The following is a 144,179-nucleotide window of genomic DNA, read 5'->3' on the forward strand; positions in this document are numbered from 1 at the left end:
CACCGATGCCTTCTTGTTCCAGTAGCCCACTTTTCATCAGGGTGCCCTGGTTCCTCAACACCTGACGCGGACCTTGTTGATCCGGGCGACGTCCGAGCCGGCATGCCTTCATATTTATCTGTCTCGCTCATGTCTGCGGTAGGCTTGCTTAGCATAGGGGGTCTAGCCTTAGGACCCTTACTGGATACAGACGCCCCAGGAAGGAATCGAACTTGCGAAACTTCCAAAGGCGTGTAGTCTAACCACTACGCTATCCAGCTGATATATATATATATATATATATATATAATTTGACCAAATTAGCTACAGTAGCAATATTTAAAAGCTGAAGTTAGACTGAGATCGTTATTGACATGAAATTAACGACCGAGTGAATGAGTTATACGTTTTGGTTGGTTAAATATGTAGTGCACAGTGTCCGTGAATACCTTGAGCACCGTAGCCGCGACAAACTGTAATAAAACCTACGGAACCAGTTACTGTAAGCCACAATAAAAGGAAGTGAATCTGCATTTAAATGCTCATCAAGAGGGAAGTCATGCTTATTAACACCAAGGTAAAAAAAAAAAAAAACCAAAGGTGAAGTAATCTGTGCATATTCCTCAGTTGTTATCTGCTGGCATCAGGGTGGAATTATCACTGCAGATTTATCGTGGAACAATAATTTTATTACATATATAAACACTCAAGTACCTGCTGATAATATACAGCACACACCCGGAGTTTTATGGCCTGTAATGCAAATTTAATCGCCACCTGCATGACATGATTTTTGGCCGTGACTGTAAATGTTTTACCCGGGTCTGCACGCACACAAGAGTACATACTGAGCTGCACCTACAAGGTCATAGTGTTCTAACAATTATAAGCACAGACCTGAGTGCAAAGGTAGACAAGTGCACGTGTTTACCAACACATGTACTGCACACACAATTCCTGGAGAGCCCACTTCGAACTCTTCGAAACTAAAACTAGTATTTTATTTCCGCCTCTGTGTCATACCTTTACATTCTCTATACCATATGCTGTGTACTAAAAACATGAGGAAAAATACTGGCACTGATTCCTGTGGTGCTTTACAGATGGAAAACTACCTCTATCTGTTTGGAAATGCCTGCAGAGCAGCAAGGTCAACGTGCCGTTACCCATGCACATGTCTCCACCCAACAGTTTTAAAGGAGGCTGGCTTGCCTGACCGGTTTGGTTAACACAGCTAGTAGTAAAAGCAGTTCTACTATCATGACAGAGTATATCTGTTTGATCTGTTTGTCTTTTGTGTGCAGATTTTAAGTTGCAAAAGGTTGTGATGCCTGAGTATACACAGGAAAATTCTACACTAAAAGACAGAATGTACACTTACTGGTCACTCTATTAACACCTTGCCTTCAGAACTGACTTAAGTCTTCATGGCATAGATTCAACATGTTGCAGGACACATTCCTCAGAGATTTTGATCCATATTGACATGATGGCATCACAAATTTGTCCATTGCGCATCCATGACACAATTCTTTAAACAACCTTCAAGAAAGCATTATCCTGCTGCAAGCACTGTGACCATAAAGCGATGCACATGGTCAGCGCCAATGCTCAGGTAGTCTGTGGTGTTCTTAAATGATGCTCAGTTGTTACTAAGTGTGCCAAGAAAATGTCCCCCACATTATTACATTACTACACCACCACCTTCAGCCTGAACCACTGTTACAAGGCAGGATGGATTCAAGCTTTTCTGCATGCCAACAAACACTTATTTCTGAATGTTTAGATTAGAATACTTAAATAAATCTAGACAGAGAAATAAGTTTAAATAATGATCTACATCTTACTGTGAATTTCACCCCTTATTGCCGGCTGCTACACATAGACAAAGAGGAACAAGAGTGAGGATTCTCAGATTTATGACTACACTGGCTCTTTAATGCTGAAAGACAGTTTGTGTGTGTGTGTGTGTGTGTGTGTGTGTGTGTGTGTGTGTGTGTGTGTGTGTGTGTGTGTGTGTGTGTGTGTGTGTGTGTGTGTGTGTGTGGTAAAGTTGAGAGCAGCCACACCCTTGTTGTAGTAAAATCACACTCACCATTACGCCGCAAGCCAAACAAAACCCAACCGCTGGTTCAAAACTACAGTGTCAACATGGCGATGTGTGCGACATTATCTGCTTTCCCATCTTAATGCATATTTACTGTCATTTCAGACTTTGAGTTCAATTGTAATATAATAGCTAACATCATGATGACTTGGCATGTTTTGGATATATCACAGTGTAATGTTTTTGTCAGAGTGAGTGGATGTTAAACACATTGTTTACATGTGGGCTGCCAGCTCCATCTCCATTATTAATCAGCTGTATGTGGCTGCTCAGTATGGATCTACTCTGGGGTTTAAATATTAGATTGAAAACAGCAATTAATCTACCAGTATTAATAATCCATTTCATTTTAATCCCTGCTTTAATCTAGAGTTGCTTCTTATCTTTCACTTGTTCCGTGTCCCTAGAGTCAACCTGAGCGTCTGTCTTATACACGTATGCGATTGCCTTGAATGCAGCACTTTTTGGATACAAGAGATAAGCTCTTGTCCTTAAAGGAGCAAACCTGAAAGCAGCAAAGAGATGAGACGTGAAGCAGTGATGATAAGCAAAATCCCTGCTCCTCCCTCAAAACTGGAGATTTTCCAAGCCACAGTTAAAAAAAAAAAGCCGTTTTTTCTCGAACTCAGTCCAGATGAGGCTCCACTTTGTCTCTTTAAGCAAACCCTAATTAGATTAGTGGACTTTTAGTGGTTGTCCAAAAAAGAGAGGAGCCAGGTAGAGAGAGATGTCAAACAAAGTGAGACAAAGGGATCCACCAAGCTGTCACTCTTTGATCTGGTCATCTGCGAAATGTGTTCCTTGTCCTGTGTCCCCTCATCATCATCTAATAATCCTTCATTTACCCACACACACACACACACACACACACACACACACGCATGCATCTGCCCTGAGCATGCAAACAAGAGCCTGTCTTTCATTTTGCTTTTCCAAAAGGCCGAGGCCAAGAGAGACACAGAGAGAGAAATTATGAGACGCGCTCCCTACATTCTTTTCAATTTAATGGCCACTGTAGTATGTCCTGTTTTGACAAGGAATGAATTTGAGCCTCAGTGTTCTCCATGATTTCCTACCAGGGCATAACTTATGGCTCGGTGGTTGGAGCATACAGTATGTTCGCTTCCAAAAAATTTTTAGGCTGTCAGTTTTGAGGTTGAAACATGATCTGAAACTCCATCAGTCAGCCAAGATTTTTGACTTTCCAATCAGCAGCGTATTCATTTCATCCACCACTCATCAGCATGTGGTAAAGTAGTTTCTGTGTCTTCAAACTATAATTTTGAAAGATGTGTGAAAGACGTTTTTGAAAATAAAGAATGGCAAACCGATGAAAAACGAGTTCTAGTTTGAGTTCTAAAAAGAGGAAACAAAGTGTATCCATGTTTATTCACTGTTTGCTCATGTAGTACACAGGAGGTTCCATCTGTTATTGTTTTTTTTCCTTGTTTGACCTTGAATAAATATTATTGTCAGCTCATGATGAACTGCATCTCATCCCACTTGTTTACCTTGCCTACCCCGCTTACCTTCGCAGAATCACCTAAGAGATGTTGCAAAACAAAAAAGAAAAAAAAAAAAAAAAAAAAAAACCTGGACCTATTAAGTACGTAAAATTACATTTATGGACTAACTGTAAGAGGTTACAAGCGTTGACAGACCTAAAGAACAGGGTCAATACATTCAGTTCTCCTAAGGTCTGCACAGCTTTGTAACATCTATTCCGTTTCAGTTCAGTTCAGGATTATTTATATAGCTCCAAATCACAGCAACAGTCAACTCAAGGTGCTTTAGATTATAAGATAAAGAGCCTACAATAATACAGAGAAAAGCCCAACAATCAAACAAACCCCTATTAGTAAGCACTTGGTGACAGTGGTGAAGGAAAAACTCCCTTTTAATGTGTGTATGCACTGCAACTAACAGGAGGCTTTTGGGGCTGTTCAATCAGATATCATCAAGTCAGTGTTGTTTCTGGATTAATATAACTACGGTTCAGGCCCAGGTTTTAACGCTAATAGCTCTTTGGAATCACCTTGCTGGTACAAAAAGGCTCTTGAACTTTGTTATTTGGTATTTGAAATACCTTTTTTTTTTATCCAGACCACGTAAAAACATTAGTCATATTACTGACTTTACTTAACCCTACCCACACCCTTTCATTAATTTGCCCGTACAGATCTGCTTCAAGTGTTTGTCACTGTTATGCAGATAATCAACTTTTCTTGACAGGCAGTTGAAAAGGAGTTTCCTCTTTAACAGAGCGTGCGCAGCCCAGATAAGATCTCCACTTACCTCTTCCCTTCTCCTCGGTCCATTGACTCTACCCCCAGAAAACAAGCTGTTTTACAACCACTGACCTTGTCCTACTCTAATAGCTTTGAAGTTGACCAGCAATTCAGCCAAGGACAGTGGATATTAGAAAGTGCCCTCTGCTTCCTTTCAGAGAAAATGACCCTTAGGTTTAATAACATGATGAAAAGTCAGCATTACAAAAAACACCACAAATGACTGATCATGTTATTCAGCAAAATCCCCATGTTGATATTTCTACCTATTTCTATTTACTTTCACCTTTCAGTTAGTAACTAGATTTCCTTCAACTGTGTGTATGTTTATTAGCTAGCTGCCTTTTAATCCTAGCCTTTAGTGGGCACATTGCCTCATTTCTGTTCTTCAAGCAGGGTAGTGTTGTGAAATGGGCATCACCAGTCTGTAGACAACTGCCAGTTAATTATTTACCCTGACTTGTGTAGTTAACACCCAGGCCTTCCTTGGTTGCACCTGACTAGATGTCCTTACATTACCTTTCCTTGATGGCGTTGTGTGCATTACCACATTTTGTGCTCAACCCCCTCTACAGTTGCCAGCGTGTATGCCTATGTAGGTGTCAGAATATCACAGCGAATTATGTCTACATGTTGATCTGTCCATGGCATTTAAAAACAATTAAAATGGTCCATGCTTTGTTTGCATTTCTAATCCATGCCATTTTGATATTGTACTTTTTGTTGGCACTTCTTTCTGTTTGTACTGAGCTGTGGATCTCTTTGTTGTTCAAGACAGTTTATTGAAAGGGATTTAAACTGTGCATAACATCTGCGTTGCACTGGTTGAGACCTCATAATCCTTTTTTCTGCGTACCCAAAGACCTGTGCAAACTGGCTTATGAGACAAACAAATTTGACACCAGCTTACCAAAACATATGCCTTATAATGCTAACAGTAATTCGTTACACAAATATTAACTGATCTTTTTCCCTATTCAGGAGCAGAGCAAGCTGCATGAAAAAAGAAGACACTATATTACCTTAAAGATATTTCTAATGTAGTAGTTAATAATTACCTGCTTGTAAATCCAGCAGATGCAGAAAATGAACTTTTATTTGAAGGTTTTTTTTCTCACTACATGACATGCAGCAGTTGCATTGTAAGACCAATGGTGCAGCTGACTAGTCTCTCTGTTGTATTATCACTGAGGCTGGGAAAACCACTTAAGTGTGGATGAAAAGTAATAAAGAGTGAAAATATCTATGTATGGGCAGGGTCTGGGTCATGGTGGATCAAAAGGTCAAAGTCTTTCACCCCTGAACAATGTGACGCATGTGCCATGTTAAACTAAAAGAACAGAGGTTACATATGCAGGATGAGAAGGCACGTTGAAAAAATAAACAAGTGAGCTTGTAATTTAGCTGCTGAAATCCAGAATACACAAAGTCTAAGAGTGAAACAAAAACAGGAATCCAAAACTGTAAGATACATGAGGACACTGCAAGATAAAATCCAACACTGACGTTAAAAACAGAGACAGGGGAAGACAGAAAAAATGTGTAATGAAAGAAGCTAAAAATATAAAGTGGCACTACCCACTCTGATTCCCGTTCCCTGTACTACGAAGCAGGATTTGGTCTTAACCAGGTAACTTTAAGGTTAACCCTGGGATTTCGGTATTGCACAGGCAGTTCGCTTCTTACCAGGCTACACTGCCATTGTAACCTGACCTGCAGACCTGCTCTTCAGCTGCTCCAAATTACAGATCAGCGGGTAAAACTCACCGGCAAATCAGTTCCCTGGAAAACAGCATTTAGCTGTGTGTCTGGGGTAAAATAGTATTATTATACTATTTATGGATCATTGTATTCATAAATAGTGGATTTATTATCCACCGTTAATATGGATCATTAACGGTGCATATTTTGAGTTACAAGCGCAATGTTGCCAAATGCAGTGATTTCATTGGTCAGATCTGTTTATTTGCAGAAATTGGAAAAATCAATCTTGGTTGGATAAAATAAATGAAGCAAATCTGTCCAGCAAAATTACACATTCGGTGTGAACAGCTACATTAAGAATAGGCAGGTCTGAAAAATGCTTTTAAAGCATGAAATATGTGCAGAGCCCCTCTGCGAATCACTACCTAATTGTGGTGGAGGGACTATATTGTCCAGGGGGGTTCTGCCCCCTGGTAGGGTCTCCAATGGCAAATTAGTCCTGGGTGCAGGACCAGACAAAGAGCGATTCAGAAGACCCTTATGAGAAAACCATCAAGGGAACAGTTCACCCTGCCCGGGATAGGGTTACCGGGGCCCCGCCCTAGAACCAGGCCTGGGGAGGGTGCCTGAGGGCGAGCATCTGATGGCATTAGCCCATGGGGCCCGGCCGAGCACAGCCCAAAAAGGGGACATGGGCCCATCGTCCCGCAGGCCCACCACCTGCAGGAGTCGGGTGCATTGTGGGTCGGGCGGTGGTCAGGAACGGAGGCCCTGGCGGACTGATCCCCGGCTTCCAAGACTGGCAATTAGGACATGGAATGCCACCTCTCTGGTGGGGAAGGAGCCTGAGTTAGCGCGTGAGGTTGAGAGGTACTGGCTAGATATAGTCAGGCACACCTCAATGCATGACTTGGGCTCTGGAACCAGTCTCCTGGAGAGGGGCTGGACTCTGTCAGTCTGGAATTGCCCCCGGTGAGAGACAGCAGGCTGGGGTGGGTATTCTAGTATCTCCTTCGCTTGCTGCCGGTAAATTGGGGTTCTCCCCAGAGAATAAGAGAGTCTGTTCCCTGCACCTTTGGGTCGGGGAATGGGTCCTGACTGTCATCTGCGCAGCTCAAACTACCCAACCTTCTTGGAGTCCCTGGGTGGGGTGCTGGAGGGTGCTCTGCCTGGAGACTCTGTTGTCCTACTGGGAGACTTCAATGCTCATGTGTCATGGTGGTAACCCCCGAACCAAATGGTGGACACCAGAGGTGAAGGGAGCCACCAGGCTGAAGAAGGAGTCCTATTGTAACTTTTTGGTTACTTCATTGTAACAAGCAATAATGTTCACTTGACACCAATTTTATTTTATCCTAAAAGTGCAAAAGTCAAATTCTTAAAGACACAGAGGTTTTAATTAAGCCCAAAAACAGCATGATTACAACACCTCATCCTATTTGTGCTAATTTTGGTTTTAATTCCTGCATGAATGTGGTTGAGACTTCAAAGTGTGCCAGCGCAGCTGATAGTTTATTGAAGAGAGGTGCGGCTGCTGCTAAAGCTGTGAATGTGGGGTCTCTTGTGGTGAAAATGATAATACTGCCCTTTTGCTTTTATCTGACTCCACAATAGTATTTAAATGTGATGCACGACGTACAGAAACTCCTGTAGTGGAGCAAAAGATAGGAGGAGTGACGCCGATAAAATCACATTCATGGTTGTGTTTAATTTAGAGGGTGTTGCTGCCAAACACACCAAACTTTCCAGATTTTTTTTTAAACTGATGGTAGATGTGTGTAAAAGCCAAGACATTCCTACATTTGTGTGGCGGGATTATTCTCTTTCAGTCTTTTCTGTATGTAACTCCTTCTCTCTATGAATCTCTTTCTCTTCGAGACCTTTGAAAAGCTTCGGTTTCAGCTAGCTGTTCTCTTCGCCCTCCTTCTGATTGCAGCCCAGAGAGAAAACTCCCAGCATTGTCTGTGTGTGCGTGCATGTGTGTATATTTGTGTTTATATTGCAGCGTGGAGCCCTTGGGATGTGACTCAGTGTGCAATCTAAGACAGCTCCTATCATAATGACTGCTCATTACCTACCATGCTCCCATATAAAGATATATTTTTATATACCCGGGGACATAACCTCACTCCTCATCTACATAACAATTATGGCTCATTTTATTGGCCTCTTTGGAGCCGTAGAGAAAGTTCAGAATGCCTTCAGTTGCAAAAATGGTCTGGGTGACAGACAGGTTGGGAAATTAACAACAGCTGCTCATCATATTTTGCTTACATGTGTGCTGTGGCTTGCAAGTTTGCCTGTCAGTCTCTTTATCATATTCTTACTGTATCAGTGAGTGGCCAGATTGAGTGCTGTGTGGTTAGCTGGTAGAACAGTGGAATAGGTGGTACAACTTTTAGTGGCCTGTATAGATTAAATGTTTCTTATATCCTGGAAAAAAACTGATGATGTTAATGCCCTCAAACACTTTGTTAACTCGATGTTGACCACTAACCTTACTGCATGATGAAGAGCCTCCACAGTGTGACAGTGATCATGTCAGAGGTTCAAACATTTGATTTTGCAATATTTACAGAAAGGTTGAGAGAGGCTAAGTCAAGGTTAAATTCAGCAATACCTATTAATTTGATAAATGTATTACTAAATTAAGCACACTGACATTAATAACAGAGAGAATTTTTGCTACCATCCATCTTCTTCTGCTTTATCTGGAGCCGGGTCGCGGGGGCAGCAGCCTAAGCAGAGAAGCCCAGACCTCCCTCTCCCTAGCCACCTCCTCCAGCTTATCCGGGGGAACACCAAGACGTTCCCAAGCCAGCCGAGAGATATAATCTCTCCAGTGTGTCCTGGGTCTGCCCTGGGGCCTCCTCCCGGTGGGACATGCCCGGAACACCTCACCCAGGAGGCGCCCAAGAGGCATCCTTGTCAGATGCCCAAACCACCTCAGGGCAACCCTGGCGGAGCCCATCACCCACCGGGAACGAGTCCGACTTATTGCCGGCAATGCAAACCAAGCTCTTGCAACGGTTGTATAGGGATCAAATGGCCTGTAGCAATGGGCTGAGATGCTGAACATGGTCCATTCGGACTCAATGTCCCCAGTCTCCCTCGGAATGCTGTTGAAGCTCTGCCGGAGGTGTGCGTTGAAGATCTCGCGGACTGGGGCCTCTGCTCTACTACGCGTTTAGGTGCACCAGGTCTGTCCAACGTCCTCCCCCGCCACCTGATCCAACTCACCACCAGGTGGTGATCAGTTGACAGCTCAGCCCCTCTCTTTACCCGAGTGTCCAGAACATATGGTCGCAGGTCTGGTGATACGATTACAAAATCGATCATCGACCTGCGGCCTAATGCGTCCTGGTGCCACGTGCACTTATGGACACTCTTATGTTCGAACAAGGTGTTTGTTATGGCCAAACTGTGATTTGCACAGAAGTCCAATAACAAAACACCGCTCGGGTTCAGATCAGGGAGGCCATTCCTCCCAATCACGACCCTCCAGGTCTCGCTGTTGGTACCCACGTGAGCATTGAAGTCTCCCAGTAGGACAACAGAGTCTCCAGGCAGAGCACCTTCCAGCACCCCACCCAGGGACTCTAAGAAGGCTGGGTACTCTGAACGGCCACTGAAGTGCAGATGACAGTCAGGACCCGTTCCCCAACCCTAAGGCGCAGGGAACAAACCCTCTCATCCACCGGGAAGAACCCCAGCAAGCTGGGGGGGATATTAAAATACCCATCTCAGCCCGCCGCCTCTCACCAGGGGCAACTCCAGACTGAGACAGAGTCCAGTCCCTCTCCAGGAGACTGGTTCCAGAGCCCAAGCCATGCGTAGAGGTGAGCTCGACTATATCTAGCCGGTACCTCTCAACCTCACGTGCTAAGTCAGGCTCCTTCCCCACCAGAGAGGTGACATTCCATGTCCCAATTGGCAGTCTTGGTAGCTGGGGATCAGTCCGCCAGGGCCTCCGCTTCTGGCCGCCGCCCGGCACACAATGCACCCTACCCTTATGGCACCTCCTGCGGGTGGTGGGCCTGAGGGACAATGGGCCCATGTCCCCTTATCGGGCTGTGCCCGACTGGGCCCCATGGACTAAGGCCCGGCCACCAGACGCTCGCCCTCGGGTGCCCCGGTAACCCTATCCCGGGCAGGGTAAACTGTTCCCTCGATGTTTTTCTCATAAGGGTCTTCTGAATCGCTCTTTGTCTGGTCCCTCACTGAGGACCAATTTGCCATGGGAGACCCGACCAGGGGGCAAAAGCCCCCAGACAACATAGCCCCTGGGATCCCTGGGACACACAAACCCCTCCACCACGATAAGGTAGCGATTCACGGAGAGGGAATTTCCGCTACATTTTGCTAAACACCTTTAAATGTCTCTGTTTCTAAATGAACTACTATCTGGTGCAGTGGTTAGCGTAAGATCTGAGGTCTGAATCTGACAGCTGGCCTCCGTGAGCAATTCAGCTTTCAGCAGTCCAAAAACAAGCTTGGTCGGTTAACTGGTGATTCTAGAGTGACTGTATTACAGGTGTGTCAGTGTTACCTGCTGCCGTCAACCTCGTAGATGGCGGCGTGGGTCATAACTGCTCGCGTGAGACACACTTTGTATGAATTTGACTTCTCATGCATACTTCAATTACCTCATGTTTGCACCGTGGCCAGATTGTGAACATTACTGTAAGTTTTTACTGCCAGTTTAATCAAATATCAGTACAGGAGCTCAGAGATTTCCAGATTATACATAGAAAGATGCTGCAATGTCTTGAATGAACTAGGCTCTCTTGAGAATTTTTAAAAAAAAAAAAAATTCAGCAATTTCTTTATTTACCTTTTCAGTTTCTTCCAATTCTATAGCAGAGCTGGTGCAGAGGTTTTATCTGAGCGGCAACACTTCTCATTCAGGAGTCTGACACACCCACCATGCCAGTAATAAATGTTGGCACGGCTGTGGTAACATCACTGTTTACATACAATACAACCAGTGTGGCAACTGTAAATAAGTCTTTAGACATGCAGTAGAACGGTTACCTCTTCAAGATGTACCCTCCTACTCGCCCTGTGACAGCTGGAATGGGCACTTTCAACCTTTAATTGGATAATTAGTTGAGAAACTGGATGGCTCCATGGTCTGTATTTACAATACACCTAAACCATAGTTAGCATTGGCTAACTATGGCTGCGTAGGTGACTAGCTTCCTTATTTTAAGCTAACTTTAACTTAGCAGCAGGCTAGTTGTTATACCTGGTGTATCCTGTAAATGTTGGTCTTAAGACAAGAAAACCTGGCTCACAGTTTTTGCTCTACTTCATCCCAAAAGGGTTCTGTCTGGTTGAGGTCAGGCCAGTCAAGTTTTTCCACACCAAAATTGCTCATTTATGTCTTTGTGGACATTGCTTTGTGCACTGCTGCGCAGTCATGTTGAAAAATGAAGGGGCCATCCCCAAACTTTTCTCACAAAGCTGATGTCTTAGTATGCCAAAGCATTAAGAGTTACTTTGACTATACAGAAATTTGGTAACTTCTGCACACTATGCACCTCAGCAGTGAGTGAATGCTTTTCACAATACAGTGTGAAGGTGTGTATTAAAGTGTGTAAAGGGTGCTGGACATGGCCATGGGGTACAGGGCCAAGGGAACCTGTGGCCACCTAGCTTTACCCCTGTGTCCCACATTCTTTTTACTTTTTCATCTGGTGTATCTGTGTAGGTTCTCAGTCATCTGGGTCGTGGTAATCTAAGGAGCTTGGAAACAAAAGTGTCTGGACAACTTAAAGAACTCCAAGCTCCTTAGATTTCATTTGATAAACCTAAAATATTTAAAATGATAGTTTAGAGAATGGTGGGTTAACATTTGTATAAATGATGCAGTAGATCTGGATGCAAGAAAAAATAAACAAATTGATCAGCTTTTGTTGCTAGCTGTCATGTACCTTAATGTTTATTCTTTCAGTTGATGTCACAAACAGTCACACTTCTGTGAATATTCTTACTAATCAGATCTTTAAGTGAAAGTATCCCAGAGCTAGTGCAGTATTTTATTCTGTTGAGCTACATTCAGTATAATCTGCATTTGGAACAGGCCTTCTGGGCTATCCTTTGACACAGTGAGAAGAACAAATATAATTTAAAGACCTATAAAACCACAATCTGTAAACATGTAAACTTTTATGTTTGCTCAGATATCATTGCAAACATGCAAGTTTGCATTCACACACACGCACACACACACACACACACACACACACACACACACACACACACACACACACACACACACACACACACACACACACACACACAAAGTCACTGTAATGGAAAACACAGCTATTGGTGTTTTCTTCTACTTGGGTATCAGCTATCACAGTTGATCAACAAATGATGCAAACTAATCTACATAATGTGGCTGAGACTTTTTAAGCAAAACACATACTCAACACATGGCATTTCCTGATTCTTTTTTTAAAAGCAGAAATATCAAAAATGAACTTTGCATTCATTACAAACAGCACTTATCGCTCATATTGTAGTAAAATTATTGCTAGTTCAGACCAACAAAGTGCTTGGAATATTGTCGATTTTTTTAAAATATACACAAGATTTCATTTAGTTGGATTAAAGGTGGCTGCTGGTAAATACAGAAGCTTGCTTCTGCAGAAACTATGCGTACCTTGGCTGCTGAAAACAGTAAGATAAGCAGATGTGTAATAAATTGCAGAATAAGTCAACATTGCACAAATGTGTGATGCAAACTGAATCAATAGTTCAAGAACGTTGAGGAAATTTATTTAAAAATGAGCCTACAATTGCTTAAAAAATTTCCTTGAATGTTTGGTGGAATATTCTGTTACTTATTATTAAAAAACCAAAAATGTATAAAAGTTGAAAACACAGGAGACTTTGTAGTGACAAACAGCTGAACTTTGACCTCTTCACCTTATCAAAACCAGCACAGAGATGGATTTTTTTTTTTTTTATCCCTTTATCAATTACTCGTGTACACTGCCCTTTGCCCGAGTGCACGCAAACATTTGGCTTTCGTGATGATTGTTGACCTTAATTACAGTTAATAATCGACCAGTGCAGCTTATCGCAAGCTAAATGTATCATCGTCGTCGTCAGTCATAAAAGGGCAGCATGTTTTTTGGATTGGGCCCAAGTGCTCACAGGTGTCTTTTTTTGTGAGTGGACATTTATCATGTCTAAGAGAGAGATAGGTAGCTGGTGCTGACTATGTCTATTTGTTTTCCTGACTAGTAATGTTGACGTAGTTTTTTAAAAAAGCTGACATTTAATGGGTAAAATGTACTTTTTTTTATTAATTTAACTTTGCAAAATCTGCAGTATTTGTTTATTTGTGAAAAAAGAGGCCTCTGCACTGGATGTGACATTTGGCTTGTGGTTTAGGCAACAGACAGACTTGTTGTTGTCTGTTAGAGCTCACTGTTTCCTCTTCTCTTTCACACTCACACATAGAAGTGGTTCACCATGGCGTGGGTGCAGGATTTGCCCTTGTTTGATGTGATCGATGCCAAAAGTCGTCTGATGTCTCTCTGCATGTGTTGCTTGGTTCCAAATGTTAGCCTTTATCTACAAACCAGATAAAAAGAAGCTGCTTCAAGAGTGAAAGTGTGTGGGCAGTGGTAGCTTCGGGCTGTGTGCATGTGTGAGTGCATGAGGGGAAGTGCATGCGTCTGGCAAATGTGTGGGCTATCGGTGACCCTGATACCATTGAAATTCAGAAACAAAATAAAGCCTGCAGGTGTGTGCCTTTGTTGTTTCTCTAGATTTTTCTCTCACACCCCCAAAAACCAAATCCAACATTCATGAGAAAAGCATTGCCTGCCTGTCCATCTCTTGTCATGCAGCATACAGTCAACAAGTAGATTAGGTAGACTAAAATAGGCCCAACAAATTTTATATATATATATATATATATATATATATATATATATATATATATATATATTAGTAAATGCATTTTTCTTTTTAAAAACACTTCTGAAGCCTAGATCTCACCTTCTGCTGTGGTTAGTAACACATCAGTAGAACAGCCCCCAGTGCCTACTTTCAATTAAACAGTCACAGTGACGAATGTTCTTTTTTTTTCTCTCTGTAAGATGCTGACACAAATCAACAGCAGCAGATGTGTTATATATTAAAAAAATTTAAAATCCCCTCTCGCCCCTGCGGTCTTTCATTCAAGCTCGGGTCCTCTACCAGAGGCCTGGAAGCTTGTGGGTCCTGCGCAGCTTCTCATGTTCCTTCTTCCTGATGTTGCTGTCATTCGGAACCTCTACATCCATCACTACGGCCGTCTTCTTCTGCTTGTCTACCACCACTATGTCCGGTTGGTTAGCCACCACCATTTTGTCCGTCTGTATCTGGAAGTCCCACAGGGTCTTAGCTTGGTCATTCTCCACCACCCTTGGTGTAGTGCCTCATTAGACATTAGTGCCTCTGTGCTGTCTTTCAGTCCAGCTTTGTCCAGCCACTGGTAGGGTTTCTGGATGTCCTACCTCCTCTATCTGCTGGTGGCGCATACCATGCAGGGGCCTGTCCTTCCATGATGGTTCCTCCTCTTTCTTGGGTTTCTCCTGCCTGGGGTATTCACTGAGCACGTGGCCCATTGGGGCCATCTTCCTGATGCATTCGTGGATGTTTGTTATGTCATCCTAGACCGTGGTGCTGACACTCACCAGTCCCCGGCCTCCATCCTTCCACTTAGCGTACAGCCTCATGGTGCTGGACTTGGGGTGAAACCCTCCATGCATGGTCAGGAACTTCCTGGTCTTGATGTCAGTGGCTTCTATCTCCTCCTTTGGCTTTTTATCCCAGCAGGGTACCTGATCACGGGCAGGGTGTAAGTGCTGATAGCCTGGATCTTGTTCTTACTCTTCAGCTGACTCCTCAGGACTTGACCCTCTGTAGATACTTGGTGGTTGCAGCTTTCCTAGCGGCCTCTTCATGGTTCCCATTTGCCTGTGGGATCCCCAGATACTTGTAACTGTCCCCTCAGTTCTGACTAACCTTTCCTCTCTTTGTTATCATCCGACTACACTTCTCCAGCCCGAACGACATTCCAATCTCATTCCTGTATATCCTGGTGGTGTGGATCAGTGATCCACTCTGCTGTCATAAATTGTGTAACATCACGTTCAAATATTCGCAGATAAGTTACAATAGTCCGAGTTTTTCAGATGCTTAATATGTTAGCCCTGTGGTTTTGATTTTCAAAAATCTTATTTGACATGTCAGGGATCAGTGTCCCTGAAATGTTGTGCTCATGAAAATGTATTTTTATTTGGTGAACAGCAGACACTTTCACAAAAGGAGAATGACTCTAGCGCAATGTCAGTCAGTTCACCACTTTTATTAAAGCAAAATATTTCAAAAACTAGATTTTTGTGGCCACAAAAACACAGTAAAAGGAAGTTGTTCTAGTGTTTTACAGCTGGCCTTTCAAATGAAAATGTCCTAATTATGTAAAGAGAAGGTCAGGGACTTTAGCCTATTCGTGTCTCAAAATTCTGATAAATACAGTTGCACCAAATTTTAATCTAGCACTACAACAGGGGTGTCGAACTCCAGGCCTTGAACGCCAGTTTCCTGCAGGTTTTAGAGATCACCCTGACTCAACACACCTGAATAATGAACTAATGGTAATGAACTAGTTCATTACCAGGCTTCTGGAGAACTCTGGAGAACTTCAGGACATGTTGAGGAGGTAATTTAGGAATTTAAATCAGCTGTGTCGGATCAAGGATACATCTGAAACCTGCAGGAAACCGACCCTTGAGGCCTGGAGTTGCCCACCCCTGGACTACATGTTAAGACCTGCTATGATGTATGTTTTGGAGATAATGGCACTGACAAAAAGACAGAAGGCAGAGCTGGAGATGCCAGAGATACTAAGGGTTGCTGTGACAGAAGAGGATGCTAGAATGAGGTGGAGGCATTTTAATATACCATTACTATCAGGTAAAAATTTCCATTTGTCCATTTGTACTTTGGTTTATGACCAAAGTACTGATGTAATTTTTCTTTCACGTTTACTTTATTTAGCACTCATTGTTGTTGTCGGGGGGGGGGGCTGGAAGGTTCAGTTTAAGTTAATTTTTATGAGAACATTTCAAGTCATCTAAGTCACAATATTTTGTTGAAAGACTGGATGCTAAGTTATCAACTAATGCTAGCTAGCTTAGCTAATAAGATGCGTATGGGTGCAACTCACAGACACGCCCTTAATATTTGTTAAAGAATCTATTACAAATGTACCTAAAGGTAACAACTAACGACAGAAACAGCAAAGAGGACCAGGCTGTTGCCAGGTTAAATTGATTGCAGAGAAGGTGCTGCACCAAAAACCTCCCAGTGATTGCTTTCATAGTTATAACATGCCATGGCTGCATTCACTTTTTCATGTTAGTCTGCAATCATAAGGGCGTTTCCCAACTGACTAGTACAGGGAGTGCAGAATTATTAGGCAAATGAGTATTTTGTCCACATCATCCTCTTCATGCATGTTGTCTTACTCCAAGCTGTATAGGCTCGAAAGCCTACTATCAATTAAGCATATTAGGTGATGTGCATCTCTGTAATGAGAAGGGGTGTGGTCTAATGACATCAACACCCTATATCAGGTGTGCATAATTATTAGGCAACGTCCTTTCCTTTGGCAAAATGGGTCAAAAGAAGGACTTGACAGGCTCAGAAAAGTCAAAAATAGTGAGATATCTTGCAGAGGGATGCAGCAGTCTCAAAATTGCAAAGCTTCTGAAGCGTGATCATCGAACAATCAAGCGTTTCATTCAAAATAGTCAACAGGGTCGCAAGAAGCGTGTGGAAAAACCAAGGCGCAAAATAACTGCCCATGAGCTGCCAAGATGCCACTTGCCACCAGTTTGGCCATATTTCAGAGCTGCAACATCACTGGAGTGCCCAAAAGCACAAGGTGTGCAATACTCAGAGACATGGCCAAGGTAAGAAAGGCTGAAAGACGACCACCACTGAGCAAGATACACAAGCTGAAACGTCAAGACTGGGCCAAGAAATATCTCAAGACTGGTTTTTCTAAGGTTTTATGGACTGATGAAATGAGAGTGAGTCTTGATGGGCCAGATGGATGGGCCCGTGGCTGGATTGGTAAAGGGCAGAGAGCTCCAGTCCCACTCAGACGCCAGCAAGGTGGAGGTGGAGTACTGGTTTGGGCTGGTATCATCAAAGATGAGCTTGTGGGGCCTTTTCGGGTTGAGGATGGAGTCAAGCTCAACTCCCAGTCCTACTGCCAGTTTCTGGAAGACACCTTCTTCAAGCAGTGGTACAGGAAGAAGTCTGCATCCTTCAAGAAAAACATGATTTTCATGCAGGACAATGCTCCATCACACGCGTCCAAGTACTCCACAGCGTGGCTGGCAAGAAAGGGTATAAAAGAAGAAAAACTAATGACATGGCCACCTTGTTCACCTGATCTGAACGCCATTGAGAACCTGTGGTCCATCATCAAATGTGAGATTTACAAGGAGGGAAAAAAGTACACCTCTCTGAACAGTGTCTGGGAGGCTGTGGTTGCTGCTGCACGCAATGTTGATGGTGAACAGATCAAAACACTGACAGAATCCATGGATGGCAGGCTTTTGAGTGTCCTTGCAAAGAAAGGTGGCTATATTGGTCGCTGATTTGTTTTTGTTTTGTTTTTGAATGTCAGAAATGTATATTTGTGAATGTGGAGATGTTATATTGGTTTCACTGGTAAAAATAAATAATTGAAATGGGTATATATTTGTTTTTTGTTAAGTTGCCTAATAATTATGCACAGTAATAGTCACCTGCACACACAGATATCCCCCTAAAATAGCTAAAACTAAAAACAAACTGAAAACTACTTCCAAAAACATTCAGCTTTGATATTAATGAGTTTTTTGGGTTCATTGAGAACATGGTTGTTGTTCAATAATAACATTATTCCTCAAAAATACAACTTGCCTAATAATTCTGCATTCCCTGTATATGCATGTTTCACTACCTATACATGGTAGCTAGGGGGTCACTGAGCAGTCTGTAGATGTGTTTGACTGGGACTTCAACTGCAATTTCACCAGCAACTGCTATTAGCGTAGAGCAGGGGTGTCGAACTCCAGGCCCCGAGGGCCGGTGTCCTGCAGGTTTTAGATAACATCCTGGGTAAACACACCTGAATCAAATGATAAGTTCGTTGACAGGCCTCTGGAGAACTTCATGACATGTTGAGGACGTAATTTAGCCTTTAAATCAGCTGTGTTGGATCAAGGACACATCTAAAACCTGCAGGACACCGGCCCTCGAGGCCTGGAGTTTGACACCTGTGGCGTAGAGTAACCCATTGCAACCCCTCAGGAAATACTCACATTGTTCTCCTATGAAAGGTGGTTGCCATACCAGTCTCTCGGCCTGTGTGACCAGGGTCTTATTCACACAGTTAGTCATGTACTTTTTAGAGCTGGAAGCTACACCATGAACATACCTCATAGGAAATTTTTTTCCAACTCCATGTTGGCTCCTTTTTTTCAAGTTGTCCTTTGTTACAGTGTCAGTATTTGTGTCCCCCCGGCTGGATTGGGTGATTACTTAGTAAGTTTAGGCCCTTTTATCCAGTCAAATCACACAGACTCAGTTTGTCCTCTTTGAAAGGGATGTTATCTTGCTCATTGTATGAATGCTTGTTTATAATTATAATGAATCTTGGAGGATGGAATGTCCTTGAACTCACCAGCAGCAGCAACTGCAACAGATGTAATAGGAAAGCTCTAAAAAAAGAATTTAATATTTGCCCTCTAAGTGGGTTATGACTCAAACTCACCCAATCACAGCACCAATCAGACAAATTAGAGGAGTTTGATGTGAACTCAGTTTGACCTGTAAGTGCTGATACGTCTGTCCTCAGGTCAAACTCACTGCTAAAAACCTTATCAGTTCAGTTTTCTTTTAAAATTTGTTTTCTACTAGTTGCAAACACTTTGTTGTTTAGGTGTAATGCTGACAGAATCATCCACAGATTTACCCCAGCAGCACAGAGAAGCTCTTGTAATGCATCACTACACAAGTCAAAAATTAAGCAGCAGGCAGTCAGTGCACGTGTCACAGACACTCACATTAATCAATCTATAGAGTTGCACGAAACATTGTGAAAACACACGCACAGTCACATAAACCTTCGGTGATTGAACAAAAGTGACTGCTGCTGAACTGCTATGACTTTTAGGACAAATCCTTAGCAGATTGATATTACTATGCTTGTATATTTGGAAACTCACACACATAATGAGTTTTGCATGCCATCGCCTGATCCGTCTGAACACGAGTTATCTCTGCATTTGACGCTTGCCTTATTTCAACTAACCCACTGCTCTCTTGTTCTTTCTCTGTCATGTCACTGAACCCTCAGGGTCAGAGAGAAGCGATCAAAGCCGAAGCGTTGATGAGGCCTTGATGGGGTGTGTCTGTGTCAACGTGAGTGTGCGTGACTATCATTAATGATTTTTATTATTTTTGTCCATTTAAAAGGTTTTAATTTTAAATTAAATTAATGTAAACCCAAAGCCATATGTTTTCAGTTTTATTACTTTGCCATGCTAAATCAAAATAAAAATCCAATAATGTAATAACAATAATGTTTTAATGCCACACTCAAATATGGCAAAATGCATAAAATAGCAGATTAATGTTATATCCAATCATTATTCTTTTAATTTAGGATGACATGAAGGAGTTGCATTTTCTACTACTATTACCTTTAAAATAAAAAATAAATCATCTACCACTCGGACAAATAAAACAACAACAATCATTGGGAGAACATAAGGAAATATGAGAACCTTGCAGTGCATATTCAGTGAGTGTTTATTTAACCAGAGCTTTATCATTCCCAACGCGTAACTAGATACAGTTTGTGGGAGTGGGAGGCATCAGTTAAGCTCACGGGTTGAGCAGGAGACCACATACAGCAGACAGAGTTTGTTGTCAACCCAAGGCCCTTTGCTGTGTGTCTTTTCCTGCTTCCCTGTCTGCACTTAACTTTACTAATAAAGGTAAAAACCCATCGCAACCGTTCAGGAAATACTCACATTTTTCTCATATGACAGGTGGTTACCATACCGGTCTCTAGGCCTGTGTGACCAGGGTCTTATTTACTTGACGTTACACAGTTAGTCGTCATGTTTTTTGTGGGACCATGAATTGTTCTCTGGTGGTTTATAAAAGAATGCAGGCTTAAGGTACTGTACATTGGCTTTACTTCACTTTTTAGAGTTGGAAGCTACACCCACCTTTGCATCTTTGGGGGCTGACCCAGTTTAACATATGTGGGACTCATTTCATGGGTGGACACAGATGAATGTATTGTAATAGATAACTGACCCCCCCCCCCCCCCTAATTTTATGTGTTTGGTGTGCTTATCATTGTTACGTTATGCATTCAGTTCTTTATTACTGTATTTCTGACACATACTGTTCTCACTGGCAATCCAGCTAAAATATTTTGGTCAATGATGATTCCCATGGGTTACGCTCATGCAGGCACTGAATCGGGCAGCTTTGGGGTCCTGTGTGCTTTACTGCACAGACAGCCTGCAGAGTGCAGTTACGCTAAACTGAAGTGCTTGTGTTTTGTATTTGCAGGTGAGGACAAGTGATTTGATGATGTATAAACAGAATGATGTTGACGTAAGAAATGTATTAGAGTAAGCTACTGTCATTAATGTAACACAATGCTAATGTCGGAGTTTGTGATTTACACGATGTACCTGAACTTGTGTGAAACTGGATATCATGTCGCAAATGGTTAATAAGAGGATCGAGAGAGTAGCCTCCAGTTGCTACATTACTACTTGGATGAGCATGCGGGTGTGCAGAATATTGTTATATGAACATTGGTAGGAAAATACTGATTAAATGAGTCCTTTGTTAGCACATGTTCAGTAGTTGAAAAGTTATTCTGTGTGTTTTACTGCACAGACAGCCTGCAGAGTTCAGCTACGCTAAACTGAAGTGCTTGTGTTTTGCAGTTGCAAATGAGCGAGTAAAGAGAATGATTCTGAACTCATGCACGCCTGGAAGTGTCTTTTTTCCAAGTGTGCAACACATACCTCAGGAAAATTTTTGGCACCTCCATGTTGGCTCCTTTTTTTCAAGTTGTCCTTTGTTACAGTGTCAGTATTTGTGTTGTTCCCCCCCCCCGCTGGATTGGGTGATTTGTAAATTCAGGCCCTTTTATCCAAGGTCAAATCACACACACTCAGTTTGTCCTCTTTGGAAGGGATGTTATCTTGCTCACTGTGTGCATGCTTGGCTCATTGTTTTTGTGTTTATAATTATAATGAATCTTGGAGGATGGAATTTCCTCAAGCTAACATCTGCACTTTACCATGCTACCTTCTAGAGTGACACACAGTTAATCCAGCAGCAAGTGCTAAAACAAAAAAAAGGTGCATACATAGGAAAAGCGTGACAAAAGCAGAAAGAACTTTGTAACAAGTATGAAGTACATTGGTAGTAAGTGTATATTCACTAGCTCTGCTAGTTTCTCTCCTCTGCTCTCTGTTTTCATTGTGTGTGGGCATGTGTTTGCTTGCTTCACCGCCCACACAAGGTACAAAATGCGTACCTTACTCTTGCAATCTGTCTAAAGGCCATCAGAGGGTAATAGTTGTGGCTCCAAGAAGACTCCTAGTCCTATTGAGGTATCTCACATGATATCACACATTGCTTGAGTTGCTGTCCATATTGGATGTGATATGATCACCGTTTGCTTGGAAAATGTGTCTGTTTTTTCATTTCATTCGTTAGCTGTGGTTGCTTGGAGAATGCCACGGCTGCCTGTAGTATTCACTTTTGAATGCAAATACTTGCTACCTACTAGCTGAGTGGTACTACAACTTGCAACTCAAACTGAAAATGGAGAAGGCTCATGTTTAAGATAAAAGCTGTGTCACTGGACTGCAGCCAACATATTTCAAAAAGCACAAGTTTTACTTTTTTGGATTTTCGAAAAATTTCCAGGGTAGTCTCATCGGCTAATGACTTGTGATTAAAACGTCTATACCTGATGAGCATCAAGGCATCACACCAGACTTTACAAACCAAAGGGTGGCATCCTGGTGGCTACAGCCATCTTTCATACTATATATGTTTAAAATTAAACAACACTAACAAGAGGAGAAGCTGACAGAATAAGCACAGAGAGACACACTGTCTTTTTTTCTGTTATCCTTTTCCCTCTTATAAAACGACCTACCCAGCTAAATCACCTACATATAGAGCTAAAATACCAATTTTCTGAATCCGATTTTTACCCCACACGAATTTTACAAAAATCCACCATATGGTGACAGTGAAGGAATGTGATGTGAATGTTATGGTGAGAGCCAGTCAGAAGCAGAGGAGAAGGTCTTTGCAGAATACCGATGGAATGAATGTCTGGTAGGTGACATAATCTGATCTCAAAACAGCAAATTTTACAGAAAGTGAGGAGTTTGTATCTGTGTTTATATCAAAATTGGTGTATTTGCTGCACATTGTCTTCAGTGCAAACAGTCTTTGCTATGGTGACAGGACTGAAATCTCGAGGACAATACATTTAAAAGCTTGCCTGTCTTTGCATAGAAACCAGGAGCTTTAGTTTTGGAAATCCATAACTTTTTTTCTGTCCACTTCATTGAAGACTATTTGTATGCATATTTAAGGAACACAGCAGGCCTGCATAGTCTTGGTGACCCCTGCTGCAAGGCAAACTAAACACTCCAGGACTGTAGAAGGCAGGGCAGTCAGGCTGCATGAGTCACAGAGCCCAGAAAAAACCCAAATGTGTAAAGACTTCGCATTGGCAGATTAGTTTGTTTACATCCTGCACTGGACGTGATTTGGCCAGGATGTAGCAAGACACAGCCAAAGACCCCATCTTTGCTTCCCTCTCTTTAACTACCCATTCTTTCCCTCATTTTTCCTTTTTCTTTCTTTCTACCTTCTCTCCTTTCTTCCCGTCTATCTCTACTTTATCTCTCCAGATCTCACCGCTGCCAATAGCATGGACCATAACACAACGGGGAAGTGACGCAGCTCTGCCCTTGTAAAAAAAACCAAAAAAACCCCCAGAGGTTTTAAAAAATTGACAAATGAATAATTTGAAACAGATGGGGGAAGTTGTATTTCTAGATTAAAACAAGACAAGACTGTTCAAAACACACACACACCTCCATTCCCCAGTGGAGTTTGCCAAGCTATGAGCTCATACTTTTGTAGGGCCTCTGCTGAATATCTCCTAATAGCGTCAGCTCCAAAGATGTCAGACTTTTATGACCCATTTCTCCTCTCGTTATCTGCAGCAATAATAAGGGGCCTGCTAAAATTTAACATTGGGAGTATGGTAGTATTTTCCTGACTTAGAAGCAAATGCAGGACTGCTCACGGTGAACCCGATATGTACTGGGACTCATTAAACTCTTCATACATCTTGAAGGGTATAAGAGACTGTTAAAATTCAAGGCTTTAACTTTGTGTGCATGTGGGTATCTTTTTCACCACCCCGGCTGGAGTGTATTGATTATAAAAGGTCAGTGTGGGTTAACACAGAGACTCACAGACAAGCTTACCCTCCAGTGTGGTTTTGAGGTCATGCCGAGTACAGCTCTGTACAATGCTTCACAGTGGTTGATGTTTTATTTGTTAAACTGTGAGCTTGAAATTGAAACCCATGAAAAAATGCTTATTTACAAATCAGAGGGTTAAAGGAGGCTTACAGCGGGACTAACAGTGCTAAATAGAGCAGCATACTGCACTTTAAAGGCCTTGGAGCAATTGGTTACTGCCTGACAACCACCGGGAAAGGTGAGGGAAAAATGTGGATTTCCTGAATGTTTGCTAAGTATTTGCATGAGGTTGCTGTGAAATCGATTGCAGCAAGACTATTGACAGGGAATACAAAGAGAGAGCACATTTGTCCTGTACTGGCTTTTCTTCACTGGCTCTCTGTTAAAACTAGCTTTATATTGTAAGGTAAAAACCCTTCAAATATAAAGAAGCCTTTCTTCTGTGGAACCAGCTCTCAGGGTGGATTCGGGAGACTGACACTCTGTACTTTTAAGATTCGGCTTAAAACTCTTCATTTTGGCAAAGCATATAGTTAGGGCTGGATCAGGTGACCCTAAACCCTCGCTTAGTTATGCTCTAATAGGTCTAGGCTTCTGGGAGAGAGGAGTGTTTTCTTCTTCACTCACCTTTTTTCATCATTGTTTATGCGCCACCTTGCTTCTAATCATTTGTTGTTATTAATCTCTGGCTCTCTCCCACAGTGTATTTTTTTTGTCCTATCTCCCTGCACTCACCCCTAACTGGTTGCGGTAGATGGCTGCCCTTCCCTGAGCCTAGTCCTGCCAGAGGTTTCCTCCTGTTAAAAGGGAGTTTTTCCTTTCCCCTGTTGCCAAGTGCTTGCTAAGAGTGTTGTGTGATTGTTGGGGTTCTCTCTGTGTTGTTGTAGGGTCTTTATCTACCACGTCTTGAGGTGACTGTTGTTGTGATTTGGCACTATTTAAATAAAGTTGAACATTATTGAAGCCCCAGTCATGTAGGCCTAGACCATTGGAAACCACTAGGGAAATATATGCACTCCGTGACTGGCTGGCGACTAGTTGTGAATTTATTCTCCTGAGACCCAGCCTATTCAGAAAGTTAAACTGAAAGCTGAGCCTCACGGCTAACCCAGTTGTTTTCAATGCCTAAACCTAATAATGTATTTATAAAAGGTACAAATGATGGGTGAGCATGCAACTTGTTTGACTCAAACTTAGGTCTTTGGCATGAAAGGTACCACCATCACCCCTCTAAACGCACATTGTAGACGGATATAAATCACTACACGAGAAGGAGATCAAAAGTTGTGTTCAGGGACTTGGAAAAATGTTGGGAAATGTTGTGACTGGAAGCAAGAAAAGGAAACGAGCTCCTTTGTGTTTGGAAGAGCTTAAAAAAAGGAAACATGGTTTGTCTATCCATTCAGGGTTGATGCAAGTAAAGATGCAGATGGCAGATTTGATGTTAGATCCTACGCCTCTTAATCTTCCACTGCAACAAAAGTAATAGCCGAGTGAGGAACATCTAATTTTTAAGAGATCTAATCTTGCAAAAGTAAATTTTAGAGATAAAGTCATGTGAAAAACAAAGAGCATGTGGAAAAAGTAAGTCGATCCCCTGGCACCACAAGGTTTATTGAAATATTTCTTCTTGTGGATCCATATAGCAACTTGTGCTCTTAGGGTGATCATCCTGTTGAAAGATCCATTTCCATTTAATTGTTTGTTCTTCAGTCTTAACATCTTAATGTGACTTCCACGCTTCTGTCTTCAGTAACATCTACAGAGCTCTGACTCTGTTGATATGACTAAATGCTTGACATTTGCTGCCACTGCTGGCCAGGAAGTTGACAGCATGCAAATATAACATTAACCATTTATAGGTTCTGGTTCTCATTAGGGTTCAAACAGCCATATGTGAATCTGAGAAGCTGGTCTTTTATGGTCGCAATAGGTGCTGTGCTCTATTTAGAAATATCACTTACTGCAAACATATTATGTTTGTGATAATAACACCAATGAAGACACAGCAGAGGTCGTGACGTTACCCCTGGTAGCTAACTATAGTAGAGGTCACACTTAGCCTTTACTTGTCTTTGGTTTTTTTGAACCTCTGTCTCCTTCATTGGTCAGTGTCTCATTGAACAGAATTTAGCTTAGCTAGACTTAGCTGGATAAAAGAGGGTAATGATTTGTTCATTTGTGCACTCTGTATGTGATAATCTTTGTATAAATACTGACCGGAAAGGCTTTGGTTTTAGTCTTTGGTTTTCACGGTCTGCATGTTTCCACGAATGACGTTACAGTCATATGGGGAAAAAAAGTCTTATAGGAGTCTTTGCAGTCCTGTGAAAAATTAAGTACACCCTTAGTGCTTCCGTAGCGATTAAGAGGATAACTAGCAGCCATGAGCAGTCATTCAGTCAGACTTTGATTGATACTAATATATCATCAGCAAGTGTCACCACCTTTCTAAAAAGCAGAGGTTTTGGCTTTGTGGTGGTTTGGAGCATTCAGGTGTGTGTTAATACAATGCCACAGTCTTCCCAGCAAATACGCCCTTGGGTCAGACAATGCTCAGACAAATTCCTAAACAGCAAAGAGCGAGATCACAGACTCTGCACACATTAGTAAGCATGTTAAATGTTAAAGGTCATGACAGCACGATTAGGAAAAAAAGACTTCTCTCTAAAGACTTCTCTCTACTTCTCTCTTCTCTCTAAAAAGAACATGGCAGGTTTGCACAGTTGCATCTGAGTAAACCACAAGTGTTCTGGAACAATGTCCTTTAGACAGAAGAGACCAAAGTGGAGATGTTTGGCCATCATGCACAGCATCACTTTGTCAAAAACACAAACACAGCTTGTCAGCACAAACACTTCATACCAACTGTCAAGCATGGTGGGGATTTTGGCTTATTTTGCAGCCACAGGACATGATAACCTTGCAGTCACTGAACTGACCATGAACTCCACTGTATTACCAGTGTGAGTATTCTAGAGTCAAATGTGAGGCCATATGTCTAACAGCTAAAGCTTGGCTGAAACTGCATCATGCAACAGGACAATGATTCTAAGCACAGCAGGAATTCTACTACAGAATGGCTGAAAAAGAAAGAAAAATCAAGGTGTCCCAGTCAAAGCCAAGACCTCAAACCTGATTCAAATACTGTGGCAGGATCTTAAGAAAGATGTGCATAAACGAATACCCACAAACCTCAGTGAACTGAAGCAAAGCGGGACAGAAATCCTCCGCTGATAAAGACTGATAAAGTCGTGCAGAAAGCAATGACTTAAAGTTATTGTGGCTAAAGTTGATTCTACAAGCTGCTGAATCAGGGGGCTTATTTAATGTTTCACACAATCCTGTGAAAACTTCCCTTTTTTAACATGACTGTAGTTTGGGTTTAAACGGGTGAAAAATAAGTTCGTAAGCAGCACAAAACCTACTTTCAGGAACCGGAAAAGGCTGTTCTTTAAAGTGAGCGATTATGGCAGAAGTGTTAAGAGCTTATTAAACAGTTAATAGTTAATATACACATAAAGTACACCGAACCAGAGGAAAGACAATTGAAAACTTCCCCTGAGTGGATAAATGTCAGATTAATGCTGATGCAATTTATTATTGTAGTGCAAATTGACACTTATGGTTAAAAGCATGTGAATTTTTTTTTATAATTCTGTAAAAGTTAACAGAAGGGGCATGAGCTAGCTCAAAATGACTGCAGACACTCACAGCCAGTATATCATAGGGAAAGCTGTCTCGCTCACTCACTCTGTTTAACTCCTAGACACTGGTATCAACGGGAAAGAGTCAGCCAATGAAACTAATTGGGTGGTTTGTGTCTTATGAAAGGAATAGCCTGTTCTGTCCAAAGCTCCCTCCCACAGCTATCTGACTGGCTGGCTCCTAAGTGGTCTGCTTTTCTTCTCTCTGCTGTGATTGGAGACAGGGAAGGGCAATAACTAAAAAAAAAAAAAAAAGTTTTTTTCTCTCTCTCTCCCTCTCTTTTCCTCAGGACATACCCTTGTTGTTTTCAACTTTAGAGGCAGAGCTTAGCTGAAAAAGCTCGAGCACAGTCGCAGTCTGCACTCTGCTGCGGCATAAGGGATTTAGTCCTGCAGCATACAAGATATGTAAGATTACTGAGCAGTAGCTTCATAGGAAGCAGAGTTCATTTTGCACATTATTTAATAGTAAAGTGTCTTAAAAAAGTGTGACAAATACTTCTTCACTGAGTGATTTGACTGTTTCTTATTGTGTAGCTAGAGCTGCTTTGTCATTCCACATGCTGAAAGGAACAATTATTCTCCAATGTGGTAATACCCCAGGTCTTTGCTTAAGACTTGATAATTACTATGATCAGTCTTGTAGTTTACATGGGCGGATCACTAAACTTAGGGCGTTTGTGAAGGGTGGAGCGGCTTTTGTTTCTAGTATACAAGTGATGCTCTTTTAATTAATCAAGCTGCATTTTAAAGAAAATAGGGGGGAAAAAAACACAAGCACAGGGTATAAAATCAATTATTAGGCTCAGTTTTGCTATTTTATTTATTTATCTTAAAAACAATAATGAAAATATATATTTACAAAAAATGCAAAAAATTATGCTTTGGGAAGCTATACATACATCCACGAAAAAAAAAAAAAAGATAGAAAAAGAAAAAAAAAAGCTCAACATAAATAAGTTAGTATAATTTTTCAGTGTTTTTCAAAAAAAAGAAAAAAAAAGAAAAGAAAGACAGAAAAAAAATGAGGCACACAGGTACACTTCAAAGTTTTACACCGAGTGAGGTGGTGTCACTTTGTTTTTCTGCCCTCACTTAAAATGAGAAATGAATAGTGCAATTGCATGTTCCACATGAATTCCACACCACAAAGACAAATCTTTGATTCACATATTTGCATAAAAGAAAAAGGCCCAGTGATTTTTTTTTAAAACATAGTTTATCTATGTTGACCTGGACAACATGCATTCCTTACTAAGGGGAAGGATATGTGGCCTAAAAGTAAATAGAATATGAACTTACCTAATTTCAAAATAAAAGCTAAATCTTAGGATTATTAGCAAATACTGTTAAAAAAAATTTGGTTGGATATTGCTCAGCAGTTTAGCCATCCTCCCCTCCCACCCCTCACCCAGAGAATTTCTTTTTTTTAAAGGCACAAACTTTGGGCCTCCCCCATCCTTAAAAGAAATATTATAATAAAATAATGACATAAAACTGGGAAACAGGGAGACATGATCTGTGTGTAAACTTTATCTGTCATGGCTATTCCCAGTTAGATGGACCTTCAACTTACAGTGTGGCCATCTGGACCTTCAAAATAAAGATATTTAACACTGGGAGAATAAAGCCATAGAAAAAGTGAAGACATTTTGTTTCCACATAACCCTGACTTTTTTTTTTTTTTTTTAATCTGCATTTATTTATTTTTCTTTTTTTTTACTTATATCAATTACCTGAATAATGATTTTTTTTTTTTTAAATGACCACTATAACAAAAATAATATTTCTCTGTTGGAAATTGCACTGCAACTTCCCATGTCAAATTCACACACTTACACTTAAAACACAATTAACAAAAAAAGTATGAAAAGCATAATATGCTTTTTTATGTGCTACATCTGAAACATAGGTAGTAGATACAAAACAAATGAGCAAAAATCAATTTGCACAATGCTACATTGTCTGCTGCTTCTGAGGCAAATTAATTCATATGAGTGCCAAAACTTGATAGTGTACATGTTCAGTGCTTGTGCAGCCTCTCCCTCCTCTCTTCTGCAGGAAAAGGTTGCTTTAAAAAAATAAAATAAAAATAATAATAATTTAAAAAAAATCTCTCCCCTCTGTCAGATGATGAGAAAAAAGCTACAGTATTCCATCAGCAACAGGTCTCTCCTCTCTGCTCTGTGGGACATAAAGAGGAAACGAGGCTGTTGAATGGTACAATGGAAAAAGGCAGTTATTCACACACACAATAAAGGGTTGACCAGTCATACTCAGAAACACTGTGTTTACATGACATGACGCATAAATAGCATGCTGGGTTATTTGTGCAGACACTGACTCCTAACCTGGCGCTGTTTGCCCGCTGAAGCACCGCTCAGACCTCGAGTCTGCCGGGTCTCTCCTCCGCGGCTCTTATCGTCTGACTTCCTGCACCGTCCGACTTGTCATCGTCGTCGCCACCATCTCTACTACGCGACCTTTTAGTCAAACACTCGGTGGAGCAAGAGTCTGTAGTGAAGGGGGGGGGGGGGGGGGGAGCACACGCAGAAAAAGTTATCAGGATGTTGTCGCGTGGAGTACATTTTTAAAAGCCACCAGACGCATTTGTGCGATCAGCTGCCCGAGGAGGAAACGGTGTGCATCAGTAATATGGCGTGTTTTTGGTTCTCAGAGAACTTCCCGCAAAGTTTCACCTTCAGTAACAACTCAAAATAAGACGGTGGTTGAACCACACACACACACACAACTTCTGCACCTCCGAGACGCCCAAATAAAACCAATCAAAACTAAAAAGATGACAGCTCTCACCTGCATCTTCTGCACTCCTTTTCTTCGAACCGTTTTTGCCTGGTTGGAGACCCGACGGCCTGTCACCGCCGTCGTTATCCAGCCGGTCGCTGTCTCCGGGAGAGCCTCTCGGTCTGCTGTGAGGCTGCCTGCTATAAAATTCCGGTGCGTCGTCGTCTTGCACCCAGTCGTAACTGCGCGGAGCGAGCGGCCTGCCTTCCACCAGATCGAAATCGTAAGTCTCCCTGAAACGCTGCACCTCCTCTCGCGCCGAATTCTCCGCATCCCTGCGGATCTCTTCTGGGTTCGGTCTACCGAAAAGATTTCTGCGAACCGAAGTTCTGACGTTGTCCTGCTGCCGAGCATCCACCCTCTCCACCGGGCTCGCGTTAGAAAGGCGAACATCTGACATTTTGTTGCACATACAACGACGAAAAACAACACACGCGTGCTTCAAATCGCTGCTTCCGAAATAGTATTCCTTTCAAACGGACAGTCACGGGAATGATGCATGCATGCTCCGCGCGTATCATCCAAAAAATAATAATTTCAGAGGTGGGGGAAAAAGCGTCTCCGAAGGCGCACGGGAGGCTGGCTGGGTGTGTGTGTGGAGGAAGAGGAGGGGGATTTAACACAGCCACTCCTGTCAACTCCGTAGTAAGGCAGATGAAAACACATCAAGTCATAAGAGCCAACATGGCGTTAGAGGCAGCTCCGAGTGTAGAAGAAAAGTTGACATCAAGGACTATTTAAACAGAGAAGGCGATTCATTGGTCTGAACTAAGAACCGCCCAGAAACTCTTACACAGAGCGGAGCTGGAATAACTGTGCACATGAATATGGCCTAATTACTGCGTTTCGTTACACACGGGAGTCAGGAGACAGGGAAGGAAGGGTGTAGTTACAAATTTAAGGTGTTGTTTTATCTCTCTCATTAGCACGATCGCTAAAAATAAAAGAGAGAGAGCGCGCAGCGGTGTGAAGATCAGACCTCACGTGTTAACACCTGACACCGGGATTACCGGGCAGAGAGAGCGCTCCGAGTACGGGACCGCGGCGGCAATCGGTCACCAAACGATTGTGCGAGTGCTGACAGATACTGCTGCATGATTTGATTTGGCGTCACGTAAGCAGATTGGACACGCTTAATGCGATCACTGTAGCTCTGTTCAGTTACAGCTCCAAGGTCACTGAAGGACACCTGGGGGCTCCAATGCGAGAAAAGTGCGAGAAAAAGGGGGGGCGAAAAAAAGAAACGAGGCACCCACTCACCCTCCAGTGACATCAGCGAAGGGCTTCGTCATCGTTGGCTCGGTGCCTATCGCTGTCAGACTTCGCCACTGGTGCCACAGGGCTGGTTTGTGTGCTTCACTGGCTGTAATTGCTCGTGTGCGTGCTCAGAATTTAAACAGAAAATAGAAACCACTTAAAAAAAATCACTTTCAGTTTCACACCAATTTCCCCCCTAAGAGTTCTCATTTTGTATTTGTTAAAAAAAAGTCATTATTTAACTAGTGATCATCAACTTTATTGGCATTCTGTGGGCTTTGTAGGAATCCTGTAATAATCAAAGGGAAACTTAAACTCAGTGTCATCTGCATTCCTCTGCAAGCATATGCCAGTAAAAAAAAAAAAAAAAAAAAAACCCTCTGGGGCCTGCCTGCAAGACCATGCTGCTTCAATTAGCCCTCGAGAAGCCTCTGAACATGTAGGGATAAACACAGCGAGTGTGTGCGTTATATCGATGTTATCGCTGTTTAATCCATAATGTGTTTATGCTGCTGTAAACGGTGCGTGGTGCTGTAGGGAACAATCCTTGAAGTGAATGCTGGACTCAGGACAGGTAAACTGGAATAATAAGTGAAAAAGTCAGACAGCCGATGCAAAAGGCGATGTTTTTATTTTAATGGTGCTTCACAGACACTGCTCAAGTTTATGCAGATGGAAGCAGAGATGCGGATTCAATGCTGTGTATGCTTCAAGTAAAAAAATAAAATAAAATGGGAGTAAATGCTTAACGCAACAGCTAAATGTAACTAATAGGGGATGATGCAACTGTGCCACATTCTGCCACTAAAACAGTTACATGGTAGCTATACTTGTTTGTGGAATCGCACAGTGCATATAGTTCACATTCTTTCCCAGAATAGTTGCCAAACTGGCCTCCACAAGCAACTGGCTGGGAAGGCCCATCAACCTAATAAGATGTCACCCTTATCGATCTCTTTTAAGATAAATAAATAACATCCAGCAGGAAAGTCGATCAGTCTGATTCACAGTGTAAACCACTGTTTTCCTGGTTGGTCCAGCGTGGTCATCTTTACACACACGTGTTGTGGACTCCTTTCCCGATCTCATGACACTGCAGCCTTTGCACTCTGCTTCTTCTTAGCCAGCTCGACCTGAATTTGATGGGGAAACTGGTCCAAGTGCTTGTTCACACATGGCACGCAGAACCTCTTGGTGTAGAAAAGGCTGCAGTCCTAACAAAGTGAGAAGGAAACAGAAATGACAAAAGTTCAGCATTTGGCTCTCCATGTTTGCATAAGTAAAGTCCAAAAGGTAGTGGGTGCCACTACTCTTTGGACTTGATTTATTTTCACCATCCACTTGTAAGACTGAATATTGATTGCAAGAGATTTAGAACCATGAAGCCCACTCAGCATTTCAGCCACATGATCGGAGAGTCATCTGAGCAAAATATCAAAACCACAGACATGCATCTGCAAGTGGAAAATTATGACAAAAGCACAGGGTTTAAAATCCAAAAAGGACGTTCGGCCCACAGCTGAGGACAGTCCTCCTGGTTGAGTTTGTTCAAGGTTCTTTATTTGTCACCTTGAACCCTGTCTGCAGCTTAGCAACACGGTTTAATATGGGTGAGATTAAATGATAGGAAAATATTCTGACCATATGATGAGACATCTTACCGATCCAACACAGACACAAGTGCCACAAAGGCTGCAAATGGACCCCAAAACTAGAAACTTCTCCCTGTCCGGACTGAAGGGGTCCTTGGTGATAAAACACTCCTCAAGCAGCCTGACGAACGACAGACAACAACACACATGCTTAACTCTGGCCCATCTTTAAGTCATGAAGGGCACATGTACATAGTTCAAGCCTTATTCTGCTGCAAGTGCAGTCTAGTCACCGCTGGGCACTTTATTTCTCTCCGTGTTCAACGCAGCATGCAGTTAGTTACATAGCGGCTAACAACATTAGCGTTAGCCTTGCTAACACCAGAGCTCTAAAAATGGTACGGGTTGTTTTTTTGTTTGTTTGTTTTTTGCTTCATTTTCACTTACACGATAGCTCTGGTGTTAGGCGGTTTCTGTCCGTAGTAAGTAAAGGGGCTAGTTAAACTGCACAACTGGCACGTAAATGTTTTTTGAGGGTTATCACTAGCAGCCTTTTCCTCCATCGCTCACAGCAGAAAGTCAGTTCCTGGTTTTCTCTTCCAGTCCGTCAGTGTTGTTTCGTGAAGCTTTACCGCCACCGACTGGACTGGAGCGGTAAGACAACCAAAAGTATTACAATATGATGGCGCTGTAAAGCGATAATAATGTGGTTACAACGATTATAACAGCGTCACTTGTATTTTAAAAATGACATAGAGAGAGCTGTAAAATATTTGACTTTAAATACTGTACTATGTTAAGCAGTTCAATTTAATAATATTTGAATGACTAATTGATAGCATGAATAGCAAAAAGTACTTTTCCTACAGTCAAAATGTAAGTCCAGTAGGTAAAAGTTTCTATTTTATTTATGTATTTCTTTTTTATTTTTATTTCTAGCCAATGAAATAATAATTTAATCATAATTTATTTCAGACAAACGAAATGTGAAAGCTTGTTTTCACCACTGAAAGGGGAAAAATGGCAGGAAGAGCTAAGTCAAAATATCAAGTTAATATCTCAGATTTTTGACTTGTTGACTTAAACTTCTGAGTAAGTACAGGGTGGGCCATTTATATGGATACACCGTAATAAAACGGGAATGGTTGGTGATATTAAAGTCCTGTTTGTGGCACATTAGTATATGTGAGGGGGCAAACTCCTCAAGATGGGTGGTGACCATGGTGGCCATTTAGAAGTCGGCCATCTTGGATACAACTTTTGTTTTTTCAATAGGAAGAGGGTCATGTGACAGATCAAACATATTGGTAATGTCACAAGAAAAACAATGGTGTGCTTGGTTTCAACGTAACTTTATTCTTTCATGAGTTATTTACAAGTTTCTGACCACTTATAAAATGTGTTCAATGTGCTGCCCATTGTGTTGGATTGTCAATGCAACCCTCTTCTCCCACTCTTCACACACTGATAGCAACACCGCAAGAGAAATGCCAGCACAGGCATCCAGTATCCGTAGTTTCAGGTGCTGCACATCTCGTATCTTCACACCATAGACAATTACCTTCAGATGACCCCAAAGATAAAAGTCTAAGGGGGTCAGATCGGGAGACCTTGGGGGCCATTCAACTGGCCCACGACGACCAATCCACTTTCCAGGAAACTGTTCATCTAGGAATGCTCGGACCTGGCACCCATAATGTGGTGGTGCACCGTCTTGCTGGAAAAACTCAGGGAACCTGAATGCTCGGAAAGCTCCCGGCCCAGACGGTGTGTCTCCTGCCACCCTCAGACACTGTGCAAACGAGCTGGCCCCAGTGTTTTCTGGCATTTTCAACTCCTCACTGCAGGCATGTCATGTGCCTGCCTGCTTCAAGTCCTCCACCATAATCCCTGTCCCCAAGAAACCTAGGATCACTGGACTAAATGACTACAGACCCGTGGCTCTGACATCTGTGGTCATGAAGTCTTTTGAGCGCCTAGTTCTCTCCCATCTCAGGACCCTCACGGCCCCCCTCCTGGACCCCCTGCAGTTTGCATATAGAGCAAACAGGTCTGTAGACGACGCCATCAACATGGCCCTACACTTCATCCTGCAGCATCTGGACTCCCCAGGAACCTACGCCAGGATCCTGTTTGTGGACTTCAGCTCTGCCTTCAACACCATCCTTCCAGACCATCTCCGAGACAAGCTTTCCCAGATGAATGTGCCTGATCCCATCTGCCGGTGGATCACTAACTTCCTGACGGACAGGAAGCAGCATGTGAGGCTGGGAAAGAATGTCTCGGACTCCCGGACCATCAGCACCGGCTCCCCTCAGGGCTGTGTTCTTTCTCCTCTGCTCTTCTCCCTGTACACCAACTGCTGCACCTCCACCCACCAGTCTGTCAAGCTAATCAAGTTTGCAGATGACACCACCGTTATTGGACTCATCTCGGACGGGGACGAGTCTGCCTACAGGAGGGAGGTTGAACGTCTGGTGTCCTGGTGCAGCCACAACAACCTGGTGCTGAATGCCCAGAAGATAGTGGAGATTATTGTGGACTTCAGGAAGCACACAGCCCCACTCCCCCCCATCATCCTGACTGACACCCCCATCACCTCTGTGGACTCATTCCGCTTCCTGGGTACCACCATCACCCAGGACCTGAAGTGGGAGCCCACCATCACCTCCGTCATCAAGAAAGCCCAGCAGAGGATGTACTTCCTGAGGCAGCTGAAGAAATTCAACCCGCCAACACGGACGATGATGCAGTTCTACACTGCAATCATCGAGTCCATCCTCACCTCCTCCATCACCGTGTGGTACGCTGGAGCCACTATCAGGGACAAACAGAGACTGCAGCGTGTTGTGCGCTCTGCTGAGAAGGTGATTGGCTGCAGGGGCGACCATGGCTCAGGGGGTTGGGAAGCGTATCTGTAACCGGAAGGTCGCCGGTTCGATCCCCGGGCTCTCTGTCCTGGTCGTTGTGTCCTTGGGCAAGACACTTTACCCTACTTGCCTACTGGTGTTGGCCAGAGGGGCCGATGGCGCGATATGGCAGCCTCGCTTCTGTCAGTCTGCCCCAGGGCAGCTGTGGCTACAACTGTAGCTGCCTCCACCAGTGTGTGAATGTGAGAGTGAATGAATAGTGGCATTGTAAAGCGCTTTGGGTGCCTAGAAAAGCGCTATATAAATCCAATCCATTATTATTATTATCTTTGCAGGACCTGTACACCTCCAGGACATTGCGGCGTGCAGCTCGGATCTCAGCTGACCCTTCTCACCCTGGACACAGTCTGTTTGACCTGCTCCCCTCAGGCAGGAGGCTCCGGTCCATTCGCACCAGAACCTCTCGCCATAAGAACAGTTTCTTCCCCTCTGCTGTTGGACACATGAACAATAACCATATGACTGTACCCGCCACTAACACATGACCCTACGCTGTGTCACTGCATCATTCTATGTTTGGCACTGATCACCACCTGCACTCATGTATATATCTTTCAACGTAGCACTCTTAATTCTTATTCTCATGTATATATCTCATGTATATCTCATGCACATATCTTTCCACGTAGCACTTTTAATTCTTATCCCTACTTTTATTTTTTTCCATGTCTATTTAAGTGCTATTTATGACAGCATGTTTGCACTGAAGCACCGCAGCAATTTCCTAATGTTGTAAACCTGCTCAACATTTGGCAATAAACCCCATTCTGATTCTGATTCTGGAACGTGCCAGCTTCAGTGCATAAAGAGGGAAACACATAATCATGTAGCAATTTCAAATATCCAGCAGCCTTGAGGTTTCCATTGATGAAGAATGGACCCACTATCGTTGTACCCCATATACCACACCAAACCATCACTTTTGTTGTTCCAACAGTCTTGGAGGGATCCATCCAATGTGGGTTAGTGTCAAACCAATAGCGGTGGTTTTGTTTGTTAACTTCACCATTCACATAAAAGTTTGCCTCATCACTGAACAAAATCTTCTGCGTGAACTGAGGGTCCTGTTCCAATTTTTGTTTTGCCCATTCTGCAAATTCTGTGCGCCGATCTGGAGTTTGTCCCCTCACATATACTAATGTGCCACAAACAGGACTTTAATATCACCAACCATTCCCGTTTTATTACGGTGTATCCATATAAATGGCCCACCCTGTGCTTACTCACTTTACTTTAAGCACGTCTTTTATCCTGTCTTCCTCTTCTCACCCTAACCGGGCCTGGCAGTTCTGGAGGTTTCTTCCTGTTAAAAGGGAGTTTTTCCTTCCCACTGTTGCCAAAGTACTTGTTCATATGATTGTTGGGTTTTTCTCTGTATGTATTATTGTAGGGTCTACCTTACAATATAAAGCACCTCGAGGCGACTGTTGTTGTGATTTGGCGCTGTATAAATAAAATTGAATTGAATTAAAAGTCAAAATTTATACATAATACCTCAGAATTTGATTTACCAACAATGAAGAAAAAAATGAAATAAGTCACAGAAACAACCTTCCACCATAAAGAGTTTGGTGTATGTTCTGAAGTGCTCATGGCTTCATTTAGAAAGTGATGTTAAATAGATTAGTTTATTTCAGACTACAACACATTTAACATCAACAGCATGTTTACACATATATATAAAAGATAAAATGTTTCATTATGACCCACAACAACTTCGCAATGCTACATCGCGGTTCAGAGTCCAAGTACAGAAAAATAAGGTGATCAGCTCCTCTTTTTGAGGCCTGCAAATACACACGTCCCTTACACCGAGGTTAAGGCAGTCTTGTTATATTTCCAAAACACAACACAAGCTAATTAACAGATTATTTTGTTTGTATTGGAAATATAAAGTACTGGCTGTTAGCACATTTTTCTCCTTGAGATTTAGTTTTACATAATGGCAGGATTTGTACATAAACATGTACTCTGTAACACTGAAAATCTGAATTAAAAAGAAAAAAAAGTGAGCTATCACGCTGTGTTGGCTTTTAACAGCAGGGCAGAGGATGAATAAAAAAATGACACATCAAATAACAGATTATTGCCTGCGGGAGAAGTAAGGCTAATTATCTGTTATGTGTTGGAGGCAGAAGCTGTGCCCAAAACAGGAGAAACCTGAACTCGTGCAGCAAGTAACGATGACACTTGATCAGTTCTCTGCGAGTTGTCAAGGTAGTCAAAGCAAACGTGCCACAAGTACGCAGTAACAGAACAAGAAAATGACATAAACCACATCCAGAGGGCCCTAATCTGTTATGTTCACAGGCATAGTTATCCTCAGTGCACACATGAGGTCAGCAGTCATACCCAGGTATATTTTTGATATGTGTACATAAATAATATGCACAGCCTGCTTCAGATTCACTTTTCTTCACATGTGTAAAAGCTGGCATCCAAGGCACTCAGCTCCAAGACATTCTGGTGCTGCTGGTCAACCAAATTAACCCTTTAATGATACCTCTGCACATCTATGGTTAAAAAAAACGCTCCCTTTCCACTGTGCGACCTCTTAATGAAGTGGAAGCAGTCACTTTCCCAACAAAAGCTGCCTCCCCCCTCCTTAAAAAAAGATTTTTGTTTTGCTCCGGTTTGTGCAGCAGCCTCAGAAGCTGCATTGCTGTTCCTTCCTGTACATTCATATGCATTTCTCAGTTCATATACTCAGTACATGTCTCTGTATATTTCTTGCAGCAGCGGGTGCAGGGAAGTATCCTCTGTCGTCTTGATTTCTTGCACCAGCTGAGCATGCTCAGTGACCAGCTCCCGGAGGTCAGCCAACTTCTGCAGCAGCCTGGGGAAAAGGAAGGTGTCATCTGGGTGATTGGCCAGCAGGTGGAGCCGCAGCGCCTGAACAATGCTTTCCTGCAACTGCTCTACTACAGGTACGTCTACCAGGCCTGGACGATCTTTGGGAGCAGTGGGGGAGGACAAGATAATGAAGAAGGAAAATTCAAATATGTCTTTTTCTCTTTTAAATTATTATTCTACCACCTATTATCGGCCTTTTACCTCCACAGCAGATAATAGCAGCCACAAAAAGAGCTAGGTCGCTGTCGTCCAGCTCCAGAGAGTTGAAGCGTGTGGCAAACTGGAATTTGGGCTCCATCATGTCACTGAATGGTCGGCGGAGACTCTTGAGGAACTCACGGGTGATAAAGCCTCCACCACGGGCCACCAGGAGGCCGTCCTTGTTCATGCACGAGGCCAAGAGTGTGAAGAGGGCTTCGTAAACACCGTACTTCAAGAGAGTCACCTAAAAGGTAAATAGAAAAGCAATAGCATGTGAACACTCATCTGCTCTTCCTTCCACTTCTTACCATAGAAGGCAACCTGAAACCCACCTGATCATTCAAATCCAGACTCTGGAAACCCGGCATAGCCTTGGCAAATTCCGTTAGCTCTGTGACAGTCTCCACTGAGGTGCTCTGGCAGCAGTGGAAGAGCCTGGCTTCGGCCTCCCTCTGCCGAAGCTCCCCGCACGACACAGCCGGACTCACTTGTCCGAGGACGCTGTCAGACTCCGGATAGTTGCTGTTTGTCATATGGACCGCTAACGTTCTCTCCGCCAGCTGGAACGTCTCCATGTCGTGGATGATGAGAGGCTGCTGGGAAATACAGAATCTGTCGGTGAGGCAGAGGGCAGAGATATAGAGCAGAGAATATTCTCAAACTTTATTTTCCACTTTACCGGCTTGCTAGTTTTTCCAGTGAGTATGAGCCGTGCTTTTGCCTTGTTCATGTTGAAGTTCTTCATGTAGGCATCATGGATCTGCCTGACCAGAAACTTGTGGTCAGACATTAAGGGACTTTCCACATCTTTCTCAACCATCTTGCTTTCCTCCTTCAGCTTCAGTTTTTCTGCCTGGGGCATACGACCAAACCGGATGGCTGGTACATAAAACACTGGTCATTAGAAATTGCCACAGGACTTTCTTTTTTTTTTCCCCCTCACATTGCACAATAAATTGACATATGGAGCCATAAGGCTTATGCTGCCTCAGCAAATATTCAAGGATTCAAGGATTCAAATATGCACTAGTACCCTAAAAAAGAAAGAAAGAAAGAAAGAAAATCACGTACAACAGATCTGGTACATCCTGTTCTATTTCTATTCTTCTGAGGCATGCCATGTTCCTCTCATGTTTCTGATGCTGCTAGTGGGAGGTCATCACAACAAACTCAGTGACCCTCCAGCATTCACTGCAGACGATGGGCCAGATGTCACAGCAAAAGCATTTTGACTGAAGTAGAGCTAAATTACCGAGGAACGACAACCTGCTGATGTTTTAAAGAGCACATGTTGAGACTGAGGATGTTTAGACTCTTATTGGCAGTTCACGGTGCATCGGGCTAATCACCCTCAAGTTCTTTCACTGCGATGTTTCAGCAGTGCTTTGATCAGAGTAATTTGTTACATACTTGCAACCTTAGTTCCACATATGGGGAAAAGATGTATGATACCAGTTTTTCCATATCAACAGATGTCGGAGAGGTAGAATCACAATTTTACCCTTTTGGTTAGCTTATAATAGCTAGCTTATGGTAGCTAATAATCGCAAACTTAGCCTGACCTTTAAGTTTATCACTGGTTGCTTGAGCTTGTTCTCAGATTATATGTTTTACTGTTTACTCTAATCCTGTAACTGTGACTACACTGGCTGATATTTTGCAAACTTTCAACTTTTTCCATTACCGTTGTGGGACATGCCCACAGAGAGGCACTTGTGGAATCTGCAGTACTGGCACTTGTTTCGGTTCTTCTTTTGGATTTTGCAGTTCCGCTCACACTTATCATACTCCAGCTTCAGCCTGATGGTCCTCCTAAAGAAACCCTGATGTGACAGACAGAACAAAAAGACGTTATCACTTAGCTTTCTCAGTGGTCGTCGTTCAACCACACTGCATAAGCAAAAAATGCACAATATATCCATATTTTCTTACCAGATTTCATTTGTACTCTGCAAACACATTTTGCACCACCTTTGTACAAACTCTGTTTTTGTCTTATATACTCTATTTCATGTATGCTTGCACACGTTTCATTATACTGCAGCAGTCTGTTTCCCACTTTACAAGAAAGATTTAAAGAAATATGGCTCAAGACTTGCATAGTATTGCATGTGCAAAGTACATTAATACGCACATATTAGTGAATGGGATCCAGTGCCTTTGCATTAGCACCCTGCTCAGAGTCATGAACAAAACAGTTAACAGTTTGCATATTTTATGCATTTTTGTATTAAATGTGCACCTTTTAAGCTCTGGCAAGATCAATGTTAATATCTTTGGATTGCATTTGAGGGAAATTACACCTGTTCTTAAAGGAAAGGATCTCTAAAGATGTGCAGTAGATTTGACCTTTTTTTTGAAGAACATCTCTTTTTGGAGGAGACGTTATAGCCCTCAGATAAGGCAAGGCGCGTGATATTCTAATGCATACTCCACTTACATCAGTAAAATTTCCAACAGGCCAAATGGTCATTAAAGACATCATCTTACACCTGGCTGAATTTATGCTGAATAGCAGCTATTTTATAATTTTATTAGTTTTATTATGCGTCATACGCCACTTTTGTGTCAATTTTAAGCAAAAGAATCTCTTTTGTGTGGGTGGAATCAGCCAATAGAAAGCACTGAAGGCCATATTACAGTCATCAGAAATGCATTACATAACATTACAGAGCTGCAGAAGGAGGAAAAACAGATGTGTGTGTTTATGCCATACATGTCCCTGCATGTTTGTGTTTGGAAAAACAGACACAACCAGAGGCCAGTACTGTGCTGCGATATCTTAGCCGGGAGGCGAGCAGCAAGGCTGACAACATAAACAAAGAGAACGATTGTGCAACGCTTAGGAGCAAAAGTCTCTCTCATTTTTTCAATTTTCTATCACTAAAGGCTTTTCCTGACTCTAATAATATCTCCTTTGCTCTAATGTTTCAGGCCCATTATCACCACAGACTTAAACCCTGGTAGGGCAACATCACAGCGCGTTCACAGTCCCACTGCTCGGTGCGCCTCTCTTTGAAGCGAGGTGCTGAAAATACTCCACAGAGCCCATCCAGCATGGTAACCGCGAACTGTGACTGTGACATATCAGAAGCAAGATTACTGCAGTCAGAGAGTTTAGAAGCAGTGCCGTCAGAGCACGCCCCGTCACATATGCAGTGTCCAACAGTTCAAGGTCATCATGTCCCTGCTTCAGCAGCTGCGTGACACGGTGATAGGTGTCATGCCAACGCTGGCAGCCGCTCTGACAGCAAGACTGTGGTGATGAATGAGACGTGTGTCGTAAAACAGAGCCCCCGTGGGCAGCTACAGAGTTAGACAGCAATAGATTATCCACCAGATGCACTTTTTTAGCATTAGAGCCAGCACAGTGATCAACCGTCATTGGTTTTTATCAGAAAACCCCCCCAACCTATGTGCAGATGCAGAAGTAGAGACATGTTTATCGCATTTCCAATCAGTGGCAATGTCGTGGAAAAGCGAAAGATCTTTATTAAAGAGAAGCAAAGCATGAGACGTCAACAGGGAGAAAGGGTCAGAGTTTAAAAACTCATGCAAAAGTAGCAAATAAATCTCAGATTAGCAGCAACAACCTGCGGCCAGCTGTGAGGGTGCAATGATCTCATGTGACTGCACAAACAACGCAGCGACCGTCCTCTATGGTTTTTAACACGTGCGCTGGTTACTGAGGCCAGCGGTCTCACTTACCCAATGTCCAAAAACATAGATAAAGGAAAAATGAAAGCAGCAAAAACTACATTTTACTAATCATCAAATCCCAAAAGGGAATATTTAGCAAAGTAGAGCAGTCCACTGTGTCAGTAGCTGCTCTGTGTGTTTATAAATGTGCGTGTGTGTATTAATGTCATTGACTTTGGCTCTGTGCCAACCAGGACAGAGGTGACAGGCCTAGCCGTCATGTCCTCTACCCCACATGACTCGGCTGTGTCTCAGAAAGTTTCCACTGGTCTCCAGGTCAGGCGCCTCTGCGCTGCCAGGCTTCTGTATGTGTTTTGGTGCTGCGTGCGTTCAGGCATGCACGTCATCTTTTTTTAAACTTTTAGCTGTGCCATTCAAAAGAACCGTGAGGTGAACTGTGTTTTCATTAAGTTAATATCTTTGCGCTCCTTTAATCGCCTTTCTCGCGCCAAAGTACGCCTGCATGATGCAGTCGATGTGCTCCAGCTGGCTACACGATCCCTGTTTAAGTCCCATGTTTCTTACCTTGCAGCCTTCGCATGCGTGCACCCCGTAGTGGAAGCCCGAAGCTTTGTCAGAGCACACCCGGCACTCGAGGTTGAGGGTGCTGCCGCTCTCATCTTGGCCAGCCGCTGCTCCGCACACTCCTGATGATGGACTCGAGGCTGGGGTCAAGGTCTCTACAGCAGAAAAGATAAAAAAGACAAGAGGTTACAAGTTTTAACATTTGGCATGATTGAGGATCCTGCCCCTGATTCTTTCCACCAAGTTTCTTACCTGTCTCTCTGTACACCAGTGGCACCGATGGGTTGAAGTTGGGGTAGCACTTATGTGAGTAAATATATGTTTTTAAAATTGGGGTCTTTGGGTCAAGCCAGATCTAATAATGAGCTTCTAATATTGTCATTTAAAGCCATATTAGGCTCCAAATCTTGACCAAAACAGCAAGGTAGACCAGAGCCCTACAGAAGGTGTTAGATAGCTTTTTAATTCTCTGAGGCATATGTTCTTGGAAACCAATCTCAACTGGTGATGAAGGTACCCCTCATACTCACCCAGTGCGACAGAGCTGTTGGACCCCGAACCAGTGCTCTGGTACTCTGGAAAATCAAACCCCAGAGCATCATCTCCTATAGACTGGGAGATATCACGAAGATCCTCCATCAGGTCTCCACATAGTGGACTTCCCAGGAGGGAATCCCCCAGTGGGGATGGGGGGCTGTAGTGATCCCCTGCCATGGTAGAGATCAGGGATTCAAACCCTCACTCACCAGACTGTAAAAAAAAAAAAGAGAGAGAGATTTTGGATGAGGAAAATGAAGTCTGTGAGTGTGAAAGCACACCTCTGCTAATGTTTGGACAAACTCCTTTTAAACATCAAACTGATCGTATTGACCATCTCCATCATGTTTATTTTGAAACTTGATGTGATGAGCGAAGGTTGGATGGAACTAGGAAATTAAGAGCCACTGCACATTTATAAGGTATAAGCTATATGATAAAGTTTAGCGTACTTTGCAAGAGTCTATCAGGACTATAATGTACAAAATTAATATCATATTGTATTAAATAAGACATGCAACTAGTGACTGAGAACATTAGCAGATCAGGAAAGTGTTTATTAAGGTCACAGAACAAGTGAGCAGTATGGTAGTTTTCTCATTAACTTCTATGCAACTTGACATCTTTGTGCAGCTAGAAGTCCCCATCCCCTTTCTGGCCATCAGATTTTATGCATTGGCTTAACTTTTCATACAGTTATGCAATTTGCTAGATAAGCGATGGATGACTGGTTGGTTGATGGACAGATGGACAAGTTCAGGCAGTGTGTTTTCACATGAAGACTACTAAAGCGCTGATATATGAAGCATTTCTCATCTCATCTTACAATACACAAACAGCGGTGAGTGCATCCCGAGGTTTATCCACTGGACACCCTCTCAGGGACTCAACAGTGGGTCACAAATGAAACATTTACCACATTCTTACAAAACATCATAATATGACTCCACAGGAGGCACCAAGCAAGCAGCAAATATTAAAACAGAAAATGAAATGCATGTTTATTGTCAAACATGTGAGACGACCGTCTGAAAAATGCAAATGAAGCACTGTCTTTCACTCCACCGGGGTCCTAATGCCATAAGAAAAATTCTATTAAGTTAGTATTGTGAGGACTATGTTCGTAAGTGAACCGTGCCTTGTGAATCAACAGCAGCACATTATCCTAAATGACTTATTTTCACACGTTTAATCCCGATCTGTTCAGCCAAAGTATTCACACATACAGCTAAATTCAAAGCCTTTCACTCTGATATATGAACCTGCACGGAGCATATAGTGTCTATTATATACACTGTTTACACTATGTGAATAGCTTTTAGGTCTACGGCACACAATTTAAAGTCACTTTTGTCTCTTGAGAATTAAAATCAAGACAGAAGTAAACAGTCGACCTGTCTCTTCTTCTGCACGTCTGCTTTCAAGAGTGGATCTCGCTGCGTGTTGTGTGGGTGGGTGTTTGCTGGAGCTCCCAGCTGCTCACAGCGGGGTAAAGGACATCTGTTTGAACCATCACGCAACACAACAGCACCACGGCCAATGTTCGTGTTCTGTAAGGTGCTCTCTCCAACCTCCAGTAATTTATAACAGCAGATGTTACTGCAGACTTTCTTGATAAGCAGATTAGAACCATCCAAAGCATTTTTTGGATGCGAAACCTAATAAGGAGGTGACCACAGACGCACAGTTTGTAGGATAAAGGCAGAAAAACAAGTCTTCCCTGCAGACAGGCGTTTCAGATTGATGGTCTGCTTTCCTAACCCTCTTAAAATGCAACTCATTCATTTTTTACAGTATTGCGTTACCATTTTACCTGTGTTTTAATTACATCAAATCTGCCGAAATTGCGATGCACAATCTCAGCTTGCACAGTTGCACACATCTGTAAGACACGCATGAAAAAAACCCAAGTGTGACTGTACAACTTTCGCTGTCTAAGCTACTTTAAACTTAAAGCATGCACTATGACAAAAAAGGGGTTGAAAAAAGTTGATAAAATCCTGTCTGTGTTAGGAAACATGCCCTCTGTGAACTCCTGAGCACCATCAGCAAGGATTATATTGATCCGAGCATGCGTCTGTATGTTTATCTAGTCTTTGTGTTGCAGCATTTAGGGGACAGGTCGTGACAGGACTCTGACACCATGCAGGTAAATAAGTACGAGTGTGCAAACAGATGTGTGCCGGCACCTGCAGCACGCCATCAACTGCACCATACAGAGTGTATTATACCTGTGTCTAAAGACTTTTTTAACAAAACACAGCAAACTTTTTGGGCAGTCATTGACAAACTTGCTGACCAACTGGTTTGTTAAACTGCTTTGATGCAGAGCGTGTGCCCGCTGATAAATTTGTTGCCCCTGGGTGCTCAAAGAGATTTCTTCATCAAAGGGTCGATTGAGCAACTCCTGTACATTCTGCAACAATACACAGCAGATAAACCACAGATCAACGAGTTAAAGTCCAGCCATGATACTCATTTCCACATATTGTTATTTTTCTTGGAGTCTAGAGTCCAACACACACACACACACACACACACACACACACACACACACACACACACACACACACACACACACACACACACACACACACACACACACGTATAAAATTCACAGTTTGAAATAGTAGTTAATAATATTACACTAGGTGTTCATGCAAGCCCTCAGTTCACCCAGTGATTGGTTTTGCTCCTCTCCTTTTCTAATCACCCCCACGCTTTTTTTGATTGGCTGCCCCTCACAAACAGGAGGTTATGTGCTAACACTGACATCAGACTGAATTTAAAAAAAAAATGAAGCTACCCTTCCATGCCACCTCCATATCCACCACTGTAACAGTGGATAAGAGATAAATTAAAAAGGCATACTACACGCTGCTTAATGAATTGTTAAATCGAAGGGATGTTGCAGAGGGTATGGCGATTTGTTGGTGAAGTCTTGGAATTTGGAGAAAGGTGAAACTTTAAGGCTGTAGTTTCTAAAATGTGAGAGCTTAAATACAGCTTATTAAAAAATTTTGAACTTTATTATCATTTGTTATGGATTAGTTGGATGTCACAGTATTTTGATGGTTTCATCATGCCTGTAACTCTGGCCTGTCTCATTCATGTATTAAAGCCAGTACAAGGTGACAGCAAAGTTAATTGACTATATTTCCGTTTGAGTCCAGCCCATGCTTCCCCTCTACCTCAGAGGACATTGTGTTTTAACTCCCAGAGGAACTTTGATCCCAGACCTTAGGGCTCTATCTTTAGGTTAAAGGAGAAGAGGAAACAGGAGCTGCAGCCAGAGACGTCGGCTGGACTCAGGAGAGAGCACGTCAGACGATACAAAGGAGCCAAAATCAAAACACAAGGCATCATATTTCTAGTCACCTGGAAAGTTGCACATCCTTTCTTAGCCTTTGTTAATTAAAAAAAAAAAAAAGCAACAGCTCACATTTGTCAGTGCTGAATCTGGATCGGCTGTTTGGACTTTTCGAAAACAAGGTCATCCACTGGCCACAGATTGAAAAAATAAATTTAAAAATCAGGCACAGAGTAAACGTAAAAGCCACATCAGTCTTGCATCATCAAAGTATCTCTTTGCATTGCTGCACAGAGTGTGACATAGAAGCATATCTGGGGCTGCAGGGGGAAGCGTGCCTTCCAGTGTGCGTCTGCGGTTTAGTCACAACAGATGAAGACATGACTTAAAGGAAGTTTATCTAGAGCTCACTCGCAATACAGCTCACTAAAGACAAGTGTGTGTTTGTGTGTCTGTGTGTGTGCTTTAAGAGAAAAGAGATACAAAGTTAGCCACAGTGTCCACTTCACTTATACTTTCTGCGCGATTGAATAACAAAGTTTGTTGAATCAACAGGCAACTGCACAGAGAGCTTCTTACACAGTTACATAACATTATAGAAATAAATGTTGGTAAATACCTCAGCTCGGAGTCTGCTATCCGGAGCATTTCAAGCAGAGAGCTGCTTCGGGCCTGGGACGCTCACGGATGCGCCTGCTGATCGGCTCTGCTGCCTCCCTCCCTGCCGTCAAAAACGTCATCCTCAGCAGGAAATAACGTAGAGAGGGACCGCAACATGGCGCACACACCTCCTGACACACCTATGGTTTCAACCAATCGGAACACGAGAATTGTGTGCGGGGGGGTTGTTCGGTAAGACACAATCCCTTCTTGGTGGCTCGGTGCAGGATGAACCGGTGTGGAGGCGCATTATCTCCTTTATCTGTACCCGGTGAAGGGCGACTGGATCTCTCTGCCTGGGCCTGTAAGATTAATGCCATCCGATCGCCTCCAAAACCACTTCCTGTAATTAAAACGTCAGCAGCGTCATACTATCGAGTAATAATTACGTGAATGCTCAATAAAACGACAGCTTTTCCAGTGACCTGCCCGCTGGCAGGCAGTCTGGTGATAATCTCGCTGTAAGCAGTGTGTGCTTTTCAAATATCCTGCAAGTATCAAATGGATATTTTTGTGACACTATTATGACGTATTGTACTGCAGTTAACAGTGGTCACTTTTCATCTTTAAGGACCTTACAAAATACTCAAGATGGTTGTAATTTAGTTAGTAAATATTTATATTTGCAGGCTAATTACTGTATCAGTGAGTGTGTCAAACATGAGGTTCAGGGGCCAAACTCGGCCCGCCAAAAACTCCAACCTGGCCCACTGGACAGCAGTGAAAAATGTGAAGGGACTTCTAACAGTATTTTTCTGTTTTTTCTATGTTTTCTATTTTTAATGAACAAATATCAGAATGAATTAAATGACAGAAACGTTCCTGTTTTGTTTATTATCCATAATAGGAAGATTTTTTTTTTATAGTGGATCCACTGCATATATATATATATATATATATTTTTTTTTTTTTTTTTGAAGTATTATTACTATAGTACAGTGTGTGCAACGAGCCATTTTCAACTGTAATTTTACCAGTCTGTTACTTACAGAGTCGTGCTGACAGATTTCTTCCATTTTCAGCAGCATTTCTTTATTGTGTAGAAAAACTGAGACGTACTGTTGAAATCTGTGGCATTTAGTTCATGGTTTAACTTCTTTACACTGGCATGGAGTTCCACTGGTCTGACCCACTTACCCTCTAAAGTGGGATATATGTGGCCTACAGTGTAAAATGATTTTTGACACCCATGACTTAACCTTACAAACCCTTTAAGGCCAAGTATATAATATTTGATACATGACATGCTCGATGTAGCAAAACACATATATGCAAATTGATGACTCATTGCTTTTTTTGGTAATTTGTCTAAAGGTTCACCCCACCCACCACCAATTTAAAACAATCAAACTAGCTGAATGAACTTTTGCTTCTAATTCCAAACCTTCTCTTTCACAGCTTTTTGTTCATTAGTGTAAAACTTGCTCTATTGTAGCATTTGTGTGAAGCCACACATTTCAGGTGACAATCAGAGATATGTGTTGTGTCCAAGTATTGCTGGGAAATGACAAATAAGTCTGTCTCTTGGTGTTATGCTGCTCACAGTTAAGCAGTAAGAAAGTGAAGGTCATTTTAGTGTCAGCCTAATTTGCAGTTGCAATCCAAATAACAACTGTCTGAGTGTTTGAATGGCATTCTACCTACTAAGCCACACACTGGGATACAAATCACGGGCATCTTTCAGGTGTTTGCCTTTTATTTACACCTTAAAAAATCCCCATCTTCTTTAAAACACATTTAATAGCATGAATAAGGTAGGCGTGTGTACTTGCTTTTAAAACGGTTGCTCCAAAAAGCCTCCCTTCACAATTTAGTGCTAATGGCACTTCATACTGTGGCTACCAGCTGGTGTTTTTTATTTGATGGTGTACACTTGGAAGATTTTTGATATTTAACTGTGACCCTATGGAACACATACTTGACCTGTGGCAAAATTAACTTTATTTCAACCATAAGCACGATGTTGTGTCAGTGCTGCTGTAAGGTTACTTTAGTTGGCAGAAAGCAGCCCTCCTTTCCTGCCTGGACCTCCTACATGTAGGTCAGCAGGACACCCTCATTCTGTACCAACTCCTTAGAAATTTATAGCCCGTCTTAAAGTACATCTAACAAATTAGTGTAGACTGCGATTGTCTCCAGCAAAGCAACAACACCGCATTTAATATCTGGCGCCATCTACTGTGAAATGACGCATGACAATAGGATATTTTGGCTGTCATATTTTCCTGTGGACCTGCACAGTAAGTGTAGACGATAAAAACCCCTCATGGTGGCTCAGCGTGTTCTCCCACAAACAAATGGCAGGGTGATAATTTATGATTTTCTTTGGTTTTACCTCGGCACCTGGTCTCCCGTTCCATCTGGGATGGAAACACAAGCTCATTTTTTCTGAATACGAAATGGTTTTTAAGCAGCGAGCTACAGAATCAGCTTTGGTCAGGGATGTCGCTTGAAAACTCAAAGCAAAAGCTGCACTCCTACGTGTGGTTTCATAAAACAGCATGACTCTTGGCTGTTTGCTCTACCTTCAATTGTTTTCTGGAGTTTTACTTGCCTTTAATCTTGCACAGTATTAACATCTTAATTGGAAGAAATCCCATGCAATTGATTTTTGTTTTAAAGAACAAAAGAGAAATGATGCATGCTTTTTAGGAGACTTTTCTAGACAGATAAAAAGATACATGTTCCTCAGACACAGAGGCTTTGGGGATTAGAATTTCAGGGCATTATGAGCTCCTTAAAGGGATTAGAGACTAAAGCAGCATTTCGAAGAAAATATCCCATCTAGGGAGACTCTACTGTTGCACAGTTGTTATCAGCACAAAGATCAGACTTCAGCCATTATTTGCTCAGCAATTATTTCTTGTCCAGTCTTTATTTAATTACTGGGGGAAAAGTACAAGCAGTATTAAAACATGAATGCTAATAAAATTAAATAAATGCCTTTTTTATGCCATCTTCCCAGTGCGAGTTACAAATGTGTAAAGTGATTGTCTCTCTGAAATGCGTCGTGTGAGTGAGCGCCACTCACCCATACACGTGAACCCTTGAGATCGAATGGCAGTCTTTTGTGGGCCTTTGTAAAAGAGACTGTCCCATTTTTCAGAGGCAGGGAAAATGACAAAGATGCGCGCGCTCCTGTGATGTATTGCTGCCCTCCAGGGAAGGCAGTAGGTTGTATAGTTAGCTCCTGATGGGGTAAAATCACAACCCTGAAACCACACAACCTACTACCTCACCCTGTACGAACATCATAAAGCACCCAGGCGGGTACGGAGAGGATTTGTGCGCGAGCCGTATCGCTGCATAAATGAAACTGAAAGCAACTTTGTTATTTATTATTGCAATGAGGATTGCCATGATAATGTCAGTTGAAATGTTACATGCTGCACATAAAAGGATGCACTTGCAGGAAAAGTTACATGAAAAAGCTGCAAAAGTAAAAGTGGCTAGATTTCACATTACTTCGCTAAATTTACTACACGCTGTGAGAACAAGCTTCACTGGTTACAACTTCAGACTAGCAGAACTTACCTTTTTTTTAAAAATAATAAAAAACAACAACAACAGGCATCAATAAAAAGAGAACAATTTCCCACAAAAATCTGCATATTATTTTAGGTTAAACAAACAAACGAGTCCAAATTCAAAAGTCATGCTTCTTATCCTCTTGTGGGTACGATGATGAAGATGATGTTATTACAGCCGCTTCAGGAAAGACAGTAAGTTGTATAGTCATCTGACAGCTTGGGAATGACCCTAAAACTATACAACCTACTACCTCACCCCAAAGGACAGTTTAACTCTCGCACGGCTCTCCAGTCGCACCCAGTCGACCTGTGGGAACAGAAACTCAACGACAACTGACCTTTGTGAAATTAGGACAATACTTTAAAAAAAAAAAAAACTAACTACAGATAAGCTGTAATGGGTGGAGTTAAGTGTGTAAAATTCAACCACAATTCAATGTAATAAAACAACAGCATCACAAATGTGCCGATAAAAACCATAGCATCCAATTAAAGGCAGAAAAAACAGGTGGATCTTCATAAAGTTGATTTTGTCATCGTTCCAAAGGTCAAAGCTGAACTTCTGTGTGCTTGTACTGTTAGTGTATTGTACTGTGTGTAATGTAGGCAGCTATATTCAATGTCATGTGAAAACGGTAACGTAATTAAATGTTTACAATTTTAAATAAAGCCAGTTCTGTAGTCTTAGCAAAACATCATCATGAAGCAGCACTTAAACTTACTTAATTCACAGATAAAACACTGCATGTCCAAAAAAGTGCTTGTTTTACATTTTAAGAAATGAAACATATATTTATTTCTGTTTTGTTCAATCCGTTTGTTTTTTTTCTAAACTTGTTAAATCCTGACCCAGCTGCCAATCTATCAGAGGTTTAACACACGCAGACACACAACAACATCTCACAATCACATCCACAGACACATTTATAATCACTATTTACCCAACTTAAGATGCACTGTGGGAGGAAAGTACCCAGAAAAACCCACACAGGCACATGGAGGACATCCATGCAGAAAGGCCCCAGCTGATCATGAGGTTCCTTATTTTTTTTTTATACATTTAAAGGAGAGGCTTAATATGCGAAATGTGTGGTAATTAAAAAACAAAACAAAATACACTCAAAACACTTCCTCTGCATGTCACTTGAGCTTGGCAGGTCATCTTCCCTGAGCAGGTCTGTGCGGTCTGTCAACTCGCCTCCTCTCAGGTTTCCTCGTCTCGATGCTGACAAACGAGAGGAGAGAGTGAGCTGCGCTTCTCTGTTCAAAGGTCAGACTTTCACTTCTTGTCTAACACAGGAGCATCAGAAAACAACAGAGCACCTATATCAGCGGGTTCACACATGTCATCCACGATGGATACAGAGAGCAATACGTGGGCCTCCTTCAGTGCCAGTGTGCAAACACACGACTGCAGGTGCTTGCATGTCTGCATGTGAATGTGTAGAGAGTGCAAGTATCCTGTGTCTGTATTATTCATGACTATCCTGTTGCATCTCTCTTTATTGCTTCCTGGCAGTTTATTAGAGGAACACACACACAGTCACACCATTAAAAGTGACTCCAAAACTCTGAAGTCGTGTGTTGTGCTTCATGGTAAACCCATCTGTGTGTGTGTCGCAGGAAACCTCGCTGCAAATGAGCAGATTTGTATGTCAGAGTGTGTGTTGGCCTGAAAGGTCGAGCAGACGAGGTTGTGGTTGTTTCAGGGAGTTTCCTGAGTGAGACAGGAGAGGCTGCGGCTCTGCTGCGGTTTCCCCCTCGAATTGGGGAGCGACGGAGGGGAGGGGAGAGGCGTGAGGGCGCGAGGTGGGGGTCAAACTTATAAAAGTGAGTCACTGCCTTAACTCTTCACGTGCACGCACCAGTTTGTGGCTGTTTTATTGCAGGTCGTTTATCCCATAAATGCCACACAAATCTCTATATGAGCTACTTACTGTCCAACCCTGTGAGGTATAAGCAGGCCTGACTGTGTGTGCAGCTCTGTTTCACTTGCACTGCTAATGCGTGTATGCAGGGTATCGGGTTTACACAAGAGAGGCCCTTTTACTTAAAGGGTCATTCCAGGTAAATTATGACAAATGTATTTTCCAGTTTACTTCTGCTGAACCAACGTTTTTATGCATGTGTCACTGAGATTTCTAACCACAGTTAAATGTCTTTTGATTTTACTCAGAAATGTTACGTAAAAAAAAAATTATTAAATTATCCAGAGTGAAAAGGACGACTTTTTTTGGAATACATAGGACTGCTTTTATTAAAAGTTATTAAATACTATAAACAAGCAGAATTTTATTAATCTCTACTGGAAGTGGGTGGAGACAGAAAGCAAAGCACAAAAACGTTAACCCTAAAAACACAAGGTCAGTCAAAAATCTTCGTTTCTTTTGTAATTTTGGGTCAAAAAGCTTTTAACATTGCCCAAAAGCATTACATTAACACTTTTCTTTAGTTAATGCATTTAATTAAAATATAATTGTCTGTTAAATGTGATTAAAACATTTTTGATAACAACTGTTTTACAGTTTGTCAAAAAAAAAAAAATGAAAACGACTAAAGAGAGGCGCAAGTGAGATCCTCGATCTAGGCATGAACTTGCAAACAACTTTCCAAAAATACATTCATCCAACATTTTGAATACACAGTGCCATAAACTGTAAAACTGTCAGGACTGAGCTTCACAATTATTTGAGATTAACCAATTCACCCTTTGAAGTGAGTGGAGCCGGTGTGTCTGGAGGGTTACAATAATCAGCAAATATAAATCAAGAGTAATTGCTTTTTTCACCGCTTGCTGTTTTTTCATTTGTCGTTTTGATTTAACGGCACGCGGTCAGCCGTGCCGCCGGAAAGCCTGAAACTGAGGTGAGATAAAAAGTCGAGCCTGAACCAAACCCGTGAGTGTGTTTGTGCAGAAGAGCGCCGATCCGAAAATGTTCTAGACGTGTATGCGACTCAAAGTCGTCTTTTAATATCAGAAAAATCTTAAGTGTGAGGTGTCCTGTCGCTCTTCATGCAGTTGATCAAAACCACCAACAGGTGTCATGTCTCCCTAAGTATGCTGGGAGAGAGTGCGCAGACCCGAGGGCTCCTGTGACAATGAGGCCTTTGTGTAATTCCGGGGTGCCAGCCGGTGTGCCCTCGTGTACTGTTTCTCTCTAATCTTCATTTGACCTTTAGGCTGACGGCTCTTCTGTCCCATTTTTCCTGACTAATTTCCTTTGAGGAGATTATCTTTGAGCTGCAGCACAGACTTACCGTTTCAGATGACACGACAGACACAACGCACCGATACGAGTTTTGACAAAACGCATCACACGATGCTACGGCCACTGGTGTGTGCTGGAGACGGTTGTGTTTGATAAACTAACAACAAACCGCGGTCGCTGAGCTGTGTGCTTATATCATGGAAAGCAGTCCCGAATGATTTTTGACTGTCCGGGCATGTACACACACAAAATAGGTGCTGCTATATACACCAAAAGTGCTACAAAAACATACACGGATTCAATAACAAGAATATAATTTTAAAGAAAATTAATAAAAATGTTAGACTAACCTTGATATCAATGTCTGGCACGGAAAAATAAAGTCACTCCCAAGTAATGACTCTGCAAATGAAAGCGAAAAACAGATAATTATAGTTACACATGTCTGTGCGTGTAGCATTGTTAAAATTTATTCACAAAACACACACATGTGCACACACACTCGGCAAGGTGTCCATGTATCGCTCAGGTCATAAACCTGCCAAGCAGTTACTTAAGTGTATCATTAAGGCTGATGTAGCATATGTTAGAGTGATCATAGCTCAGAATACTGTAGCTGAATTTAGACGGGATAACTGCATTACCATTCACTGCCAGTGCAGCTTAGATTCATCTCTCAAAAAGGTACTAACTCCAGGAAATTACTACAGGAACTTAGATTACTGTAGGTCCAGAGAAAGACAAATTAGCCTTTAGCCTTTTTTTTGGTTTGTTTTCGGCATTTCTTTTAGGCATTCGTACGTCTTTATTTTGGTCCAATATTACTTTTTATTAAACAAAATGTGGAATTTTTTAAAGTGCTTATATTAATATTTAAATATAAACGACAGTAACTGAACAATTAGAAACAAAAACAAAAAGCAGAAAATTAAATATTATAGCTAAAATATTTTTTTATGTTAACAATTAATTTTAAATCTACATTTTAAGCTTGAAATAAATAAATAATATGGACACCATCCTCTGTTTCACTCTCTCTCTCTCTCTCTATCACACACACACACACACACACACACACACACACACACACACAGTATCCTTAAAACATATTAGAGAAATAATAAACGCCAACTGTAAAGTACATTTACAAAAATGTAAAGCAATTACATATTTAAATGTTTATATACATCAGTGAATTACAAATGTATTTCTCATAAGAAAACGAAAACACCAAAAAAAATTCTCAAGTCTTTTAAAAACTACACTAGAGTTATCCAACGATTAAAAAAAACAAATACAACAAAATAATTATTTTTCACTTAATAAACTAAATTGTGTACTAATATAGTAAACACACACACACACACACACACACACACACATACACACACACACACACACACACACACACACTCTTTCTCAAGGACTGTTTTGCTACACCTTCAGAAAATAAAAAGCTGGAATCTCCCATGAAAATCAAATTCATCTAAAACCTTCCCTGAAATAAAAACACTTCATGAACAACATACTCTCACACACACATACACACAAACAGGGATTGAAACAAAAAGAAGTGTAACTGAAACTAAAAACAATCTGTGTGTTCTCACGTCTCATTTCTGCTTTGCTGCTATACAAATTAAGTCGTCTTCATACCAAACTGACTCCATCTATAAAACTGACACTTCCATCATATTATTTATTTATTTTTACACCACAAAGTAAGTAATTAAAGTATGTATACTTGTAGTTTTTAAAAATGGGTCATTATGCTATTTTACTATGTGTGTGCCTTTGTATTTTACTGAAATGCACCTGTGTGTATGTTTGAGGGAGACTGTGTGGCCAACTGTAGTGCATTGTGTGTGTGTGTGTGTGTGTGTGTGTGTGTGTGTGTGTGTGTGTGTGTGTGTGTGTGTGTGTGTGAATGCTCAGAGGAGGAGGCTGTGCCCTGCACTCCTTGGGAGAGGCGTGGGAACCCCATTCATCTTAGGAGCCAGGGTTCATTGTGGGGTACACAGCATCAAATGTGTCTGGTTGTTTGCCTGTGTGTGTGTGTGTGTGTGTGTGTGTGTGTGTGTGTACGCGCGCGCACGCAAGATGTTGTGTGATGGTCTTTATTTTCGCTTTCTGAATGTCGTTTACTTTTCTAATGTTTTGTAATGACAACATTTTGATTACAAGCTTTCGATGTTATATTCACATTTACAGTAAATATTTAAACAAAAAATATTTACTTGCTTATAGGAATCACGGCAGGAACAATTAATGGCTCTTCAAACATAGGAAAACAATGTGCGCTGCATTAAATCGCTCAAAAAAACTACAATTTACTGCCAGATTTGCAAGGGAAAAAAGTAACGCTTATCAATTTCAAAAGCTGGCCAGGATTGCTTCCTTCATTTTCCCCAGATGAAATATTATTTACAGACTTGGCAATATCTTGTGGACATGTACTGTACAACGTACGATGTGCGATGAAATAAAAAGACCTAATAAATGAGGAGTTTTGCGTATACAAAAAGTGAAAGAAAATCGCTAGAAAAATATTTTGATATGTTTCCAAACAGTGATCGATAGTTTTCAAGGCGCTAAAAACATTCTGAAGCGGGCTTCTCTCTATTTAGACAGGACAGCGGATTCCAGTGCTTCCTCACACAAATATATTGGATTGTACTGTGTTTCTAGGAAATGTGTGTTCATTAGAGTTAAACAGATAATGTAGGAAGGTAAAAACAAACAAAAAGTCAGAGCAGAAATGAGAAGACAGCCATATCCTGTATCTGACTCCTGCAGTTTTCACTGCTACACCTAAAGAGTAAATGTGTCTAAATGCTGCTATATAACTCCTAATTTCACCTGACTGAGGGTCTGAAGAACAGGGATTGGATGCACTAAAGCGACGTCAGGATTTCCTGTCAGTGTGACAGTGATGGAGGAGTTTAAGCCAGGCTCAGTAGTGTGAGAGTGGCGGTTGAATAGGCCTGTCAAACGTAGGATGTAGGTGGGATGACTAGAGCTATCTGTGATGACTCACGCTGCCTCCACTCCTACCTTTTGGTCATGGTCGACTCTGATGTGCTGAGGTGTTCAACGTGGAGTGATATCGATTTAAAATAAAAAATAAAATTTTAAAAAGCAAGATTTTCAATTAGCGAGCTTTTCAAAAACTGATTTATGGATGATAATTAAAAGATGCCAAGTTGAATGGCACTGCTGAGGGGTGTGGCGCACTCAGTGTTTTAATTATGTGGAAATTTTAATATAATACGGACAAAATTAGAGCCGATATTCATCGTCATGGATGAAGTAGCAGTTGTAATCAGGTAATAATAATATAACCTTTTTAATTTCCTTTAAAAAGCAGAGCACTCTACTACAGTCAACATGTACCTCTCAAACCGTGTGCGTTTATAGTTTAATCAAACCATAGTCTGTAACCGAGCGAACGCGGGCAAGCTTTAAATCTTAAGACCTTAATGGAGTTCTTTTTAGGAAAAAGTTTTCGTTTTAATAAAGCATCATAAACGATGTGTCCAAAAAGGCCTGTTTGAGCCATATTAAAGCGACGTGGGGCCACGTGTCAGCACTGACCCATTTTCAAATATTTAACCTTTACTTCCAGGGAATAAACTAGGCACATATTCATTAAGATGAGGTTTTAATAGCAGAGCTCAATACGAGTGGTGTTTAATCATTTTCTGATAGACCTGAGAAGAGGGGGAGAGAGAGAGAGAGACAGACAGACAGAGGGGGAGAGGTAGAGATAGAGAGAGCATTGTGGTGGGGCTCGGCCTTGTGTAGCAGGCCTTCCCTGGCCATCAGCCCAACATTACAGCACTATTCCTTCTCTGCTCCCTCCAAAAAAGCATTTCTCTCTCTGAAACACACGAAAGGCCGATCCGGAGTGCTAAAGTACAGGTAGGAATGCACTAGAGAAGAGATTTGCTCAGTTTCGTCGAAATTTCAAAGCCAATGCCACGTTTCTAACCAGTTTGACTATATTTAGTTAAGCCTGCTCTCACTGGATAGTCATGTAGCCCTGGAGGAAACAACACCCAGGCACAATGTTCATACACACAAACGTGGTGATCAGGTCACACGATGCAGCTCTCCACATTTGTTATGTCTTCATCTTTTGACAAAAAAGAAAACCACTGCATGTGTGCAAGCACCACACACCTAAGTATACACACACACACTTACCTCCACACCCACACACTCTCTCTCTGACTTACCCACTGAGACTTTGAAGTAACTGTCCCACACCACAGCAATGAGCTATCCTGGATGAAGCGGCTGTGCTGGACCCAACCGCGGCTGCACACAGTATGTCCACATATCCTCTCTGTAGAGAAGGGCAGAGAGGGAGCTTGGATTCAGTCACACAGCTTTGCACTCCCTGCAAGAAGTAGGCGGGCACGCCAACGACAGACCCATTCAGAGTCCCAGAAAGTACCAGCCTCCGTGTCTGCCTCAGCGCCTTTCCTACAATGTCTGTCTGCGCCTCTGCCCGGGATTTGCCCACGATAATCTGCCCACTTCACCCCAAACCCATCTCTGAGTGTTGGGTAACCTCCCCAACCTGAGCTAACTGCTTTCTAATATTTACAAACCAGCTCCTCTCGCTCTCCCCTGTCTGCCAGCTCCTTGTCTGAGACTGTCAGGGCCGCCACAATGGAGAGGCCATGTGGGTTTCCCATGGAGTCGCGTGTTCCTCCCGTCTGGCAGTTAACAAGGCTTTGAATGAGGAATGTTAGCAAACAGAGCTGCTGAATGTCGGATGAATGCTAAGCCAGGCAGCCAGTCAGATCGCAGCGCTGGCCCGGGCATATGAATAATGCAGAAAACTCGGCAGGGAGGAGAGGAGACAAGGCTCCACCTCCCTGTGCCCCTTCCCAACTCCACCCACCCCTCCTTCTTTTCCCCGCTCGAAACTCAAATGCCTTCACGGGAGCAAGAGAGCCGAGAGAGGGGGGAAAGAGAGAATTCAAGATCTCTGCTGCTATTCACTCATGCAATAAAAAAAAACCTGCAAGAGAAGAATAGTTACACATGCACACACATCTAATTACTACAAATCAGTTCTTTAAATACACCACTTTTCCCTCTGTCGTTGGGATCTATCACACTCTTTTTTCTTTTTTTTTGTTTTTTGTGCCTTTTGTTTGGAATTGGCACCTGTCCCAGAAAAAGCCCCGCTGCTGCTCCGCCCTCCTGCTCTCCTTTCACTGGAGACGGCCCACGAGATCGAGAGAGAGCGAGAGAGAGAGAACGTGAGGAAGAGAGGGTGGGGCAGAAAAAAACCAAAAAAGAGGGACAGGTTTGGAGATGGAAAGGGTTAGGAAGGTAGAGGGCAAAGCAGATAAGAGCACAGGAAAACAATAAGGAATTCAATTTAAGACCCATGCGCGAGACACATGAAATCAAACAGCACACAAAACAAACTGCAGCCTTCATACTCAGATTCATCCAGGAAAAAAAAATCTGACATGTTGAGCAATCAAGAAACGTGCTGAAGGAAAAAAAAAACAAAAAACCTTTGCACCAATGCTATGGCACGGCGCAAAACTCCCAGGTCCAGTTTATCTCTACTAGCAACAACCCAGGCGAGGCAAAAACGTGATAAAACTAAAAGCGCGTGAAAACAAGGATCTGAAAAATGCCCTTGCAAATGGCGCAGCAATGTCGAAGTAGGAGTAAAGCAAAGCCACTTGTTGCATGATATTGAGGAACAGATCTTGCAGGGAGAAGTGAGAGCAGGCAGAGGGTTAAAATCCTGGGACTGGGAGTAGTAAAAAATCCCTCCCTCTTTTGGCACAGACTAGCTAAAGGGGAGGGCCTGCCTGTAGAAATAGCAGCAGAGCGTTTTTCCCCTCTTTTTTTTCAGAGCTGCAGCGTCCTAGTCTACCCTTTCGCATGTGGCCGGGACCCAGGGAGAGAGGAGGAGGAGGAGAGCGATGGATAGAAAAAGAAGCAAGAGCAAAGAGAGAGAGAGAGAGGGGAGGGGGTAAGAGAGGAAGGGGAGAAGAGCTGTGAGTGGAGGAGAAAGAGCTCAGCTGATGATGAAACAGGGACGTGTGGGAGTGCGTGCGCACTACGCGTTTTCATCACAGACCCAGTATGACGTGCGCATGCACGAGGCAGGGTGGGGAGGGCGCTGAGCTGGGCTACGGGGGGGGGGGGGGGGGGGTGCACTTCTGCTGAGGACGAGAGTCACAGCAAACACTCACAAATGATTAAAGGATACTAGGACAACTTGCAACACCTAACTTTGAGACTGGAGGGAAAGATTAATAGTGTATCTTTTCTTTGCAGAGCTGCTGGGCCTTTCAGTTTAATATCAGCCATTTGGCTTTGACCCACACGTCTTTATCACTAAACTCCCAGCTGGCACTGAAGCAATGGCGTTCCCCTAGCGAAGGCCAAAAGTGTAGGGTATGATCAGTGATGAATATCCTTTTGATTACTGCTTGTTTTTTTGGGCTTTTTTAATGCTTAATCATTAATACGTAGGAAAGCTACATCAACTGTTCTGGCACGCAATCAAAGCCAGATAAGCACCTGGATGCGACTGCCCCACCATGATTGCGGCATTGAACCACGCTGTAAAAATCCTGTAATATTTACCGCAGTGCGCCCGCCATGTGCCATTACTAGGCCACCCTCGCCTTGCAGCGAACTGCAGCAATAGCAGCCGGTTCTGCGTGCGACTAAGGAGAGGAGAAATGTCGGGCAGTAACCGAACGATAAAATGGACTCTGTTGATGACTCTGCTCATGTCCAACACCCTCCTTCCCCCTCCGCATCGAGTCTATTCTGTCTCCCACCCTTTCTTGTCCTTTCGGTAGCACTGTTCTAGCCTACAGTAATAAACAGCCCTGTTCTGAACAGCTAGTGTTAATTTAAGCCTGCATGAGACGGATCTTTTTTTTTAACGTTTTTGTGCCAGATACTACCCCTGCTGTCTTCCTCTCTCCCCTCTTCTCATGCACACCTACCAACCTCTGGATCAGCATGCTGAAGGTTATTCACACCCGTCCGGTTTCCACCCGACTTCCCTCCTCAAAAACTTTTCTGGGCAGCCAAATTGTTGTAATGCCCCGTAACTGTTTGCAACAGATTCCCCCGTGGCAAAGAAACAACTTCCTCCTTTTTGGACACCATTCCCCTCCCCTCTAGTCTTCGCTTTCCCAAAAGAAACCCAGAACTCAGCACAGACAAATTTTTTCCCCTTTTTCTCTCCTCATAGCAGCAGCCATACAAAAGAGAGAGGGGGGGGGGGGGGGGGACTGTCCAACAAAACGACGAATCTCACATCATGAAACACAGCTAGCTAGACTCCATGTCAATCTGTGTTTATGCTCGCAGAGTCTAAAGAGGACTAACATGAATTTAAACAAATGAAAGCTGGGAAAACATCAGTATTTCCAGAGTTTTTCAATACGTGTGGTGTTTTGGTTGTTTGTTTGTTTTTTCATTTTAAACAGGCGACAAGTAGATGAAAAACAGCGAGTATGAGCAACACAAGAGCAAACTAATATGGCTGCTTGCTTACTTGTACCGACCCTGCACTCTTAGTCCTGGAGACTGAAAGAAAAGGCGTTACGCTGCTGTGTGTGCGCCTTTTCTACCTCGCAGGACGGGCTTGGAGAGAGAAAGAGTGGGAGAAAGGAGGCGAACGGGTGCACTTGCCTTGCCTAGCTCTCTCCTCACCTTTCCACACAGTCAAATAAAAACTCGGCTTCCCTGTGTTGTGTGTACTACTGCTGCACCATCCGCATTTCAATGACACACAATGCGCAAACTCGTGAAAAATGAGGAGTGAGATTACTCCCGAGGTTCAACGTGAGGCAACTGGTGATTTAAATGCACTTTATCAAAAAAGCAATAAATTCCCTCGTGGGCATTGATGAGCAAAACCCCGGTCGAGCACCAAACAGTGATCAGACTGAACCCTGTGACGTCACATCTCGCCACGTCTTTGAACCAATTGCTCTCGCTGAAATCATTAAACGCTGTTACGAGTGCCTGCTGAATATATATCAAGCACTATTGTAGACAAATTCGTGTTTCATCTGGAATCAGAAGAGTCCCTTTGCTCTTTATCTTCTATCTAAGATACTGTTACTGCAAGTCAGTTGTTTACCATCTAACATGTGGCAGGAATTCAAAAAACTTGGCAGAGCCTGTTGCACCGTACGTCGCGGAGAGTTCATTTGAGGATACAGCTCTGGTTTTGGCTCAGCTGCCAACTTCTGACACTGTAGCCCTCTGCACAGCCTCGCCCCTGCAGGAGTGGCCTGCGTAATGCTGCCATTGATGAAACTCCAATATTAACAACCTCCTTTATGACATCTCCACGAGTCTACAACCGCTTTTTTCCCCCCTTATCAGCTCCCTTCATCTCTTCGTTAAAACTGAGCTGCACTCTGCCTTACAGCACACGTAACGCCAGGGTGTAAAAGCATTGTTAACATTTCATATGCATGTAAATGCAAGAGAACAGAAGCTTTACCGCACAGTCTTACATATTCACAAAAAATCAAATAGATGCAAAAGGAAAACCGAATACAAACATTATCAAATAACCCAACCATAAAAAAGTGACAATACATGTGTCATGGTTGCAACACAGAGCTCAAGTCTCAGTGAAAATGACTTATAACTCTTGAGGAGCTCAAGCAATTAAGTCGCTGACTTATCAGCCCCAGAATGCCTTCACATCTTTATGAATCATCCCACAAATTTACTGCAACAAAGCAGCCGATCAGCACACACACAGTATAAAATTTACAGCACGCTGACACTGCTCGATGCTGCACTGCCCCAGGGCAAGCAACACACACATGCACAAAGTGAAATTAACTCAACCACAATATTTTTGATAATCACTGCTGGCAGCTTTACAGGACCATATAAATACAAACAAATCGCAACATGAACTGCAATTAAACAGCCAACAAGTAGTTGAGAGAAATCACAGCAGATCGGCTATCAAACTGAAATTCATCATTAAGCACAGCAATAACTAAAATAAATAAATCTATTATCCACTTTTTAACCAAAAATGTTTTTTCTTCAGTGTATTATGTTTCGCTGTTAGTTAGCGAAGAATTAATGGGGTTAAGTAGAACCACCTGGGATTGCCAGTAAAAAGACATATGACCCTCTGAGGGATCTACTTCTGTGACTGCACTGATTTTGCGCTGAAAAAGACCAACATTTGGGTATTTTTTGCACGTCAAAGATGTTCTTCTGAAGGGTGAAAAAGTCGCACAGGAGATCTATGTTTTACTGTGAACCTGAGAGTTATAGCTGTCTACACATTCACACCCTGGCGAACTTACACAAACTTTCCCTCTTTCTTCGGTGGCCGGCGCGGCGGGCCCGCTCCCTCTACAAGGTGGTCCGTTGAGGGGCCCCTCAGCAGCACGTGCCTCAACAACTTCTCTATTACACCCGTGACCCTAAGGTCAGGTTCTTGAGGGTTCTGAACAAAGGCCACGACCCTAGGGTCAGAAGTGTAACGCCAGGGGCAGGTCAGGGCCCCACAGCAAAGAGAGCGTGCTGTTTGCTTTGAAAGGTAAGGATCACTAACACACAGGCCTAATAAGGATTAAGGGGCCATCCCCTTTGGGATGTCACTTTGGGGCCTCAAACATCAGTCTCTATTAACCTATGTGACCCCCGGTGGCCATTATAAGGCTATAGGTCACAGTCACTTACGCTGCACATCTGTAAAACCTAAATCACATGCAACCTTTAACTTGAGTGCTGCTCATTATATGTACAAATTGTTCTGAGAGATTAACACCTTGTCAACAGGACTCAGTCCTCGTTGTGAGGAGCTGTGCCTGTGCAGGTAACTTGTTGCATCAGCTGGCAGATTTCAGTCTTCAGAAAAGGTCCTTTAAGGTGAAAAGCAGTAATTCAGCATCAGGTCAGCAAACAGAAAAAACAACAACAACAACCTGACAGGTCATCCCAAAATGTAATGTATAACTGAAAATCATGTGAGTACAGCTGATTTTTCTTTTTTCACCTCACGCAAAGCAGGCTCAGAGCACTCAGGAAAACTTTAATAAAAGCAGGTAGGCCAGAACTGAGGGAGAAAAATTACAAAATGGAGGACAGGAGGAGACAAGATGGCGGCCCGAGTGATGCAGCCACCCGCACACTCCTTGTAACGTGTCAAATCGCCATAAAAACGTTGTATTTTGTGCGATCTCTCTCGATGTGTTATTTTTTCATTTTTTAAAACCAATTTAAACATTTGTCAAAACAGAGACGACTTAAGATGCTTCAAAAGATCTGAATTCATTTTAGTCACTTTGGGAACTAAAAGTCACAGGATTAAATCCGGTGATGTCCAGAACAGCAAAGGCGGAGAGGAGACATAACGTACGCTTTTTCATTAAGATTCATTCGTTTATGTCGGATTTAAAGATTGCCTTCTTAACGCTCAAATCACACTAAAGTATTTCAGTTACTTTGAAATTTATATAATATAAATTAACTTTAATTTTTTTACCGTTATAATGAAGAAAAGAGGAAACTACTGAATTATTTATTTTTTCATAATATATTTAATAAACAGTGTTTGTAAAACAGGAAAAGATAAACGAACATAGGGGTAAACACACACACGTTCACATCATTTATGCAAAACTACTAGTTTTAATATATTATATTATTCAGTATTGTTAAGAGTAAAAACATAAAACACATTGTGGGCAATTTCTAATTTAATGCGAACCAATACAAGCAGAAATCACTCCAGATTCAAATAAAAAAAAGGAGCTAAATTCATTCAGGGGTCTTTTTTTTCACTCCCAGATTTTTTTAATGCAATTTTAATAATTAACTCAATTTATGGATCAACTTGAAATGTGACAACCGCTCAAATTTAAATTCTACATTTACAGGTTGCATGATGACACTTCTTCCCCAAATTGAAGCCTGGAAAAGGACAAACTTTTATTGTGAAAAGGTTAGATACACTTCATTCATAAATGAATGATAATTTCAGTTGTTAAACATTCTGCTGAAACTCATTTTATTGTAACTTTATCTCTGACCTCTTTCATAAAATCATCTCTGCACAGAGATGTATGGAAAAGCTTAAAATGCGGTGTATTTCCTCTCCCTTTGTTTTTTTAAAAGAGTCATTTAAATAAAGAGTATAAACATCACAGTTTAAAAAAGAAACTGTCGATTTTGTTAACTATTAGAGGTTGACTTTTAGTTAACCCTTGAAATGAATGAAGATTCTAAACCTGTGTAATTACAAGTAGAGGAAACACTTGAAACATTAAATCCTTCTACATATTTGCACTAAACTGGAAAAATTTGTAATTATTCGGAAAATAAGAAGCAAAATTTGTGCTCAGTATCATTTGAGTTTTGAATGTGTGATTAGAAAATGTTCTTTCAAAAGCACATTATTCAAATTTCCTCAGATCTCAACAGCAATGTGTTTTAATTATTTCCCATGAGAACTATAAGGAGTAAATAAATGTACACATTTCTGTATTTCTTTACTTTAAAAAATGTTTTGTTTTTTTAAAACTCGTACTTAATAAAAACACAAGAGGGTAAAGCAACTGACAGAAGCTCTGAACAAATAAGAAGCCAGCAAGGATAAAATAACATGTCCTCAAGCGTTCTTCGTACGTAGTTCACACTTCTCAGGGGCACAAACTGAGCACTTTGTTTCAGATGTATTTCTTTTCAATCATTAAGCCACTCACCTCTGAAAAACGAGCTTCTCTGTGTGGAGGGAGCCTATTCGGCCACATGGCAGAGCAAAGGTTGGAAAAGAGGAGAGAGGGAACGGACCTGCGCTCGCTAAAGACAAGTGTCCTAAACAGCTTTTAAAACGGCCAAACAGACAATAAATCGCAAGCAGGCAGCACTTTGACAGCTTCTCCTTTTTTGCAGCTCTTCTTCATTAAAGTAAGGACAGAGCTTTGGGAGAATCATTGTCCTACTTTCAGTTAACCATGAGACTCTCCTCTCTAGGTCATTCTGCAGCTGTCTGGTTTATTGGAAAATTTTGGTTTCTAATTTAGCTAACACTGCCCATCTTGAGAGGGTTTTAAAAAAATCTAATTAATGATGTTTTTTCAGGGAAAATAGAAATGTCAAAGTGATTTTTGGTTAAAAAAAATTAAAGCTTTTTTCTACTGTGCAGAGCATGGCAAAATGACATTTACAACAAAACTAAGTTGAAATAAGTTCAAGCATGCCCTTGGTAGTGTGTACTTATTTTAACTTGCATTAAATAGCTTTTCTCAGTGAGTTATTCAAACATTTTGTAGTGCTAGCTGTCAAGGGGAAAAAACTGTTCTGAATGCAAAGTCGAGTGCTCTCAAGGTTATGACATTTTCGGCTCGAACAATTGTCTTTTTAGATCACACGTGGCTCTAAGCCATTACTAAAAATGTAAGAATGACAGCAAATCACGAAACTGCAGAAAGGCACAAATATTAAATAAATAAAGCATATTTTAAGATGCATTCTTCACATTTAAAACTTACCGCTCATCTCATCTCCTCACAGAAAAACACAAACATCCCACCCACACACACACCTACACACGCCTCTCCTGATTCCTTACTGCTCACATTTCGGGTCCATCCCACATTAATAAATGATCAATTTTGCAGCTCTTATCATCAGCTCACATGCAGCTCCCTGGTGTTCTCTGGGAGTGGTACCACCTTTTAAAGCATTCGGACCTGCCACGTCACAGGGCTGCACTGCAGCCTGGATGGGCCTGCGTGACCTAGCTCGGTCCAAACAGGAACCCTTCGCACCACAACCCCCATCGGGACCCGTGTTTCATACAAGCAAGACGGTGGCAAGCTGTGTTTTATTTGAACTGAGCAATTCCATTAGCCTCCTGCTCCGTGTTTCATTTCTCATCTCTAAAAATCAGACACTTGTCTGACTGAACTGACAGCACCCTCCTTTTAGTCGCCCGTATCCAATTCAGCTGACTAAGGGTTCAAAAATGCTCCAAACGCAGTGTTTTGGTTGATTTCATATCGGGAACGAGTTTACATGCACATCCTCTCAGCTTCACACACACATGAACATACACACACACGTCTGGATTTGTCTGGGTTACAGAAGGTAACACAAGGCACACATGAAACCAACAGTAAGCAGTATCTGAGCAGGGATTTCACACGTTTATGAATTAAAAATATATTTTTTTGTTTTTGCTGGTTCACTGACATTTTCAATGCTTATAAAGAGAAAGAGTGTGTGAATGTGTGTGTGTGTGAGAAACTTAATGATCACATCAGGACAACCTTATATCACACTAAACGTGAAAAATTAAGAGTGCTAATAGGCTGAAGTTTCTCTGAACTATTGCAGCTGTTAAATGTTGATGGTAGTGATTTTACAGACACCCCTCCCATTTGGGGATGTCAGTCTCATTCCTGAATTCTCTATGAAACCTTACAAAAAAAAACTACAGATAAACAGAAAAAAATGACATATCAATGTTAAAAGTGCTCTGATTTGTATTGTATTTTTTAAGCTATGCACAAGCACAGAATATGTTAATCTGCGTATTTTTACATGTATTTCATGTCAAAACACTTTTTCTTGTTTTGTTTTGTGGTCTTTTATTCATGGCTGACCTCAACATTAAATGATTTTCCTAAAAAAATGTATAGCATTCAGTTCACTTTGGCAAAGTTGTGCCCGAACATTAAGAGAATGATCAGAGCATTTCAACTATCTGTCCACCAATATTAACCCTAAACCTATACTCACACATATGTATTTTTTCTTTTTAAATTCAATCTCTGGCCAGAAACAGCAGCCACATAATAACTATCAAGCTGACTCCTGCTTAAAATCCAGTGTTGTTTTTTGCTAAAAGTATTGACTCATTGTGGTGTCTACTGCAGTGTGCAGTCTAGTAAAAGGGGAAAAGAGACGCTGGCTCTCAGGGGTTAAGATGCTAGCAGTCATGTGCCTGTCGGCTGCAACAAAAGCCTGCCTATGTAGGTTGCATACAGATGGAGTGAGCTCCTTTGTGTGCAGCCTGTGTGCAGCGTTTCACACGTCGCAGCCTCGGAGCTGCCAGGTCTGGCTCTCTGGGCCTGGCTACAGGCCTAGCTAGCAGCTTATAGCACCTGACGCTGGGCTCTCACTTTGCTTTTCTTTGCGTGAGACCCAAGTGCAGCGAGTTTTTGAAAGATAATGGAACAGAAGTCCAAATAGTGGGTCACACGGCTCAACACAAACAATTCCAACGAAACACGGCACAGCAGAGCACAGCCAGGCAGGCAAGACAGAAGCACTGTAAGCATGGCTCCCACTTATCTCTGCCGCAAAATATTTGACTTTTCCCTCCTCTGCTGTCTGTCAAGTGTCCCTGAAAAGTGCTGTCCAAGACTACTTGAAATATGCTAACATACACACAGCCAATAAACTTTTAATCACGAGTACTGTTGTGCATGAAGTGTAAACAGTTTTTATCTTACTATCTTCTATATCACGTCCACCAAGTGACAACGGGAAGTTCCTTATGGTGTTGCTTTACAATGGTGTATAAACTATTTAAAGCCTGTGCGCAGGGCATTGCTACATATCCTATCAGTTGTCGAGCATAAAGTCCACTTTAAGCTAACAGCTTTTTTTCTTAAGCTGCACAAAGTCAAGCTAATGCTTTTCAGTGAAAAATAATGCTCTTTATTTCGTTGTTGGGGAAAACACAAACCAGGATTCTCACACAGATGCAAAAGAATCTAAGAGTATATCATTCAAGTAAGAGTTACAAGATAAACTTCTTACCCAAATGCCACACACACACACACATGCACACACACACACTTGACCTTGAATGGAGCATTAAGACTTATTATATATTATGCATACACTAAATAAAAACATTTCAGGACAGTGTAACTGCTGTAAATACCAGTTCTGTGCATTTGCCATTTGGAAGGTTATTATATTTTTATGAATAAAAATAAAAGCATTGCAGTTTTAAGCCTCCAACAACCAGTCAGGTTGTTTTTAGGCTCGTGCCTATACACACTCACAGGTAGAAGATTTAATTTAATTTTGACTATTAATATTTACCACTACAACTACTACTACTACTAATAAAAATAATAATAATAGAGCTGTTACTGCAAAAGAAAAATGTTATAAATTCTAAAACACAAATGCTTTACACACCTTCAACGACAGCAATAAAGATCTACTGTATATAATCGAAACTGTTTGAATGTGGGAACTCAAAAAGAGTAACCAGTTCAGTATCTGAACCCCTGTCTCTCCCTTACATATAATGTTGACTAATGTGCAGAAAGATAAACATTATATCATAGTGAACTTGACCTTTGACCCTGTGGAAATAAAATGCCACCACCTTATTTATCCCAGTCAACATCTGTGAGAAATTCTGTACATTTGTAATTTATTATTGAATAAATTACACATGAAAAAAGAATAAGTTTTTGAGATCACGATGACATCGACCGTCTGTGCCTCTGGCCACGTCTTTGAGACTAAGGCAGGGATTACATTCCCCTGCACACACCACAGACACCTTGTTCTTATATGATTTTTTTTTATTGTTGTAGAGTCTGTGTGTAGGACATAGCTGGTGTCCTTATAGTTTCATAGCAGTGGGGACTAATCTACGTGATCACAGAAAATTGCAGATATTCACACGGAGCCTTGTATGCAATCTCCGATGATGATGTTCAACTCATCCAGATTCTTGAAGCTTAGCTAATTCAGGATCTATAAAACCGGCATAAGGAGACTGCCGTGCTATCAGGAGGCTGCTGGCTTGTCTGCTGTCTTAAAGCAGGACCCTTGGCTGGTACGAGGAATGAAGCTTTTGACATTTTAAATGCATAACAATATTTTTGAGGACTGGGACACACTGCTGCTTTGACTGCACTTAAAACCCACATAAAGTGGATGGAAATTCTGCGGTGGACCAGCATTAGTCTATTATTTCAAGCGCACAGCCCACTATTTGTACAAAAATAACTTTTTTTTTTTTAAAGCTTTTCGTTTTAGTACATGTAAGCTTGTAGTCAATAAAAAAAAATACTGTTTCACTGTGCTGTTGATTTTGGATTGTCAAAGACCCAAGCGACAGAGGCTACACTGGGAAGAAAATAGAGCCATAAAAAGTCACTTCTGCTATCCTTCCAAAAATAACAATTAATCTTTAATGAGAAATACTCTGTTCTCTCTAGATCTTCTCCCAAAATAGGATTACTGGCACAAAAAAAAGAGCCAATACGAGAACCTCTGTGCAAATATTAAGATAAATGAAAATATTTTAATATGAAGTCATTGGGGCTGCCACAAACGATTATTCTGATAGTCGACTAGTCACCGATTATTTTTGCGATTAGTCGACTAATCAGATCATGCATCCATTGGACATGAAACGTACAGCTTATTGCACCAGCAGCATCTACTCTTATATAACTATCATTAGCTTACAGCTTTAAGTGTTTAAGGTATGTGCGAACTAAAAATAAAGACAAGATGAGAGTTTATTAAATTTTAATGACAGTTGCAGATTGTTTCGGTGGAGTTTAATAAACTCCTTGCTATCTAAAATATAAAAGGACATTCTCGAGCATCTCACACTTCTGATAATCAGTTGTCTGCTTGACGTTTATTCAGCTGTGTAAAAACTATAACTTTAATTTCAGCCAAACCGATTTACTCAGGAACAAATAAAATACAAAAAAGAAGTTATCTAAGTGACTTATATCATGTTTAACCTGAGTAGCGAAAGACCGCAGTGGGTAACAGACGTCTACGAAAAAGTCGGAGCGCTTTTGAAAATATGTGGTGTCTTGATAAACTGAGCAGATATTTGAGGTTTACACAGCTACATTCTCGCCTGAAAACATGTTAAATGTTTATTTTGTGACCCAGAAAGAAGAATAAGAGTAATATTAAAACTAACTAGCTGCCACCATTGTTGGAAACTGAGCAGTGCCACGCTATGAATTCTGGTATAGGTTGGGCCACGAAGTACACACCCGGACCCATCCTTCAAATCTGGGGAAAAGGAGGACGCATTTGTCGGCCGCTTTTGTCGGAGTCTTCGAATTTGGACAGTCTTTGTCGTGTCGCTGTAACGCAATCGGCTTACAAATGCGGGCACAGTAGGATGCAGTTCCTGAATTTGGACACAGCTACGATACTGGACACTGCTTATTCTTCTTCGGGGTTTAACGGCAGCTGGCATCCTTGTACCAGTGTTGCCAACTCCTCAGTAAGGAAAATCGCTATTGGTTGTCCTAAAAGTCGCTAGAAGTCGCTAAATGATGTCATTGCCTAATTTGCATAATTGGTCATGCTAATCTAATTGTAACCTATGTTGTTGGAGAGAGAAATAACATTGTGGAAGAGACATAAAGTGAGTAAAAAACGTCCTAAATGCATTAAGAGTTTATTTAGAACTACAAATTAAATTTCTTTTAGCAATTATTGTTTTTTTTAATGTCACAATTCCAACCCTGCTCCTTTACCCGGGCTTGGACCGGCAAGTGACCCGAAATAGGCACTCTGGTGGAGTTACTTTGTGTGTGTGTGTTTATAAGTAGTTTTAAACCTTGTGATCCACAAAACAGCATAAGAGTCAAAGAGTAAAAGAAGAACTGACTGCATTACAGCACCCGCTGCTTGTTGAGAGTAAAAGCGATACGCGCTTTAACGTTGTTGTTTTTTTTAGAAAAAAAGTCGCTAAGGGGTCTGAAAACTAGCTAAATACAGCGACAAAGTCGCTAAGTTGGCAACACTGCCTTGTACATGCAGTGCTGCCATCTTCTGTTTCAGTCCATTATTACACTCTTAAATCCTGCTACTTATTCCTGCGTCTTTTGGGATCTTACAAAGCATCAAACGATGCGTCGACTATTAAATTAGTCGTCGACGATTTTGATAGTCGACGTAATCGTGACTAGTCGACTAATCGTGGCAGCCCTAGAAGACATTGAACGTTTGCATCACTTGTATTATAAGAACAATTACTAGCTGCTTTCCTGTACAACCATTTTCAACACAGAAAATGACTCCATGTTAGCCCCCATTACTTTCCATTATGAATGCTACCGACATGACAGAGATTTCTGGTTTTGGACATACAGGAGCACTTTTTTCTATAATGTGTTGTGTTCCCAGAGAAGACAAGTACCAAACTGAGAGCCCCTTTAAAAGAAGGTGTTACTTTATCTCCTTAGAAGTGACACAATGGTCACTTATGCTGCCATCACACTTATAATGAGCTAGTGAGGTGCAATTAGCTCCCACATATTGTTCCACACCATGTTAAAATTTTAGAGTCTAAATACTCCAGGACCGGGAAATAAAACTGCAGGGCTTCAGACAGAAATGTGCTGGTGTGACTTCCGGTTGAGCTTTGATGGAGTAGGACGCGAGTCTGGGAGCTCCCGCCGATTTCGATTAAATTGTTATTTATTCGCGCGTTTTGGCCGTATTTTCAGTCCTGTTTTGGTTTGTGGATTGTCTTGTTGAGAAGTTTTACGCGGGCCGGCGTAAAATGGCAGCAAAAAATGTTAAAACCCGCAGTACTATTCAGACACAACTGAGGCCTAGTTTGCAAACCGCGACCACACCCTCGAGTGAGCCGTCGTCTCCTGCAAAGCCCCCCACATGTCAAGCTAATCCTGATATTGAGGCTCTCAAGGTCGAGTTGCTGGCTTCGCTGAGGAAAGATATCGCCGACATCTTTAAAAAGGAACTTCAGGATACTCTGGGTGATGCTTTGTCTACCATTAAGTTCGACCTGCAGGCGGTGAAGACGCAGCTGGCGATCGATAAAGCTGCAAATGACGCTACCATGTCTGAGCTAAAAGGTACGGTGAAGGAGATGGAGCACGCACTTACTGTCTGCTCTGATGATATAGCTGAGATGAAAAACACTATCAAGGGTCTCACAGCTCATGTAGCCAAGCTGGAAAGTAAGTGTGAAGATTTGGAGTCCAGATCGCGGCGCAACAATGTTAGGATAGTGGGAGTACCGGAGGGCCCTGACACGTGCACCACTGCCGCCGTAGCTTCCTTGCTAAAAGAAGCATTTGATCTGGGGAAGGAGCCGCTTTTGGATCGTTCGCACAGGACCCTCCAACCCGCACCTAAGCCTGGCGACCGTCCACGAGCCATTGTATGCAGGTTTCATTACCACACTGACTGTGTCGACATTTTACGACGTGCTAGAGAACGCCGACAGATTAAAGTTGGAGATCGGACCATCTCAGTCTTCCCCGACTACACCGCCAGGGTGGCACGGGCTCGTGCTGCATTCAACACGGTCAGGCAGCAACTCCGTGGCATTGACGGTGTTCGGTATGGCCTGCTTCATCCAGCGCGACTCTGCATCACATATAAGGGTGTCGAGAAGGACTTTGTTTCGGCAGAGGAGGCCAGTGATTATGTCAAAACTTTGATTTCTGGGTGAGCCTCGTTAGCTCCTCAGTTTGATACTGTAATGCTGCTAAGGGTTCACGGTCTCCTTAGGTTTAACGCCACCTGTGCATTGTTTTCTTAGGCCATTGTGCTGGTTATTGTACTGTTGGTGTGCTGGTTCCTTTTATTTTCATTGTTATTTATTGAAACTGGATCATATAATATACTCTTGAACTTCGGACCAGTCCGGCACAATCTTCTCCAAGCTTGCTGCATTGATTTGCATAGGACTGAGTTGTTTTTCGTTTCTGTTAAATTTTTATTTATTTATTTTTTTGTTTGGTTGTTTTTGTTTTAATTGTTTATCTATTTATGTATGTTGTTTTTGTTTTTTGTTTTTTTAAATTTTATGCACTTTCGGTGATTTGTTGGAAAGTTCTCCTTCTGAGGAAGTCATATTTTGTACTGTGAGATCTTTTTTTGGTTGGTTGGTTTCCTTTTTATTTTTTCCCTTTTTAAAAAAAACATGTTTACTGTTACGCGCACACTGTTATGCTGTAGAGAAGTTGGTGAGAGGTTATTTTTCCCTCTCTCGCTTTTATTTTTATTTAGACAACAATTAGTCCAGTCACTTCGGTGAATCATTTTTGCTACTTTGGGGGTACACTGCTGTCTCCTTTGTTCTGTTCTGTGGAGACTTGGGGGTGTATTTGTGTTCAGGGTTGGGTTGGGGGGGGGGGCTGTCCCATTTCGGCTCTTCATGGCCACTGGCATTTTGGTTTGGTCTTTTTCCTCTTCCTTTTTGTAAATGGTTAATGGAAATATAGACCCCAGCATTGCTGGGTCAGGTATGCCTCTTAGATTCATTAGTTGGAATATCAGAGGTATGGGTAACCCTGTTAAGAGATCTAAGGTTTTTACTCACTTGAAACGTCTAAATTCTGACATAGCATTTTTACAGGAGACTCATCTTCGCATTAAGGATCATTATAGGTTATATTGCCCTTGGGTAGGTCAGGTCTTTCACTCAAATTTTAATTCGAAGGCTAGAGGAGTGGCCATTCTCATTAATAAGAAAGTTCAATTCACTTTGACCAATGTTGTCGCTGATAGGAACGGTAGATACATCATTGTTGCTGGTACCCTAATGCAGAAAAAGGTTTTGTTGGTAAATGTATATGCCCCGAATTTTGATGATGCTGAATTCGCTAATAGATTGCTGAGTAACATCCCCTTTCTGAATACACATTTGCTTATCCTTGGTGGTGATCTGAATTGTGTTTTTGATCCAATTTTGGATCGATCTAGTCCTCGTAATTTGACTCAATCATCTATGTCTAAAACATTCTCAGATTTTATGAAACAGAATGATCTTGTTGATCCATGGAGATTTCGCAACCCTTCAATCAAAAAATTTTCATTCTTCTCTCAGGTCCACCAGTCTTATTCCAGGATTGATTATTTTTTCATCGACAGAACTCTTAATTCATGTGTTAATTCTTCCGACTATTCTGGTATTGTAATATCTGATCATTCTCCTCTGCTATTGGATGTTCATCTTTCTACCCATAAACGTAGCCCTCCACTTTGGAGATTTAACTCTCTCCTTCTGGCGGATAAAGAATTTTGTGAATTTATTTCAGGCTCTATTGAGGAGTTCTTGTCCTTCAATCAGGATGATTCTGTCTCATATTCTCTGCTATGGGAGACTCTTAAATGCTACCTGAGAGGTCAAGTTATTTCTTACTCTGTCCGTGCTAATAAAAAGATTAATGCCAGGCTTAAAGAACTTATAGCTGCAATTAGTAACCTTGATCAAAGTTATACACTGAACCCTTCTCCAGAATTACTGAAGCAGCGCCTTGATTTGCAAGCAGAATTTGATCTTATGTCAACCAAAGAGGCTGAGCACTTATTACTACGCAGTCGTGGCTCATATTACGAATATGGTGACAAGGCTAGTCGCTTGTTGGCACATCAGTTACGACGTCAGGCCTCCTCGCGTGTGATCCCCATTATTAAACACTCTGATGACAATATTACTACAGATCCCTTGGAAATTAATTCTACCTTTAAAACATTTTACTCTTTGTTGTACAGGTCCGAATTTCCCATGGATAAAGCTAAAATGAATGCATTTCTTCATAATCTTTCAAACCCTGTTATTGGTGCTAATGATGTGGGGCAATTGGACTCCCCATTATCTGTTGAAGAAGTATTAAAAGCTATTACAGCTATGCAGTCTAATAAAGCCCCGGGCCCGGATGGGTTTCCAATTGAATTCTATAAAACATTTATTGGTAAATTGGCACCATTGCTTTTGTCTGTGTTTAACGAATCCTTGGAAACCGGTTCATTACCACCTACTTTCACACAAGCAACCATAGCGCTCCTTCTCAAAAATGACAAGGACCCAACCTCCTGTGGTTCCTACAGGCCATTATCTCTGCTTAATGCCGATGCAAAGGTATTGGCTAAAGTAATTTCATCTCGCCTTGAGGATGTGCTTCCTCGAATTATATCTGAAGAGCAGAATGGCTTTATAAAGGGACGGCAATTGTTTTTTAATACCCGTACACTCTTTAATGTTATTTACTCAAAGCGTCTATCTGAACTTCCTGAACTTGTGATTTCTTTAGATGCTGAAAAGGCTTTCGATAGGGTGGAGTGGGAGTACTTGTTTGCCGTTTTAGAGAAATTTGGTTTTGGTGATAAATTTATTTCCTGGATTCGGCTTCTTTATTCGTCCCCTAAAGCCAGTGTTCATACTAATGATGTTTACTCTGATTATTTTGCGCTGGGTCGTGGTTGTCGTCAAGGTTGCCCTTTGTCTCCCTTACTCTTTGCCATTGCCATCGAGCCTCTGTCTATTACATTGCGATCTTCTTCTGTATTCAGGGGAATCATCCGTAATGGAATTACACATAAAGTATCATTGTATGCGGATGACTTGTTATTATATATGACTGACCCCGCATGCTCCATCCCTGCTGTTTTAAGTATTCTGGAGAACTTCAGTTCGTTTTCAGGTTATAAATTGAATTTGGGGAAAAGTGAGTGTTTTCCTGTTAATACGGCAGCACGTCAACTTCAACAGTCCGATCTACCCTTTCGTCTCAGTCCGTCTGGGTTTAAGTACTTAGGGATTAACGTGACTCGCTCTCTAGCTGGCCTTAAATCAGCAAATTTGTCTCCTCTTATATCTAGGGTCACATCTGATATTCAAAGATGGGGTAATCTCCCCCTTTCTTTAATCGGTAAGATTAACGTTGTTAAAATGAACATCTTACCAAAATTTTTATTTTTATTTCAGTCAATTCCCTTATTTTTGCCGAAACATTTTTTTGTTTCACTGGACAAGATTATTGGTTCTTTCATTTGGGGAGGGAAGCCACCTAGGGTCTCTAAAACTTTGCTGCAGCGATGCAGATTTAGTGGAGGACTTGCATTACCTAATTTTTTAGTCTATTACTGGGCCGCTCACATCCATAAACTTTGCTACTGGCTAAAATCTTCTGGTTCCTCGTGGTGTAAATTGGAGCTATCATCATGTAAGGGCTCTTCTTTACCGGCTTTGCTCTATTCCTCTTTACCCGTGAGACCCTCTCTGTACACTGATAATCAGGTGGTTCTTAACACACTCAAAATCTGGTTTCAGTTTAGACGTCACTTTAATTTTGTAATGCCGTCTTCCTCGGGTCCTCTAAGCGAAAACCATTTGTTTCCCCCTTCACTTTTGGACTCGACATTTTCAGTGTGGTGTGACAAGGGTATAAAACAGTTCAAACATTTATATGTGGATGGTGTTTTCGATAGTTTTCCCAACTTGTCTTCTCGTTACAATCTCCCTGTTACCCATTTGTTTCGCTATTTTCAAATTCGAAATTTTGTTGCTAAGTGTTTCCCAAATTTCCCCTCTTTACCTCCAGAACAGCAGTGGGAAACTACGTTATCATTTGTTCCTCATCACAGAGGAACCATTTCGAAACTCTATGATGCTATTCTGTCTTTTAGTAACCACTCTAATGTTAAGCTTAAGCGTACATGGGAAGAAGAACTGGGATTTCGAATACATGAGGAGTCTTGGGAACGGGCTATAACGAGGATACGATCTTCCACCTCCTGTGCTCGTCTTGGACTTATTCAATTTAAGGTCATACACAGGGTGCATTTCTCTAAGTCTAGACTTTCTGAATTGTATCCAGAAGTGGAAAATAAATGTGATAAATGCCATGGTTCTCCTTGTCACCTTAGCCACATGTTTTTTCTGTGCCCTGAGCTACAAGGTTTCTGGACAAGGTATTTTGCTATTATGTCAACTGTTCTTGGGGTAACTCTTCATCCTTGTCCTCTGATTGCTGTGTTTGGGATTCCTGCTCGCTCACTTACACTTGATTCCACACAAAGGGATATTATAGCCTTCACATCCCTATTAGCGAGACGTCTAATATTGTTGCATTGGAAGTCTGCTAAGTATCCTACTATTTCCCGGTGGCTTAAAGATGTCATGTTTTTTTTAAAACTTGAAAAAATTAAATATACGTTGAGAGGTTGCACAGCCAAATTTTTTCACAAGTGGCAACCCTTTATCTCTTATTTTGCTAGTCTAGAGGTATTGCCTGTTTAAATCTACTTTTGTTACAGTTATATTCCTCTAATATGTTTGATGGTTGTGTTGATCTGTGTGGGACTGGGGGGTGGGGGGGTGGGGGGGGGGGGGGGCGTTGTGTTTTGTTTTTTTGTTTTTTTTGTTGTTTTTTTCATATATATATATGTGTTAATTTACTTAGGAAAATTAAGAAAGGTTGATTGTATTTCGGTAACTGCAAGTACTGTTTTCTTTTTTCAATAAAAATATTTTCAAAAAAAAAAAAAAAGAAATGTGCTGGTGTCTGTCACACTTACACACACTCAGAAACAAAACAGCCCTCCTCAAACAAGTTGCCTCTATAAGTTGTATGTTAATTAAACTTTTGTCAGAGTATTAGCTTCTATTTTCCGACCCTGCGCCCTCCATTCAGCAGTCACGTCTTAAAATACATATACAAATACACGAGCAGACACACACAGACTTTCAAATGTATAGCCACCACATGTTTCAGTTACATGTTTCAGAACAAGATGACTAGGTGCCTGACAACCTCAGTGATGGAGGAGATGTGAGGGTGGGAGGAAAAAAAAACGTTACCCTAGCGTGTTAGTTTTCTGCCAGGGAGTCCCTATTGACCTGTTAAACCTTTGTGACTGGAACAAATGCAAATGGCGCTGACTTGTTCACACAACATACTAAAGGCTCATTCAAATGAGGCCCCGGGCCACAATGAAGCAGTGGCCGAGCACTCTGTGGAGGCTGGGCAGCCCCCAGTCTGAGAGAGAGAGAGACAGACAGAGATTCATTTTGCCATTGCACAGTTCATTCCAGTTGTCTGGTAGAGAGCAGTCATCCACTCTGATTACTTCTCCTTCATGAACACAGACACACACACACTCACAAGATAAAATTACCTTACACCTCTCCTGTAATTCTGTGCTTACTAAATCACACTGTTACACTGCACTGAACTTTACCCTGTAATTACCTTGTCTGTAATACTTTGTAACTGGATGCTAGCGGACGTGAACTGCTCCTGTTATCAAGTATGACACCACTCATCCTTGATAATGACACACTGGTTAATACACTCTAGCTTTCGCAAAGATACTGACTGTGCCCCAATGACTAATCACTTTTTAAGTCTGTCCAGCCAGCACAGAACAGGAAATGAAGTTGTAAAGAAATGAATAGAGACTGGAAGAAAGTGGCAGAGCAATACAACTCAAAGGCTAAATAACAGATAAATTATATGAATAAACAGAAAAAAAATAACTCTATCAGTAACAGCAATAATGACTACAATCAAGTCTATCACAGTTCATGTCAAAAATGAAAGTATGAGTAAGATATTTACAGCCTCAGAAATGGAAAAGAGCCAGACAATCCAATTGAGGTTTTTCATAATAAGAGCATGAGCTGAGGTATTCAAACTGAGATACAATATTTGTATGAGTCAGTCCACAACTGGGTTATGAAAACAAAAATCTACAGTATGTAAACAACGTTAAAATGCTAAAAAGGAATGCAGCCAAAACACTGCGGGGAAGCCTAGGATTAAAAAATGATTTTTAAAAAAGACCATGTCTCTGCGATTCCCCCCGGTCTGTACACATCTATTGTGTTTATTTCTTGTGCACAGTGTGTAAGAATGTTTAAAAAAAACAAAAAACAAATTAGAAGCTCAGCTTCACTATAATGTTTTAAGAAGCAACTATTAAAAACAATTAAATTAAAATTGTTTTATGCGTAACACACAGCAACAAAATACCTCATTGTGATATTGGAGTATTAGCCTTTTAACAGAATACAACATGCTAGGGTGGAAATAAAGTAGAGCTCTTTTGCTCCATCCCCTTTCTTCAAGCAGGAGATTAGTGGGAGCCTGAGGATGACTCTCACGCGCACATATGGACAACACCTGACCTGAGAGAAGCTGCCTACTGGACCTCCACTAAACTGGATTTATCAAATGAAGGGTTTTATACCAAAGAAGGGATGTAGTGGGATGTAGACCAACTACTGCAATTCAGTGTAGCGACCTAGATCCAATACTCTGTGAACATGTAGAAGTTCAATTTTGATGGTTAATTTGATGTACAGATGTTGTTTTATTTAAAGAATTTACAGCTACAGAACTCACTCTCTCTCTTTCATATATATATATATATATGCTTGGAAACAAGCGTTAAAACTTGGGATTTATTTCAATGTGTAAACATGAAGCTGAGATGTGCTGCCCATGCTGTATAAGGAGTGACATCTGCAGAGGTCACACATGAGCTAAAACTCTGCAGAAAAAGAGCAGAGGAAATTTAGAGAGAGGAGAAACCGAGGAGACAGATCAGACGTCTAACCCCATTTACAAGTACTTTTTATTGCTCTGTTAAAGTTTGTTTTGCAGGCCTGAAAAGCTCGCTACATAACACAACACAATGACTGCAGTAGGTTAAATAATTAGTGATTTTCTATTTAAATATTCATATAAATTGTACTTACTACTTTTTATTCTTTGACTCCTCCCAAAACATGTTTTTATACTTTCTACTTGTCTTTTTTTAACATTAACATTTCTCTCTACATGTCTTTGTACCAGATTTTTACACAAAACACGAAGCTTACATAAGACACATGGATACACTTTTAATTTCCATCGCCGGACACCTGGAGCAGCTCCAACATTAAACCACTGCTTTAATCAATAGTCTACATTATAAAGTTATTATTATACTGTAGAGGACTACTTCCTATTGAGTTCATTAAGTTCTTAATTTTTGGAATACTTTGCTTCCAATTCATTTTAATTTTTTACACAAGATTTTAACTTTAAACTTAAGTGGATTAGTTCCACTCATCACAGAAAAAGGACACAGGTCACACGCAGAAGCAAACTGAGCTTTCACAACTAAACGAAAATTATAATGAACTCTTTTGGCCGACTCCAGTCAAAAGCATATCCTGCAGCCAAGCACTGTTCAAAAGCACAGAACTTTATTTCATGTTCTAGTGAAGCTCCAGATGCTTCCAAACATGCTAAACATGTCATGTTGAATTATGAGAAAGTGCTGGAAAACCGATGTGTGAAACATGCAAATATTTTGCAGTTAATCTAACCATGGGGCTGGAAAACAAGAGCACTTTAGGGTTCGATACTTTGTTCAATACAGTCAGTAAGTACTGTGGCATCTATGCCGAGTACTGCATGAGAAATACACAGTAGTGTTTGGAGGACGTTTTTTTCTTACTTAAAAAGAAGCACAAAACAAGATTAAGAGGAACATCACATTACCAGTGGTCCGAGTAAACTCAGTGAACTTTTGTGAGCTTGATATTGATCTCATGGCAATGAATCAGCCAACTCCACCCATGTGGTATTCTATGCAAGTCAAAACAAACATAATTCCAGTAATCCCTTGTGTTTTCGTCAAGAATGTTATTCATTCAGGTGCCTTCAAAGTTTACCCACATTCATTTGGCACAAAAGAAGTCTTGAATCGTCTCCTTCTAATTTCTATTTCAGCACTTTATGCCCAAGGATAACCATAGGTGCCCTTATTAACTAAAAAACCTCTCCTTCCTTGCACAGATCATGGAAAACTCAGTTTTGCAACAAATGCATGACAACGTCATTTGTTCTGATTTACAAGGAATCAAATACTTCACAGAACAGAACCAAAATGATTAGTTATCACACATAACCACCCCTATAGGCAGGCCCATGTGGCTTTCAGTGGGAATCTCCAAGTTCGGCAGTCCTGTTGGACAAACTGTGACTCATCACTCAAATCTGATTATGCAGTTTGACTCTTAATCATCCCATTTTATGTCACTCTGCCACTTTGACTTTCACAAAAGATGAGGAAAGATGCCTCGAGTGTGCATACATCTTGAGCAAACTCTACTTGAAAACCCTCAATGACATTACGAAGTACAGATTTCACAGTGACTAAATTTCAGTTCCCATTTCAGCCTTCAAACTTTCGTCCCTTTTATAATTAAAAAATTATAAAGAGATGATGGACAAAGACAGAAAAGTTATATAGGTTTGAATTGATGTTTTTGATTTTCATTTATTATAATACAAAAAATATATATGCTACCCTTTCAGCAGGCATAAGAGTGTTGAATAAATTAGCATGGATCTCTGTGCCCTTCAAACAAATGTATGCTCACCTGCTTTACAATGTCTGAGGCCCTGTGGGTTCTCGTTCTCCTCGATGTGCTGCCCTGCACCTTAAAAAGAGAGAGAGAGAGAGAGAAAAGGGTCAGTTTACAAATTAGCATTGGGGATGATCGCCACTCTGTTGCTTCAACCTGCACTGTGAAAAAATGATCGAGATCTGTGATTGATTAGGATTTGTGGTGCACCGTTTTGTTGCGTGCTGTTCTCTCACAGTGTGCCAGCAGAAGCTGGGAATGACACATCGATACTGGAACATTTCTGCTGCTACATATCGTCGCTGTATGGCAGAAGACCAGAACAATAATATTTACACTTTGTTTCAACCATAAGTTTTCGTTTTCATGAAATAATCGTGTTTAACTGCAATCATAAAGAATAAATATTAAATATATCTGTTAACATATATTTTCATATACAAAAAAGGACATTGATATACCTCATGAAGTACAGATTGAGTTGTTCAAATCAGCATAAAAACTATAACTTTTACCCATTATGGGGCGTCATATTTGTCTATCAAGAATTCAAAAGCAAACTAAAATAATTTGTGATAGATAGATAGATAGATAGATAGATAGATAGATAGATAGATAGATAGATAGATAGATAGATAGATAGATAGATAGATAGATGTAATATGTAAGTAGTATCAAATATTAGCCACAATTTTAATGTAATTGTTATTGCACTTTAATGCAACTTTACAGAGCAAACTTAAATATAATTTTATTTAAAAAGGTGCAATATGCACAACACCTTGCTATAGGAGGAGGACACTCTTTAGCATCTAGAGCACAAGCACATCAGAGCTAAGGGTCTCCTTTTCTTGCATCGCCAGACACTGCTGCAGCTTAGAAGTGATCTATCCCACAACCCCACCCTCATTCAGTCTTTTCCCCTGACCTCAGCATCACCTGATGCCTGCTGTTGGGTTAGGGACACTGAACGCACCACAAACAAGGAGTCATTCCTGTTAAACTTCTTTAAAGTGTAACTGGAGCCTCACGCTCAGTCTGATTATGAAGTTTACAGTGGGACTCAAGCAGACACTTGGATACTTGTGGAAATTAAGTCTGGCAAGAAGCCTTGTTACGTTTACTGTTTCTGCACTAGGGCTGCCACGATTAGTCGACTAGTCACGATTACGTCGACTATCAAAATCGTCGACGACTGATTTAATAGTCGACGCGTCGTTTGAAGCTTTGTAAGATCACAAAAGACGCAGGAATAAGTAGCAGGATTTAAGAGTGTAATAACGGACTGAAACAGAAGATGGCAGCACTGCATGTACAAGGATGCCAGCTGCCGTTAAACCCCGAAGAAGAAGAAGTAGCTCCGTCCCAGAATTCATAGCGCAGCCCAGCTCTGTTGTCAACAATGGCGGCAGCTAGTTAGTTTTTATATTACTCTTATTATTCTTTCCGGGTCACAAAATAAACGTTTAACATATTTTCAGGCGAGAATGTAGCTGTGTAAACCTCAAATATCTGCTCAGTTTATCAAGACACCACATATTTTCAAAAGCGCTCCGACGTTTTCGGAGACGTCTGTTACCCACTAGCTCGATAGCTAGCCGGGGGCTAGGCTAACTAGAGCCGTGAGAACACCGGACTCCCGGCAAATCGTTTTCAAACCCACTGCCGTCACTTAGCTTAAAATGTTATTGTTTGGCTTTTTTTTAGTATTTTATTTGTTCCTGAGTAAATCGGTTTGGCTGAGATTAAAGTTATAGTTTTTACACAGCTGAATAAACGTCAAGCAGACAGCTGATTATCAGAAGTGTGAGATGCTCGAGAATTTACTCCGGTGTCCTGTTATATTTTAGATAGCAAGGAGTTTATTAAACTTCACCGAAACAATCTGCAAACTTCATTAAACTTTAATAAACTATCATCTTGTCTTTATTTTTAATTAGCACTTAACTTAAACACTTAAAGCTGTAAGCTAATGATAGTTATATAAGAGCAGATGCTGCTGGTGCAATAAGCTGTACGCTGTATGTCCAATGGATGATGATGTGATTAGTCGACTAATCGCAAAAATAATCGGTGACTAGTCGACTATCAAAATAATCGTTTGTGGCAGCCCTATTCTGCACTGTAAAAGAGTTGCATGTACATTAACAATAAAACAGGGCTGCCACCAAGTTACTGTTAGTTTAACAGTTTTCCTACTGTTATCTACATTACAGCATGCTACTACAATGATAGCGTGTCCTGAAGTGCTCCGCGTTCCTTTATTTCTTCCTTATACCACGTCAGCTATAAAAACCTGCACAATGTAAGTCTTCCTCTCTCTCTCTTTACCACTGAGGGCATAGCCTGCTTGTTTGTAAAAGATTTACTGGAATTGTGACCAAGGTATGGAGGCATTTACATTTAGTATTAGCTCTCAATGGTGGCTCATGTGTTTCATCAAACAGGATTGGTGATTAAAATGAAATATCGACCTCTAATGTCAGTTAACATAATGTGAAAGTTTAAAAAAAAAAAAAAAAAGGGGCAACAGTGTCTGTCCAGCTTTCAGTGCTAAGGCTAATCCTGCTAGCATTCTATAGACAGACAATAAATAATGCATTATCAAAAAAAGTTTTATTTTTTACATAAATAGACTTGATTGGAAATGACTCGGAGTGTACAAAATCAAGCATACCTCATATTGAAATTATATAATTTGCACTCAACATTTTGAGAAGACCACTTTCTATATAGACTATGTACTAACCAATAATAATAATAATAATAATAATAACAACAATAATAAATTGCTGACTCAACATATTTATTCAAGACTTCAGCTTTTTTTTTTCTGTCCACGAAGTTACAGCCTCAGGGCTAATGCTGCAAAGTCCAATTAAGGGTTAAAGACACCCGGCCAAGGCTTGCTTACTGAGCAAGTCAAACCCCTCTGCTGTAGTCACACAAACAAGATATTAAAACACAAGGAAAAAATGGTTCCTTGACTACTCCTTGAGCAGACTAGACTATTCATTAATGAATAGAATGAATAGAATGTTTCGTAACCCATATGGAAAAGATATACATAAATCTTATAAAGTTTGTATCTGTCGTTGTATTTTTACTCAGTTGTATATAGCATTCGTATTCTATTTTTATCTTATTGTATATTTTTATTCTATTTTATTCTACTGTATATAGTATATTATTTTATTCTATTCTGTACAGCTGTGTACTGTATTTATTCTTATTGTATTCTAATTTTTGCGTCATAACTTTTGCACTGTCCACTTCCTGCTGTGACAAAACAAATTTCCCACGTGTGGGACTAATAAAGGTTATCTTATCTTATCTTATCTGTCTTGTGTGAAACTTGTATGAAAAGCATATAAGTGTGAAAACAGATATAAGATCCCTTGAAAAATTATATAATGAAACTTGTATGTTTTGGATACTTACTAAAACAATGTATGAAAGTAATGCGAAAGTGGCCACTTTCATGAGTAAATCATGTAATCCTTATATGATTTACTCATGGAAGTGGCCACTTTCATGAGTAATCACATATAAGTTTTTACTATTTCTTTTCCGTATGGGAAGGACCGATACAGTCCTTACGAAACAGGTATTCTGGAATATTTCTGTCTCTCGGCAGCTGCTGGGTGTGTGACGATGTTTCTAGAATAGTCTGTAGATAGTTCAAAAGGTATTGAAAAAAAACATGAAAGAGGCTGAGTAGGTGTTTTTAGTTAGAGTATCTGGCCTTATTTAATTCCTACCACCCCCACCCCTCCACACTAAAATATGTACATGAAACCTTGAAGATGAGATTAGGTCATGCTGTTTCAACATTTCTAGCATTTGCCTTGGTCTGCATGTAGTTCTTGGAATAAGTGTCATCACACGTGAAATATGTCTAAGAACAAATTTAAACTCAGTGACCTTCAAACCAAATGAATCAATCTCACGTTTATTCCACAAAATTATTACATTTTTGGGATGCCAACGAGTTGATCTATAACGCCGGCTTCCAGTCATTCTTTTTCTGTGGTACAGTACCATTTATCACTCCGCAGATCACTCAGAAGATTCATTGGCTACTTTTATCTTTTGTTCTTTACTTTTTAGCTTTCAGCAATACAAAGGGCAAATGCTTTGTAGTGTCTCGACACTGGCCTTGATAAACCCGGTTTGTGTGTGTATGGTAAATACTTAAAAATACTTTAAATGCTTTCCAAGTATTTAATGGACCTCCCCTTTTTGCTGCACTTAGTTTATAACTGAACCGGAAGAATATGCACTCCTACCCACAAAGCAACCCCCTCACCCAGTCTTCTCACAGGACTTGTGAACTCTCCATAAACCCCTGAGTCCCTCCAGAACACTGCTGTTCATCTGGAATCAGAAAAACTCCACACACACACACACACAAAAAAAAAAACTTAAATAGACACTAAAGTACAGAGAGTGAAAAGAGAGAGGGACAGAAAGAGAGGCAGGCCAGATTGCAGAGGGCTGAATCAATGCAGCAGCCTGGTCTCTTTTTTTCCCTCTCCACTCTTTTTTCATTTTTTTCTCTCTCTCTCTCTCTCTCAAATGATTCACAGTGGAAAGAAAAGGCCTTTTCCCTGTCCTCAGTTGAACTCCACATCAGCTTCCTGTTAGAAAGGCAAGGAGGAAACACCCAGAGCAACACGCGCGTGCGCACATACACACACACAAACACACACAGAAGAAGGCCTTCACGAGTGGATTCTTCGCTGCCAGAGAAATTAGGTCAAGCACTTAAATGCCCTGTGCTGAGATGCACAGAGACTTCAAATGTGAAGTGTTTGGTGGGGACAGCAAAAGCACAGCAGAGCAACAAACACACATGCAAACAAACGCCTGTTGCACTCGGGATATACACACACTAGTGACACACTTTACATCTCATGGTTTTCCACATTATTAATACCAGAGAAAACTTAAATAATCAGTGACAGACGCCCACCTACTGTTAACACACCATCCATCTGTGCAGATTAGAACATGACAAGGTGGCTTTGTCACACACGATAAAATAAATGACGAATTAAAAAGGGGGTAAGGAGAAAAAAACAAACACATTTTAAAGCCCTTCTCAGGCAAAAAGCTAAAGGAGTATGTGTGAGTTCTCAAAACGCCAGATGACCTGATTAGGGAGCGACAGGACTCTGCGCGCCTATACGAAACAGCTAAAGATGGGGTGGGCGAGCACAAGACGCCACACTGCAGCATCGGCCGTGCACGCCGAAAATCCCCCTCGCCAAACCCCACCGCCCCCCGCCCTCTGACCTGAAATGGCCTTAAAGTAACAACACACCACATCGCCATCACGTCCAATCAACTATTCATAGAAAGGCTGGATTGCGCTCCGTCCTGATCTTGCCGTTTAGGGTTTCAATCAATTGCGTGAGATATGAGAGTGTGGCAGGGAGTGTGGGAGGGAGGATGAAGCTGCTCTGAAAGCAAATGAGAGGAATTTTTTTTTTTTTTTTTTTGCTGAATCCAAGCCTTCTTCTTTCCTACCATATTGGCCACTGCCAGTATGGCCCACAACGGAGCTCAGAGCTACAGGGTGGCGGACTGAATCTGAAAATAATCACGTCAATTTTCACTCCACAGCCATGTCCTTTCTTCTGTCCCACTGCCTCACTGTAGAGAAATGAACCCCGGCCCATTGTCTAAAGGCCACCTGTGTTTCTGCTGCATTCTCTCAAAGGCACATTTTCCTGTTTATAACCATGATTGTGCCTTATAAACATAAATCTCATAAGACACAGAGGGGAAAAAAATTTTGTTTGTGACCAAGCTATTGCAGCCAAGAGGTCGTTCTGACCCCGCTCAAATTTTTTGGCTCCTGACAGTTGTGTTCCTCTTTCATGGTGAGAATGTGGCAATAGCACAACACGCCGTGTTTTGTCAGCTAACACAGATCTTTTCCTGGGAAACGCTGCTGCTTCTTTGCAAATTTGACCGACACTCCAGAATGAACAGAATCTTACCCGACCGGCCAACCAGGCTGCACACAAAGCCTTGAGAGCACACAGGCACACATACACTCACAAAGCAAAAAAGAAAAAAATGTAGCCAGATGAGCAGAGATGAACTGGAAAGGAGAGGCAATTCTCTAAGGTGTGCGTGGGCCACTTTTTAACCTTTAACCTGCGATGCGTTTCCGTGCCGGTGAAGTGTGGCCTGAGTGATATATCCAAGATAAACTGACAGCAGTAAATTTGAGTATGAAGCTAACAAAAAAGGAGACTTGTGCTTTAAATCAATAGAGTCAAATTTAATAAATTTACACCCAGTGCAAATTACAAAGCAACCATGCTTTTATGACTTTATGTGCAGGCTGCATTTTTGCTTTAGTTGCTTTTAGAAGAGGACGATGATTTCCCCACTTTATTTATTATTTAGCAGGAATCTGTGTGATTATCTTCAGCCAAAAACAATCAAAGAACGAGGCTGTAAAAAGAACTTTGTGTGCTGCTACCTGGCCAGTGTAAAGCACCTGTTATTACTGCCCACATCCACGTGTAACATCAAACAAATCAACATCAAACGCATCACAAATCTAATATCTCACGGGGAATTTAAGCATGTGTCTTTTTAGAGAAGCTCAGTGTACACCTGAGACACAGCCAGGAAGCACCAAACGGGCCTTTAGAGCATTAAAAATACATTCAGCTACTGCTGAGTTAGCTGCTCTCGGATTTCAATGAATTAATTTCATCAAAAAACTTCTCTTGAGGGGAAACCACAGTGACACATCAGGGGGAAACCGCACAGTTCTACCATATGTTCTCGGGTCTTACATACGCTCATCATCTCGGGGCGCACAGCTCCGGGAGACGCAGTTTTTACTAATTAAACGCACATTTTTCCTTTTCCCCCATCAAATCCTTCAAACTGATCACTTGGAGAGCGGTGATGTTTTCCGCTGGATTGACGCGATCCGCCCGGCTGCCTATCTGTGTTTGCATCGGGGACAACAAAGGGGGGAAGATTATGCCTCTCAGCTAGCAGAAACTAGGGCACGGGAAGGCGACCTCTTTTCTCGTATTGCGACGGAGAATTTACAGCCTGGCGACCATTTCCATCACCGCGTATAGACTATAAGGTGTCTGCGACTTGTTCTCAATTTTAAAGACTTTTTTAAGCTATTAAACAGTTTCGGGCACGCTGGAAACTTCCCCTAAGGACTGTTTCAGTCATAACAGTGTCAATATCCACTGACTCAGTCTGGGGAGGGTGTTGGTGGAGGGGAGACGCACCGCCACAATTCACACACGCTGTATTGCTTTTGCTTTTAAAACAAAACCTTTGATGTAATTTTACGCAATTGGCGCAAATTTAAAACTAAAAATAAACGTATAGAGCGGCATTTTAATACGCACCGATTCGTCTCAAGTTCAAGTTGGATGGTCTGCTCCGGCGTGTCCAAGTCGGCCGGCTTTATATTTCCTTTAGCCCACGGTGACTCGTCTTCCTTTTTGTGTCTGGAGCCACGAAACAGCAGGAAATTAAAAAAGCAAGAAAGGGACGATATTTGCAGACTGAGATGTGGAGGAGTCATCCCGTGACTCGGTCTCCGAGAGCCGCTGCTATGTCACGAAAGTGTTGCGTTTCCCCCCTTTCTTTCTCCGCGTCTCTCTCGGCCGGCCATGCAGCTCGGTTCAGTGGGGACACACAGCAGACTGCGCCGTGCGACTCGCGCCGCCGGTGAACCAGATGCGTCAAGTTCAGCTGAGGTGAAACACGAGTTATACAACCACACCGCTGTGCGGTGCAGGCTGCTCTGCCGTGCTGCTTATTTAAAGACTCCAAAATACGAAGGGAAAGGGGGGGAAAAACAAAAGCCACCACTCTGAAATATCAGCAAAAACGAGCCTGCGTTCAGATGATTATTAAGGGCTGCCTCACTCCCTCCCCTCCTGCCCCCTCCGCGGACCTAAAAAGCACTATTTGCTGGCGTGAACTTTTGTCAGCCTCGTGAAAAAGACTATTTTAATTCCGCCGTCAACTTTTACTGGTGCTGAAAATAGTACAAATTACTGCCGCGAAATTATTTACAACAGTAAAAGAATATTAAAGAATTAAAAACAAAAATGCTATAAAACAACCACCAAGGTCACTGTAAAGTCACATATTTTCCATGGCACACAGGTTTTATGCCCCACCTTGAATTATTACACACATACCATGCCTTTTTCCCCACTTGCACCACCCCTGCTTTTGTAATTAACAATTACTCTGGTAAGTAGCTTTGCTGTAAAGTATTATTCATAAAAGTGTGTGCTTTTAAAACAAACTGCAAGTGTGAAGCTAAAGAAAAATAGCCACAAAACAAGCAAAATGTGCTGCGTCACCATCCGTCCGGGCTAACGGCGCTCTATTAACAGCACATTAACTTAAATGTAATTCTCATGTTAGCTTAGACCTTAACCTCCACAGCTAGGCTACTTCATTTTCTTCATCTGCTAGCTTTTAAAACACACTCCCCGAAAGCGGGACTTCACACACCTGTTCCCTCCCTGCAGTTAATGAGCTTCATTCAGTTTTGTCCTCTCTGCAAGTTAATGAAGACCTCCTTATTCATTCGACGCCACAGGTGACTCGCAGACAAGCCCGGACTTGTTGAGGTAGCCAGTTTGCCTCACAGACACTTTATTGATTAATCAGCTGTGGTGATGAGTCAAACCAGAGCTGCTGGAGCACGTCCCCGACATTTTGAAAAGTTGCTAAAAATAAATAAATAAATTTTTAAAAAAAACCCAAGTGGCAAAAGCGAGGGGACGTGGGAGATATTTTAATAGCTAATAATTTGATTTTTCATGCTGGGTCATACTAGTTTAATGTAAGGAAATGAAACTGTAATAGAGTCCGTGTACTAGGGGGGAAATGTTTTCCGAGAGAGTTTGTAGGGGAATTTTATGATTGGACTAAAAATAAATAGTGCGCATCTTTAGGTCTAAATCTTTTTTTTAATCTAAAATTATTTATAATAACATGGAAAGTTCATTAAACGTTATACTCCTTACACAGAGCTCTGCACAGTCACTCTTTAATAATGTAAACACACACAAAAGTGGCTTCCCTGTAAGATTTAACCTTTTCCTCAGGTATGTTACTGAGAAATGAGATTCTCTGAAGGCAAGGATAAAAAATTAACTTTTAATATTCCTCTGGAATGTGTAAGAACACACTCCCTCACCATCAACTGCTCAATGTAAATTAATAAAGGGGGACCAAAAAGTCAATTATTAAGGGAGCTAATTAATTAAAATCCTCCCTTAAAAATCATGGTAATAATATTAATAGGAAGAAAAACATTAAAAACACAGGTGGAAATATGTCAATGTGATTATTTTGTGGGAAAAAACTTAACACTAGTAACAGAAGTTGAACAGAAGCATGTTTGTCCCTCAGTTCGTGATCAAACCACTGCTTGTGTTAGTTGTTTTTTCTAAGCTCTGTGCACATTAGCACTGGAGCATCACACTGTGAACTAGCAGAGTGTGCAATGAGTGCACGTAAACCTGTATTTACAAGCGTACAGAACACCTATATTCACGAGCATGGAGCCATACTATAGGATTAGGAGTGTGTGTGTGTGAGAGAGAGAGAGATGTTACAGCTCAGCTGCCTATGGCCTGAGAATGTAGGCTTTAGCTTACTGGGATTAGAAGGTGACACGAGTTCATATTATTAAGACAAACACACACATATTTAAAGCTGCAATAGTTCATGAAAAAAGGCTGTGTGTAAACTTTTATTAACTAAAGCCAATTATAAAAAAAAATAGGGTAATGTTTTTACTTACAGTTGTGATGTTTATAACTAATATATATATATATATATATATTATAGAGATGATAATATTTTATTAACACACATAGGCGATAGTAATTGCTTAATATATTATTTTATGTAAGCGAAGAAACATCAAATTCTTATGTAGGGCTCAGGCTCATATTTGTTCTCACACACACACATACAACCCTGTTATTTAAATTTCTTAGATATTAATAAACATATTCATTGTAATATAATATATTAGTAATTGTGGTCAGCACAGAAGTGTGAAGTTATTGTGTAATGTAAGTATTCTGTATTTTATTATTTCACCATGTCCTTTCTTTGTAGAAAAGCATTTTTCATAAGGCACTTTTGAACTTTTTTTTCTTTGTAATCACCTTTAGAAATGTTTTCACAGTTCCTTAAATTTTGTAAATGAACATGCTCAAATTATAAAATACCTTCAACAGGAAATATATTTAATTATTAATGATCTTTTTTGTCTGTTTTCCCTCAAAAGTGGACCTGAAACTATAAAATCCCCACGTTTCCTTTGCCTGGGAAGAAAAAAAAATGCTCCAATAATAATAAAGTGAGCTTCAGGTAAAACAAATATTAGGAGATGTTAATGTCACTGGTGGATTTGCTGCAGATGTCGTATTTGGCACTTATCATCGAAAATTTTACACCCAAATTGACTTTTGCACTCAGTACTCATCAATGTTTCATTTGACTGAATTTGAACACTCACTCGCATCAATTACGTGAAAAGTATTGACGAGAGAAAAGCACCGAGTCCCGCCATTAACCTTCTTTTACGGGACTTTTTCATAAAATCGAACCGGCAAAGTGTCCGAGGAGGACGGGCGAGGAGACGAGATGGCGTAAACAGTGTTGAATCTAGTGGAGTTGGCCAGGGTGCTCTATTCGGCACTTCTAATTTGCAATCAGACCCTCTCTTTGAGCCCACGTCTCCAGACAGTGTGGATGGCAGCTGAGACAAAGCTAGCATTCTCCACCGCCCAAGGCCCCTCTTAGTTTTATTTCAGGCCACTGCTCTCAGACACAGACCATTCTGCATGGAGTACCCAAAGACAGCAGCCACAGAGAGGGAAGAGGAGGAAGGAGCAAGTTTGGAGGAGGTGTGGAAAAAAAGTGGGAGGAGGCTTTGTCAAGGACCAAACTGCTGTCTGTCTCTGTCTCTCCCTCCTCCACCTACCCTCCTCTCACTGCTCTTTCCTCTCCTTGGATGGTACCCCTGGCCTGGCCCCCACCCCCGCCCTCAAACTTACTGCAGTGCAGTGCCACGCCCCACCTAGTACCACGAAAAACACTTGAGACATGATCGATCACACCACTCAAACTGGGGCACGCCAATCATGACCTCCTTCCCCTTCACCATCTCTAGTTTTTTTAGCTCACGGGAGCAAAAAAGCTCTTTTGAGATTAGCATGCCGAGTGTAAGAAGTTTGATAAACTCCTCAACAGCTCACTTCGGCACGCGCACCAAATGGGTAATACATGGCACATCATCTCATGGTGCAGTTGTAAAAGTGAAAATTGAGTCACTCTGGTGGCAGACTTTAGTGCCACAGCAACCCAACTCTTTGAATACTTTAACTCTTTGAGTGCGACAGATTTTAATTTGGCAGGGAAGCTGGTGTCCGATCGGCAGTTGGCACAAGTTCAAAGATTGGAGTCAGAATCAAGGGTCAAAAAGTCTCCGCTGCCTTTGTGCTTGGTATTCACAAAGTATAAAGTTTTGTGTATGCAGTAAAGCTTGGATGAGCATACTTGTTTTTACAGTAACGCCCTGTTTAAGGAGATAATGAACAGGAGTTAGGGATTTTCTGGGGCTTACAGGGATAACCGTGACGCTGATAATTCAGCCCAATATATATAAATACGTAATCTAACTCCTTTAGAAAAAAAAGCGTGAGCACGCATGCCTGCGCTGTTATCCACACGCCGACGTTATCGCCTCGCTATCAGCAGTCCTGTGGTCGTACGGTTCGTTGTGGCTTAGTTGCCACAGGTAACAGGTCAATGATTACCAAGAGGGCCGAGGGTGTCCTCAAGCTCAGGTCATAGTCAGTTCCCCGAGAGAGAGAGCAGGACAGCAGTGCGCCGCAGCTGCCGTGTGTAACTCTAGGCCTGAGTGTTGAAAAGCGGCACTGTGTTCACATTGGGCATGTGGCCTGTGTCAGGGGGCAGGGGCCACACTCCAGTAGCCGGTGCTACTTTATGAGGAGAGGATGGGATCTTTTTATTTGGCTTTCAAGCAGTCGCTTCTAAAACCAGGAGGCACTAAAACTTTCACATGATGTCGCTTTAAATCCACAGCTGTACCTTCCCTCCTCATCAATAACGTCTCCAAAAACGGAGAAAAGATCTGCCTCAGTCCTCTTTTTTGGTTTGAGCTGATTCCCACAGATTGTGTCACTTATTAGCTGCTTTTCCTGCACTGGACCGAGGAGCACAATCCCTCTCAGTCTCACTCGAACACATAACAATGCCAGGAATGGCTGCATTTGTGCAGTACGACCATTAGGCAACATCCAACTGCCTAATTCATTCAATTTCTCCCTCTGCCGTGCCAGCACAATTGGCCTGAAAGGGCACAGGTGGGGGGCAGAGGAGGCTGGTAGGCTTGCTGCTAAAGTCGCTCACACAGTTCTAACTGTTCTAGGGGGCTTGGATGGGTTAAAGCACGGGAGCTGGTTGGGAAAATCGTGTCCTTGAGGCGATCCCAGCCGGGCTCGGCAGTCACCCTGACCCTTCTCTCTCTCTGAGCTTGACCCTGACTATATCTTTAGCAGTGAACGGTACAAATTACTCGATCGCACGGTTCTGCTTTCTCCCCTCTTGAATCCCTTTCTCTTTCTCACTTTTCTTTTTCTCCGGATGACCACAAATAGCCATTGTCGCTGCAGACCACGAGAACAATTGGGTTCTTATGCTGTGGCTGGTCAGGGGATGGGAGGGTAAACTTCGGCAATGACTGCACTAAGTAAATTATAGCTCCAATGGCCTGTGTGGTTTGGAGAGGCTGCGCTTTGTGAGAGGTCCTGCAAGTAAAACCACCGGTTCAGCACATTCGCTGCACTCTGCAGCGAAAAACTGACGATAGCATGGCAGACTTTTTTGCATTTTTTTTTGTTTCGCTGGTTTCTTCTCGATCTACCAGAGCGGTTCATAGTCGTGTAAGCACTTTGAGCTAACACTGAGAGCTGTTAAGAAGCAGTTTGAGTTTTTGTTTGGAGTCTCTCTGTAAACTACATCTTGTGAAATGAATAATTGCATGACTGCGGGGCAATGCAAGATTGCCACAGTCCGGCTCCTTCTCCCCCACCCCCCTCACCCTTCCCTTTCTCTCAGATCGAGGCTCCGCCTGTCGACTGTCCTCCCGCGCCTCCATCGCTCCACCCTCCCACCCTATCCCCTTTCTACATGACATCATCCGCACATCTGTCGTCCCAACAGGGTGCTAGTGACACAGACAGGCCACAAAATTAGTAGAGTTCCTCCCTCTGCCTTTGTCACCATCTCTTTCTTCCCCTCTGGTTTTCTCTTTCTTGCTGTTGCTTTTTGCTTTCTCTCAGCGCTCCTCGGTATTCCTTTCTTTCCTCTCTTTATACTTTCCAACCCCCACAACCATCACCATGCCCCCACCCCTTTCTGCATTATGTCCTGTAAATAATATAGCTGCATGCTGCATTACATTCTGCCTGTTTCCTACAATATGGCACGTACATTTGAGCAGGCAGGAAACAGCCATTAAACTAAATGATCCGTGAGCTTCACCCCAGCCTTGACCCATGTGATTGTGAGCAAACTCAATCAGCAAGGTCAGCACTAACACGATGTGACTCTTACAAAAGACTTTTTTTTCTTGACTTTCTCTGATTTGAGCTAATAGGGCCTGCTAAAACCGGTTAAGAGGTTGCGGTTGTGTCAATTTGTGCGTTGTTTTTTTTGTGTGTGTTTGTGTGTGTGTTTGTGTGTGCGCCCGAGAGAGAGTGCAAGAGGAAGAGAAAGAGAGTGGGAGCGATTTCTAGTGTGTTTCAACAGTCAGACCCAACCCATTAAGGGCCAAGTATTTTCAAGGGAATAGAGACTTACAGAAGTATAACACATGTTTGATTCCCAGAGCCCCAGTGCAATAATTCTTCACACATGAATTACTCACAGATCAAATCAAGTTGTACTGGATCACACAGCTGCGCTGGATTTACAGGTCTGCTGATGTGTTAGTGAGCGTTCACATCACCATTCACGCTGTTAATACCATCATTAACCAAGTTTCCTTTTAAAAAAATTACACTTCTCATATATTTCCTCCTTTATAGGCGTATACGTGGTAACACTTTAAGTAAAGGTCATCAGTACAGGTGTTCATCATTAACTACTTGATTATTAACATCCATATTAGTTGGCTCTTAATAAAGAACTCTGAATTATGGATTTTTACTTTTTTGGGGGGCCAGAGCTTTTACATCGACTATATATAAAAGATGGACCTACCCACTATGACATCACCCAGTGGTTACTGAGGTCCTGTTGTGAAGCCTCAAGCTGAGAGTTTGCTCTGCCATCACATCTTCTTTCAAAATACCATTTTAGTGTTTAGTTTGAAACAACCTGTGACGAGTGAAGGGAGAATCTGGTTGAGAAACACACAGTAGACAATGTGGACCTTGCTTTATCCTCCTTTGGACTATAATGAGACCATAATATACAATTTTAAAAAAAAAATTGGATGTATTCAGTAAGGTTTAAAAGTAATGATTAAAACCACAAACTTATCAGGAAAGTGATTTGTAGAGGTTGTAGAACAAGGAAGCTGAGGGCTGTTTTTGCAATTCTACACAATCAATCATTTAGAAAGAATGCACATGTAAAGCACCTCTGAAGACTTGGAAGCTGTTCATCTATGAACTGCCGTCTACGGACGTTGACCGTTTTCTTTTAAGCTATTTTAGTGCTCTGCTTCTTTAAGAAATCAGCATGGTTACAAATTACATTTCAAAGTCATATTTTTTAGTAGAGCTGCATGGTGATGCCTTCCTTTTTTATTTTTAGCTAGAGTGTGACAAGTGAAAGTAGTGCCATAAAGACCTGGGATTGTATGGCCGAACTCTTAGATTCCATGTCCAACAACAGCTAGCAATCAATCCCACAGCCCACACTAGACAAGCTATTGGCATTTTGCTAGCTCTGCTCTGCCAAGGTTACACACACTCTGATCGTTAACTGAAAAAATCAAATCAGCCAGTCACTTGGCAGCAACTCATTGCATTTAGGTATGTAGACGTGGTCAAGATGGAATACTGAAAAACTGATCATCAGAATGAGAAAGAAAGGTATTTTAAGTGGCTTTGAATGGTTGTTGGTGTGTTGGTGGTAGATGGGCTGGTGTGGATGGGTTACTGTCCCACACAACCCTCCAGGGTTTGGAGAGAGTGGTCCGAAAATAGAGATAATATCATCTGGGAGAAAATAGCTGGTTAATGGAAGAGGTTAGAGGAGAATGACCAGACTGCTTCAAGCTGATAAGAAGGTAACAGTCACTCAGATAACCACCTGTTACTACCAAGGTGTGCAGAAGAGCATTTCTGAGCACACAACATATCAAACCTTAAAGCAGATGGGCTACAGCAGCAGAGGACCACAGCGGATGCCACTCCTGTCAGCTAACAACATGAAACTGAGGCAATAGTTTGCCTGAGCTCACCAATAATGGACAAACTTTGCATGGTGAGTGTCGATTTTTGCTGCAGGATTCAGACAGTAGTGTCAGAATTTGACATTAACAGCATGAAAGCACGGCTCCATCCTGCCTTGTAGCAGCATTTCAAGCTCATGCTGATGATGTTTTAATGGTGTGGGAAATAATTTAGTAGTAGTACTGAAATGAACAATAACTACTGAATGAACATATTCTGAATTAAAAACAATCTGGACTCATTTGAATAATGTTAACACATGCAGTTTTGTGTTTTGTTACACAAAATACCCCACCCACCAAGGGAAAATTTCGACACTTGTAGAAGACCCACCCTTTTAAGTGGAAAATGAACAAAGCATATTAGAATATTCCAGCTATACAACAACTTTCTAATCCATTATATTAAAAAAGCAATGATTAGCCGGATATTGAGGAAAACTCTTACTTGATGCCCTGCTAGCAGCGTATTGATCATGCAGAATTAATCTTAAAACGTGCTCTATAATCACACAAAAAAATCATGAAAATAATAAGCTATTAATATGCCTCCTCCCAGGCCACTCGTGACTGCCGAATCTTGTCGAAATACAGACAGCGAGGAAAATTAAATGACATGTTATTAGTTGAAAGTCACTAGGTGGATGTGAGAGTGTAGTTTTGGGTTCCTCGTTTGAGTCTGATCGCCATCAAAAGACAGCCACACAGAAGGCAGCAGATGGGATTTGAACCTCGGATTACACAGAGGGGGAAGACGAACCCCGATGACCACCACGTATGACCTCCGCCTTTTTTTCTTTTATTTTTTTTGTCCTTGCTTTATTTTTCTGTGGACGTTCATGGATTAGCACTTTTGAAAAAAATCATGCTAATAAGCATAATTGTTTAGGAGATACAAAGTTGCAAAATGCCACTGTGTGGAACTGCAGGACAGTTGGAGTTTGCATTCAGAGAGCACTTTGTGTGAATTCAGTTTGTTTGTGTAGCTGCTGTAGACACCAGCAGATCCGATAGAAACCAAAACCCACTGTCAATTTCTAATAACAGGCTCGTGTTTCTATCAGAGAAACAAGTAAACCAAAGTTTTGGTGAAGGTGGCTCCACACACACACACACGCACACACACACACACACACACACACACACACACACACACACACACACACACACTGCTCTTTTAATTTCCGATACATTTTACTAAATTCCAGGTCTTTGCTCCTTTAGCTGATGGTTAAATAGAGTGCACAAATATTTCAATTTTGTCAAAAAGTGCTTGCTTTTGTGTGCTCAGCGGGGGGACTTTGTGAGAAGTGGAATATATGTTCACTAAAGGCGCACAAATAAACACGACCGTTAAATTTTGAAATTCTGATGGCAGGAACCAAGATGGTGGAACGACTGAGGGGTGGTGGGGATGATGGGGGTGGATGTACGGCGTTGAAACAAGGGAGTAAAGAGCCCCCTTGAGGATGTCAGACACACACAACATTGCTAGTGACACTGAACTACACCAGGCTCGCTGAATAATCACCGGACACGTGAAACAATATCGGCAGAATCAGAAAGAGGAATTTTCTGAGCTGCACGTTGCTTAATGTTCATTAGAATCTAAACAGTGGGGGGACCGACAGTGCTGCAATGAAATAAGGAAACAGTGGTTAAAGTAAAGTTTGTTCTATATCAAAAAGTAGGGGATCTGCTTTTTTAACGGCGTGAAAGACCAGAGTGCTGGTGGGAAGAGGACAAGCTTGACCCAAGCCAGAGAGGTTTGACCTGAAGTGAGAGCTTCTCTGGTCCTTTGTCTCCCTCTGCAGCTCTAGCTGGGTAAGGACAGATAGAAGAAGCCATTTGAAAACAGAAAAAGGGGAAAAGTCTTGGGGAAAAAACAAAACAAAACAAGTAGAATTAGAATAAATACTTGGGGATAAAAACGCTGCATGATTGCTACAGCATAAAAGTACATAAAGCTTCCACTTCAGTCATTAGCGAGCAGATTGTTGCAAAAATCTTGGCAGTGTTGCAGCGATTCCAAACAATTCATATTTTTGAAATAAAAATTAAGATTTTAAAAAAGAACCCGTTAGTCTCTTGTTTCTTTAAATTACAAACTCATAAGGATAAAATTCTCCCCTTTTTAGCTTCTCATGGTGGTGAATTCGAAACCCTTCCCGCCATCTAGCCTTTCCCCCCACATCTGCAACATGTTTACAGCTTGAAATGTGCATTTGTGCACCCAAAAAACCCATAAATCTTCTTTACATAAAAGAGATCATTTCTGAAGACGTTTCACTGAACCAGAAGAGTCTGTTCAGTGACAGGTTGCTTCTCCCCAAGACAAGAACTAACAGACTTAAAAACTCCTTTGTCCCACACGCCATCAGACTGTTTAACTCCTCTCTGGAGGGGAGAGGGAGGGGAAACAGGAGGACAAAGGAGGGGGGGAACAACTAAGCTGTAGTGCCTCTGCACCTCACTGTGCAATACCTTGTGCAATACTTTTTGTAAATAGTCAACAGTGCAATAGACTCAATACTTGAAATGTGCAATTCACTTGTATTTTTATTTTTTATTCCTATTTATTCTATTTATCCCCTTTGTATATTTTATTTATATTTGTCTCTGTATTTATATATGTGTGTGTGTGTGTGTGTGTGTGTGTGTGTGTGTGTGTGTGTGTGTGTGTGTGTGTGTGTGTGTGTGTGTGTGTGTGTGTATATATATATATAACAGTTCTGTAACTGTAACTTCGGTCGTTGCTGTGCTTTTTTTGGAAGTCGAATTTCCCAGAGGAACCCACCCGAGGGATTAATAAAGTTCTATCTTATCTTATCTTATCTTATCTTATGTCCCTCGTGTCACCGTTAAAAAATACAGCCCTGCCATAATCTGCTCTGGAAAAAGGTTCAAGATGCTTCGAAGGCAACGACTGCGTGAAAAAGTAGAAATGTCGCCCGTCAACATGGAAATAATTTCCCCTCCTGTCAGCTGTCGGGTTTTGGGGGATACTCAGGACGGTGTAAATTAGATTTGATTACAAAGTAGTTTCTTGTAGCTGTGTCATAAATACTCTCTTACTTCTTCACCCCCAGGCCTGGCTGTGCCTTTTTTATCTCTGAAAACCCTTCACAGTGCAGGGGGTCATATTCATTTCACCAACCGCGCCTCAGATCTTTTGTGCATTCTCTCATGCGTTTTAGCCCATTACACATATAAGCACCATGTGTTTGTCTCGCAGTATTAGGGTCTAAACAATGCCTCTGACATTGTGGTTAAGCTTTAAAGTCACTCGAGTTGCACGTAGCAGTGAGTTAAAATGGCCCATATGCACTTGTCTGAGCTAAACAAATTGAACCCATCAGTTTGTCTTAGCAGATCAGAGACACATGCCATATGTTGAACCGAGCTCTTTGATGCCTGTCTTTTCCTATGAGCTCAAATGTCACATTTTACATATAAGGCTGGCATAAATCTATATTTTTTCCTACTATTAACAAATCCCCAAACCAGCAGTGTGTCTGTGGCAATCAGCTCCACCATGTATAGTTTCATTGTGCACCTGCTGACTCATTTCAGCATCAAAATTGTGTACAGGAAACACGATCTAATCATCTAACTGGACATAAATGCTTTCATCGGTATTCTCGCGAACCATTCATCTCATCTACTTCAAATTTTGTCAGTGTACTGCCCGAGTAAGAAAGGGCTCCAGTGTAGCACTTTCCTACGCAAAGTGTTTATTACAAACGGTCTCATTCGCACACACATTCACGCAAGCACTTTCTAATGTGTCCAACGCCTTTCTATCTAACGTTCATTCACACGCCAGGAGCATTGAGAGCAAGTCAGTATTTTACCCAACCTACCTTCCCACCCCCGCGCTGTCACGATGTTGGCATCATCAAAAAATGTACAATGTCAGAGTAATAACACTAATCATGGGATTGATTTGTGGCCTCATGATGATGTGTCACACAGTCTAAAAATGTCCCGTAGCTGTATTTTTATAGTTCCTGGAAAGCTACGAAGCTTAAATATAAACTTGGATTCATGGTAGGTACAAGAATGAACACATAGTTTAGGTTCACCTTTATTTTTCTAGGAAGAAAGAAGTGTTAGTAGGGTTAGGCCTCCAGGTAGACCTCCACTGGGGATCTGCTCCTCCTCATAATTATCTGGTGGGAGTGGGTCCCTGGCTTCAGCACTACATTTATTAAAAGAAAGTCATGGAGGATTTTATGTGTACAACACAAAGCAAAGATGTTTTTTAATAGAAGCTGAGCTATTTTATGCGTCTCTTATTGTCACTTTGAACAGTCATTGTCACAAAAAATCCCCCAAAATACCACTTTAAAAAAATAATAGCAATCAATGCCCAATATCCAGAGCTACAGTACAATAGATGCACAATTTATCAGTCCCTCCCAACTAATACACTGTCTATATGAGCAACAACACCAACAAACAGCTTATTGGATGTAAAATAACACACAGGGTTCATTATACTGGGCAGAAGATCTCTCAGACAGCAATAGCTCCCCTCAGAAAGAGAAAAGACGGTGGACACATACTTTGGATGATTGCTAAGCCATCCAAAGCTTCTAGAAATAAAACAATATATCACTCCCTGCTGGGCTAAAGCATCACACCATCACTGTCTGGGACTTATAAAAAAAAGATGTGAGGAAAAACTTGCAACATAACTATCTTCATGAAGTAGAAAATGTCGACATCTTTACCCACCAATAGTTTACATTTCATTAGAAAAAGTACCTTCTTCTATACAGTTTACTTTTAAGTTAGAGTGAGAAATTTAGCACACAAGGAGCAGAATGAAATGCTGTGAAAGGCAACGTTAAGACAGGGACACATTTCATCCTCTGAAGGAATGGATGTGACATGTCTGGTGGAGGTGATATATAAATAGAGAGGTTGCAGTGATGTTTTAATGCTGGTGATGAAGCTCAGAAAGACATTAAGGATAATATTGGCTACACTGAGTCAACTCAGACTGGCATGGTGACTGTGAAGCAGTTTCACATGAATTTGGTGCTCTGAGTGTGATCCTGTGTGTGTTTGCTATTGTTCAGAAAAATGTAAGATCATTTGTCAAATGATTAATATTATATTTTACAATATTGTTTCATTGACATCTAGGATTTGGGGTTTAAGGAAAAGAAAGGCCCAAAATCCCTCAGAGCCCTGCAGACACTATGAATAATGTGGACTTTTCAGGCCTGCTTCCAGCTCGAGCCCTCCGCTGCTCCCTCCGCGCCTGACTTCCAGATCCGCCGCTCATCGTAAATGACGTGAACAATTCCACAAAATCAGTTCCCATCAAACTCTTGACACAATCGCACCAAAATTCGGTCTGATTTCGAGTTGCTGACATCACAAACTCGAGCTTCAGCAGTGGATGAGGAATTCCTGCGTGGCCCCGTGCTTCTCGTGTCTCCCCGTTCACCTCGCCTTCTGCTCAGAAATATGAAAAGAAACAGATATTGCCGCGCGAGCGCCAGGACACTGAGTGCATGCTGTGTAAGTGCTATCTTGGCTTTGGAAATTGTGGTTTTAGGGGGATTATTTAGACAGAAAGAGAGAGGGCGAGGGAGCATGAGACAGGGAAAAAGTGTTGAACACATACACAGAAAGGTCCATGTAGCTACATTATATCTGCCTGCAGCTAAAGTTACACACACACACACACAGTCTGAGTGGGCACAACCATCAGGCCCATCTGACACGAGCCAAGGAATGAAAGGTATTTTATTTGAATCACTGCTATCTTTCGCCGGTTGCCACAGGGAATTTAAATTAAGCGGTTCGTTTCCACAAAAATACCCTCAATTATTCCACTTAGTTTTGTTCACATGATTGATACCCTGTTCAGTAACAGATTTCTATCAATATTATCTCCTTGTGGTCATTTCATCAGTTCAAGTAAATCTTTGAAAGGCTCCATTTCGGCCTGCAAAATGTCAGCAAGCCAGGAAAATATGCACTTTATCCTCTCCCCTCCTCTCCGTCCAGTCTGTAAGACAGACCTATAAAGCCTAGCCCGAGTGCTGGTGAAGATCTTTTGTTTTCACAGCACTTTTAAGTACAAGTGTTTGCCCTTGTTTGCACTCCTGCATGCATTCACCACACAGAAAATTGTCCCGATTAATCAGTATCTTTATTTTCTGCTTGCCCACACTGAAAACTAATCTATAAACCTCTTTTGTTAAACAGTTACAGCAGTTCTCTGTAACTCTGCAGATGCAACACCAACTGCTGCGCATTCTGGCACCGGTTATGTAGCTGAGTGACATTGTTCCTTCATGTCACCACATGAGGGCGTGTTGTCGGAGGGTACAACCACAACACAGCTGGAAGCTTGAAGAGTCGGAGACACTGCAAATCTGAAGCATTTCAGCAAACACCAACCAGCTGAGAGAAACTGGAACTCCAAGAGTTGTCTCTTTGGGAGTGCAAGTAATGGTTATTAAAGCCATTTGTTTGGTGATACCCACAGACAGTCGCTAAAAAGCTATTCCAAAAAAATAAATAAATAAAAAAATAAGAATAAAAATATATATGTATATACACTGCCAAAAACCCAGAAGATTATTATTTTTAAAACACTGAAACCAATTTTGGGTAATTCAAATATGCAGTTATTCACTGGCATTGTTGTTTTTCAGAGTTATGAATATTACTGGTTGAGTTTTGGATGTGCTGGACTTAACTGTAACCCTGCAGTGGTCACGGGTCCGAGCACAACGGGGGGATGAGGACAAAAAGGAATAACGAGAAACACATTTAACTATTGACTGCCACAAAAAAACAAAAAAACAAACAAACAAAAAACCTTAAAAAATATATTTTAAAAAACGCGAGAAAGAGAGCAGAGTGGGAGAGGCGTGGACGTGGGTAGGAGGTGTGTAGGGGGTGGGACACAGAAGGATGCAGGGTATGCAGCCTCATCCCGGGGGCTGGTGCACCGGGAAAAAAAAGGCCACCGTCTCTCTCCCCTCCAAATACTTTAACAGTCTCACTTTTGGAGACGCATCCGGACATCCGGAATCCCATCTGCCTCCCCCCTCCCTACCCTCTCTCCTCTCTCTCTCTCTCGCCTTTAACACCTAGCCCGCTTTCAGTCCAGGTGGCAGAGCGCACATCGGCCGAGGGATGCAGACTCTCATCTCCAACAACACACGGATAGCGGAGCTGGGAACAGCCGCCGACAGCCACGGCTCCGTTAGCTAAAGAAGACGAACAGCTCTGCATTTGCGTGGACTCTAAAAAAAGGATACATTTGTTCTCAATTCTTCTTCTCCCTTTTTTTCTTAAACCCAAGCGAGCAAATCAAGCTGTGTTCAATGCGCAACCATGCTCATCATCTCATCTCGCAGTGCGCTGCTGTCCGTCTACTACCCACAGATCTTCCTCATCCTCACCAGCGGTAGCTACCTGTAGGTTTCTTCTGAATGAACACATGTAATTTCTCCAGCAGGTAGTAGTGCCTTGTGCGCAAATTAGCCAATTACGCACAGGGAAATTGGACTAACAGAGAGCGAAGTTTTGTTTTTAGTGCAGGTGTTTATTTATTACAGCTGATTTTTTTTTTTTTATTATAATGATTATTATTTTTAGCTCAGCATTTGACTTTGCAAAATGAAGAAATCCGACTCGTGCTTGCATCTCGTTCTGGTGTGGCAGAGATTTTATTTTAGAAAGTGAGGTAAAATGAAATTTGGACTATCCAGTCCCTCAATATACGGGAAACATGGGGAGGAAATGCGTGATTTGTGACGTACAGTTAATTTCATTTTATCCTATCATAGACTGCCAAGGAACAAGAGCTGTGGATTTTTCCTTCAACATATGGCCACGTGTGTCATTTTCCGTCTCATATTGAGTCATAAAGATTGAATGAATTCGCTTGAGTGTATGCATGTAGCCAATATTTAATCGGCAAGATTTGTGCACGTCCTAGTGTGTGCGCCGCTGATGAGATGACCTGCCCTCGTGGATTTACACATTACACCAGAACCACTTTGTCATAGAAGCACCTCGTCAGACAAGGGCCATAATTGGAAAGCAGCATATGGAAAAGCCTCATTTTTGGATTACTCCACGCTTTGCCCACAGGCCCAGGGCTATGTAATGAGCTCTTTTCTTACAACATTAAAAGACCCAGACCCTCACAGAGAGAATGATTGCTGCACCATACATGCCTCTCATTCATATTAAGGGCAGGTTCTGAAGCCTTAAAGTAGCTGTGCTGGTTCATGTTTTATATAATATAGAGAAAGAGAGGTGGACAGAAATGTCTGAATTTGAAAACCAGTTTTTCTAATTAAATACGGCACTTTCTTATGTCTATATAAGAGTCCATTAAATCAAACATGATAAGACTTATGTTTTTATTTAGTTATCTTGACAAATGTACCCATTTCTCCTCTTGACAATAACATCTTGATACCCAAGCAAGGTTTAAGTTAGGGGAAGAATTCAAATCTTTCTGATTTCACTCAGATTTCAGTTCCATAATTTCTATTGTTCTCTCTCACTAAGCCCCATTACTCTCTGCCTAGGGCGTTGTCTTCTGTGGTAGCTCTGGGTGCCAACATCATCTGCAACAAGATACCTGGACTGGCCCCACGTCAGAGAGCCCTCTGTCAGAGTCGCCCCGATGCCATCATCGTCATTGGTGAAGGTGCCCAGCTGGGCATCAACGAGTGTCAGTACCAGTTCCGCTACGGCCGGTGGAACTGCTCAGCCCTGGGAGAGAGGACCGTGTTTGGACAAGAGCTGAGAGTAGGTCAGTCTGGTTGAAAGTCAGCTTCTACAAGAAGTATTAACAGTTTTTCTCTGCATAGACACATAGACTGTATGCAAAAGATGGAGGCAGCCACTGCATGGTTACCTAAAGATTGTAGATAAGTTTTTGTTCTGCTTGCACCATGTTGGATTTTTTGAGCCAGAGGTGACTACATAAAGACAAGCAAGTCAATAAATAAGTTATCAGCTAATGGTAGCATACTTGGTTAGCAAGCTACAGCCACAAAATATACTGCTATACGAACCTGCAAAATCTGTGCTAACTAACATATGCTAGAATTTAAATTTCTAATACTGAAGCAAAAAATATTTCATGAGATAGACATCACAGCTGGCCAAAATAGTTTGTCAGTTAATCCCAAGATAACCAGAATCAGAATCCTTTAATAATGCCTAAGGAAATTATGTATACACCATTAGTGCAAACATACCAAGAATCTCAGCTCAGTAACTTAGCAGAGGTGTGTCAATGCTCATTTCAATCAAAGAGGCCGTGTCCCAAATTTTAAGTCTTAAAAAGATCCAAACAGGTGAGTTAGGAAATATTCTGCTTTCCGACAGTTGTTATGAAGAGGAAAATTGGCTTTAGAGACTTAATCCGTGTTTCGTATCATGCTCTAAACATTGTTAATTTCATCTTTAATGCTGGTTATTTCAAAACCGAGTCAGTATGGACTGATGTATGCGTTCTAGTCAAAAACTTGGGAGTGACATCACTCCAGAGTTAGCACATTCCAGAAAAAGACAGGAAAAACAGCATTTGTTTTGGTTCTTAGCAAGGTAGAGCCATGCAGGTATTACTAGCAACACTGCATAATGCATATATTTTTTTGTGTTACAAAACACATTCATGGATAGAGCCTGAGTGCTCTGAAAATGCTTATTTAGTGAGTCAAAAATACAGAATAGTGGTAGTACAGATGAGAAGTTTACCGTTTTTCTACTGTTTATGTTTATTGCTGCCATCTCAGGGTATGTTGGTCTGCTCCGACTTTTCTGAATGGTAAATCCAAGTTGAGGGGGTTTTCCACAAAAAATTTCCAAATCACAATTTCCGACTTATTCACCATGAGTATCTTTTGGAGTCAGCCCCTAGTGGCCTTTAGAGGAACAGCAGTGTTTTACACTTCCAGTTCTACCATGGAGGTTGCTGCTTGTAGATTGTAGAATATGTGAAAAGTAGGCTGAGACTGAACGGCTTCAAGGACGAGACAGGGGTGTTTGAGATACTGACATAGTATCAAGTACAGATTGACAATATTTAATATAATATGACCTATTGAGAGTAAAAAGGTGACAGAAGAAAGTTTATTGGCTAACATTTTACAACAGTCTGATTAAATTAAATAAGGTCCAACAGGTGGAAATGATAGATGTGATAACAGGTGGACTGTTCAAACCAAGCCCAGCCAAGATTTCCCATCACTGAAAGTTGAACATCAGTGCGTAGACGAAGCCATTCTTCTTGCCACAAGAATCTCTTCTCATTCTTCTAGTGTTGCCTTTGAACGTCCTGTCACTATTGTCAGCGCTGAGAGGAAAAAGTTGGAGCACTGATGAAGGCATTTCTGTTTGGAGCTCCACACACGAGAGAACAATGAATGAACAAACTCCAACTCTAACGGCTTTGCTAGTATTCCCAAAGGGGATTTAAGCGACTCTGCTTGCCATGCATCGTGGTTGATGGGGCAAAGACTTTCTCTGTGAAGCCTCGCTTTAGGTCCATCTCTGAAAGCGATGCATAAACACAGACACGAACACACCTCCCCGCTTTTAGTCCTCATTCTTCCCAGTTTTATTCCTCACAGGAGCGTGTTTGCTCCTAATGTGAACCTCTCATGTAAATCACATTGTAGTTGGAGCTGTTTTGTTGCGGTCTCGCTGTGGGTTTGGATGCACGTTTAATCTAGCATCTCTGGGAGCAATCACTTTCTTCAACATGGGAGACGGGCAGACGAGACGTCTGGATCGCTTTATTTCTTTTGTCAGAGGAAATGTCTCTTTTCTTTTGTGGTGTGTGAACAAGACTCAGAGAGACGCTCTAGACCTTACTTTGATCCTCGCGCCCTTTCCATGAGGAACAATTAAAAGACTTTATTTTAATAAGAAGTAAACTAGTTAGCAGGCTGCAACAAATGTGTGAGCTTTCTAGATATTTTGGGGGGAGGGGGGGTTGTAAAATAATTTCTTGTAAAATCACACACATCTGTCACCTGATTCTTACCCATTTTCTTTAGTCTTAAAGACAGAAATGTGAGCTAGGGTCTTAGCCCCCTCTCATGTGGCCAATGTGCCATCCACCACTTTATTTGATTGACCTGCTGAGCCTGTGAACTCATTAAATGTTGAGAAAGACCAGCGAAATTCATGCAAAACCACTAATTGAAGTCAGCTCCAGCAGCTGGATGGCAACAATGGAACCCTGCATGCACTGCTGTACAATCAAAACAAATCACAGTGCGAAGAGATGGCTGTTTGGCTATTGAATGCGCCTGATGCCTGGAGAAAGACTCAACCATACAATATATCCGAATGGGTCGCAGATTCAGCCTGATGAGAGACGACTAAAGAGTTTGTTTTGAGTTATGGAACGAGCGAACCGCAGGCCTGATGGTTTGCGAGAGCGAGTTTGTCAGGTTGGAGGCGCGCCATTAGAATCGCCTCCACCAGAGACGCCATGGATTAATACTCTGGGGCTGCTCAGAAGAACGGAGGCCCGGCATTATCCTGATTGGTGAGCGGGGATATCCTGTTACCAGCTTCTGTGCCAATAAATCCATCCCCTTTCTGCCCCCCTCCCCCACCCCATAAATATCAACGTGTTTATTCTGAAGTTCAATTGGTGACACGCAAAAAGCTTGGAAATGGGCACATCTCAGTCGAGCCTGGCCACAGATTATTTCAACATGCAACACACAGCGGTATCATTTGCTGGAATGATGCGGACCGCCTAAGACAGAGACAGAATGACACTTGAGCTGCGTGAGAAATCCCATTGATGAAAAACATTAAGCAAAGTAACTGCGAGTGCTGATCTTTAAAGAAAAAAGAAGCTCCTCCAGTCAGCCAGTAGATGTCACTTGTGTTTTCTTCACCATGGTGATCACTGCTTCAACAGTTACCGACTAACTGTGCAGATCAGCGATGGAGCATGAAACAAGGCTTACGGAGAAAAGATGGAGTTATGAAACTGTGCCTTTACTCTTAGGCTCATTATTTTGCCTCTTACAGTAAATTTACGGAAGGCATTAACAAATACTGTTATACACCACTGCTCTCTTTCATATTTAATCATGTCCTTAAAGCAGTGAATATTTTTTTTCTCTAAAGCCAAAGAGCAGCAACCCAGCTTTGCACATCAATACATTTTGAGGGCTTTTGCCTTTTCCGGAAAGCTGGAAACGAGGGACTAGAGAACTTGTCGTGAAATGCAACAAATGTTTGGCTGCTGGGGTAACCCCATAAAATTGAAAGGCCTTTTGTCTGCCCACACAGAAGTGTTTTCTTTTATTTTTGCCTTGCGTGTTATTTGACGTCAAGTCAAATCAAATCATTAAAAAAACAGAAAAAGGACACTACAAAGCATGCACGGTGACCAAGCTTTACTTGGACGGACCTTAGGACAGACTTCACAGCTAAAAGAGAATAAAATAATAATAAAAAGGAAAAGTTAAAACAAGACAAGCAATGCATATGCAAATGCCAAATATTCAGCCTAGTTTAAAAGCCAAAAACATAAAATGTGTTTTCAAATGATTTTTTTTTTTTTTTTTCAAAAAAGAACGCTAGTTTTGGAGAGGTCCTGATTTAACTCTTTACCCCTTGAAAGCCTAATAGGAGGAATCCTTGAAGCTTTAAGGTGTCCCGAGAAAATAGATCTTCAGCGGTTTGGTGACCTCATGGTAATTCTACCACAGGTCTGCATAACCTCTAATTGAGCAGAGGGCTAATTAGCTAAAAGGAGTGACTTGGTAGTGTCAAGGAATCAGTACATCAGAAGTGACTTTCAATGGGTCAAGACAAAAGCCTTTAAGCTTACAAACATGGGCCACAGTCCAGAAATGCTGAATGCTATATTGTCTTTAAGCCCAACTTTTTCCTGATAGCAACACTTTTTGCTAAGAGCATTTGAAGAGATGTCAGAAAGACAGAGAATAATGTCTTTCTGACATCTTGTCAGGTTGCTGCCTTGATAAAAATGAATATAGTATTGAAGGGTTCTCTGTTAAATCTTTCAATGCTCAGTTCAATTCAGTTTTTCAAGTAGAAATGTTAAAAATCCCTTCAGATGTGTCCTCATGAGCTGAAAGGTATGTTCCACTACATTAAGATCAGGTGACTGATTTGACCATTCTCTTTGCCTGGAGAAACTCTTGGGTTGCTTTTGCAGTATACCATAACAATGCCTCCACCATGTTTGATAGATAGTGTGGTACGCTTCGATCATGAGCTGTTCCTTTCCTTCTGCATACTTTTCTCCTCCCATCATTCTGGTACAAATTCATCTTGGTTTCATTTGTCCAGTGATTTCTTTCCCAGAACTCTGCAGGTTTCTTTTGATGTTTTTTGGGAAAGTCTAATCTGGTCTTCCTAACCAATCTGCACCTTAGTGTAAACACTCTGATTCTTAGATTTTTGCATCTCTTGACTGTAGACTTTGACAACAGCAACAGGTCCACCTGTTCTTGACTTTGTTGTGAAGTTGTGAAGAGGTTTTTCTTGACCATGTAAACATATATTTCAGTTTTCTTCTGTGTTGGTTTTGGTGTTGCTGAACTGGCCAGTGCATATATTCTGTTTAAGAGTGAACCAGGTTGTTGATTTGGCCACTCCTAAAGTTTCTGCTGTCTCTCTGATAGGTCTGGTTTTTCAGACTAATGATGGCCTCCTTCACGCCCATCAGCATCTCTATGAACCTAATATTGGAATAACAATGGATTCGGTATATTAACATGATTCTATTTCTTCAGGCAGCAGGGAAGCAGCGTTCACTTATGCCATCACGGCTGCTGGAGTTGCCCATGCAGTAACCGCAGCGTGTAGCCAAGGCAATCTGAGCCAGTGTGGTTGTGACCAGGACAAGCAGGGCTACAATGACCAGGAGGAGGGCTGGAAATGGGGAGGCTGCTCAGCTGATGTCAAATACGGCGTGGAGTTTTCGCGGCGTTTCATGGACGCCCGCGAGATCAAGAAAAACGCCCGGAGGCTGATGAACCTGCACAACAATGAGGCCGGGCGAAAGGTAACACATGATCACAAAACTCTATCTGACCAGTTGTAAACTAAACAATAAAGCAAATAATAATTAAACGATGTGTGACATAAAACGTGAGCGTTGGTAAGGACGACTCCTAAATAGAGCTGTGCCACAGGCCTACAGCCCATTCAATGAATTACTAAGCATTAAGTCAGAGTTGAGGATATTATCCCCCGCCTCCTTTCTCAGCGGCAGCACCAAAGACCACACTTCTGCGCCACCACAAATACTGAACCGACTGGAGGGACTTCCAAAAATGCGATAACCACGAGGGGAAAGACAGAGTTTCTCTTAAGACCAGAGCTGTAGACAAACAAGTTACAACATGATGTAATTATGAGCTTTAAGTCATCTCACATTGAAAATGCATCGAAAACAAAATACAGCTCGGTCACCAAGGCAAACAGTCACCTGTCAATTTTGTCATCTGAAAATATTTGTATGGCAATATAATATAAATCTGGCTCAAACCACAATGTAACTCTATACATGCATGGTTGCACAACGGCTCTGGTCAGTTTTCTCGGGCTGACATGCTATTCTGTGGTCTCAGCAAAGGTAAAGTTAATTAGAGACTACAGTTCGGGGGTATGAGTTATTTTCCCCAGGTTTTGACATAAAGTTGGCCTATATGTTGCTGTGCTGAAAGTTGAAGTGCCCACAGAAAACCCAGCTCACCAGAACAGACAGACTTGAAGGCTGAGCGAATGCTATTAAGGATTTTAAGCAATGGACCTGCAAATTTAAAATGACCATTTGCAACACACAGAAGTGTGTACACCCCCGCGCAACGTCAATTAAATGTCGAATTATTCAAAATGATGAACTTGTACTAGCTGCTTACTTTTAAGTTGAATGGTCAAGTGTTTGTTCTCATGTGAAATTAAAAACAGGCCGATTCTATTCAAAATACAGGAAACCAGAGCAGCAACTTTTAATAACAGATTCGATCCGTTTTGGCATGAAGAATATCGGTGTCACACAGATTTCTGATGAGATGCTGTGCCGTTCTTCAGAGACATTTCTTTCAGCTGTTGGTGTTCTGCTGGATTCCAATCAGGCAATACACTTGGCCTGGTCATAGTTTTGAGTTTTCCTTCCTTTAGAAACTTTTGTGTGCTTTGGATGATTATCATGCTGGAATATTCGTCTTCTGCCAGTCATTTTGTCAGCCGGTATTTTGGGATTTCCACGGGTAGCCATGGCCCATCTATAAATGTCATCTCTTCAACCTCCTTTGCATTCATTCAGCCCCGTATCACCTTGGAGCTTCACTGCTGGTGTGGGGGTCCCGGACGAGTTTGCGCCAAACACATTGGAACCTATCTAAGGCAAATAAATGTATCTGGCTTCATCTGACCAAAGAATGCTCTCCTAAAACCAATTTTTGTGTGGAAGAGCAAGCAGGACCTTTTTTGGAAGTCATCCTTAGAGTGTGCACCGTCCTTTCGCACTGTCTCAGATGTCACACAAACTCTGACTTTCACTGATAAGATAAACAGAGGCTCAAAAGTTACCTCTCAGATTTTAACTAGTCTACAGACTATGGTCTGTGGTGACATTTCAGGAGGTTAGTGGCACTATGGCTGGCTCTGTTACTCTTGATTAGTGCTGCAGCTGTGTTTTGACTGCTTTTGAGTCGGTTACTGATCTTTCTCCATGTTTTTCCAACCTATTTTTCAATTCCTTTGGCAATTCTACTCTATAAGAAGCCATAAAGCAGCCAAGCAGACAGACAGCCCATAGCTTCAACATTAAAAGGGCTGTGGGGGATCAACACTGCTAAAAAAAAAAGAATTAAGGGAACACTTCATTATCATAGTATAACACAAAAATCAGTTAAAGTTTCAGTTATGAAGCATGAACCACTTTGAATGAATTTATCTGCTTTGATTAAAATCAAAGTGATAACATGTGGAGACGATCCTCGAAAAGGGAATGGTTTTGCAGGTGATGCCCACAGACCATTGCTGTCTCCTTATCCTCATCCCTGTATACAGTATGATGTTGCAGGCAGCGTAACGTTTGCCACACCAGTTCCATACTCTTCTGCATCTGTCACATGTGCTCAGTGTGACAGTGTTTGCTCAGAAAAACATGCATAAATAGCTTTCATGTTCATGTTATAGGGCTCTGGCAGTGAACTTCCTGCACCTCTTCATACAAAGGAGCAGATACCAGACCTGCTAGTGCGTTGATGTTCTTACACAACCGTGTCCAGCTCTCCTCGCGTAACGGTCCATCTCCTGGTATCTCCTCCACATTGTTGAGAGTGTGCTGGGAAATACAGCAACCCTTCTTGGATGGATCAACCCTGAATGGGTTAGGATTTACGTACCAGCACCCCCAAGCACCACCGAGGACACTAGCAGTAGCCAAAACTGAAGAAAATTCAGTCAGGTGGGATGAGGAGAGAGGAATGGTCTGTGGCCAGCACCTACAAAACCATTCCCTTTGTGGCGACTGTCTTGTTGGCTCTCCAGTGCACCTGTTGTCACTTTCATTGGCACTAAAGCAGATTAAATCAGAATGGTTTTTGCTTTCTAAATGGGCAAGTTTATATCCATGAAGTTTAACTGACTTTGATGACCAAATGTTCCCTTAACTTATTTTGAGTGGGGGATGTTCCGGCAGTTAGGCCAACTGGAAGTCAAGGATTTACTCAGTTTGTTAAGATAAGATAAGATAAGATAAGATAAGATAACCTTTATTAGTCCCACACTTGTTCTCATGATAATGAGATTTCTTGTGTGTAAGCAATCTCAGGTGTAATTCATTTTTATTGCATTGAGTTTCTATTGTAAGACCTGTGTTTTCAAAATACTCTTTCTTAAGTTCTTTGCCAAGTTTTATTGTTAATTGTTACTTATCCTACTGATTAGGCTTTTAACCACCATGATTAATGTGTACCAACCTAAGATCTACTCTCTGTGCGCTCAGATCCTGGAGGAGAGAATGAAGCTAGAGTGCAAGTGTCATGGTGTATCTGGTTCCTGTACTACTAAGACCTGTTGGATCACCCTGCCAAATTTCAGAGAGATCGGTAACCTGCTGAAGGAACGCTACAGCGATGCAGTTCAAGTAGAGCCAGTTCGAGCCACGCGGCTTCGCCAACCCTCCTTCCTGCGTCTCAAACAGGCTCGAGGCTACCAAAAGCCCACAGACACAGACCTGGTGTACCTGGAGCGCTCTCCCAACTATTGCGAAGAGGACAGGGCCACAGGAAGCACAGGGACAAGAGGAAGACTGTGCAACGGCACCTCGAGCCTCGCAGACGGCTGTAACGTGATGTGTTGTGGTCGGGGTCACAACACACACCACTACACGCGAGTCTGGCAGTGCAACTGCAAGTTCCACTGGTGCTGTTTCGTCAAGTGCAACACATGCAGTGAGAAATCAGAGGTTTTTACTTGCAAGTGAGGAAACAATGAGGCAGGGTACCGAGAAAGGAAGGGAAAAGGGACAAGGGTACGAAGGGAAGGGAATATGAGAAGCTGGAATTGGAAGTGAAGAATTTTGGAGGTATTTATTACATTTTGCACATTCTGACATCCCATCTGGAATGGAAAACAAAGTGGAATTTGATCGGGAGCAACAGACATAAATATTTAAGACACGTAACTGCTTGCATGCTAGAGTAAAAGTGACATGACAGTGAAAGGATTTTTAAGATAATATCAGTGACGTATCCTACAGATGTTCCACAGAAGAAGAGAAAGGCGACTGTTGGATCTTGGAAAACGTCTGGAACACGCTAACTGGAAATACTATGAAGTAAGATTGCAGCGGAATGCATTCAGCTCTACACTGTACTCAGTTTGAACACTGAAAATGAATTATTTATGTCAAAATATTTTTCACACTTAGAGGATGGTTAGCAAATTCACGTGCTCTGGCATTTTTTTTCCTCTCTCTAATTCATGCGGGCCACAATGGTTTTGTCATATGGAAGCTCAATTACAGCAACTAAACAGCAAAAATAATCTTTTTCCATTTTTTCCTCCCATAAAGGGCAACTTACTAGTGCTTTATTCTCTTTTTTGCACTCACGTGGTTATGTTTTCTTTTTTTATGTCATGAGACATTGGTTACTTTGGGGAGCTGTTGGGTCATGGACATACACTCACCGCCGATGCTTTCCTATGCCAAGAACCAAAGAGGCAGAAAAATACACATGAAGTACTTTTAAACACCGTACTTGTCAGTTTGAACGGCACCTCGTCTTGACTGTGTTCACTGTTTTGTTTTTGGAAGGCTCTTGACTTCTGTGAAAACCATGTAAGCCTCATTGGAACTCTATAGAGGTGCAATCAGGTTCAGATACATCCAGCATTCCCATGAACGGCAGAGACGTGGAATTCCACATTCATGGTCTGTGCTTACACAAGGCCTTCCAGCGCGGTTTAGGCCTGCCTGGGTGGATGGCATGTACCCCAACCACACGGAAGAGGGTATGTGAGGATCAAAGGCCTCAAAGCTATTTTTGGACAGAACCCTTAATGTATTCAGAAATGTTTATTTAGGCTTTATATAACTTACAAAACATTTTGAAGAGTATATTTTTATATGAGGAACGTGGCACTTTATGTCATTTAAGGTGGAAAGAAAGTCACTATTTAGGAGTGCTTTCTGACATCATTGTATACAGATTGAAAAGCTTTAAGTTATTTGGAATTTTTGTTTTTCTTCAAGGTTCCTAAACTGTAAATATTCTACATGTTTTATCAAAAGTTGACCAGATCGTCTATCTTCACATGATCCTTCATAACTCAGAGTGGGCTCTAATAGTTAGTTGTCAAATCAAAGTAATGCAAAGGCAAGTGGAAACCACTAAAGTGGACCTATTGTGCTTTTCCTTGTTTTCTATCACATATATAATGCTACAATGGTGGGTGCTCATATTAAACATGGAAAGGTTTTCAATTAATGAAGCCTGAAATTCTGCTTCAGACTGCACTAAACACTTAGTTTTAGTGTGTTTTTCCAACTTCGACTCTGTGTAGTATTCACTGAGAGGGGGCATCCTAATATGGTCATCTAAGGGACAAATCTTGTATTTGTAAATGGCATTGTAAATTGGCATCCAATCAGAAGAAAGTTGACTTAATGAGAGGGTTTTATTAAAGGAAATGGATGAATACAAGATAAATGATGATTATTTTGAACTGTGAATCACTCAAAGCTACTCTAGAGTCCAAGTATTATAATATGCAGCTGGAAAACAAGCATAATAGGTCCCCTATAAAAAAATAAAAATAAAAAGGTACATGGAAGGTGCTTATAGACAGTACATGGGTAGTGTAAAAGAAAGTGCAAGTATTTTGTATTTGTCTTGATGGTGCTTTTGGTTAACAGTTTCCTAAAAGCATAGCTATAACTTAAAGAAATTTAACTAAATCTGTATTTTATTTGTTTTGTTGCAAAATTAGAGTCTGCAACACAAACATTGACAGTTGTATTTCATTCTTTTTTTTACCAATAAAATTTCTAAGGCACCTCTAGCTTTTTTGTTTTGTGTCACAAAAGGCCAACAATATTTCAATAAAAACAAAGAGCTCTTTGATACACGCAGTCCTTTATTATGCATTAAACTCATTATTCATAACCTCATAGTACGACCCAAAGAAAATGAAGCTTTGAAACCCCAACCAGAAGGCACAAGTACATTATAGTAGAGGCCTGTGGTGTAAAATGCTGACATGGGAAACAAGAAATCATGACCTTGACCAATGTGGTACTAATGTGTTAGGAGATGACCACATGGCTGCAGCCATGCCACCTCATTCAGCCAGGCTGACTTGCACAGGCTCTTTCCTGTGAGGCTGAAAAGCATTGCAGCCATTCAGTCAAGTGCGACTAACAGCTGTTTTGTTAGCCGTCTGAAATCCTGGGGACCGGAACCCCATAAGCTCCCTTCACTATGTTGGCGGATCGAGAGGAGAGTCCGACCAATTGTTTCAACACATTTTGTCATTAAAAAATCAGGTGCAGAGCAAACAGGGTGGAGCAGGGTGTTGGCAGGCGCATAAAGCGCTGCTTTGTTGAGTTGTCAGGACCGTTCAGCTTACCCAGCAGCAGGAGGGATGTCATTCTGCAAACTAATGCTTATGGTCCGATTCCTCTCACTCGCTCTGCAGATGCACAATTCCAGTATGTTTTTATCTACTGCCTACTGATGTAGAATTGCTATCACAGGTCAGCAGACCAAACATGGCTACAGCTAAACAGGAAATACAATATTGATGAAATATTCCCGGAAAAGTCTCCGGAGTCTGGTATAATAAATAATAGATTGCTCAAAGTATTGTGAAGTGTAAGTTGGTGTTATTCTAGAATGGTTAGAACTCATCCTGCATGCCATGATCTCTCTAATGACTTAGTTTTAATCATTAATGGATAGAAATAGAAGATTAGGGTGAAATTCACAAAACTATGTTAAGTATTTAACTAATACTGTTATAATCCTAAAACAAGAATAATTGGAAAGGCAAGCAAAAACACGGTAAACACACTGGGCCTTGTTTTTAAATAATGACACATGCATTTGTATTACTGCATTTCCCCCTTAAATCGCCTTAGCTTATAATATCGTGAATACCATATCTGTGTAGATAAGTGGATATTGGAAATACTTGAACAAGGTCTTCATATCATGACCAAGATGCCTCCATTTAATTAGGTAAGGCAGGGAGGGGGTAGATTACATCATGTTTTGGTCATTCTCTGTTTCATGGTTACTGCAGAAGTCACTATGGGCCTGGGATTAAACCCAAACCCCTGCTGGTATCATCTGTGTCTGTGAAAAGCAAAAAGCCAGGATACTGCAGTGCTCTTTGTCTTTGGATTAAACCGCAAAGCATCAGCCCTGCCAAAAGTTACCAGCATGAGCTTGCCACTAACAAACTCATTTCCCAGACTCGGATCAAGACAAAGCCAGAGCTCCTGGCATCCTGACCTCTGCTTCTATACCACAGATCTTTTGTTTACATAATAGTTTAGGCTTGAGTACCAGCATTACTGAGGTAGAAAAGTACGTTATAGAGCATAATACATACTTTTCTGATCGCACTTTTTTGATTATTGTGTGGGCAGCAGTGTGACTGTTAGCTATCCTGGGCAGGCGCAGATAATATTTGTCTAATACTAAGCAGGCCTATAACCTGAAGAAGCTGCTTAAGTACTTGGTAACATTCATGAGGCTTTTAACACAAGCTGCATGTTCACCCATTAGCGTACACATTTCATGTATTCCCTTCTACTTTACATGGAAACCTGTTTATGGGTTGAGGACCTTCTTTCTCCTCACAGATGTTTTTTTAGGAGTCTTTCCTCACAGGTTTGAGCAGCAAGGTTCCATCTCGCTCTTCCACCAGGAAACCCAACTCCCTGAGCGCGGAGTAGTCAGCTGTGCCGCAGCGTTCCAAAGTGGCAATCAGTTTCTGGTTCTCCGAGTTGTGCTCCAGGAGGTTCCTGATGGTGAAGATTGCCCACTGGCTGATGACTAGAGATGCCCGGTTAAGGACAACAATGTCAAAGTTTCTGCTTTAAAGAGTGGAACATGCAGCTGTTCCATCTTTTATTTTTAAACATATTTTTCAATGACTTATTATTTCCTTATTTTCTCCTCATATTTATACAGCTTCAGAGGTAGATCTTCATATTAAAGATGGGAAACGTTACAAATAATACAGTCAGCATATGTGGAAGCAATCCTTGTTAGACAAAAGCTTGGGAATCAGTTTCTGGCTTTCTCATAGAGAGGGGATCTCCATAATACAGTAAGGCTAAAAGCAGCCCCACCCACCTGCTCTTCAAACCTTGTGTTTCCAAGGGGCAGCCAATGAGAAGAAACCAGGTTTAAAGAGAGATGAATAGCTGAAACTACTCATTTCAGACAAAGGACAAACTGAGGGGTTACACCACAGCCAAGTTTATGAGAACTATGGATGATTTTGAACAGATTAAAAGTGAGCAACAAAACAAAACACATTACTATTGCCTAAAAACAAGCATCCATTTAACACTGCTGCATCAATTTAAATCAAAATTTGTGGTCTTATTCAGTCTCTTTTGGAATTAAGTTTTGTATATTTGTACATAAAAGCCGGTGAGTTTGCATCTCCCCCCCCTCCCAAAAAAAGCCAAAAAAAACAACAACAACAACAACTTTGCATCGCGCTACAAGGTAGTAGATGTCATGCAAGATGGATCTAGGAAATGATTTGTTATAGAAAGAAAATACAATACCAACAAAACCTGGAAAATAGATCAAGCTCTTTCAACTCATGAGCAGTTTTTATTTTCCCTGGGTCATTGACTTCAAAGACAGCCTAACAAACAAACGGGTTTGCAGACAGGTTGTGTATACTTTGCATTTCAGGTCACCCCATACACACTTTTTTTTCTAGATAACTACATTTTGGATGTAATGGTAGATAGACTGGGTTGTGGTTCTGTGTGTGTGGATGTGTCGGTAAGCAGACATGAAAGATAAACATGGGAACAAAATCAATGACCTGAAGACATATGCGTTTTCTCAAAGACTGTCAAAAAGTTGTGACAAAGATACATTATGTGTGAGCTCCCTCCAGTTTAAAGTCAGGGTTTGTGGGTCTGATGAATGCGGTGCTGGAAGCGTCACTTTCTTTTAGTGCAATAAATAAGTGAAAACTGGAGCTCCGCAGTGTACCAACTGTTTATTTTCTTTCTTCCAAGGTCTGCTGGTACCCATCAGCTAATTGAATCAAGCCCAATAAAGTGTAACTCCACTGGATAGAAGAAGAAAGTTTAGCATTTTACTTTGGTTGTGTATTAAACTGGATTTAAAGTTTACAAAACAAAATTTGCATGTTGAATTAGCCATTTTAACACCAACTGCAACCCATCACATGATACTGTCAACCATCTGCAAGCACAGCAACTAGGGCTGGGTATCGTCACTGATTTCTAGAATCGATTCAATTCCGATTCACAAGGTCCCGAATCGATTCGATCCACGATTCGATTTAATTCGATTCGATTTAAATCTGGGAAATTTTGACAGTCAGAAATATTATAATTCAGATCAGTACATTTACATATTTTTGTATCAATAAAAAGGAAGCTGACACACGCAAGACTTTATCACAGGTGTAAGCGTCACAGCAGATGCCTTTGTGTCAAAGTAGCTGAAGATAAAACACAGAAAAACATGAAGGCGATTTTCCTGGCCTGGGATTTTATAAAAATATTCTGCAGTACATCAAAAACGAAAGAAAACCATTAATCAACATATGAACATCACCTCTGACGTTACAGCGGTTTTATTAGAGACACGGCTAAGCGTTTTGCATTTTGAATAATTTTAAAAAGTTTAAATTTATTCAGTATTGAACAGCAGAAATGAGGTTTTCTTTTCGGAAGAATGTAAAAGGGAAAAAAACAGCAGCCGACAGCGCTGTAAACAACAGTAAACTTGTGCGTAACAAGCAAGCGAATAATGAAGAAAGCAAAACTGTTCGAGAGAGAGAGAGAGAAAGAGAGAGGGAGAGAGAGAGAGCTGCGCATCGCAATGGAAGCAAAACAGTAAAAGTCAGAGTGAATTCATGACGATGTTTATGTGAAGCGTTTGGATCTTCTTTTGCTGCTGGTTCGGTCAATATTGTTTGGAGAGAGATCAAACTAACAGCTTTAGAATCGGCTTATAAAGGGCGTGAACACAAAGCGCGGACCCGCCGACAGATCAGAATCAGCGAGCTGTCGGCTTTCAGCCCCGACCGTGAGAAAGGCGACAACTAACTGATTCTGATCCGCGGGTCGCGCTGTGTGTTTAAGTCTATGTGCAGAATCCGTGTTCCTGCTCTCATTTACTGTCTTAACTGTTTGGTGGTTCTTAAGATTTTGTGAGATGTCACCTGAGATTCTGGCATTTTGGGCAAAATAAATTTATATTAAAAAATCGATTCAGGATTTTAATGAATCGATTTTACGTTATCCAAGCCAGAATCGATTTTAATCGATGAATCGATTATAAAAACCCACCCCTAACAGCAACATAACTCTCTTCACATTTCGGCACTCTTTCCTTGCCAGCCAGTACACGCTGCAACAATTAAAGCTCAATGCAAAGTTGTGCAGGCAAGCCCACTACCTTTACTGTACAAATATACAAATATACAAAGCTTAATTGCAAAAGAGCCCACAAACTTTTTGCTTAAATATGAAGAATGATTTAAATAAACATGAAATATGGCTACATTACCACAGCTTCATATTTATACTTCACAGAAAGGATACAAGGATTGTTGCTGTCAATGTTGCAGTTATCCAAGATGAGGGGGATGCCTTCAAGTTCTCGCACCTATGGGATATAAGAAAATGATATCAAATATAGAGTAACTCAGCTGCCAGGTCCCCAGCTAATTTCACAGTGTTACCTTCTAATGAATTAGAATTAATTACCCAATTTCTTTTGCTTGTTTTCACTGTTGTTTGTTCAACTTTAATGGTAACATATTACTGTAACGTAACGTGAGGCGTTGTTGACTACTTGATTCATTATCATCACTTCACCTGTCGGCTCAGCAGGTGTACTCGCAGTGAAACTGAGAGCTGAATGAGGCAAAACTAGCACAACTATAAATGACAGCAGTAAGCAGCTGCCTGATGACTCTCACATTGAACCAATATGAGACCAGTGTAAATAAATCGTCAAATGCCAATTTAGTATATTTATCCTTGGAGGTCATTTATTCCCAAATTCTACTTTCCAAAATCAGGAAAAAATAGAGCCTGATATAGCTTGATACAAAATGATTTTGGCTGCTCCATCCACCTCCATCTCAAACTATCCTCAGCATCCTCTTTTTAAACCAGACCTCTCTGTGGATCCGCCTTCATTACGTCCATGAATCGTCTCTCTCTGGTCTTCCTCTTTTTCTCCAGGCTGGCAGCTCCATCGTCAATATCTTTAATGAAATATATCCACTGTCCCTCCTCTGCACATGTCCAAACCAGCTCAGCCTTGTGTCTCTAACTTTGAACTGTCCCTCTGATGTACTCTTTCCCAGTCTTGTCCATCCCTGTCACTGCAGCTACTACAGCTCAGCACATCAATTTTGTTCTTGAAAAATCAACCAGTACCACTCATACCTCAGGTATGTCAACTGGACCAACTTGAATAACACATTATTTTTAATTTAACACTGGTATTGGATCAGTACTCAGCATCTACTGAAGTAAAAACATTTACATATCAAGACCACAAACTGTCTATTGTTTATGCAAGAATAAAACCAGATACTCTTAATGAGATGACTTATTAAGTGAACAAAACTATAGCAAAAGGTCTTGCTGTACAGTCTCTAGTTACTTTATATCTCTTTTTCAGGAGGAAATAAATCTGTATAAACTTACTTAAACAACAGATACTTTATATCCAAGATTTACTGAAAGAATTTGTGAGACGTTTATCGAGGTTCACGATTCGAGTTAAGAAACAGCAGACAAAGGAACAGTACAGAGATGCCCTTAGCAGAGCCTCACATCCATGCAAACAAAGCAGTGTGGTTGTGGGTTAGTCTAAGAGCACCACAACAGGACAATCTGTTCTTTATCATGTGTCTCATTCTATAGGCTTAATTGTTGTATTTGCTTTCTGATGCCCTCCGCACGCCGTTGCGGTTACTCTCCAAACACACTGGAGCAACAGAACAAGACAAAGTGCTGAGTTACAGAAAATGGAAATGTCATTTACACTGTCAAAGAAACACAGAGCACGCAGGTCTGCGTTTTCCACTTTAGGAATCATTGTCTAAAGTTACTGAAATTATATTTAAACTCATAAAAGGGATGAATAACAAGCAGCTGGACCCTGACTTTCAGTCCGGCACAAGCAGTTCCTCGCTTTGCATGCACATCTTAAATTACAATCTCTCCCAAAGGTGAACAGAACGACATTTGGTTTACTGGAAGAAATCTGGGTGAAAACAGATACGTGGTGATTTCTGACCACTGACAGACCACAGATCAGCATCCATAAATATTATACAGGGGCCAACTGAGGGTGGCCATCCCACAAGCATTCCACAAATCTGTTCCTATTAAGTACAACCGAGTCTACAAAGTGATGTTGATACTGTCTGCTTTATTACCCATCTGTGCTTTACGCTGATAGCTGCATGCTGAAAGATGTCAATTGAGAAAAACTGATAAGATTTCTAAAATAAACAAGAAGCTAATGTTTCACATTTGAGTGGAAAACCGAGTTGTGTTGAAAGAACCCACAGCCTCTCGCTCAATTAGACTTTGCACTCGTTTGCACTCCTCGGGAGATTTGGTTTGAGGTTGCATGCAGCAGCCCATTTACTAAAACCTGCCTCTGAGCATGATCATTTAGTGGAGAGGTCAAACAAAGCAAACTAATTCAGGTCGGCCTCCCAAACCTCGCAGTCACATTTACACTTTTGACCCTCCAACTGTGTTGGACTGATTAAGGGTATTTGTTTAAATGCTAGGAGACCAAGGATCGCATTAGAAGGGCAGACCAGCAGGCTAGAATAAATGTAAGCAAAGAAAAACATTTAAATTTTAGGGTTTGTAAATATTTTCCTTTTCTAAATTCGATAATTGTTCTAAACCATAATTTCCTGACAGAACTATCAGTACATATTATAAAACTAACCAAAGAGGCTTTGGGCAATTTTCAATATGCTAATGTGTCTCCCCGCTTCCTTCACTTGACTCGTCCTTGTGTCTTACCTCCTCCTACTGAGGATGGGAGAGAGACAAGGAAGAGAAGCATATAAGCACCGACATTTACTAATGATGAGAATATCCATATTCCCACGTATAAAACCTTACCGCTGCTCATCTTTCACAGCTAGCACGTACAGGTAGGAATCAACAGGCACCACGTGATAAGATATCATGACAATATGATGTTTTACATTTTGCAATATGCTGAGTGTTGCAATAACATATTTTGTGATTTATTTTTTTGTAGCCGAAAATGATGTCCTAAAGTTAACTTTCTTTTCGGATAAAAAGATACTGACAAAAGTTATCTCACTTCAGTTATTTTTTTAGTGCAAAATGAGATATTCAAGCACACAAACACTGTCACCGAAACCTGCCATCCATGCTGCCGGACAGAGTCAGTCTCCTGTCACTTTACAATTACATGGTGTCAAGCAAGCAATTACATGTAACCCATTTCTGACAATACAGCAATTATCTGTAATAAATAGGCACATAGTGCTGTCTGTTGCAGTCTGCATAGACAAAAAAAAAAACATTTAAGTATCACATTTGCTCTCAGCAACCTTCCTGTTCTACAGGAATATAACCAGAATGCAACCACTCAGCTGAGTCAAGTCCCCTCAAATTGTGCTCATTCAGACTCATAGTAGTGTGTTGGTAGTCTTCCTGCATTTATAAATTAAACAGCAATTACTTAAAATAATCTCTCAGAGAGTGACTGCAGTCATTCCAAGTCAGACTGCAACCGTTTGCAGAACAGCTTCCTATCAGGCGACCTGTGCAATCACCTTGTGACCAAAAGTGGTCATGACTGTTAAGCTCTGCGCAGCCATTTAGTACAATATGAAAAAAGTCAATACAATCATCAGTCAGCCAGCTATGTTTTTGTAGATGCAAGATGGTTGCTGTCCTATTTTTACTGTGACTGAGTCATTAGCTTGCTCTGAATTAGAAGGTAGCGTTGTTTGCTCAGCTAACATTTATCTCATGAAGATGGTGCATGAGATAAGCCATCTTTTACGAAGTATCCTCACAGTATTATTTAATAAAATACTGATTTTTTGCTGTACCTCTATTGACAATAATGGCAAGGAAAATATTGTGATACCATACTGCATAGATTTTTCCTCTCCCCTACTAGATAGATAGAAAAAAATAGCTAAAGTGCTTGAGCAGATTTCCCCACCTAACAGTTATTTCAAAATGCCTCCGGGTACTTATTTGGGCAGCTATTTTGAAGTTTTACTTAAAGAAACGCTTCAGATGTGACAGATTTAAGTACAAGACTCTGTGTCTGTCTCTGACAGATAGGTAGACAGACATAAAGTTCTCTTTATGTCCCACGAATAGGATAATCATGAAATACTGTATGTAAATTCTCAACATATTTAAAATGGCAGCATATGAAGGACTCTGAGGTGCAGAAGTAAGATTTTTAGGTCAAGGAAAGACAGAGGACAAGTGGAAATATGACTCAGCACATTGAGCTACCTCTGATCTGGAAATTATGGCTTACAGCAAAATTTTCATTCACTCTTCGTCACAGTTGTTATCAAGTACCACCACAAACTTCCATCCCTGCACTCATTCATTTGTCCAAACCTTGTTCTGGTTGTTGGTATTGCTGTGGCAGAGGTTTCCAATGAGCCTGATGAGATGTGCCTTAAAGCTGATGACAGGAGAATAAGAAGAAGAGTCTCCATCTCCACTGAAGGAGAAGTTCTGAGCAGCACTGAAAATATTCTTACTGGCCTTCCCAGTGGCGTGTACCTGCTCCAGGAGCTCTGCATGGACAGTTTGTGACAGACAACAGGAAAAGCAGAACACCTTCTGAGAAGCAGCATAAAGCTATTCAGATTATAGCTGATTTTGACAAATGAGATTCTGCTTTTCTCCTTTAAGAAACAGATTAAATGATAAACCTCAAACTTTCCAGCATTTGGACTTTGCGGGCTGTTTAATGTCTGCTGTTGCTCGGTTGTTGACTTAATGGCTGTTTTTCATTTACCAACAGTAGTTACTAGAAGGTCTGGATGATCCTGTAGGAACATGAACTGCTTGTGGTCTGAGGTCATCTCACACAGCACATCCAGCAGACTAATCACTGTTAGTGCCTCCTGCAGGACCTGCAGGGGATTGCAACAAACGGGGGGCAGTCCACAGAGTAAGAATCTTTTGAGACACAATACTGAGTCAAAATGACTGAAACATAGGTTAATTCATTTCACACAGGGTAAGACTAACAAACGCAGGGTGAAAAACCCGCAGAAATTGTGTTGAATTTATGATCTGTACCTCATCACTGGACGCAGAACCCGTAGCAAGTGTGAGCACAGCACCACAACCTTTCTGGAAGGAAGTGGCCAGGAAATGAGCCACACTGGGAGGGATGCCACAGTCTTCTGAGCCCTCCTCTCTTAGCTGGGCTAAAAGTAGCTCTAATAAAGTAACTCTGAAAAACAAAATGTACATCTATATGAAGCATCTATAGTTTTTATTTAAATATTAGCTGTTTTTACCACTATTCTGTGCATCAATTCTCTGCAGTGCAAAAACCAAACAAACTAAAATAATAATAGGTTGAAAGGTGTTGTAGCATACATTTAACCATATCTTTATTTTTACAATTCTGTTTGAATGAATTGTTCATGTTTTTGTCCAAACAACAAAAATGAAGTACCTATCATGGTGAGACATTTCAGAGTACATGTTCTCCACCAGCGATGAAGACTTCAGGAAATGCTGTGTTGCAATCAGCACTCTGAAAAATCAATAAATAGCAAAGGGAAAGTAGCACTTAAATATGCCCTTAATGCATAACAACAGTTTTCAAGTTAGTACCATGATGATGCACTTACGTCCAGTCCAGCTCAGGCTGAGTCCTGCAGAGCTCCATCACCCTGAGAGCCAGCTCAATGTTCTGTGGCTTGGACAAATCTTCCACCTTGGCCTCATCCAGGCATGTGTGGATTACCATCGAGGTGTAGTTCACGGTCTTCTCATCGTCAGTGCTAAGCAGCTGCCTGTTTGGATACGTTCGGGTTGACAGAATTACCAATATAGAATCTGCATGTGATTTTGGAGTCAAACAAAAAGATGAGGGTGAGATTTTGGCACACAGAACTTACAGGAAAAGGTCTGGGAAGCTTATCATCCAAATGTCATCTTTGCACAACTGGTTACCAACAGCCAAGTTACCAAGAAACTGGATGCCACAGCGAAGAGCTGAGCCACAGAAAACCGATCAAAAATAAGAAAAAACATTCAACATTCATTTTCCTCCATGGTGTATTGCTTTTATGTCCCTCTAGACTGTTAAAGTTTTTTGCCTACTCTTGAATACAAAAGAACTTGACAGAACGGTTTCTTGTAAAACTCAAAGAACCCTAAAAAAAGAAAAAAGAAAAACAGCTCTTGATAGTGACATCGTGACAGGATGTAAACATTAATGACATCCTCCCCTAACCTGAGTTGTAATATTAGCTGGATGCACACTTCTTCTGGTTGGCGGATGTAGACTGTTGACAGAAAATAGTTCTTATATGAAACTGCCTACACAAAAGGCATAATATTTTTTTGACTAGTCAAAGTCATAATTTCTTTTACAATTTGAGCACCACAAGACAAAAACAGCACAATCTACTTCCATCTCTAACAACCTCTATAGCTCACTTCAAAACAATTTAGTTGGCTTTGAAAGGGACAAAGGAAAAACACACAAGTACTGTACCTTAAGCATCAGTAGCTGAATTTTAGACTTACGTTCGAAGATGGTATCTGGAATCTCCATATTTACAGTAGATAAAAATCTCAGGAGTTTGAGGGATACATCAATGAAACCAAGTTCCCTAGTTGACAAAGACACATTATGTCAAGTGTTTCTTTGTCTTAAGAAAGGAGGTGCCCAATAATCTAACAAACTTTGACATAATATTATAATAAACTGCAAAAATAGCACTTCAACAAATCCTGCAATTGCAAAGATATAATTGTACAGGTTCCTTAAACATAAACTGCCAAATTTTAGCAGGAAAAATGCTCAAGAAGGATTTTTAGCAGAGTTTCCAAATAAATCAGTCACTAAACTCTATGACCATTGTTTACTTAATTAATTTGTATTTACTGAAAGATCCCCCTCATGCTGCTTTGTGATGTCGGGGATACCTGAGCAGACTCTGGTTACGTATACTCTGGACACAGGAGTTCCTCTGAGCTCTGAAGCACTCTGCGGTCAGCTGGAGCTGCAGGGTAAAGGTCTGCACATCCTCACTGTCCAAGCCGGCAGCCTGCAGCTCTTCACAAAGTCTGGTCAGGACCTTCACAAGAGTGGAGAATGTCTTCTCCTCCACAGCATCTCTGACAACGACAAACAGGTGAACAAATACACAATATTCATTTCATTTGCAGTACTCTCACTGGGAGACCACCAGATATAAAACACAGATGTAGTTAATAACGCGGTATTTGCACTACATTAGCTGGATCTTGCGTGAAACACTGTCTTTTTTCCATTAAGAAAAAAATAAAAATGAAGTTCACAATTTGAATCCAAATGTGCGGGATACTCCTGTGCTACAAATTCTACAGAAGGGAGCATAATGTCACGTGCACAGGCCGTTAAATTTTAATAAGCAGAGTTAGCTCCTGCACAGGAAAAACAATGGCAGTAATGCTTAAAAATGTGCTTTTAGTACAAAACCACGTACTGAAGCTATACTGCTGATATGTGTTAGTTTTGTTTTTTTATGCTGCAGCGACAATTATTAGGTCTGAGTTCAGAAACCGGGCGTGCCGTTATATTTGGCTGTGCGTAGTTGACAGTTGGGTATTTTCAAGTTACTGCTAGCTTAGCCGGACCGCACTGATACGGCCCATTTCCGTATAAAACATAAATAAATTACCCAGACCTCACCTGTATTCGACATCCCGCAGCGCAGCTGTAAATGTTTTTAAAGTCTGCAAGTGTTCAGGTCCGTGTTTTTCATTTAAAATGCCAGCGATGGACGCTGAGGTCCCCAAAATGATGTCGGTGGAAGCTGCCATGTTTGCCTGTTTCACGCTTGTGGGCGGGACGTCCGGAAAACTCTTTAAGACATTATTGGTTCAAATCAGTATGGGGCGGGGACTGAGCATGTGCTGCTGTTTTCTTGTTGAAGAAGAGTCTCCTAGACTGCTGTGTAATGAAGGCTGTGACTGCAAATAGACTCTACAGAATGAATTTTCATGTGTTTTTGGATAAAACTGTGGGTAAAAATGACTTAACTATTCTGTGTTTCACTGTAATGATTTGATTAAGCACTTAGCACTGAGAAAGACAGAAGTAAAAATAGAACTGATGAGAGCCATCAAGCTTCTGGAGACCAAGGTTATTTTAGTTAACTAAAAAAAGGTACAAACTAAAAATACATATGAAATAACATTTTAGTTGACTAAAATAAAACAAATAAAACATAGACTTAAATGTAAAACTAACTGCAATTATTTTGTTTTCTTGGAAAACTAAATTTGTTTGTTTTTTTTAAATAGAGAGACCAAACTCTATTTACACTAGTCTAATTTTGTACCCATTATAACCTCCCTAAAATTGCTATAGGATGCAGCTGCATTCACATCTCAAATCCATTCACCAAAACCAACATTTGAAAAGTTCAAATGTCAATCCATTCAACCCAGATAGTTTATAGAACAGCTACTGCAACTGCAGCTGCAAAGCCGCAAAACAAGCCTTTGTGATTTCCATGTAGAGTGGCAAATTTTAGATTACAGATCCATTATGGTTCTCCCTTGTATTTCCACTGGCCTGGAACAGCACAGCAGTGGTGAAAAGCAGCTCGCTGCTGAGAAGAGTTGATTACGGATGGTAGGAAGCATCCACCTCAAGCAATTTGTCAGCCTTAAAATGAGGCAATGAAAGAAGCAAACATTCCCTTTATAGAATTCCCATTATTCATTTTTCAAGTGGAATAACTGGAAATATCCTCACAAACTGGAAATGCTGTGGCATGATCGGGGAATCTGAAGAGTTGAGTTACAGGAAAAACAGGACATCCTATCAGGGTTCAGCCATTCTAGAAACCTCAGTAATGTTAACTAGACGGCAGCTGGTTTAGTCTGCTGTGGCAGACGATCTAGCTCTCTCGGAAAAAGAAAAAACAAAAACATCAAGACAATCAACCACACACACAGTTTTTATTATTCACAGATGGTCGGGCATTTTTCCTGTACAAAACACAATCAGCGTTGTTAAATGAAACACTTTAATACCAAGTGAATCATGTCGTATTTGGTCTTCCAAGACAGAGAAAAATGCAAGGAGAAATGAAATGGCTCCTTGTGTCGAGCAGCAGTTTGTCACAGCGGCACTCACGACAGCAAACTGAGCTGAACCTAAACACAGCGCACAGTGGTTAAGGAAATTATAAATGTTTATTTGCACCCTGATGGTCTAATACCAGAGCCTGTTTCATTCCACTCTTGTAAAATCCATGTATCAACACATCTGGCATAGCGCTAACAAAGGAGAAATTCATTTGTGGTGCGAACATTTTCAGCCATGCGTGAAGTGTGGCTCTGTGAAGACGTGCTTCAATTCAGACATTCGTGGACTCAACATTATGTAACCTTCTAATTTTCATCCCCCCGAGTGCTCTAATTTGTGGTTTTGAGTGAAAGGCTGCGGTTGAATAGTTATTTGCTGCTCTGAATGAATGAAAATCTCTGTTATGTGACATACATGAAAAAAAAGTAAAAGTATTTAGGATACTGTAGTGTTAACACAACACAAAATAGTTTCCTTAAGGCACTTGATATTGTAAGGTAAAGACAGCTACAGTAATACAGAGAGAAACCCCTCAGGTGACCCCCTATGAAAAAGCACTTGGCAGCAATGGGAAGGAAAAACTCCCTTTTAACCAGAAGCAGTCTCCAGCAGAACCAGGCTGTAGATGGAGCATGCCCATTCACGTTCTGTTAGACATCACCTCTGCTGACTGGGGTCACTCAAGTGGACTTCTCTAGCACATTTGTGGTGGTGGAGCCTTTTTTTAAAATCAGCTTCTGTAAAATTATATTGATTTCTGTGCAGTTTATTGTGTAAACACCTAATCCAAGAGGTACTTAGCATCTCTGGGTATCCTGTTATGAAATGATGATGTATAAAACCCTGCTTCTGGGTTCAAACTACACTGTGTTCATTAAGGCTGTTGTCTTTTTAATGTGTTTTAATGCTTTATATTCTTGAATTCAAGAATTGGTCAAAATCCGCCTGTACCGTACACTGGGATTCCCCATTCTTATCTATGGGTCGTAGACCTGGGTCATCCTCAAACACGACCTCAACAAACTTGAGGTCTTCCAAACGCACTGTTTGCATCAGATTCTCCGTGTGTCCCTCCGTGATAGTCTAAGCAACGCGTGATACGTAGTCAATGTCACCAGCAGGCCTCAATGGAAGAGCTGATTAGGAAGCGACGACTGCAATGGTTTGGCCACATCTGCCGCATGAGCAACCATCGCCTGCCATACCGCCTTTTGATGCAGCAGCATCAGAGTGAGAGTGATGAGAGACCTCCAAGAAGACTTGGATCAAGCAAATTGAAGATGATCTTAAACAACAACGTCTAACCCTCAAGCAAGCAAAGGTGAAGGCAAGAGACCACAAGACCTGTAAGTGCATCGTTGATCAAGATGGAAACCCTACGACACCCACAGCGACGTATTGGCTTCGTGGACAACCTCCCTGCCAACCGCCAGCTAGGGACAAAAGAAGAGGAAGAAGAAGACGAAAGAATGCTTTATATCTTATTCGATTTAATCTGAACAAGCCCCCTGTGGCTTGCTAACTAAGCTTGCTAGCATTAGCTGACAACATACTCCACCCTCTGCTCTAAGGACCCACTGCACACCTCATAATAACTCATGTTCAGAGACTGTAAAGTGTTAATTCAGTATGTTCTCAAGCCATTTGTAAGTATTTTCGAGGTTCAGTGGACCACATTTTCCTGTTGGGGAATGTTTTTGCAATGGAGGTGAATGCTTGGTACGCAACAGTGTTTAGGTGGTATGTGTCAAAAATGCCAGAACCCATTGCTTTAGTAAATTGCTAGCGCTTTTAATGTTGTGGTCAATGGCTTTATTTATTTATTTATTTATTTATTTATCTCAGCTCAGAAGCAGAATTCAGAGACGAAGGCATGGATGGTTTCAGAGTCACCTTCAACACAAAGTTCTTGGGACCAGTTATAAGATTCTGCTGGATTTCACCTGAGTGATTAGTGACAGATTTGAATTAGTAAGTTTTCAGTTTATATAGTATCTAAATGTAAAAATAGACCATAAATGCACAGTTGATTGAAAAAAAAAACCCCCCTATATATTATAGAGAACTGACTGCCATTTGTAACCATAACTGTCTTTCCTATACAATCGTGCTTGTTTGAAGTACTTCACCACATCGAAAGAGAAGTGGTCATCTGCTTCCAGGTTCTCAAAGAAACACCACTGGCACCTTGGTAAAGGTTAACCTCTAAAGCTGTCCTGAGTACAACTATTTGTAATGCAAAAAGAAGGTTTAAGGTTTTTAATAGACTAAAAAAGCAAACCACAATGTGCATTCAGTGTTTTACACACATTTTTACATTATGATATAGAAACTGTTCTGCAGATTGAGACAAATGTTATCTTTAGCAGAGTCATGATGCTTGCAAATAATTTCCTGGATTAAAGTTCCTACTTCTTTAATAATATGATACCAGACACCAGAGACACACACGGTTTCACACATAGATGAAATGTATTTTTGCTCCACTTTTCTTTACCCTCCAGTTCAGCACAGTCTCTGAAAGGTTGGCAGAGAGATGAGGTTAAAAACACAGTTGGTGTCACATGGCTGGCAGGCCTTAGCACATCACAGCGACTGAGTGGCTGTGATACTGTCGGACCTAAGTGTGACAGAGAGGAGCCATCAGTAAGAGACAATATCCAAGGAAAAAGTGGGATCTGTAATGCAATCTGAGGGACAGAATTCAAAAGTCATCATATAAAAAGACTTTAACTAAAGCCCCACAGCCGCCTTGAGCAAGAAGAACCTGGCAAAACCTGAATAGTCCCATAGACCTCTATGGTAAGCCGAGCAATGGGCGCCTTAAAAAGAGGCCAAACCCTGATTCCAAACCCTAGAATCAAGTGGGTGAGGGTTCCCCTAACGTGAAGACAGTGGTGCTTTTACAACACGACCTCAAAAACTGTAGAGGGAGCTGAGCCATGTAATTACAAGCAAGCAGGTGAGTCCAAGTTGTTCGCTCCGAAACGGGGCCAAGCCACAGAAATGATTGTGTGGTATTCCACACCACTGCAGTGCCACCAAGGAAAAACAGGCAGAGAAAAATTTAGAAGAGGGTATGTAAGAATGAATGTCATTTGTTGTGATCCAATGGCACATTCGCATTTCTGAGGAAGAAAAGGAAACCGACTCAAAATCAGCAACTGAATCAGCATTAAGGAATTAAGGCCACCACAAGCAGGTAATATTACTTTTTCCATGCAGAAAACTATATTTTCCATTTGTTTCCATTTTTGGAAATTGTTATATAATCCAAAGATATTGCAGAATTACACTGACATATATTTCATACCTTGGCACTTTCAATCAGCTTCACATGCACCAAACCTCGAAAACCAGCAGGAGGAAAGTGGAAGAGGGGAAAATTTGTCTGGTTGCATTTATTCAGCTGACCAATGCAGCTACTGGGCTTTTGGTATCAATTACAGCAAATTAAGTGATAGCCACCCAACACCAACACTAAAAGGATCATCCATCAAATGAGTTAAAATGCTGCTCTACCACTAATTGAGCCCACCATTTTGGCTGGGCCCCAGGTGCCTATAAATAAGAGCCACGCTTATTTTTTCTTGCATTCCTCTAAGGCGAGGCCTCTTTGATCTTTTGGCCACTTGGAAGTGATCATCGGAAAAATTGGTTTCAGGGTTCAAAATGACCACAGCCGAGGAAGAATGAGTACTGAGAGGAATTAAAGCCAATGTGTATCTGTGTGCTTTAAATGTTGGAGAGCAAAAAGCGACTTTAATCTCGCAGCTTTAATTTCAAACACAAAGAGTCGGGTGTATAAATGTATTAAAAGGAAACTTTGTGTATGTGAGATGCCATCACTACTTTATGAATATACAAACAGTATTCACATGGTGAAGGGCAACTTAAAAGCCCCATCTAGTGGTCTATGGGGTCTCCTAATATTCTAAAAGACATGTAACAAGAAATCTCAGAACAAATATCAAGATTACAAATAATTTAAAAATCTGCTTTGCTTTCTCACTAAGAGTAGGGGGAAAATGGATATAATTCCAGTGTGTCCAAACTGTAACAAATACGCTTGCAATCCTCATAGATTTTTCAGTTAAATAACAAATTGTTGACTTATGGAGGGTTTATGTGACCGTTAGTTTTGGTCCTGTGTCTTTCTGGGGGTTTTTATGTTACAATTACCATGTTTTCTTTTGGTGCTTGCTTTTCTTTTGTCGGTTCGTTCTACTACCCGTCTTTCTACTTTTTTTGGGTGACTATCTGCCATGTTTTCCAAAGTAAACCACGAACGGGTGTATAGATAGCCCATCCTTTGTATAGACGGTCCAACCGAGTCTTAGTCTGTCCTATATACCAGCCTGTGCTATTTTGTGGAGCAACCCGAAGGACTGAAAAATTAAGCTAATCTGGAAGGGTCAAAAACTTTTCCTCGAATGGCCACTTAATGCTACAGTCGGGAAAATAGTGGTTGAAGATTGCACCATGACCAAAACTATTGACCCAGTGTATAATGAACTTACAATCTGGCTATGCCTTTGAAATGGTTACTTCGATGACTGTGACCAGATCTGCAACCACTCGTCAGTTGCTACTTTCAGAGCGACTTTGATGTAATAAGATGGGAATAACACAGAGTCAGTCTGCTTTTACTTTGTGATTGAATGGGTCAAGTTTGAAAATTACATACAAAGTTTCTGTTAAAGACTGGACGATCCTCTTCTTGCTTATAAATTCAGATAAAATTGACCCCACTGTACTCGGCCCTAAAAATCTTAGAAACATGGTGTCTAATCAGATGGACATGGGCAGCAACAACACTCAGGTAGGCTGTGTTTAAATGACAGAATGATTAACGGGGGATCCAAAATGTGCCAAGAAAATAATAATAATAAAAAATAACACACCATTAAACCACCATCACCAATCTAAACCAGTGATACAACAATTTTCTTAGCATGGAGATGGTGGTTTATAAAAGATTCGATTACAATCTACAACACGCGCATTTCAGAGTTGCACCCAGCATGGTCTTCTGCTGCTGCAGCCCATTTGTCCCTTTTGTAGATTTAGAGATGCTTTTCTGCATGTACTGCAGTAGACAAATGGCTCGTCGGTTCATAGCTCCAAAACATGAACTCTAAAATGACAACCAACAGATTATCACAGAGGGACGCAAGCACAAGCCAGATGTTCATGTAGCCCTGTTTATTACAAATACTGTAAATTCAGGTATTTTTATGCTCAACATTGTTAAGTTATTTACAGTATGCTTGATTAGTAATAAAGTAACAATATAGGCGAGAATATTAACGCTAATGATGTTGTGTCAGTTTTTGAGCCATTCTCATCTTGTAGAGCACAATTTGTAAAACATGACAATGACGACAGATTCTGACGTCTGAAATCTGAAGCATTTTTTTCTCGATACCAACAACAGAATACTGCTCTGTGGAAAGTGGAAACACAAGAGATGGTTTGACTGCAATCAATGTGGGACTTCCTTCTGTACAGAAACTACAGTACTTATTTGTTGCATACGTAGCGTTAATACCATACTAAAACAAAGCCTTTGCATTTTAACATTATTTGATCATGAAGGTAAAAGCCTAAACAGAAATGTTAGCATTAACACATTCTACATGCATTACCAATTTAAACTTTTATTTTTGGCTGCTTTCAAAATACATCATTATTTTGTACAGGTGACGAGCAACGTGACGACTGATAACCTGTACATATTGAACAAAGAATGTCATTTATGTGCTTTTCAGTGGCATCATCACTGAATATAATCTTTTACAAGATATCAAATGTCCATTCAGAGAAGAACACAGAGCTTTTTAGATCTTTGCTGTGGATCTAAAGCATAACTGCTACTAAAGCCCATTTAGTACAGCAGTTCTTTTCCTATTAAAATCCCAACTATAAATAATAGCTGAGCAATCTCTATAAACTATGCTAATCTGCACCATTCCCATCAAATAAAACATAAATAAAAATACAATCGTAAAAACAACATTCATACTACAAAACACAAACAAACAAAGGCATGATTGCAGCAAATGTAGGTCCCCACTGGGGCCCCTTCTGTGGAAGACTGGACTCATCCATCGTCATTATCAACAGTTCCTCTTCCTATCTGCTGTACATCCATCTATCGCTTCTCCTTGGCTGTGTCCACAGAAGCAGACGTCTCCTGCGGAGCTTCAGGTGGCTCTGTTGTTGTGTCCGTAGTAATCCGAGGTTTTACCTCTTTTGTGGAGCTGGAAGCTACTCCGTCTTTTGTGTCGCTCTGAGTTGCTGGAGAGCTTTCCGCCTGTTTTACAGCAGCAACATTTTCCTGCTTTACTTCGTCTGCAGGAGGTGCGTCTCCCTCTGTGGCAGCTATCGCTTTGCCCGTCATCTTCTCGCTCGTTTCAGCGTCCGACTTTTCCTTTGCTGCTGGTGTTGTTCTGTCTTCTAGAGGAGATGTGTCTTCCTCTACTGGGGGGATCCCCTTTTCTGCAGGGCTTTGTGGCTTATCTTTAACGTCAGCCGCACCGTCCTCCATCATCTCCTCTTCCTCGTCTATCTCGTCCTCTAAAGGGGGGATCATCTGTTCTTCCCTCCCACCGGGGAAGACCCTGTCTGGGTAAATGAGCTTCAGCTGCTCCTCGAAATAGTCCTCCAGGTACAAACCCGCACTGCCGACCTCTGAGGTTGGCTGGTAAAAAACAAAATTTCAGTTAAAGCAAAATAAAGGAAATATTAATTAAATAAAGCATGACTGGCATTTACAAAATAAAAAAAAATACATAAATCAGACCAACCTTGTAATACTTAGCACAGTTGAAAAATATGAGCCTGACATCTGCAACAAAGCCCTCAGGACTGACATAACTTTCACCGTCTTTTGCCTTTGACTCCAGCTTCCTCTTTACTATTGACAAATCCATCGGGGTCTTTATAAGTTCTTTGTACCGTCTCGTCTCCTACGTTTAGAAGAAGAACAATAAAAGTTGAGCACCTAATCCAAGTGTTGTGTGAAACTCTCTCAAAAGTTATGAATCACTTTCATATGAGAAGATAGTTACAACAGAATTTATATAAAGTTACTGAGAGTGGAATGAGTAAAATTAAAAAGTACACGAGAAAAAAGTAACACATTGGCAAAAGTGGGAATAAAAACCCCACTTATTATAGTAAATAAAAATTTATAGATTTTTTTTGCCTCATTTTACTTGAAATAATAGCACCGTAAAATAACATATCTAAAATAAAATAACATAAATAACATATCAGAATGCTCTACAGAAGTTTTGACTGAACATTGAATGCATCTTACTGAAGGAGAAGCTGGCTGCTGGAAGTCGGTGCTGAAGTCGTTGCAGAAAAGACGAAGAAGCAGCCTCTCACATTTCTAGATTTAAAAAAATGTAAAACTTTGTGTAAAGTTTAAAAAACAAAACGGTGAAAATGTGTAAAAATGTAAATCTTACAATTTAATTGAAAAATGTACAAAGTACAAAGACAACACATCAAATATTGATTAAAGAAAAATTCTGCATCACATCACAGTTTAAATAAGGCTAAGTTCACACTGCAGGTCTTAATGCTCAATTCTGATTTTTTGTCTGCTTGTTCACACTACAAATAAAATGCGACAGCAAACGTGCTCTAGTGCATGCGCAAAAGAAGACGTCACACAAGAAGTCTCTCTGTTTAGAACCAGACCAAACAATATTGTTTGACTGATGGCCTTAATATAAAGACTTCGGACTTTACGTTTCCCAATTTTTGCTTTAAGTTATTTTGTTATTTACATAACAATGTAAATAACCTCATAATGATCCTTATTGCTGCTTTAGAGAGGAGCGGTGCTTCAAAGGATAGTTGCAGATTTCTGTCAGAATCTGCAGATTATACAGTACAAATAAAATGTTCACGTTTCTCCAACGTTGTCTTCCCAACAGTTTCACTAACATCTACGCTGGATGGCCAGGATGGATGGCTTTTTATTTTATGTTCACACTTTGGTCAGTGCTAGATGTTTTTTTAAGGCAATGTTGACAGTGATACCCATTTAGGTTGGCTGTGTTTGGAGATGTTTGCCTGATAAAGTTGTTCAGCTTTCACGTCTGTGATTTTAACCTGAGCCATTAGCACTAATATACCACAAAACCATTGCAGATATTAGCTGCTGCACCAACAGTGCACTGGCCTGTCCCCTCTCCTCTTTAGCCTCTATGGAATGCAGTTTCATTGATTTTAAATGATAGTGACCAGAGAGATCTTACATAACTTTGGGTTTAGAAGCAACATTGTTGCTGTCCCTATGAACAGCAACAATGTTGCTTCAGGGACATGAGAACATTATGAAATGCTATTCTGAAGTCATTTAACCATTTTCCCCCCACAGAGCAGGAAATCTATCTCCAATGAGACTTTTAACAGGCTCAGACTTCTTTGATGCTCTTTTTAAATCCAACCTGACCTGCTGCTGTTAAATAACCAAATTATAGTTGTAAGACAGCGGTCCCCAACCCCCGGGTCACGGACTGGTACCGGTCCGTGCGTCGTTCGGTACTGGGCCGCAAGAATTTAGGCTTGGGTGTGAAATTTATGGTTTTCAGGGTTTTAATCTTTATTTTTTTTAATAATTTTTATCATTAACTCAATTTCCCTGGGTCTTTTCCCGTGTGTTATGAATTCATCTTCTGTTTTTTTGGTACCGGTACTGGTTTTATTTCATTTTATTTATCCGCGACACCTTAAAGGCTGGTCCGTGAAAATATTGTCGGACATAAACCAGTCCGTGGTGCAAAAAAGGTTGGAGACCGCTGTTGTAAGACATGTTTTTCATGGCAAGTCAGACCTTTCGTTTTTCCATTATGTACTAAAAAGAAAAGAAACTATGATACAATGCACTAGAAACTCAAACTAAAATCTTTTCAGTTGTAAAACAGAGGGTGCAGGCTGAAGGACTGAAACTAATTCGTGGACATAAATGTAAATGGCAGCTTGATTAGCATACCCTTCTGTCAACAGGTGGAAACTTTTCAGAGATGGGGGCATCCTTGCTGTCACAGTTGTACTCCATCTCGGGAGAGACAAGGTCTCGGCAGAATGAACAGAACCACTCGCCGCTGAGGAAAGATGTACGGTGAAGAAAAGCAGTTAGGAAACGCCCAATGATTGGACACCTGTTGCTGAATAAGATTAACATTTTATCTGCATAGAGCAGCCTGCACAGACTAACAAGCTAACTATGGGCAAGAATAATAACCATGCGCTCAACAGAGAGATTTTAGACTTCATCAATGCCAAACGGAGAAGGGATTTAAGACCAATTTCTACATTTATTCTATAAAGATAAAAAGGTGGAAGGTACAGAATTTTTTTTTTATTTCAGAATGGTTGAAGAAAAAAAATCTGTATTTTATTATGATGTTGATGGTCCAATATGCTTTATATACAACAACTATTACAGGCAATAACCATTTCAACTACACATGGCCTGTGGCCATCTCCCTGTACAACGCATCCACTTAACACACTGTTTGCTGCTACAACTACACATGTTTCTTTTCCAACTATTTATTTATGAGTGACTTATGTATGTATGTATGTATGTATATATATGTATATATTGTACTATTCTTAGTTAGTGTATTGTCTGTCTTGTCTTAATGTTGGTTTAAAATGGAGCACTGTAACAAAAAATAATTTCCCCCAGGGATCAATAAAGTATTCTGATTCTGATTCTGATTCTGACAATGTTCAGACCAGCTAAAATAGTCTAACAGAGGTTTTAGGGATGAAATGCACTCCTCCTCATGCACCCTGTCCACCTCTTGTTTATTCATGTGTGTCTATGCATGATCCCAAAAAGGCATCTCTCACCTGGGGGATTCATTCAGAGTGGGAATGTGACAGGCCAGATGAAAAACTTTGGGACACTTGTCGCAGCAGAGCAGTTCTCCTCCGTTCTGACAGACAGCGCACCAGTCCTCATTAGGATCTTCTTCGGGCTCGGCTCTCTTTTCAGACTCTGGCTGCGATTGGGGCTGAGGACGCCTGTCTTTGGAGTCTGATCCAGGGGGTGGTGCTGGTGGGGAGACCTTCTGCAGCTGCCGGGGCTTAGACTGTGCTCCAGTGCTGCTATCTGGCAGGCTAGAGCCGACGCTGGACTGCACCTGTAGGTGGGAGAGAGTGAAAAAGGAGCAATGATTTTGAGGCTGAACTAATGTAAAATAGCAGCGGAAGCCAGTGGTATCCCTCAGCCTCCTAGCAGATGCAATAATCCTATGTCGCCTTTTTCTCAAGTTCTGGCATTCACAAACTTGGATGCTCAGTCTTTTACAGATAAGGGTTAAAAATGAAAACATTTTAAATTTGATGCAAGCAACATGCTGCCAAAATCACCACTACTACTGTACTAATACTGCATCCCTGCTCCTTTGTGTTTGGGAAGTGAGACCACCAGCTGTGTTTTTGAGAGCAGTAATGTTTTCTCATAGTTATTTGATAAATGCTCAATAAGTTCAGGCCATTTTTGCCAAAGATTTTCCAATGGATGATAGGTCTGGACTGCTGATAGGCCAGTTTAACGCCTCCAACGTTTACTTTGGAGCCATGCTGTTGTAATATGAGCAGAATGTGTTTTAGGATTGTCTTGCTAAAATTAGGAAGTCCTAAAAAAAAAACAAAAAAAACACATTGGTGCATTCACATGTCTGAGCATTATGCTTCTCTATACTGTCACACATTCTGGAATTTGAACTTTTCTCCAATGGTGAGCTGAATGCTTTCTCTATTCAGGACAGAAGACTCCTGGAAATGAATTTCAATTCTTGATCTTTTAAAACATGACAAGTTTCCCAGCAGGGATGTGTGCATAAACTGGTAGCTTAAACGCTGCTGCTGTATATCAGTTTTGTCAGAATAAGCTGGCATCAAGGAGATCGAGGTTACTGCTCAGTTGAGTTGAGTGTTGCTCATACCAAAGTAACAAGTTATTGTAATCACTTTACATTTTCAGTAATACAATAATGTACTAGATTCAGTAATTATGCAAAATTTACAATTATTTTCTTACTGGCATTGCAAAAGGTTCTCCAGTTATCTGCACTCTAGGCAAATAAAAAGCTTTTTCCTTCCTGCCCATTTGCGCTAAAGTCAGATGAAGTGCAACGGTCTACAGCGGATATATGGGCATTACTTTTATTTTTACTGTATGAAAGGTGAAATGCAAGCTGCATGCAGAACAGATACAACTGTTTAATACTGCTAACAAAACTCAGTCTCTACAAGCAGCTCCACAAATGGCATGCTAACACAAAGCTTTGTTAAATCTGATTATATGCTGAACCCAGCCCGGCAGCCAGAGCCTGAACTTCAAAAGGTAAAAGCAGTGTTGAGCAGTTAGGCTTGAGTTATTATAGCCTGACTGCTATATTATTTACTTACATTTTCTTTGCATGCAAGACTTACCCTTTGCATTGTCTGGATACCAACAATAGTTTTCAGTGAGTTGTCAATCAGATGCAGTGATTTTCACCACAGATTTTCCTGTTTGTATACTGTATAACTATACACTGTATTTATAATACTGTGTAGTCACAAGCATTCTGTGTTGATTCTCAACTTTATCTCTTATCCACAGACGGTTTATATTTCAAAAAGAATAACCACCTTTTTTGAAAATGGGCCGGTAATATGTCAAAGATCGATTTTTAATACGTTTTAGGAATGATACATTTGGATCAAAATGGCAAATCTGTAAATATCCTAAGTTTATAAATGCCACTCTTACGAAACGGACTTCGTCGTCGTCCTCAGGTTCGTCCTTTATGACAATAACAGGACCCGGAGAGGTTCTCCTTCGTCGCTTTAATGCAGGAGCTGATGGTGTCTCGGCAGTCTGCTTCCAAGAAGTCGTCCTTCAATACAGATTCCCACAGAGCAGTGTTTGATTTTTTTTTTTAAAGAAAAAAAAAGTCTGCTATACATTCACAGTTAATCCATGATCACAATAATAAACTACAGGATTAAGTAGCACTGTGACAGATGCTCTGCTCACTTCTTACCCTGTGCTTCTGTCTGAAGATGATGGTTTTGCCATGGGGGAATTCTGCCTCCCTCGACCTTTAAAAGGAGGAAATTTTTTTATTTATTTGAAAACCAATCCCAAAATGGAGCTTTTAACTCAACTTCAGACCTTAAAAGCCATTTTTTGTAAATGAAAAGATCAATGTACAGATAATGACCTGCCATGTGATTAAGCATGGCTGTTTTGTCAGCAGTTGCTGAAGCTAGAATAGGAGGGAAATTGGGTTTGGGTACAGAGACAGTGATGGAGGGGACCGATCCACCAGGTTCACTCCTCTTGAGGAAAGATGACTCTGGTAGGCATCTCTAAAGGAAACAACGCCAAACAAAGTTCAGTTATCAGCAAATGCTTTCACTTTCTGGACTCATGTTGTGTCAGACTGAAAATCTTTATGATAACGGTCCTACAAACCTGGTGCAGTGACATCTGTGTAGCTGCTCCAGACGTGAGAGGCTGTGGAAAGCGGGAAACACCCTGTGACCCATCTGTAGGTTTAGGGGGGAAGCTGGAGGTATGGATCAGATCTCTCAAAGACTATATGTAGAAAAGACAAGTTCAAAGAACACTTAAAAGATTTAAAGATTTAAAAAAGAAAGAAAAAATGCATCAATTTGTCCCACTGTTTCATTTAGTAAAGGAAAAACAAACACTGATGTACTTAAATTTAACAAAACCTCACAACCTGACGTACCTGAGCAGCTGGGAAGCTCATGTTG

General features: G+C 41.3%; 6 protein-coding genes and 1 long non-coding RNA gene across 10 annotated transcripts in view; 1 reads left to right on the forward strand and 6 right to left on the reverse strand.

Moving 5' to 3' along the window:
• Positions 1 to 28,319: 28,319 nt before the first annotated feature.
• LOC146615358 (cyclin-dependent kinase inhibitor 1B-like) lies at positions 28,320 to 30,911 on the reverse strand. The gene is made up of 3 exons (XM_085376045.1): positions 30,224 to 30,911; positions 29,761 to 29,923; positions 28,320 to 29,593 (listed from the first exon to the last, which is right to left on the reverse strand). The coding sequence occupies exons 1-2, from the start codon at positions 30,624 to 30,626 to the stop codon at positions 29,790 to 29,792; spliced, it is 537 nt and encodes a 178-aa protein (XP_085232171.1). The 5' UTR covers positions 30,627 to 30,911; the 3' UTR covers positions 28,320 to 29,593; positions 29,761 to 29,789.
• Positions 30,912 to 32,045: 1,134 nt separating this feature from the next.
• On the reverse strand, positions 32,046 to 33,640 carry cdpf1 (cysteine rich DPF motif domain containing 1). The gene is made up of 3 exons (XM_085376335.1): positions 33,511 to 33,640; positions 33,133 to 33,244; positions 32,046 to 32,685 (listed from the first exon to the last, which is right to left on the reverse strand). Exons 1-3 carry the CDS (start codon positions 33,624 to 33,626, stop codon positions 32,557 to 32,559), a joined length of 357 nt encoding a protein of 118 aa, XP_085232461.1. The 5' UTR covers positions 33,627 to 33,640; the 3' UTR covers positions 32,046 to 32,556.
• Positions 33,641 to 37,632: 3,992 nt separating this feature from the next.
• Positions 37,633 to 48,562, reverse strand: pparaa (peroxisome proliferator-activated receptor alpha a). Of its 2 annotated transcripts, none has more exons than XM_085375803.1 (8): positions 47,738 to 48,562; positions 43,802 to 44,021; positions 43,272 to 43,426; positions 40,732 to 40,870; positions 39,727 to 39,926; positions 39,380 to 39,643; positions 39,048 to 39,291; positions 37,633 to 38,944 (listed from the first exon to the last, which is right to left on the reverse strand). In XM_085375803.1, the coding sequence occupies exons 2-8, from the start codon at positions 43,983 to 43,985 to the stop codon at positions 38,700 to 38,702; spliced, it is 1,431 nt and encodes a 476-aa protein (XP_085231929.1). In that variant the 5' UTR covers positions 43,986 to 44,021; positions 47,738 to 48,562; the 3' UTR covers positions 37,633 to 38,699. The 2 variants fall into 2 exon arrangements, with proteins under 2 accessions (XP_085231929.1, XP_085231930.1); XM_085375804.1 differs by having other exon boundaries at positions 39,380 to 39,640; positions 47,738 to 48,561.
• A 657-nt stretch (positions 48,563 to 49,219) lies between these two features.
• On the reverse strand, positions 49,220 to 91,333 carry LOC146615361 (uncharacterized). Of its 2 annotated transcripts, none has more exons than XR_014907021.1 (5): positions 91,236 to 91,333; positions 82,722 to 82,781; positions 58,756 to 58,865; positions 54,868 to 54,919; positions 49,220 to 52,533 (listed from the first exon to the last, which is right to left on the reverse strand). It is a non-coding gene; the product is annotated as an uncharacterized LOC146615361 (long non-coding RNA). The 2 variants fall into 2 exon arrangements; XR_014907022.1 differs by lacking the exon at positions 91,236 to 91,333 and adding an exon at positions 90,110 to 90,627.
• Positions 91,334 to 105,366: 14,033 nt separating this feature from the next.
• On the forward strand, positions 105,367 to 115,735 carry LOC146615362 (protein Wnt-7b-like). 2 transcript variants are annotated; one of them, XM_085375978.1, is made up of 4 exons: positions 105,367 to 105,676; positions 106,812 to 107,038; positions 112,029 to 112,300; positions 115,256 to 115,735. In XM_085375978.1, the coding sequence occupies exons 1-4, from the start codon at positions 105,594 to 105,596 to the stop codon at positions 115,733 to 115,735; spliced, it is 1,062 nt and encodes a 353-aa protein (XP_085232104.1). In that variant the 5' UTR covers positions 105,367 to 105,593. The 2 variants fall into 2 exon arrangements, with proteins under 2 accessions (XP_085232104.1, XP_085232103.1); XM_085375977.1 differs by having other exon boundaries at positions 105,604 to 105,686.
• A 2,151-nt stretch (positions 115,736 to 117,886) lies between these two features.
• atxn10 (ataxin 10) lies at positions 117,887 to 130,105 on the reverse strand. The gene is made up of 11 exons (XM_085376022.1): positions 129,966 to 130,105; positions 129,218 to 129,409; positions 128,816 to 128,901; positions 128,182 to 128,278; positions 127,912 to 128,076; positions 127,734 to 127,814; positions 127,349 to 127,505; positions 127,062 to 127,179; positions 126,656 to 126,837; positions 122,591 to 122,654; positions 117,887 to 119,816 (listed from the first exon to the last, which is right to left on the reverse strand). The coding sequence occupies exons 1-11, from the start codon at positions 130,094 to 130,096 to the stop codon at positions 119,632 to 119,634; spliced, it is 1,458 nt and encodes a 485-aa protein (XP_085232148.1). The 5' UTR covers positions 130,097 to 130,105; the 3' UTR covers positions 117,887 to 119,631.
• Positions 130,106 to 136,581: 6,476 nt separating this feature from the next.
• The window catches only part of trim24 (tripartite motif containing 24), a 14,835-nt gene continuing 7,237 nt past the window's right edge, over positions 136,582 to 144,179 (reverse strand). Inside the window, exons 10-19 of the mRNA XM_085375926.1 lie at positions 144,155 to 144,179; positions 143,875 to 143,997; positions 143,621 to 143,768; positions 143,441 to 143,498; positions 143,167 to 143,293; positions 141,255 to 141,547; positions 140,386 to 140,497; positions 138,697 to 138,771; positions 138,182 to 138,343; positions 136,582 to 138,075 (exon numbers count right to left, since the gene is read on the reverse strand). The exon at positions 144,155 to 144,179 is cut by the window's right edge and continues 212 nt beyond it. Of these exons, the coding sequence (XP_085232052.1) occupies positions 137,527 to 138,075; positions 138,182 to 138,343; positions 138,697 to 138,771; positions 140,386 to 140,497; positions 141,255 to 141,547; positions 143,167 to 143,293; positions 143,441 to 143,498; positions 143,621 to 143,768; positions 143,875 to 143,997; positions 144,155 to 144,179 (1,672 nt within the window). The 3' untranslated portion in view covers positions 136,582 to 137,526. The remainder of the gene's footprint in view (positions 138,076 to 138,181; positions 138,344 to 138,696; positions 138,772 to 140,385; positions 140,498 to 141,254; positions 141,548 to 143,166; positions 143,294 to 143,440; positions 143,499 to 143,620; positions 143,769 to 143,874; positions 143,998 to 144,154) is intronic.

The sequence above is a fragment of the Diplotaxodon limnothrissa genome, linkage group LG17 (assembly GCF_057381915.1).
Source record: "Diplotaxodon limnothrissa isolate DT_005_m linkage group LG17, D_limnothrissa_male_GT1.1, whole genome shotgun sequence".
Classification (NCBI taxonomy): Eukaryota; Metazoa; Chordata; class Actinopteri; order Cichliformes; family Cichlidae; genus Diplotaxodon; species Diplotaxodon limnothrissa.

What these genes read in the sequence shown, in the direction of transcription:
- LOC146615362 (XM_085375978.1), top strand. Translation starts at nt 105,594, where the DNA reads ATGCGCAACCATGCTCATCATCTCATCTCGCAGTGCGCTGCTGTCCGT. An exon ending in CTTCCTCATCCTCACCAGCG is followed by an intron (nt 105,677 to 106,811) that starts GTAGCTACCTGT and finishes CTCTCTGCCTAG; the next exon opens with GGCGTTGTCTTCTGTGGTAG. An exon ending in TGGACAAGAGCTGAGAGTAG is followed by an intron (nt 107,039 to 112,028) that starts GTCAGTCTGGTT and finishes CTATTTCTTCAG; the next exon opens with GCAGCAGGGAAGCAGCGTTC.
- pparaa (XM_085375803.1), bottom strand. Translation starts at nt 43,985, where the DNA reads ATGGCAGGGGATCACTACAGCCCCCCATCCCCACTGGGGGATTCCCTC. An exon ending in ACGCATGCGAAGGCTGCAAG is followed by an intron (nt 40,871 to 43,271) that starts GTAAGAAACATG and finishes CTGTCACATCAG; the next exon opens with GGTTTCTTTAGGAGGACCAT. An exon ending in CTGGAAAAACTAGCAAGCCG is followed by an intron (nt 39,644 to 39,726) that starts GTAAAGTGGAAA and finishes TGTATTTCCCAG; the next exon opens with CAGCCTCTCATCATCCACGA.
- LOC146615358 (XM_085376045.1), bottom strand. Translation starts at nt 30,626, where the DNA reads ATGTGCAACAAAATGTCAGATGTTCGCCTTTCTAACGCGAGCCCGGTG. An exon ending in AAGGAGTGCAGAAGATGCAG is followed by an intron (nt 29,924 to 30,223) that starts GTGAGAGCTGTC and finishes CCTTCACTACAG; the next exon opens with ACTCTTGCTCCACCGAGTGT.
- cdpf1 (XM_085376335.1), bottom strand. Translation starts at nt 33,626, where the DNA reads ATGGAGGAAAAGGCTGCTAGTGATAACCCTCAAAAAACATTTACGTGC. An exon ending in CCTAACACCAGAGCTATCGT is followed by an intron (nt 33,245 to 33,510) that starts GTAAGTGAAAAT and finishes GTCGTTCGTCAG; the next exon opens with GCTGCTTGAGGAGTGTTTTA. An exon ending in CTTGTGTCTGTGTTGGATCG is followed by an intron (nt 32,686 to 33,132) that starts GTAAGATGTCTC and finishes TCACTTTGTTAG; the next exon opens with GACTGCAGCCTTTTCTACAC.
- atxn10 (XM_085376022.1), bottom strand. Translation starts at nt 130,096, where the DNA reads ATGGCAGCTTCCACCGACATCATTTTGGGGACCTCAGCGTCCATCGCT. An exon ending in GAAATGTCTCACCATGATAG is followed by an intron (nt 127,506 to 127,733) that starts GTACTTCATTTT and finishes TTTGTTTTTCAG; the next exon opens with AGTTACTTTATTAGAGCTAC. An exon ending in CCTTCTAGTAACTACTGTTG is followed by an intron (nt 126,838 to 127,061) that starts GTAAATGAAAAA and finishes CTGTCCATGCAG; the next exon opens with AGCTCCTGGAGCAGGTACAC.